This window comes from Rhamphochromis sp. 'chilingali' (assembly GCF_963969265.1).
Source record: "Rhamphochromis sp. 'chilingali' genome assembly, chromosome: 18".
Taxonomy (NCBI): domain Eukaryota; kingdom Metazoa; phylum Chordata; class Actinopteri; order Cichliformes; family Cichlidae; genus Rhamphochromis; species Rhamphochromis sp. 'chilingali'.
The window spans coordinates 28,060,009-28,173,876 of record NC_137945.1 but is presented as its reverse complement, the minus strand read 5'-3'; the positions used below and the strand labels follow the sequence as shown (position 1 = coordinate 28,173,876).

At 41.2% G+C, this 113,868-nt stretch overlaps 3 protein-coding genes across 4 annotated transcripts; 1 reads left to right on the top strand and 2 right to left on the bottom strand.

Moving 5' to 3' along the window:
- Positions 1–22,635: 22,635 nt before the first annotated feature.
- mkxa (mohawk homeobox a) lies at positions 22,636–50,560 on the top strand (the record flags this gene model as incomplete). Its single annotated transcript, XM_080864533.1, is given in 10 exon segments — positions 22,636–22,719; positions 22,721–22,859; positions 24,022–24,062; positions 24,065–24,106; positions 24,112–24,293; positions 26,274–26,433; positions 29,106–29,259; positions 32,854–33,237; positions 47,768–47,801; positions 47,905–50,560. Coding segments are annotated over 10 exon segments (1,440 nt in total). The 3' UTR covers positions 48,125–50,560.
- An 18,866-nt stretch (positions 50,561–69,426) lies between these two features.
- rab18a (RAB18A, member RAS oncogene family) lies at positions 69,427–83,037 on the bottom strand. Its single transcript, XM_080864522.1, has 7 exons — positions 82,820–83,037; positions 80,764–80,819; positions 73,847–73,908; positions 73,495–73,567; positions 72,511–72,629; positions 72,034–72,100; positions 69,427–71,356 (listed from the first exon to the last, which is right to left on the bottom strand). Exons 1-7 carry the CDS (start codon positions 82,885–82,887, stop codon positions 71,187–71,189), a joined length of 615 nt encoding a protein of 204 aa, XP_080720648.1. The 5' UTR covers positions 82,888–83,037; the 3' UTR covers positions 69,427–71,186.
- Positions 83,038–85,536: 2,499 nt separating this feature from the next.
- Positions 85,537–109,927, bottom strand: itgb1a (integrin, beta 1a). Of its 2 annotated transcripts, XM_080864185.1 has the most exons (17): positions 109,587–109,927; positions 94,182–94,248; positions 93,736–93,821; positions 93,073–93,304; positions 92,810–92,980; positions 92,221–92,459; positions 91,821–91,976; positions 91,633–91,728; positions 91,165–91,254; positions 90,771–90,911; positions 90,455–90,657; positions 90,101–90,339; positions 89,775–89,997; positions 88,843–89,075; positions 88,473–88,639; positions 87,048–87,125; positions 85,537–86,657 (listed from the first exon to the last, which is right to left on the bottom strand). In XM_080864185.1, the coding sequence occupies exons 2-16, from the start codon at positions 94,246–94,248 to the stop codon at positions 87,048–87,050; spliced, it is 2,421 nt and encodes an 806-aa protein (XP_080720311.1). In that variant the 5' UTR covers positions 109,587–109,927; the 3' UTR covers positions 85,537–86,657. The 2 variants fall into 2 exon arrangements, with proteins under 2 accessions (XP_080720311.1, XP_080720312.1); XM_080864186.1 differs by lacking the exon at positions 87,048–87,125 and having other exon boundaries at positions 109,587–109,926.
- Positions 109,928–113,868: the final 3,941 nt, after the last annotated feature.

Here is a 113,868-nt window from a genome sequence, read left to right as displayed (position 1 = left end):
CTCGGGCACCTTGATGTATTCTTCCGTGGCTTACGATATGGTGAGTTGTGATTTTAAACAGCGGTCTGATGTGCCAAACCAAACTGAAGCCGGTGTCTCTGCCAGCTCTTCCGCTGTGGTTCGCTCAGCGCTCCCCACCAGCTTTTGGTTGTTTGGTAGGCATCACCCCACAAGTCGAAGAGAGTACCGTGAACTCAAACCATGAAGCCATGAAATGTACATTGTTTCACACTGAGGGAAAGGTTTTAAATGTCACCTCTAAGCTTTAAATTCTATGTTTCTTTTTCATTATGACAAATTATGGCCGGAGTAAGGAAAAGGTTGTGAGCATCTGGCTTGCTCAACAAAAGCCAATACACAGGACAGGAAACTGGAATACGAATACACTGCATAGCATCCACCAGTGAGATTAATGACACTGAATATAGCTCTACTTCCAAAAAGGCTGGAATATGGTTCAAAATGTAAATAATAACAATGCACAAAATTAGTCTTTTACAGTGGATCCATGCTGTTGTAATACGTGTACTTGATTTAGTTTTATGTTGAGAAATGTTATTCTGTTGTTGAACCGTTTTTCCAAAGTGGTCTGAAACAGAAAGGACAGTCCTTCTGCATGCTAACTCAAGACTCGGCCTCTTTTGGGATACTTGTTTTACACTGAATCATCATCATCATCATGCAATGGCCTCATTGTTTATTAACTAATCATTTCTGAGATGTGATATTTTTTAACATTACACAACCGTTCCAGTTTTCTCTTGTTACCCATTTCTCAACTCATGAATTAAGTTTCAGCATTTGATCATTTCTCTTTGTGTAAATGATTTGTAAATGCTTGCATTCTGTTTTTATTTAAATTTTAAAAAGGATCCTGCCTTTTTCATCTCTTCTTTCCTCATTCATTGGACTGCTCCCCTCTTCATCATCTTCTGTGTTTGTTTGCAGCTAATAACAGACTTTTTGACTCTAGGATGCAGGAGAAACGGCACGCTCAGTAATCGGTGAATTCCAACTGATTGTTAAATTGCTGATTTCAACAAACAATGAGGTGCTGGCAAGTATTTGTGCAAGTATTAGTATTTATTTCTGCAAAATAGCCAAAGACGAGGGGAATCTGGCAATCCTCAATGATTTCAAGGTCGTCCCATTGCTGGCCAAGCTGACTAACACAGTAAGAACACTGCTGGGGAAATTCAGTTCAATTTCATTTCATTTATACAGCACCAAAATTGTAAAAATTGCTCTCTGGGATTCAATAGAATCTTATTTCTCTCGATACTGATAACAGGTTCTGTCACCATCTTGCTGAAACATGCTCACAGCGATGACCTGCTGTGAGCATGTTTAAGTCTTTACTCAAATCACGGCAAACTTTTGGAGAGAGAAACCACAAGAGGTGCCAGAAACAGTCGATTGATGGAAGTTTCTGCCTGAATTTGAGTCACTTAGCATCATTTGGTGAGGTGGAGCTGTGGCATAGCAAAGCCATTTCACATTACTTGTTACTTTTCATAAAAGTAATGAACCGCTGGTTCCTCCATAAAATGACCTGAAATGCGTTGTCTCATAATTACCAGTTAACAATATAAACTTGAGGCTCCAGCCCCACATATCAAGATAAATCCCTTGGCCTGTGACTGAAGAAGCCACTTGGATGAGTCCCTTGGATGAGTGAAAACCCTAATTTTAGATGAACAGAATTAACTTGTGTGGAGGCTCAAACAGACTTTAAAGCCACAGTGAAACACAAACATACTCATCACTGCCTTCAATGCCTGTTTAAGATGAGGCTCTGGCTGCTGTTCTTGGCTAGCTTAGTGTTAGAATGCTGTCTGTGCAGATGCTTGAGAAGTTGTATTAGCAGCATAATGCTGAGTGTGCACTTTACCATTGCACATTTGTCCTTTTCTTCAATAAAAATAAAAGTCCACATGTGTGCTATAGACTGTTCCACCACTTTGCTCCTATGGCACACTTAGTAATCTGTATTTATTTAGTCTACTTTTTTTTTTTTTTTATAAAGTTTATTTAAATTTTTAATTATGTGCAATTTTGTTTTCTTTTAGATGCAATATTGAGAGGACTCTGAGCTTAAGAATTTCATTGCCAGTAGCGGTATGCCATTGTTACCTGTATATGACAAATAAAATTTGAACTTGAAATCAGCTAATTGTAATGCAAGTATGCAGGAATAAAAAACAACTTTGTTTCATGATTTTCTTTCTTTCTATTCACCCACCATGCAGGTAACTGAAGAACCTTTGTGATGGAAGTAATAACTGTAATGTAAGTACTGAGTTCAGTACAGTAACTTGCTACATTACTGCATTACTAAAAATGTAATTTAAATACAGTAACACGTTGCTTTGTAACACATACATTTAATGTATGTCACGTCCCTGTGTCAACTGTCCAAGTACCCCAATAACTGCATTACCATCAATGAGAAAGGAGTAGTTACAGTTACATTGCGGTTGTACCTGGATTTCTGCCTCCATATTAATGCTTTTTTGGTAGAGTCAAAAACAGTGATTACTTGTAGTTTATATGGTGTCTTTTAGTATAAATCTAGCAGAATTGCACCAAGGAAAATGTGCTTTGCTCTCCCACCGCCCATGTTTTACTGATGTGTGAAAAACACTTGAGTAATAAACTTTGAAAAGCTGTGACTATTTTCAGAGCCTTTGACCGATGGAGCAGAAACAAAGTGGGTTTTTATTCGACGGCGGAAACATGACTCCACTTTCTAGCCGTCATGGGAATTCAGAAAAGCAAACAGCTCAGTGTGTGCCAAGTGCCATTTCTACGGTAGACCCTAGATGCCATTACAGTGCAAGTCAAAGGGCTGTAGCTGGGGGTAACTGTTGCTAAGGACTGTTCCTGGACATGAGGGTAAAATGCAGCAGCAATACGGTTCAGGCCAAAGAGTGGGGTCAGAGCTGTTCAAGACCAACAGAGAACAATGTTTTTTTTATGGTCAAGTTTTTCTCCTCTGTCAGCCTACATCCGCCAGCTTTCCTCATCGTGGCAGTTGTGTAGCACTCTTCCAAAAAGGAACAAGCATTGTTTTGTTTAACATTCGAGCCTGTCGGGCTGTTTCCATGCTCAGCTCCAAAGACTGTTTATGTTTGTCTCTGCAAGTGATGCAGAGATTCTGTATTAAGATTACACTGTAACTGATGTCTTGTCACAGATGATAATACACACATAGTTCAGTATATTGGGGAAACATTGTTAGCTTCCTCTCTAATTCAATAATGTTTCACAGAACAACTTTATATACAACTTTCACATGAGAAGTCTCCCTGTGAGTATGAGTGAGCATCCCTAAATAATAACAACTATATATATATATATATATATATATATATATATATATATATATATAGATATATATTTAGTGGTAATGCTATTGCAGCCAAATATTTTTTCCCATGTTCATTAAAAGGTCTGCTTTTGCTTGATTTGCTGTTACAGTGTATGTGGTTCCACACTAGCCATAAGTGGTTTGCTGGACTCAGCAGTGGGTGTTCTGAACACGTTATGTCCAATTTGCAAAAGTCATTAAGCTGGATGCCTTTTGTAGTTAAAGCAGCGACAAAAACTGGACAAGCCCTCTTTTTTTCTGCTCTCAGTGTGTCTATATTTGACATTCTAGTGTGAGAAAATGGGTGTATGTATGTGCAAATTCAAGAAATGCCACCCTTTTTAATCTGTCTCTATGTTTGCCCTTATTAATGTACCAGTTAAGAGTTGCAACACTTCTCCATAATGTATTTTTGGACTTTTAAAGAGCTTAATTACCAAAGGCCACATAACTGCACCAGCATTACATTTGTTCTTAATCTCAGACATGGAAACACAACACAGGCAGCCTCATTGTTCAGTGTGACCACGGTCTTAACCAGTCTGGACGGGGAAGGCTGATACTTACCTGAGTGACCCTGAGGAAACATTACAGTGAGGGAGCTTGTCAATCTCCAGCACTAAGTGTGCACGGCAATGCTGTGGTTCATGATATACAGACAGCTGCTAGCAAGAATGTGTTAAAATAATATTTCTAATAGTTCTGACTGAGCTGGAGAGGGTTTATCGATTTATTGGTGCAGGGCTCTGTTTTTAATTTACAGCCCTGTGTAAAATTCTGGTCTGCCTCTTGTATTATTGCAACTGTATTTCAAAGAGTTTTTCTGTGCATTTGAGAAGCTCTAAAAACATGTGCAGTGTATAGTTTCAAATAAGCAAAAGTTTCTTCTGCTATGGCCCAGTTCCTAAGATTCATGAGGGAAATTAGGCACTGAAAAGAATGTATTTCACACTGGAAAACACATTAGTGACCCGTCCTTGTCTGTTGGTGAGTCTGTCTTAACCACACAAAAAATGTTCTCTAATTTATTTACTTTGCTCTCCAAATATTAAAGATTGTAAGTAAATGAGTTTAAATGTTAGCTTTTTTATTTTTGGTGAATGTGCTGGATCAGATCAGATCTTGTTTAAGAAAAGTATTTCAGGTGCTCTCACAATTAACATAAGACGCAAGTTAGACTGAGATGAGTTTATTTGACGACCCCTCTTGGTGTCTTGCAGTTTCATATGGACGTGCTTTATTTTGTGTTGTACGCAGAATCAGTGTGCTTTCACCCTGTGCTTTACATCGCTTCCATGGGACTGGGGATTGTTTGCTGAAACCATAAATCCTTGTAGACAGCTTCAGCCAGCTATTTGTACTAAAGAGGCTCTTTCATAAGAAAAGCTTTGTGAAGTAAATTGATGAAAATTACAAAATGCGACTGGTAATTATTGGTAATTTTCAACTGAAAGCATTCCAAAGCGCAGCCTTTGCCAGGTCCTGGTATGTAGTATTTTAAGGCTTTTACTAATCTAAATGAGAAAAACATTTGCACTTTTGTTGCCATGAGTACACTTCTTACCCGGCAGAGTGAAATCATGTTGCTCAGTGGTTGTGGAAGTGTGCAGCTTGGGTGTTTGGGGGGGGGGGGTTTCAAATAAATCCAAGTCGCACATCACAGGTTTACTTCTGCAGTTTCTTCTGGGTTTGTGTCAAACATGCTTCTCGTGGGTGCAGTGAGCAGATGAGACGGGCACTCTGTTGCTCAACATGTTTTCGGCATCCACGGAACCTAATGTCGCCTTAAGCCGTCACGCTTCTTGTTGTGTTCTTCAGATTAAGAATTCGAAATATCTGCCCTGAAAGTTAAAAATTTGAATGGTTCCCTGCTTTTCCTCTTCCTCTTTAGAGACACAGAAAAAGCAGTTCAACAGTCTCTGGCTCACTGGAGACTACAGGGAATGTTATTTACCTTGACTTCCCTTACCCGCTTCCCCTCGGCAAAACATTGCTGCCTGTTTGTGCTTTTTGCTTCTTCAGTGGAGTCTGCAACACTGAAATGGAGGAATGGCCTGTTGGGGGATGCTGGTGAAGCTGTAAGGTCTGCTAGACCTGGCACGGGAGAATTTGAACCTCAGATCCCACAGCCAGGCACCATCCAGCAGAGCACGCTTAACACCATGACACCTCCATTGGTGACAGAATGTGCATACACGTGCAACAATATGTGCAGCCCTCCCAGACTGCATGCCTGCTCCTCCCACACCTCACCTCAGGAAGGGGAGCATGGTCCACATGTCCCTTCTTGGAAGTCAGGACTCACTGGAGCTCTCTGAAGTGCAAAAAGCTCGCGGTTCAGTTTTTAAATGTGGAACGAGTGTTCATGTTGCCACAGTCAGGGAGTAGCTAACAAGTGGAGTATTATATTCCTCGAGATCCCAGCTGGGAGAGAGAGCGAGCAAGAACAAAGGGCAGTAAAGAGAGATATGATGTCTTATCCTAGCTGTGCACTTCAGGAGACTTTATTTGGTGAAATCTGAGTAACGTGAGGTTGGCAAAAACGCTGCCTCTGGCACCTCTCAGGCATCCTCTCTTCTCACAGGACAGACTTGTTTAGTGAGCGTCATGTGGATGTATGTTTGCTTTTAGAGGTCTTTTGGATGCTATTTAAAAATCACATAAAACTGGAGGGCAAATGTTTTGCACACACTCCTCGACACTGATGAGACTGCTCTTTGACTTTTTCCACAAAATAATGTGGTTATAAGTAGAAGAAGAACAGCAGTTTCTCAGATTTTAACTGGACATGTGCTGTAAGTTCACAGCCTTTTCGTGCTCATACCCATAGGCTGGCTCACTTTATCTTTCGTGTTTTCCTTTCACGGTTTGTCTTTGCCCTGAAAATCCTGGAAATGCCTTGTCTCTGCTTCTTTGCAAACCACACTGATGTGTAGAGCGGTCTTAAATTTGCATGTAAAACATAGAAAGGTCGGAAGGTGTTTCTAATGCATGCTTTGACCTGGGAGAAAAACTGGTTTTAAGTTGAACTTCCATCTGGAATTAAACGTGCTGTAAAAATGAAGCTTTGCTCGCTCAATTGAATTTTGAATAAGAGGCAGACAATGAGCAGGTGGAGATTAGCCAGAAGTAGAGTAAGACTGACTGCTTCTTGGATCATGTCCTTTGGACAGTGACAGTCTAGATATTGTCCCCTGTGCTGCTCCCGGTCAACATGGATGTGACATTGCAGCAGCGAAATGAGGGGAACAAACACACCACTTAAGCCTGCTGCTACACAGTTTGTTAAAGTCATTTTTTTTCAAAGTCCACCAGAGAGCACAGCTTTTATATGTGGACCTTAAAAGTGCATCAGACTTCTAAGCAATGTATTCATTGGGGCTTCATTATGTTCAGGAGCTGGCAGTGTTTAAGTGCTTAGCCGAGGGATGTAATGTTGCCATTGGTTCGTTATCTATATAAACAAGCCTATGTGGAAGAACTGGAAGTGTGTCACTGGAAACCTCAGTGGTACACCATTGTAATTTTACCACACAGCACACATTGTACAAATTTAGATTCATCCATTGAATCCATCCATTTACTTTTATTTTGATTCAGCCCCACAGCTGCCCACAAACATAATGTAGTGATTTGACTGCAGATACAAGAAAAAAAACATGCCACTCTGTGGTACTCCATATATCCAGTTTGTTCCTTTTTGCTTAGCTCCACATAATAATACCTCTTTGAACATACGAAAACATTTTAAATGTTCAATTTTATATTAGCAAAAAATAAACTTCCAAACTTAGAGATTTCTGGAGAGCTCAAAACTTTGTTCTGCAATAAGACCTAACGAGATCCATTATACAAGCCACTAATAGTCGGATATAATCTGACCTTTGGAGCGGCGGAAAGGCTGTCGAGTGTTGTGGTTCATGCTCAGGTTTTTAATGTCGAGCCTACCCTGCACGACTTTCATGTGAACAAACTTGCAGAAGCATGTGCGCATGCAGCTGTAACCCCTTTGCTGAGCCACGGTTTGGAAGTGGGATATACACGCATGCACACTGAATGCACACAGGGGGACACGTGCCAGTGCAGTTGGAGACAGTCGTTGCACAGCCACCGCTCTGCAGGCCCCTCTGGTCAGTGGGGGTGTGCAGTGATTCCTGCTGACACGGAAACATTAGGAGGAAGTTATTTATATAGGCACTGGATGTTTTAGTGCAGGGGTGTCAAACTCAAATACACAGTGGGCCAAAATTCAAAACTGGAACAATGTTGCGGGCTAACATTAATATTTATTGAAAAAAAATCTTTCTCCAGATATAAGAATCAATCTTTTCTTATTGACTCAAACAAGTTTTGCTGAAAAACTGAATATGGAACAAGCAAGGCTTAATACTAAACGATATATATATAGATATTAGCTGTATAATACCAGTAGGCCAGCTCTAGTAGTAATTTGGTATGGCTTCGCGGGCCAAATGTAATTACACTGCGGGCCAAATGTGGCCCACGGGCCAGAGTTTGACACCTATGTTTTAGTGGGGTTTTTTTCAAAGATGCAAAGATGTTTTTCCAAAGGTGTATAAGTTCACTAAATAGGTGTAGTAGTCCAGTGGAATTTTTTCCAAAGATGTAATAGTCACCTGGATATGGTTGACTTAATGCTTTTCTACTGTTTCGATTCACTTTGGAGAAACTCTGCTTAGGAAATGGGATTTTATGGGTATCACACATTAAGATGTGGTGGGGAAAATGGGAGACATCACTTTGACTTGATTTAACAGCAGATGCTGTCAGTTTATTGCCTTCTAATCATTACACAAGCAGCAACTTCCAAAATGTCAACCCATCCATCCCCATCTCTCACTCATCCAAAAGTCCGCCTTCTCAATTCAAACTGGCCTTTCACAAATGTTAGGAATCACTGTGTTCATCCCTAACACAGTTCATCCCTAAGGATAGACTTTAAAGTTCTGATGCTGGCCTATAAAGCTCTGAATGGTTTAGGACCAAAATACATCAATGACCTCCTGACCCAGTATGAACCATCCAGATCCCTCAGGTCATCTGGATCCGGTCTTTTATCAGTTCCCAGAGTCAGAACCAGACACGGAGAAGCTGCATTCAGCTTTTATGCTCCTTATATCTGGAACAAACTCCCAGAAAGCCTCAGATCAGCTGAAACACTCAGTTTATTTAAATCCAGGTTGAAGACTCACCTGTTCTCAGCTGCATTTGAATAAAGCACCAAATCCACACTTTAAGCTTAAATTTCAAAACTTACATTTAACTACAGATTTTATCTACTGTTCTGATTTTATCTGTTTTGATTTTATATACTGTTGTTTGTTGTTTGTTTGTTAATTAGTTAGTTAGTTTATTTGCTTGTTTTAATCAATTTTAAATCATGCTTTTTATTTGTTCTTGTTTCTAATGTCTCTGTAAAGCACTTTGAATCACCTTGTTGTTGAATTGTGCTATACAAATAAACTTGCCTTGCCTTGCCTTGCCTAACTCCCCTATAGTGGTTCTCAAACATTGTAAAATGAGTGCTAAACACACCTCTGTGGAGCACCGCATAAACAAAATGTTTAGTTTAGGCCACTCAGGTCAAACCTCTGTGGCAAACATCTTGTCTTGCAGGTAAAGTGGACGCCCGCCTCAAATGGAGATCTTTTATAGGACGTGAGTTGGTAAGAGTAGGAGTTTGAATTTCTAGAAATTGTCAACCAATCAAACTAATTAAGTGATGTGTGGAGTTACTTGTAAATTCTGTATGTGTGAATATGATAGGTTTCCTTTATATTTCATTACTGACAAATAATTGATAATGGTGGGATTATGTGTGAAAGTTAATCTTCGTTGTTTTTCCTTCCCTCTGGAAGGATTATGTGATAGGCCAGCAATTAAAGCAGGCAAACACTTCCACAACCATCATGAGCAACATGATTGGTTCTGATGACGAGGACTGTGTGCACAACGTCTGACTACTGTGCATGGCCAGCAGGAATTATTCACTTATAGACACTGATCACAGCAGCAGGGTTATTAAATTCAGCTTGAATTGTTTAATTGCCATAAAAGAAAATATCTGCAAAAGCCCAAAATACAGTTTGACAGTAGTCAAATTAGCATTTGCGAAATATTGGTAAACATGACAAATAGCGTGATCTTTTTAGCTATTTTAGCTTTGTTTTTGATCATTAGAGGAAGAAATCCTTTGGGCTGCTACTGTTTCATAATATTTTCACTTCACACACATTAAAGCTGCTTTGTTGGCACGTTGTGTTATGGTTTAACACTAAGTAAATGTTCTGTTGTTCTGTTATAATACAGAACTGACGTGCTCATTGTGTTCAGTCTCTACTAATGATACTTTAATGATCCACATCTACTGCTTCTGAAAGCTGCTTAAGGCAGTATGCAGTTTCATCCACAGCACATTCAAATGGCACATCCCCTATTTTTGCAAGTGTTCAGATTATTTTACAGCCAGTATTGTAACAAGAGAATATATTTTAAAAAAGCAAGTTTGCCTTTCATTAAGTACGAATGTCTACTGTTACTTCACATCTTCCCTGCTATAACGTTTGTACTAATACTGTTTATGTTCATGGAAATCTTTTGTCTTGTGGTTCACTGAAACTGTTGACTAAAGTGCTTAAGATACATTGTTACAAATATCAATACCGTAAGTCTTTTTAAATATGTTCTTCTGAGAAGGGTTTCAAATAAAATGCTTTACCTCGATCGATCAGGGTGTATTTGTTTGCTTTCTTGTTTCCATTGTCGCAGGGAGCTTTGATCCTGAACTTCTACCTTACATCATTCACCTCATCTGGAGCTCGAGCAACCATTTTTGGAAGCCCTCCTCGCTCTCTGACCATCTCCACAAAAATAAATCTGACTTTCTCACATTAGTTCTTTCTCCAAATTCATACGTATGTAAGAGTAAAACTCTTTGGAGTTACCTTCTCTCCACTAAGTTACTAAAAGAGACCTCGAGGTCAAAACAACATTTGCTTGCTTCTGAACACATCGTCTGTGAAGGTTCTCAGTCATCCAGGTCATCGTAGTCAAAGGAGCTTGAACTGAAGAAGCTTCTCGGATGAGAGGTGAAACATCTTCAAGCAACTTAAAGAAGTCCAGACGCTTTTCTTTGCAAGCTCCTTTGACTTCTGAACACATCCAACCACCAAAACCTGCAACAAAGCACTGAAACAGAATAACTCACTGTTGGTCGTATGGCGTCAATGTGGAATACAGGACATCTTGAGAAATGTTCTGGATAAGTACCCTAAAACAGTCTGAACACATAAATTCAAGTGCTGTTAGCACAAGTGGATAAGAAATGTTTATAACAGTTAGGAACACAATAGAGTGTTTTTTCTCCACGTCAGCAACCAGCAGAGTACCAGAATTTAAATCATAATTTTCCACTGTTTACTTACAGTATTTTCAGATTTTGTAGGGCTTTTATTATAAATAGTAAAATACATTTTATAAACAAGCTCATTATTTTTCTCAGTAAAAACTAGAATGTTGTAGATTTTTGGCTAGTTAGGATCATCTCTTTACCAAAGCAGTTGCATTGGCCTGAAATCAGCAGCAGCTATAAAACAATCTAATGAAGGATTTTTGTGAAAAACACTGAGCTTTTTCCCAAAAGTAGTTTTTTGTTTGTTTTGTCTGCCTTCGTTGCTGAGTTTATTTTAAAGGTTATTTCCATAATAATAATCCAGTACTCGCCCCCCTACACAATGCAGTAGTAGTAGATCCTTCCTTCGTCTGATCCTCCTGTTTTCTGTTCCTGTTTCTTATAAACAGCCCATGTCAGGCTCAACAGTCTTGCAGTAAAAGACTGCTGGCTTCTACTGCCTCTCGCTGCCTCTCACTTGTTTCTCAGTTTCTTCTGCTCCCGCTGTCCTGGTCCCAGTTAGCTTAAATGCAAAGCACTCAACCACAAAGGGCTGCCAAAAGTTCTCACGGGGCTTCCATCATTAATATCAGCCACGTGCAAAAATTAAAAATTAGCAAAAGGCTGAAAATGTGTGGTTGAAAACTGTCATTGCCATTTAAAGATTAAGCACTCCCAGCTGTTTGTGGGGGTCACTGGAAGAGCACAGATGAAGGAGGAGTGGATGAGTGAGTTTATTACGCTGAAGAAGCGACTTCCTCCCAAAAACACAAAAAGTAGGAGCTGGAGGCAGCCACTGTCTCTAAAACAGTCAGAGCAAATAAATTCTAAGTGATTAATGGATCTTTAATTCCATGTAGTGAGATTTGTGGCTTCAGCAACATGAGCAAATGTCAAAACTCATTCTTAAGAAATGTTTAAGCGAATAAAGCAAACAAAGAGGAAAATCTGTTTTCTTCTTTTGCAGCAACTTAGTGGCAACTCTGCTCACATGGATGTTTTATTTCATTAAGTTTCCATCAGCTCTCTTTCTTTTAGAAAAACAAGTTGTATAAATCTACTATTAACCAGTGATTCCACAGGATACCTCACAGACATATGTCAGACATCAGGGATTGTCTGAATTCAATCTCTCTACTGTAGCAATACGGTCAACCTCACAACCCAACTACAGAAGTTACAGACACTTTCTTTTTTGTGAAAGTTTTCCTGAATTCTCTGAAGATTTGCAAATAGCTCGGCAGAATGGTGGTGTGGTGGTTGGACCAGTTTCCTCCTGGCAATAAGGTCCTGAGTTCGACTCAACCATCTTCCCTGTTTTTGTGTGGAGTTTTCATGTTCTCCGTGGCATGTCTTTGGGGACTCCCACAGTCCAGAAACATACAGTTAATTAGCAATCCTAAGTTGCCTGTCTCTCTGTGTTAGCCCTGCAACATACTGGCAACCTGTCCAGGGTGTACCCTGCCACTCATCCTGTAGCAGCTAGAATAGGCTTCCCCTGATGTCCTTGAACTGGATAGGCCAAAGAAGATGGATGGTTGGCTGGTTTGTGAATGAAGGCCTTGATGTTAAACCTTGTGGAGCACAGTAGTTTCAGGAGCCTGGCCCTCAGCCTCATCGGTCATAAAGCCACAGCAGAATGTATTAGTTGAGCCACAAAGCCTGTGGGAAAGAAACTGCCACTTTCTTTGGCTTGCTGTCCAAAACAGCGAAATTATTCAAGGGAAATGAGAGGTTACGCCTCCACACCTCAGCAGGGACAGCAATTATGTCCGACTCTGGCCTTTCTGGTCACCATTCAAGATCTCATGATTCTCATCGCTTCACCGAATGTATGGAAATAGAGGAGGGATATCTGTTATGTTGTTGCTCCTGTTTTGAGGGTGCATGTGGGCCCTGTTGTCTGCCACACCCATATATCCCAACTGTTGTGTCTCACCATTGACCTAACCTTCACCCTGTCTCCACACACTCCAACAGATGTTTCCCATAGGTGGGAGTGATGGATGGATGTCTACTTTATTCAACATTACATGAGTCTTATGGGTGGAAATATCCTCTCTGTAGCTGTGAATTTTCTCTGTCCTTATTTTGGGTGGACAGGGCAGTAAATATATAACGCTTAATTTTTAGGTCTTTGCAGTCCTTTGAGTGTTTGCCTTGTATTGTGATACGAGCTTAATTGTTTTAAAACGCAACCGCTCTTTTGAAGTTTTTTTTAGATCCCACATCTCCCCAGGCGTTCTGCTGCAATATTTCATAAAAGAAACTAATGACCAGTAAAAATTCCTTCCAAATATTAGAAGTGGCTTTCTGTCCCCTCCAGTGTCTAAAGTGTATTTTTAATATAAAAATCACAAACTGTTGCACAGCAGCGGCAGAAGTAGTGTGGTTTGCTTGCTGATGCTGCCATCAAAAACATGCATGTGCACAACAACCTCTTAGAGCTCCATCCAACAGACGGCTGTGCTCTCTGGTAGCCAAGGACTGGGGGGGTGAACACGGCTTCTGTTCTCAATCACTAAATTAGCTTTTATATTACTGCTGCTCGCTCACACCATCAGGCCCGTTGAAGCGAGTCTTGCGTGTGGTGTTAGCTCGCTGTTTGCTCACTGCCTGCTCCCTGCACCCATTTCCTTCTCACAGTTCGTTGCATGCTGTCCTCTCATGCACTTGCATTTCTCAGCGTTTTTTGAAGATGCTTTTAAAAGAGCTCTCATGCGCTCATAACGTATCAAGCTGGCACGACAACAAATAAACAGAGTAGTGAGTAGGTAAATACTATAATATCTGTGTTGTAAGTACAATGTTTTCATAAAGGTCTCAAAAAAATGCTTTTTAGGTTAATAACTGTAACTGCAGTTCATTGTAAGCATCAAGCATTTTTTACAGGAAGCTTAAAGTCTCAGCCACATGTAACTGCAAAACCTGGAAAAAAGTGAGTCACTAGTGAGTAATTGATTTTTTTTTTTTTTTACTTTCAAAAATTTAATTTTATGCAAATATCCTATAAATTTGAAAAAGCAAATATTTTCTTTCTCTACTCCATAAATGAGCACACTAATCACCCCTCTCAAAGAGCATCTGAAAACCACACTTTGAGCAATTGCCTGAGGGTTTGCGGGTGCTCAAACTCAGGTTTGCTCAAATGAGTAAACCTGAGTTGCTTGCAAAGTAGGCTTGAACTAAAAATGTCTTATTTTACTTTTACCCCAGCTTTTGTGGATAGTAGGTGAAATATAACAGGCAAAAGCTCTATAATAACAAATGGAAAATGCATTGCTAATGTGTTCAAACATGGTTTAAAATCGAATTTGTATTTTTGGTATGTGATTTGAATGTGAACACAAATAAATAAAGACTCATTAAACACATTCACCTCTGTCTGATGATCTTCGAGCAGGTGATTTGGTCCCTGGTTGGTTCCTTTCATGATGAGAATGACAGTTTCATTCTCCTCAGATAAGACGGGCTACACTGCAAACAAGACAAGCTAAAGCTACAAATTTAGCGTGTACATATTCACTCAGGAAAGTCGCAAAAACCTGAAGCAAGAAATTTGGAGGCATGACTGACAATATATTATTATTTTGACCATCTTACTGATATTCTAGCTCCTCACTGAAAGTGTCTGTCTAGAGCACATTTGACTCTGTGTCCTTTGACAAAGCAGTTCCCCTTCAGTGTTCCTCGTGGACAGCAAAGGCTTTTTCCTGGCACACCCTCCACATATCACATGCATGCTTTTTGTGACTGACGAAGTATGCATTTTGACACCCACAGTTTGAAGAGTTACCTTCAGATCTTCTTATAAAATTTGTAGGTTCTTGGAGACTTTTTTTGTGTCAAACAGCCTGCTGTAGTGTGGATTTTCCTGGCATGGCCAGTCCTAAACCAGCTGACAGTTGTTTAAAATCTACACCACTTGTAGATAATTTTCCTTATAGTAGAATGATTTATTTTTTCAAATAATTTGGAGATCTTTTTAAATCCCCTAGCAGACTCATAGGCATCCAAAACCCCTTTTCTGAAGGCCTTAGAGGGCTCTTTAGATCTTGGCATGATGACACCAAACACTTTAGTAGCAAAGAGAACAGCAGGCCCTGGATGTCAGAGGTTTAAATAGGACAAGTTTGGGAGTCTGGAACGACTGATGATCATATTATGGATTTGAAAGTGTGATAATTATAGAGGTGTGCTTAGTTTTTCCATGTGACTGATCTGTTTGTTTGCGGCCAAGCCTTTAGAGATCAGGATCCTTATGTTATACTGTAGTAAACGGAACATTTTTTTTTCTTGCTAAAACCCCTGACTTTTTTCTCCCGTAAATATGAGAGGAAGAACAGACTGGATGACGCTTCGTGCAGCAATCACCCTGAACTGTTACGGCACTTAACATCTAAGCATTTCTAATGAAACGCTCTTTACTCACCGGATCTGTCTGTTGTAGTCAGTGTAAAGGTAGATGAAGGGGAGGGGGGACCTGGACCAGGATATGCCTGTCAGCCACATTAACAGATCATAGCTCTTTTCCTTACCTGTCCTTGAAATCGAGGAAATTGTGAAATCTTAGAGACCAGTGCTCTGATTTGATGAAAGTTTAAATGTAGGATTCTAGTACACTGATTGGCCTCATAGGGTAACTGCAACATGCAACCCCCTTCTTTTTTTGAAATATGACGTGATAACGCTCAGCGCACTTTTCAGCTTTGTATTTGCCTCACCTAAAGCCTCTCTTCTTGTGTTAACACTAAACTGGAAAGGAGAGGATCCTGATAGCCAACAGGCAGTTATATTTATTTGCAGACAAAGGATAGTAAAGATACTCAAAAATGCCAAGTTCCCCACACGGCAGACAGTGATGAATTGGCGTGTGCTCCCAGCTGCACAGCTGTGAACCATAAGCCCAGCCAGGTTTCCCCTCACTGGATCGCGAACCAACCTGAGAGCTCCGTATGGCACCCCACCAAAAATTATATTATCCCAGAGTTTTCATCAGGCTCTTTTCATCAAACTATCACAACTCTGGACCTGAGGGGAAGACATGTAACTGAGGGGAATAGCACCAAATCAACAAATCATCAGCAAGGCATTATAGAACATCCTATTTAAATCTGTAACAGATTGCGCACCTTAAGACATGAAGACAAAGTACAAAACCATAGTAGACACCGGTGGCTTAAATTTCTTCACTGAATTAACAGTAATATTTGTAAAAGTGGTCAATTAGGCCTATACTCAAAAGTGCATTCTTCTTATTTGGCGTGTTGGCCACAACATCTCATTGATGTGGCCTCCTCTTCTATTTGACCTCTAAACTCAAACGTGTTTGTTCAACTTTAATTCTGACACTAATAAATGCCCTTTCTTTTTGCCTTATGCATAAATAACCCCTGTCCCAGTCTACCTCTTGCTGTCAGTTTGCCCAAGCACTCCCAAATACTTCAGAGCTTTGCAACTGTCTGCTCACGGAGAAAAATATCTGGAGACTCGAGAACCAAAGATAGCAGCAGCAGAATTATAGAGGTGATGACACACGAATAAGTGAAAAGTTTCACTGAAGTTTTAACAGCACTGGCATTATAAATGAACAAGTCAAACACGTATGCTTCTTTGTTATTCCAGCATGACTGAGGACTTTTGGCAAGGCTTAAGTGTGCAAAAAAGCATGATTTGTTAATTCAGCTTGTATCGACAGTGCATGAAAATCAGAGGGTTCGGTTTGCAACAAAAGCTTGACAGATGAATCCATCACCACCATTCATGCTGGATAGTGAAGTGGTATCTCCTCACTGTAGAGTACTATGTGCCAATTTAGTAGCCAGTCGTGTATTCTTGGAACGCCATATTTAGAGATGCAACACAGGACAGGAGGGTTAAACAGTACTGGGTGTTCCAAGTTGCAATTATTCCCCACTGTAATTTTAGGGATCAATCCCAGTGACTGCTAATGGAACTTGATTGCTTTCACTGGACATGTACAGACAGCACACGCTTCAGCTCACTGATTAGTGTCCCAAATGTCTGAAACCCCTCTTTGAAAACAGCAATTGGGTCATTTTATACAACCTGCAAATTTTCTTCTCAGTCACACTTTCCACCATAGCTGGAAAACTTTTGAGCAAATATGTTTCTGGCTTTACAAGTAGTTATACTATGTAATTGCAACATGGTTTACATGGGGCAATTAGGCCCAAGCATGGAGTGAAAACATCATCTTAAATGAGGGGCAGATGATGGGTGCAGAGGCTGCAGCTTTAAAAAATAATTTGGATTGAAATGGCGTAAGGTAATTTGGATTGAAATGGCGTAAGGTGTTGACACTGATTTTAAGTAATGGCCACTTTTCATAGCCAGATCCTTTAATGTGCACTGAATGATGAAGTAGCTCAAGGCAAAACCGGGTGTTCCCTGTTGGATCCATGACATGTAATGAATGTCTGCTTTTTAATTTTACAATCCCTGCCTCAGAGAGGGACACTAAAAAGGAAGTCTTTAGGCCATGGCATATAGAGCTACATATCAATTTTTCTGCAGCTTCTTTACTACAGCATTTTGTTAATTAAACATAAAACACATTTGAGTCCCTCTGGAACTTTAGGGATTAGAGCTGAAGTGGAAGTTTAAGGAGAAAACAAATGTTATGAGCGAAAGTGTATAAAACTTTAACTACAAACGCCCCTCTGGCAAGCCAGACCAAACCCACATACAAATGAACTCAGAGAGACTGTCATTGGTATATAAAACATACAGACACTGGATGCAAGAACAGAGTTTCCCACAATTACACTGACGTACAACATTTAAATAAATGAGTCTTGGATGGAGTGTAGGGTAAACTAATGGTTACTTTCTGGTATTGTATGAAAATGCTCCAGATGTTGTTTTACTAAGCATAAGGGATCTGATATATACTGACATGAATCTATGAACCAGTATGGATATACTGGAGTTGGTATTTTATGAGAGAACATCAGGGGTTTAGTTTTATACAAACACAAACATCAGTATGGAAAGTTGTCAGACATTTCTTGTAGTTGGTCATCAAGACCATGCACAGGAATTTTGACCCAGTCCTCTTTACAGAAACTCTCTAAATCTCTAAGTCCACTCCATGGCCTAAATGCACTTCCTCTTTAGCCTTTGTTGTCTTGGTGGTACTTTTTGGATGATTTAGATGGGTTGTGGATGGGTCTTCCAGGAAAACAATGTTCTGGCTGAGGAAAGGAGGTTCTCATCCCAGATTTTATGGTATATGGGTCCATCTGTTAGCCCCTCAATGCAGTTAAGTCATTCTCTACCCTTAGCAAAAAGCATAATGTTTCCACCTCTGTGCCTTGCTGTGGCAATGGTGTTCTTTGGGTCATACTTAGCATTACAAATGGCAAATGGCCTGCATTTGTATAGCGCTTTTCTAGTCCATAGGACCCCAAAGCGCTTTACACTACATTCAGTCATTCACCCATTCACACACACATTCACACACTGGCGATAGCAAGCTACATTGTAGCCACAGCTGCCCTGGGGCGCACTGACAGAGGCGAGGCTGCCGGACACAGGCGCCACCGGGCCCTCTGACCACCACCAGTAGGCAAACATGGGGTTAGTATCTTGCCCAAGGATATTTGGCATGCAGCCAGGATGCAGCCTGGGATCGAACCACCGACCTTCTGATTAGTGGCTGACCTGCTCTGCCACCTGAGCTACAGCCACCCCTACCCTTTCTCCAAACAAGTAGATGCTGCTCAACTTTGGTTTCATCTGCTTTCTCTTCTTGGGATGATTCACCACCTTACTCATGATCATCCTCACCACATATGGCAAGATCTTGTATGGAGCTCCAGAAGAAGTATGATTGATGATCATTTCTTGTTTCTTCTATTTCCAAATAATCAAACCAAAACTTGTCACCCTCTCATCAAGCTTCTTCCTGATAGTCTTGTTGCTCTAGTCTACAATCTTGTCCCTGATGTCCTTGGACAACTCTTTGGTCTTACCCATGGCAGTGGAGAGGTTAGAATTGAAGAAATTGATTCTGCAGACACACATGCTTTATACATGTAATGATTTGAGATCAGTCAATTAAATAACATTCGAGTACAATCTCTGGAAGCCAGAATTCTGGCTGGGTTGTAGGAGATCTAATACTTATTTCACTCAATGACTTGACTTTTTGGTTGATATTCTGTCACTCTCTCCATTACCACGAGAATACCATAAATATTAGTGACTGTTAATTTTTTTTGTGATAACGCAAACTTACAAATTCAGCAAAGCATACTTACTTAACCACTAACCACTCAAGCAGATCAATGCAAAAAATAAAGCAAAACATAAGGAACACGTGAAAGAGCCCAAGGTGTTGACCACTTCCAGCACCCTGTCCTGTGTCCTTGTCCTCCATCAAACAGTGAGAGCCTATTCACAATATAGAGCTGATGGGTTGTAGTATATGTGTTTATTTCCTTTTTCAGCAGCCCTTTAATCCTTAATATGCATGGGTCGAAGTCCAGAAAGACTGCAATACAAGCTGTTGTGACACTATGACATCATCTCTGGGGCTTGTCTGAGCTCCATGGGAGACAAAATATTATTCAACTGTTTTTACAGGCTGAGTTGTAATTACCCCTTGTGGGTCGACTAGACCAAACTGATGGACAAAATTGAGGGGGGACCCTCTAAAATCAGACAGTGAAAGTATGGTGAATTCTTTTCTTTCTTAATTTTTCATCCAAAGCAGTAATGTGTTCCAGAAATGTCTAAACTGTGAGTGGAGTAAGACTGAGTCAGGTGTCACATTCAGCATTACAAGACTTCATGAAAAATAGATTATACTGCAAAGCTTTTCAGCTGTAACCCATATCTATAGACTAGAAATATATAATCACTGGTGCCAGGTTTCAAAAAAATCGTTTATAGTTTAACTGCAACACCCAAACACATGACGAAGAATAGACAACAAAGAAAACAGATGCCGGTGTAGTTTAGGAACTCCAGCCAGAGATGAAACAGAACTGTGTACGGGGATCGCCTGCAGAGTCCCTGCCACCAATCCTTATAGAGTGGGACATGATGATTAATGTTGTGCTCCTACCTGTTGAATCGTTTTGCACGCCCACACTTGGATGACAAGCAGACAAGCTCATAAAGAGAGGTTCAGGGAGAAAAAGCAGAGGCTTTGGAGAGGGTAGATTAAGAACAAAGAGATGCCATTTACAAGCCTCAAAACTTCCCCAGTCAAGTCTGTGCTGAGCCACAAGTTTAGATAGCACTGGCAAGGTCATGGGAGGTAACATGAGTTCACATCAGGTGAGAAGTCAAACATACATATTGTGTATAATCCAAGCAAATAAACTATTCTTAATTAAAACCATTACATGACTGGGCCATTCATGGTATGTTTGCACAAGCTGTTAGTAAAAGTTAACTTCCCCCATTAAATGAAAATAAGCACAAATAAACAATAATTACACAGGGCTCGAACCCTTCATATGGCTCTTGCTGCTTAGTCACGTCCTTCGAATAACTACCTTGGATAAACCCCAAAGGAACACACAGCTGAGAACCTCAGAATCTGTGACTCATGAGCCCATAATGTGACAGGTTTATAATGAAAGTCAATGAGAGGGTGCATCAGGAGTAATCAGCAGTGGCATGGCTATATACAGTTAGATTTTTTTTCTCTTTCTTCTTTTCAGTGTTACCAAAAATAGTTTAGGATTGTGTTTTTGTGCTGAATCTGATGGAATAACTCTCATTACAAGGAAAACATACGACCTTGAAGATGGTCTGATACACTGATAGGCAGCTGTATAAAAAAGTGCACTAAGTGGTTGCTAGAAGGGGACAAAATCTCTTGACACAGGACCATTTAGGACCCAAGTGTGATCGTGCAGGGATAAAGCATGATACACTCTTTACAAGCATCCACAACAGGTTTATTGCACTGTAAAGTGTCTGTAGCAGACAGTGGGTTTGACTCAGTCTACATCTTGCAGGAGCTAAAGAAAAGAAACCATAATGACTGACCTTGTTGCAGTATTTGGAGTTTTCTGCTGTTAGCAAAATCCCACATTTTGCAAATCCTTTGCACAGCTAGGACACTACATGTATGTGACACAGGTGCTACATTGTTTTTTACAAAGCAGCACATGACTGAAATTTGCTCATTTGGATTTAGTAGGGGAGACCGGGGATAGTTGTAACATTTTTGACATTTCTGTCTGTAAATTGGAGCTCTTTTAAGGTAGTGGATTCAAAATGTAATGCAAAGTATTTACATGTCTCTGCTATTAAATAGTGCAGCTATTTTCTCTGCAGCACAATTACCCATTGCATGGTATGGTCTCAAACACAAAGAGTGAAATGTTACAATTAACCCCATAGTCTGGGTTAGTTGTAACATATCCCGGGGTGAAATGTAACACAATGAAATAAGGGTACTAACAAAATATTAACATGTAATCTTTGTTTATTCAACACATGAATGCACTTAGAGCCATTTATGTAGCTGTGTGTGTGTGTGTGTGTGTGTGTGTGTGTGTGTGTGTGTGTGTGTGTGTGTGTGTGTGTGTGTGTGTGTGTGTGTGTGTGTGACAGAATGCAGAAATCTAGCTTTTGAACATATTCCAACCCCCCAAAAAAGACAAATTATGGAATTTTCTGCAACTGAATATTTCATTAATTTTGGTTGGTCTTCCTTGAGTTTGGCCTCATTGGCTCAGTGGGCATTATAACCTACAACTCTTGCACCAATTTTGAACATAACAATGAAGCTGGAAAAATGTAGTTGTTCACCAGCATCGCAATTCCATTACTTTTTATCATGGCTTACCTTGGTGTGGTTTGCAAAGTGCTTCAGAAAGATGAGGAAATCTGTTTCTTGCACCCATCCTGATTTATTTCCACTACCAGTACTTCCTACTGGTCCATCTCTGACACAGTGGTCTGCATAATGTATGTGTGGGAACACAAACAGTGGAGGAATTGTGTTGCCAATGGCATTAACCACATATACAAATGCGACCAGTGAACCTCTCTCTGCTGATGTCGTTGCCCCAACTTGTTTAATATAAGTTAAAGTAATAGTGTGGTAAGTTTTAACATCTGCATTATTGTTACAACTAACCCAGACTGTTGCTGTTACAACTGACCCAGACTCCTATAGCCATGAACTAGCTAACATTACAGCCAACGGCTAAAACATTAGCACTAAAGACCTACACAGAATATATCCCCATAGACATACAAATAACACAATTTAAGTTTGATGAGTTTAACTGCAAAGCAGATAATGCTATTAGAAATTGAAATAAAGTAGAAAAACTTACTTTTTGGCATACAAATTACTTTTTTTCGTGTTAAATTGTCTGTGTTTGACAAAATGTGCTGATTTTTCACATGTGATAGCAGAGCTGAATTGGGCATGCACAAGATGAGTCACATCATTTGAAACTTAGCCCTGATTGGAGAAATTGGAAGTGTTACAACTGACCCACGTTACAACTATCCCCGGTCTCCCCTAGTGCTTTTTCGCGCTGCTTTCACAGTTTTTGCGCTTATTTTCTGGAAAAGACTGAAGAGAATCTGTACTCAGGTCTACTAATTTATCATTCTAATTACTCCGGCTTCATTAATGACTATTTATAATATTGCTTTGCAGTATTATGTTCCAAACAGAAGGACTAAATACCAGCCAAAGGGGGTTTTCACAAGCTGACAACTCAGAGTAACATTTCAGACTCCACCGTGGATTCGTGATTTAGACAGCCTACTTTTTGCAGCGTGATGCCTCCCCTCCCTCTCCTCCCCTCTGCTGGCCCCGGCCCCAGAACAGGCGTAAGCCATCAACAGTATGTTCGCAGTCTCAGGCTGTGTACTAGGAAACATGAGCAGGGTGAAATATTCAGAGTCCCGGGCAGCGCGGCGCAGGCCACTCGATAAAGCGGAGGAGGAGACGGCGGTCCGTGCGGTTTGAGCTCAGGATCTCAGGAGGGGAACATGTGAGCAGGGAATGGGTGACTGGAAACAGGATTATTGCTCTACACAGCAGAGAGACGCAGGAGGGACCCGGGACAGGTAACTGCACTCACAGTGATTTACTGCAGCAGGAATGGAGCCGCGTTACTGAGACTCAGGACAGGGATGATGTAGAGGACAAACACGTATACAACTTTGAATGAACTGGACCGAGTTTGCATGGCTCTTTATTCTCACTTGTAACCCCATATAGAAAGCTAAATACAATAAACGTGACACAGGTTGTAACTTAAATATTACTAGTAATACTACTAGTAGTAGTAATATCGCTTTGTGTTTTATTTCAGTGCTGTTGCTGCGCGGAATTTGCGCCAGGTTAATGATGAAAGCTCAAAGGTGCTTCTCTTGTCAGGACACATTCAGTATTCGACTAGAAGTTACAAATTGAGGGTGAAAGGAGGAAAAAATAAAAATGTCACATTTTTGTGAAGGCTGTAGGTTTGTTTGTATTAGATTTAAAAAGGGAGGAGGAGTGGAAGCACCAAACAAAATAAACCATTCACGAGTTCTTGACGCGCGACCACAGAGCAGAGGACGATACTTGGAGGTGAATTCCACTTGAACACATTTTACAAACTCAAATTTAGTGTTTACCGTTCAAATCTTGCAGTACCACTCCCCTGCTGTCTCCTGCAAATAAAGTGGAAGTGCATTAAATTGAAGAGAGTGGAATTTTGTCACGTAGAAAAATCAGATAAAGAGTTAGTAAGTTTATTGCAGCGCTGCATTAACGAGTCACATAACATTTATTTACTTGTCTCATAACTGATCTGCTGTCTGCACGCATTATTCACAGTTTTATTTATGTCAATTTCCTCACGCATACCTTTGCACATCAATGGATATTTGTGCATAATGAGTCTGCACAAGTGCTTCTGTTGTTTTGTTTGTAAAGCAGCTGATGCATCAAAGCTTCGCTGTTAGGTACGATCTGCTTTAATCAGATTGATCAGCTTTTTAAATGAAGTGTAAATAAATGAGCGAGCACATTTAATAAGGTTTGGAATTTCAATTTGTCAGAGAAATTTTTAAAGTGTGTTTTAAAGTACTGGCATTATTAAGTGGTTTTTTGTTTTTTTGTTTTTTTGTGATCCTTGTGGCCAAAGGTCAAGTTGTAATAGTTTCCCTGGCGAATTTACTTGTCATCCTCCGAGGTATTTCTGAGCACGCTTTGTGTAAAATATGTACACTTGTTCCACAGAAGAGACACTGGGACACTGTGACAACTCCGTGGATTTCCTTCCCTCCTTCTGATATTTTACGCGTCAGAGAAAAACGGTGGATTGTCTGACCAAAGATGAACACCATCGTCTTTAACAAGTTGAGCAGCCAGGTTCTGTTTGAGGAGAAAGCGAAGGAGGTGGAAATGAGCAGCAGAAATTATCTAGAAGTGATCGACGGACAGCATCCAGACCTCCTCTCCAGCAACCAGACCATCAGAGACAACCAGGCGATCAGACACCGGCGGAGCGGGTATGTGGAGCGTTCTGTTATGGTTAACGCTGCTGGTCAGCATGTGCGGAGTTGGATTAACTGGAGTTCCCCTCCGGGGTGTTACTAATGAGGAGTGCCTCTATTTCACGGTTATTTCTCCCAGCACGAGCTAACAGAACGAGAGAGAGGGAACAACAATGCTGGTTTTGTTATCAGAGCGTTGTGGTTATCGCTCCAGTTTGTGCGCAGAATTAAAGACAGCAGACCAAACACCCAAGCCAGACTTTTGGGTTCAGATCCTGTTAGGTCCCAACATTATGCTCTAGATCTCCGCACTGAAAGAAAAAATAATAATAATTAGTAATAATAATAATAAAAAAGTCTAGCTTTTTTTCATGTGGATTTAATGCACCAGGATTCTAGGGCTCAGGGAATTTATATTTCCCAATCTGGCCTTTATTTTGGTGCTGATGTTCACAGCTAATCTTAGAGTTAATAAGTAGGTCAGCCTTGTTCAGTAGCGGAGGTCTCCATCTGTTTTCAATAAATAAATTCACCCTTGAGCTCTCTGTGTGGTCTAGTCAATCATGTAAGCGGCCATTGATTTTTTTAAACTATATATTTTCTACAATAGGAAGCAGGTGTAGGTGAAGATATGTCCTGATATGTCCATGTTTTTTAGTTTATATCACAGCAACCTGGGGCAAAGCAGGTATGTTAAGGAGCCTTGTGAAGAAGAAACCCTCAGTAATATTAAAAGAATTCTGTGTGAACTTATGTGAGTTGTAGGTGTTTTTTCAGGGGATGGATAAGGCTAACAAAGTACATTAAATTTTTAAACAGAGTGCGTGTGTGAGAGAGTGTGCTTAAAGCCAAAGTTCAGAACATGGAATGAAATATCCTTTAAGATGTTCATAGCGATCTGCATTACAAGGAAAATATTTGTAGAACATGAACCTCGGGTAGACTTTGAGGTTAGACTAAAGTATGTTACATCTACAGTGAGAGCAGCTTTTTGGTGAGATAAAAGGAGAAATGCAGCACAGCACCATACTGACATCTACAGGTTCATAAGACCTGGAGCTACAGGTGAGACTGAGTCCTTTACAGCTCAGGAAAAGCAGACTCAAAGAAAGACTTTCTAATATATATTTAAGAGCTCATAGAAAATTCATATATTGTCATTTTTCATCTTGTGTAATTTCACTGTAGTGATCTTTTATGAGTTGCTGTTGTAGCTGTACTCACCACTGAGTTGCTGAATTGGGATTTGAGAAAATATATTTGCGATCTTCCAGGCCACCGAGTATATTCCCTACTTTGATTTTCTGTAAGTGAAAACCAGAAGTATAATTTCAGCTTTTTGTCCGTCCCTTGTGTGATGGTTTGGCTCAAGCCGTGGCCTCTGTTACATTGTTCTTGATCCACTTTTGCTGGGTGTGAAAAGTTAATCTGGCAAATCTTTGTGCCTGAGTAGAATGTTTTTGTTTGTTTCATGTGTTGGCGGCTTGTGGGACACGCAATGAAAAATAAACTGCAAGTGGCTATTCTCTTTCTCCCCCTCACTGACTCAGTCTCTCGTTCTTTTTCTCCATCTCTACATCCCTTTAACATCTCTCGGCTTAATTGCAGTGCTTTTGGTGAGAAAATTGCACACTCTGTAGAGTTTTCACTTTATGTGTCATGACTAACAAAGTCAGGCAACTTGCCGCTCCACTTAGGACTCAACTTGCTGCTCGCATAACACCGTTTGTTCATTTCAGTATACAGCACGATCCTGATTCTGTTTCATTGCTTTAAATTCAGATTTTATCACATTTTTAAAAGCAAAACAATTTGTTTACTTTTTAGTCTTTATTCAAATAAGACAAGCATTGTGTTAACTCATAAACGCACTGTGGGCACATCTCCTATCTTACTCATAGAAGGAAGATGTGTTAAAAATTAGGCATTTAAAGAAAAGATAAAAGATTCTACAAACTCAAATACCAGATACATACTCTACCCGTTTCTTCACAGGGGTCGTCCCAGTGGTGGTAAAGTCCGACACAAACGTCAGGCCCTGCAGGACATGGCGCGGCCGCTCAAGCAGTGGCTCTACAAGCACAGGGACAATCCCTACCCCACCAAGACAGAGAAAATCCTCCTGGCACTCGGCTCCCAAATGACGCTGGTTCAGGTGAGACCACTTTCTGGTAATCCTTCAAACTTCCAGGTCAGGTGACAAAGAAATTGACGGTGAATACAGAGCATTAGAGTTATGTTTAACAGTTAAGGTTGATGTCTGTTGTTGAGAGCATTGAAAAGCTGTATTTTCATTTGCACTTGAAGTAAGTGGAACATGCGTTTCATCTTGAGTACTGTGCACCTATGCAGCAGCACTGAATATTGTTGTTTCTTCACACTATTGTAAAAACACTTTGCCGATGACTGCTTTAGAGTTACATTATTTTATAGGTCAGTTGTGAAAAACATAGACGCATTTATATATTTTCATTCCTTTATTTCTCAAGAAAGCCTCACATTTTTCTTTAGCTTCAAACCAACAAAGATTATACAGTAGTTACATTGTAATTATCAGTTCAGTTTTTCACAAACTTCACTTAGTTGCAAATAGAATTTTATGTCATGTAACTTTTTTGACTTTACAAGAAAGGCAATTAATTGAAATTAATTTGAAGCATTACTCTGGGTTTTTTTTTAATAAGAATTCTGGAAAAATGGTGAAATCAGTCTTTTTTATTATTATTATTTCTGCGTAACACGGATGTATTTTTATGCTGCATTTTCTTTTGACAACACTTCATTGGGACTTCACGCGGGACCTCGAAGTGATCCCAACCCAGAGTTTGGGATCCTCTGATCTGCAGTAATGCAGTTAGAAATGCAGATTTCATATACGCTTTAAGCTTTATTGCACCCTCTGCTGATGATGCCAGAGTACAGTGGACGGCTTGACTTTAGCGACTGACCGCTGAGAGGAAAACCCAGTGGAGAATATGAGTGTGTTTGGTGTCTGGCACGTGCAGCTGTGTATGTACAGTATCATCTGGCTGACAAGGTCACTGATACAGCCTCAGAAAGTCTGCGGCGGCTTTTTTGGGCTGCCGGCCACGGTGCTTAATCTGGTTCTCATTTTGGGGGCCTGATGGAGCTGTTTGTTTTGGTGAGGGCGAGTAGAGTGCAGAGGAATGCTTTGTGTTGGACACAGGGGTGCTGTGCCGCTCACACACACTACCACACAACCTCACACACACGCATGCATGCGTTTAAGCTGACACTCAAATACCAGCAGCAGCGTCAAAGGTCAGTGGAATATTTCATGATGGTGAGTGTAGGTATGCAAGTTATAATTGCATTTTCCAGCATGAAGGAGGTATAAAAGTTTTATTAATTCATTTTTAATTGATTTTCTGTTAAGTGTGCGTTGCTGAGTCAATGTATCAGCAAATCAAATAGCTGACTGACATCAAACTGCCACAAATGCACTGCTTCTAAAATCTCAAATCAACCTGGAGACAATTTTTCTCTTATTTGTTGAACTTTTGAAAGGATATAATCTTTAATAAATGGGCATTTGGGACATAAGCCACAATTTTAAAAAGTGCTGAGACCATCTGATGATTGTATTTTCTCATTTTGTAGACTAAACTAATTTATATAGAGCCATTAAAAAGTGTTATATGATAGCACCAGCTAACTGTTGACTCACATTTCTTTGCCTGTCCATTGATTGAGGATGAGAGCTACCCCTTTCTTCCACTGTTTAGTCCAGAAATGTAGAATGCATCACTTCCTGTGCATTTTCCCTGGAAACACCCACCTGGCACCAGGTGTTTAAAACAACTAAATCTGTCATGTTTTAGCAAAACAGCCTGTTCTTTCCATGTAAATATTGTGAATCAAGTGTGCTGAAAATCCAGTCCCATCTCTCCATCACCACTGAAATCCCTCGCCGTCCCTGCATGCCGTCTCCTCTACGGTACACACGCGGCTGACAAGCCACGGCTGAGAGAGCTTGGTTTGGCGATTGGGTCCAGCCTTTTTAGGCGTCACCATCTCTGTCTCTTTTCCCTGAGCCATTCTTTCCCCGGCTCTCATAAGCAAGCTGTCTCGTGTCTCACCTCGCAAATTCACAAGATGCCGCCGTCCTCCTGGTGTGCCACGGTGCTGGGCTCGCGACAGAGGGATGTGGGATGGTCTTAGTTAACAAGAAACATGATACTGAAAGAGAGGATCGGAAAAATAAGTACTCTAGCATAAGGCCTCTGTCTCAGCCCCTTCATAAACTGCTTGAAATCTATTGAGCATGAAAAGTTTTTCTTGTATAATATCTAATAGTCTCCATTCCCAGTGAAAGGAAGAGCGCTGGATCAAGTGTCTCTTTTGAAGACACTCATCTTGAAGACAGTGTTGGAAAAAATGTCTTATTGGTGGGAGGCCGTGCGAGTCCAAAATAAGCATGGGCAATGTACGCCTCAGCTAGAACATTAGTTAATGAAATGTTGCGTTCGCTGGCCATCCGGCGTTTGAATGGTGTTAAATGTTTCTGCATGTTACTGATACAGAAAGGATGCATGCTGCGGTGTCTCTCTGGAGCGTCTGGGTTGTTTCTTAAGTCTCGGCCTCAAAGAGCTCCTCTGCAACCCGACTCTATATCTGTCTTTTGCTTCGGTCTTGCTTGGTTTATCTGAATGAGACTGATGGCAGGCAGAGAGCAGACGTTTTCTTAGGGGATAGACTTTGTTTTGCTGGATATGGAAGAATTTGGAATCCAAACAATAACATATGTTTCTATTTGCTGTCCGTTCCCACTTCCCTCTTATTTGTCTTACTCACTCTCTCTCTTAGGTGTCCAACTGGTTCGCCAATGCCAGGAGGCGACTGAAGAACACAGTGAGGCAGCCAGACCTGAGCTGGGCGCTCAGGATCAAGCTGTACAACAAATATGTTCAGGGGAATGCAGAGAGGCTGAGCGTTAGCAGCGATGACAGCTGCTCAGAAGGTACGGTTTCTGAATCGTCAGCCATCCCATTTGAGCAACGCTGAACCAGGTTTACTGGGATGGGGGAGTGGTCGTCCTTTGACTAATTTCACCTCAAAGGAAGGATTATTAGCCAGCAATGTCAACACTCAATTTCCCCAATCCAATCCAACTTTATTTATAAAGCACTTTAAATAGCCAGCACAGGACCAAAGTGCTGTATAGTAAGTAAGTTAAGAACAATAGAATAAAACAAAAATAAAACACATAATACATAAAAATTAAATTAAAACAGACCTATATATATATATATTAAAAAAAAACAGCATAAAACAACATAGAATCAACTAATAAAAATAAACTAAAAACCAACATGAAGAGACGGGTTTTCAGAGGTGATTTAAAAACAAGCAGAGAAGAGTCTAATCTCTAAAGGCAGAGCGTTCCACACTTTTGGAGCTACTACAGCAAAAACACGATCTCCTCTAAGTTTACACTCAGTCCTAGGTGCATTCAGAAACAGCTGATCAGCTGACCTGAGAGAGCGGGTGGGTGTATAAAGGCTGTAACAGCTCAGAGAGATAAGATGGGGCTAGACCATGGAGGGCTTTGAAAGCAAATAAAAGAATTTTAAAATGAATCCTCAAAGGAATGGGCAGCCAGTGAAGTGAAGCTAAAATAGTGCTCACACTTTTGAGTGCGACGAGCTGCAGCATTTTGCACCCTCTGTAGATGAGTCATTGATGAAGCACTGACCCCTATATAAAGAGCATTACAGTAATCCAGCCGGGTGTAAACAAAGGCATGGATAACTAACAACCCTTTACCCACTAGCATGTTTAATTTTGATCTACAATATGATTAATTAGTTTTATTCACACAGTTATAATTAAAAGGGTGCCCTGTTTAACTTCGTTCACATGAACTGTAAAAACATATTTATATTGTCTTCTCTCCCAGGAAGCTGGCATAGATACAGTGCACGTGCTGTATATTAGTCACTTGTGACTCATTCGTATTTATGGAAGTTTTCCATCACATATAACTTTACATAGAACACATATAAGATCATTGTGTCCCATCAAATTTGTGTTGTTCCGACTGAGAGATGACATATCTATCAATCTATCTATAGATAGATAGATATTTTTTAATGTTTTTTTCTTTCTTTCAGTGAAACAGAAACAAGATTTTTCGGTGTCCATAGTATCAAAAATTTGTTTTTACTTTATATCTTTAAAAAAAGAACTGCCCGAAATGATCATTAGAAGCATGCACTAATCAGACTTGTACCATGTGCACCCATGCACAGCACACAGAGCAGATTAATTCTTTTTCCATTCACCAAAGCATATTATCCATTTTCATTGGCACCAGTTAATCTAACAGAATTTTAATAATGATGATATTTGAAAGGCCACTCCTTCTCTGTGTGTATGAGCAGCGTTGTTCTGATTTGGTGTTTGACCCTTTGCCTGCTCTTTCGCTCTTATTCTGCAGCTCTCTGTCTCTCGCTGAGAGCATATCCTTGAATGCTGAATGTTAGAATAATTCAATAATGTGCATTAAAGAACAGTGGAAAACGTGTGCTGCTCAGTCAGTTTGATGGAAGATCACTTCTGAGATATCACATAATAATGGCTCTCTTATATAAACTGGTCACATGCTGCGAACCTGATGCACTCTGTACCGACTGACCTGCGAACTTACATCATAGTTGTTGTACCCCCAAAATTTTAAATGTAGTGTCACGGAGTGAACCGGCGCCAAAGGCCAGTCCACCTCCTTCTGAGTTCCTCCTAAAGTGGCCCGACGCTCTGCAGAAACAGTGTTCTGGGCTGGATATAAATGGGGATCCAGCTGAGAGACGCCGAGGCCGATGGGCTGCGACACGCTGTCATTAGGACACCCTGCTGAGCCAACCTCTGCCTCCTAGTCTGCAATTGCAAATGAGCGGCTCCCTGTCAGCGTAGTGTATTTACTGCAAACACATGTTGATCCTCAGAGGGGAGAGACTGCCTTTTTGTACTCCATGACAGCACAGAAAACATGGGTAGGAAACATAAAAAAAAATACAACTTATATCCCCGAGCAGTGAAAGAATAGAGAGAAAGGACGAGCGCTGTGGTGTCAGTGATCTCTAATTAGATTTTTGAGGAGCAGAAGCCGTGTGCGGCTCACAGAAGAATGTGTGCATGGTGTTTGCATTGTGTCTGCCACAGGCCACTGTACCACCGGAGGCTCTGTATATCTCCCTGACTCTTCTCCCTGTCATATTATGGTTATGAAGCTATCCGCAGCCTGCTTCCACTTCTGACCCACGCGCTAAAAGGCCCTCTATTATGTTTTTAAGCCTATGCTTTTGTTCCAGAGTCTATTTATGGGGCCAGATCTAACCCCACTGACCCGGAGTGCATTCCTCTTACTGTCTGAAATGGTCCAGCTTGTTTTGGAGTTGAAGTGCAGAGAAAATGTTGTTTTCTGTTTTGTGAACTGGAGTGTCATGGAGGTGCGAAAAGGGGCCTGTTTTCTTTAAAATACTGCAAGGATTTGATGTGAAAAGATTTATTTTATTGTCTGAGTGACAACAGGAAAAATGCTGATTCTCTGATGGCTCATAGGAAGGAGAGCAAATACTCTCCATCCATGTGTTTCTGATATGTGGGAGCTATAATTTTAATTTGGCTCCGGCTGAATCAAATGTCCAACCTGTCCAAATTACAAAATTATGGTCTTGGCAGAGACGGTATCTAGAGCGAACTTCTCCCTAATTTCCCTTCTGCCAGAGGATATCTGGTTCTTCTGTGCAGTGTTTTATCTTCCTACCCCCCCACCTTTTCATCAGGTTTGGACCTGTGCTTTAATTCAGTGTCTCCAGTTGCAAAGCAGCACCCTGGAAATTATTTATTTCTGCAGGGGAACTTAGGGGCAGCTTGCTTTTGATGGAGAGGAAATTGACTACCATCCGTTATGATTCAGTAATGCTTCTTAAGTCTCGGCTGTGCTTCCCACTCTTGAAGGAGAGCCAACGGGAGGGCAGGAGTGCCAGGTTCAAATCTCCCTGCCTCGTATTTGGATTCAAGTTCAGCTCAAAATAACCAGCACCCGAGTCAGATGGGACACGCAGAACTTGGAAAATTATTTTAACTCTAGAAATACAATATTTGCTGAAGAAAATGTGCGTGATTGTTATATACACTTGTGCTAACTGGAGCTCCAGCCGCAATTCCTGTTTAAACTCCCCTTAATGCATTGACTGAGTTCCATGTGCAGTAGTAGAGATCGGAATCTTTAAAACATTTTATGCATTTTGGGCATTTAGCACTGATTAAGTACAGTGTTTAGCTTGTGAACTACATATGTGGTAACTGTGGGTTTATGTGCAGTCAGTGACTGCGACAGTATTGTTTGCACACAATGACAGAAACCTGAAAGCAAATGAAACACAACAAATACAAATCCATATCATCCTCCTTAATTCAAGTCTTTTGATCGGCTGATCCTCTCAAACGCAAATTCTGAACAGCAGTTGAGTGCGGCGTCTGCTGACAGCTGTGAAAGTGTAAGAATATATTTCTGCAGTCCATCTAAATGAGTATTCTTATCCTGGCACAGATGGGGACAACCCTCAGAGGACACAGAGTAGCCCCGAGGAGCTCAACAAGCCCATGTACCAGAGTGTGATCAAGAAGGAGGGCTCCTCCATGGTGGGGATGGCCATGGGCATGGGCATGGGCATGAGCATGGGTATGGGCGCGGGGCTGCGTTCGGCCGCCGAAGCCGCCTCACTGGCAGAGGACTACGTGTCTCCACCCAAGTACAAGAGCAGCCTGCTGCACCGTTACCTGAATGACTCGCTGCGCCACGTCATGGTGGCCAACGCCGTCATGGACGCTCGAAAGAGAAACCACTCCGGCTCTTTCAGCTCCAACGAGTATGACGATGAGCTGCTCTCGCCGTCCTCCTCTGAGGCTGAGGCGAACTTTGTTTATCGGGCTGGTAAGAAGCCACATTTCTTGCATTCTTTCCCTTTAAGAGTCTCCTTCACACACACACGCCATCCTTCACTTTTGTTCTTTTTCTGTCCCCTCCATCTGCACATTTTGTTTTAATTCCTGCAGCTGGTCCATCTTTTTTTCCCAGCTGTCTGTCTCTCTGCTTGCCTCCCTGCTTGTGTCGATAGTATATGACGCTTTATCTGGGTTGCCAGAGCACACCCTTTAACTGTCTTTTCACATGACGTTTGACTTGCTCAATGAGATTCTTGTGACCACTGAGACCTAGTTAGCAGAGCTTGAGTGTTAAGAAGAGTTTGATTAAATTATAGCAATATCCAGCGTGTGTCCAGCACCCTAACACAAACTCGTATACACATTTGTGAACCCATGTGCATAAATGTGTCTTTCACCCACCCACAAGCAGCTCTTCTGACCTAAATGCCAGACACAACAGGGCCATGTGCATCATGCTTACATTCACACTACTGTTTGGGATGCCTTTGATTGTGACACAAAGTCCTGCTGACAGAGCAGGGCAAACAGCCTCTGTGTGTGTCTTTAAGCATAAACTTGTTTTTTTTAACTAAAAAAGGATTTTTTTTTCATCTCTGACGTACAAAAATCTGCAGTTTCCACCAAAACCAACATCATCCTAAAAGGTCAGCTCTATTTTACATCACTTCCACTGCTGCTAATGTCTTTACAGTCAGTAGAGTTGGAGGGATCATTTTCCTCCCTCTAGAAGAAGACACTTGCTTCCGTTCATTTTCTACAGAATGAAAACACTTTCATATCAAAACAGAGGATAGATTTTGTTTTTCTATGCCTATTTTAGTATTTTGATATTTTCCACTCTGCTGCTGTGTTTTAGTAGAAATGTCATGGAATGGAATTCCCCACAAGGAAATGATCCTTAAAAAATGTTTCCTAACTTTTACATGTTTTTATCTAGGGCATTGCTTTTTTTCATTTCAAGCTAGAGTTAACTTTATCAGTTTTATCTTTTTAACAAATTAATAGAAATAAAAGCAGCATGGTAAAATATTACATAGGGACTTAGTGGAGTCACTAATCTTTTATGAGGACCTTAAAAGAAGTGTGTGTATTATTGTTTTGAATTAAAATAAAAATTCCAAGTTTTCATTGTCGGTTCTTAGAAATGAGTTCCTTTAAGTCTCGGTCTTCTGACTTGAAGAGAGTCGAATCAATTAACTGTTCTCTGAAGTTATTAAATTCTGTTTCTAAAAAAGCCCTATTAGCATGTTTTGTTGTTTTAGGAAAGCATACCCGTAGTTGTTTTTGCACATTACATTACAGTAATGAGTCACCCTGAAATAATTACCCCAGTTGACTGCAGTTAGCTTGTTTTTAAGTCTGCCGGGGGAAAGCTGTGCTTTTTAACCCGAATAAGATAAAATGTCTCATAGCGATATCATTGACGCCGATGTTCTTCTAACCGTGAAGTCACTGTCAGCCCGAAGCAAATCACAAAAGCTTTGTAGCCTACAGAGGCTTTCACGGCGCTTCAGCTCACAGCTCGTCTGTGGCGAGAACAATCAGAGGTCTTCCTCAGCTGAGAACACTGGGCCATTTGTTCAAGCAGACTTCATAACCAATAGTAACGTTTTCACTTTCTGCAGAGCATGGACAGGACCTGGAGGGCCTGGATCTGAAGGTGTAGGTGGTGGAGTAATGGAGAGCATGTGTGTGTGTGTGTGTGTGTGTGTGTGTGTGTGTGTGTGTGTGTGTGTGTGTGTGTGTGTGTGTGAGTGAGAGGGGGGGGACAAACGTGGACAAATGTGTTTCCTATTATCTGAGCATGAAGGAGCGTGTGGGGGTTGGTTTGTATGAAACGCAACAACGACTGCAACGGGTACAATTGCCTTTATCAAAAAAAAGAAGAACTTCAAACCCCTTGACCTGAACGAACATCAGGCTTTTTTCACAGTGAAGCACCTGTTGAGACTTACAGATGGAGAAAGAAAGAAAGAGACGGATAGACCAAGTGAGACTTATAACTCCTTTCTACCAGATTTTAATAAGAGAACTCCCCTCCCCCCAAAAAAGGATTAATTCATCTGGCTGACCTGCTGTTTTTAATAGAGGCTAACTATTTTATCTCTATAGCTGATATAACTTCTTGGCTTTGAGGTGTCCCTCTTGGATTTCTCGGGCTTTGGCACCATTACAAAAGTGTTACTCTCTTACATGCAAGAGAAGCTTTCAAATCCGCACATGGAAAGTTCTCAGAGGCGGCGTTGACTCATGGGATCGAACACCTGCCGGGGGCTCTCCGATCTGATCGACCTGCTCAAAGAAACGAAACAAAAGAAAAAAGTCGAGAAGATGAAATTTTAATACCGCATCTGATTCCCCCGACAGAGCAGAGAGAGAAATCACTTTAAGCTCGGGCTTGCGTCACTTCCTCTGCAACTTTTGAATATTTTTTTTCCTCCTGTGGGCTCCGCTTCCCAGATACTTGTGCAGTGAACACATTCCTCTTTTGCAAATAGTTTTATTGTGTTTTTATAATAAGAGAAAAATGTTTCCCCGAGTACCTGATTTCACATAAATCTGTGCTTACATCAGAAACGCAGAGAAAAAAGAAGACAGAATAAATCAACTTTAAGCTCTCTGAATGTTCCCCTGCTTTCTTTCTGACAGTGACAAAACGTCTGACATTTTCACTCAGCAGGGAGAAACAGAATTTAAACGTAGAAAAACAACAGCTTAAACACAAAACGATGTCTCTCGGTGCATTCTTTTGCCGAATTCCAGCTTGTGAACAACCACTTGCGATTGGTCAAAGCAAAAGTGGCGTGCCTGGCAACCATTGTGCCATTGGCTAAAAGTCCGTTAATAGGCCAGTTGGTTGTTGTGGCCTGAGCCCCTGTGACTACAGAGGGCAGTCAGACGTGGTAGGAGATGGTGAGTGTAGATTTACCCCAGTGGAAAACTAAACTTCTGCCAGCTTGAAAGGACTCACATACAATTCACAGGCCTCATACAAGCATAGGCACACACACATCCAGTACAAACACACACATGCACACTGCAGTCCAAAGCCTGTGGGGAATTTCATTGAACACAAGGAGCAATAGAATTCCATCACACACGCCAGGGGTTTCATGCCAAATTACCCTTTAATGGGATATTAAATGGCAGGAATCTGGCCGAGTGTTTTTCTTGTTGCTCGGTACCAGATTTCGCCCCATCTGATAGATCATTATACGCCAAATAACTCCCAACGTTTCTGCGGGTGAAGACTGAGAGATCTTGGTCAGACGTTTTACATGAGATTGACAGTAGTGCATTTTCTCAGGTTCTACCCTTTATGGACGTTGGTTACAGCTGAGTACAGTAGCCTGATGGTGAATGTAGAGTTCTTGCCAGTGCATCTATTGATGTGGGAAAGCCCCAATAACTGCAACCTAGTCAGCGGCCAACAGCAAGTTCCCAGTAATGAGATTTTTATTTGCCTCTTTAAAGTCATGCCTCTATTAGGTTGAGATACTGTTAATAGCTGTTATCACCATCCTAAAACAGAATAAAAATGGCAGCATGTAGGTGTTAGCATGCTAACATTTGCTCATACACAGATTTTGTGAAGACACTGCATTTCGATGATTTTAGAAACGTTTTGATGTCATTTCTGCGCTAAATGCAAAGTGAGAGGACCACAAAATCATTCATTTTGTAGTTGCCATAATTGTACCCATGAAGTATCGTGAAACTCCCCCAAAAGTTGTTGAGATATTGCAGCCTGGACCAAAGTACTTGTGCAACCGCACAAAATTAGAGAAAAAAGCCTTTTAGAAATCATCAGTTTTTTCTTTCTTTTCAGCTGAGGCCGATTGGTCAAAAGCACTGAACTAAGTTAAAAAGTCAACCGTAGAACACTTTCCCCTTTTGCTGCCAGTGAATTCCTGGAACCTGTCCCATACGTTTTCACCAAAAAAAAGAAAGTGGCACAGTAAAGTTGTTGGGCTTAAAGTTGCAACCAGTGATAACATGTATGGGAGAGGTTACTACAATAAACTCAACAATGATTCTCAGAGAATTCTGTTGGCCATAAAAAATACCCAGACCAAGGCTACGTCATGTTTGGTACTCAAACCTGTCCACATGTGGTCTGCTTATCAACAGGTGCCAAGGTAGAAATGATTCTTCACTCTTGCTCAAGATGACGTGATAATTTTGAGTAAAATACAACTGAAATCTATAAAATCAAAGGTTTATTTACTCAAAGAATTAATATTTAAGAAAAATGCACTCAGTACAAACTGAATGTATACAAGTCATTTGAACAGGTTCCTTTAGATTTAACATCTTGTGTTGTAATTATGTAACAAAATTACACTGAAAATTTACATGCAATCAACTTTTTTGGACGAATAAAGTTTTTTTAAGGGTACTGCCATTTGAACTGGCTTGGCATGAGCCCCGGCAATATGCTTGCGAGAAAGAGGTAAAAGTTATTCTTCCTGAGGGGAACGTGAATATCTAGCAGCTAAAAGTGAAATATTTGTGTCGAAACCTGCCAAAATCGTGTAATTATTTATTTTTGTCACTTCCACTTGATACTTCCACTATTTATTGCATTTCCCATCAATAAGTCTATGAATTAGAGGATTTCTGCCACCGAGAGAAACAAACTGGCCCATTATTTATCACATTCAACTGACTTAAATCTAAAACTGGTGGTTTTTAACACGTAGGATTCTTAGAAACCTGTTCAATGAAAACAGCAGTGCTTGACAGGAGCCGCTGAGGTCCTAAGGGCCTTTCAAATTAGGCTGGAGCAAGTGCCAGACAGTTATTGAATCCTGGAGAGTTTCGTAGCACTTAAGGAGCTGTCGACTTGTCCAGGTGAATGGAAGAAGTCGTCTCATTGTGGAAAAAAACACCCAGAGTGTTTGGATTCCTTGTCGTGAGGTGGAAGGGTAGAGAGATGTGATGGTCACTGCCGATAAAAAGAGATTTCTATCATGATTGTTTTCATATTTTCGACTAACAAGATATACTTAACTGGATTTCCCTTACTCTCTCTTGTTTCCTCTCCAAAGAAAAAAACCCGACTGGGATGATTTTTGTAGCAGTGTTGTTCAGGGATGCCGGCTGTTATGACTGATTTAAGGCTCTAATGTCTTTCTTGCTTGGGCGGCAGGGTAATTTACTGTAAGCCACAGAGTAACAGGAAAGACAGCACTCGATACAGGGACACTTGATGACAATGAGCCACTCCTGGCGAGTGATGGATGAAGACTCGTTGTCTCAGGAATTCAAAGATGTGGATAGACTGGCTACAATTTGCTCTTTCCACAATTTCATAGGAAAGAAGAAAGGGAAGACAGAAAGAGGAGGAGGTTGGAGATGTTGTTCCAAGGCGGCAGCTTTTGCCAAGACTGACTGGGTTCAGGTTGGGCTTTAGAAATCAATTTGGACAGCATGAGAGGGAGGAGAGGGAGGCGCTTGGTCCATCCAGATCAAGAGTTGAGTTTCCCCAGAAGTGGCCCGTTGGGAGAGAAAAGACAGCGTGGTGGCAGTGACTAAGACACACAGAGAGTGTGGTTGGAAGAAGTGAGTGTGTGCATGTGTGTGCATTCTTGTTTTTTTTCTCAAAAAGATAGGAAGATGAGGGGAAAAACTGGGGACATCTGGTTGGCCCTTACTTTGTGATGGGGTTGTTTCGCACAGGACTGGGACTTGGGGATTGGGTGAGACTACTAACAATTAAACTGAGGTGTAGGAAAAGTTCATCCAAATTACAAAAGTGATCTATATATTTTTGTACTTACCCCTTGCGGTGTCTGGTCATGCAGATTGTTAATAACCATAACAAACGCCTCTGAAAAGTCTTCCAACTCATTTGGGAGATGGTTGGAATTTTATTTGTCCTCCTCAGAGCATTGAAAAATTTCTTCAAAAAAAAAAAAAAGCAGCAGTGATTATTTCCAAAGAAGCTGTGTCCCCTGGTGCAAAGAACTCACCGCCAACTGAATTTTCTGGTAGAAAGGAGCTCCAGTAACAACTGTTGAAACCGTTTAAACCCTTTTTTAATTTAAAGACATAACAATGATGTAAAGTATGCATATTCAGACTAACTTTGGATTGAGTGAAATTATGTAAGCTTGATCTCACTTACAAGAAAAAGCAGGTTTCTTGATAGTGAAGATGATTTAAATTTTTGATGTGATAATATAGTTTGTTTCAGTGTTGCCACACAGCAGAGCCTTTGGGAATCACTGCAGTAGACAGTGGATTGAAGCCTGTATGAATAAGCATTATGAAATCAGTGTTGTTTTATGCAAAGCTATAGCTATACATCAGTGATATCTGTGTGCTCGTGAATGTTCAGGAAATTTACTATAAGCTATTAAAGTTTTATTGCCCTAATAAGAGTAATATTTGCTGCCTCCACCAAGGAGCTTGTGTGATTGGTTTTGGCTTGTCTGTTTGTTTGCAAATACTTATGTTAACATAAAAGTTACGGACAGGTTTGCAGAAATGGGATGAGGCCCAACATCGAGCTGGATCTGAATAGAGGAATTTTTGGAAGGATTACTTTTTTCATTGTGAAGATGTCATCTTCACAGACGTGTATCGAATTCAAACAAGAAAAAAAACATTCAAAACATTGCTTGAATTTACCAAGAAAATATCACAAATTAATATGGATGTCCTTCTAGATCCAGGGCCTCAGTTTATGCGTGGTACAAAATGAATTTTGAGCTTTGTTGGAAGTATGCAGGCTTGGACTGCTCTTGTTTGTATTACGTAATGATTTTCCAGCATTTTTTCCGATGAATTCGAAAGGTTTCAAGATAAAAATGCATTCGTAATGTTCAGTATAATTTGTTCTTTGAAAGCAGCTATTATCTTTCTTTATATGTTCTGTTTTTACAGTGGTGGACGGTCATATTAAACTTGGCAAACTCCAAGTAAACCCCATAAACCAATAGCTGACTTTGATAGGTCTTTGATTTGTATGACTTTCAGCCTCAATACAGTTATTTTAGGCATACAGCTCTAACTGTGAGCTAAGAGGCTCCACCCACCTTTCCACCACCCACCCTCTGTTTAAAACTTCTGTTTGGAACTCATGCCCAATCAGAGGAAAGCTGGCTTAAAGGGAGAAGAAGCTAAAATGGCTCATTTCAGACAATGGAACAAAATAAAAGCAGCACCAAGCCTTCCAATAAGGATTATTTTTGAACTGTGACTCATGTAGAGCTACTCTAGCAGAGTTCATTAATAATAAAAAAAATACTGAGCTAGAAATGGGTGTAATAGGTCCACTTTAACATAGTATATTAAGGTATATAAGTGTCCTACCGCTGCAGCTGTGTTTTTTTTTCCGTCTTGTCACGCACAGCAGAAAATAGAACTAAGAAAGGACGAGATTAGACACACATAATACGACACATAAGTGTCCTTCAGGGTGTGGCTGGTCCAACGGTGGGAACAACTAGGAGTTGGCAAAAGTTAGGCATAATCCTGGCATTAAGCTGTGGGACAGCTTCAGGCAAATGGAAAGGTGGATAAAAAAGACAGAGAGGAAGAAAAAAAACCCTCATGGTGAACCTCTCTGACTGGAAGATGGGATATTGGCTTCTGACCACTAAACAGAGGCTGGATGAGAGGCAACCAGAGAGGACAGCAGCAGACTGAGACAGTGCTCATCCTGTGGAGAAGTGTTAACAGACAAACACCAGCACAGACACTGTTTATACGCAACTGCCTAACATAGAACTTGAAGAGGGCAGAATAATAAGCCCTCACAAGCTGATAGTTTTTAAATCATCAGTACACCAAGGCTTCTAGGGACGGACACACACACACAAACACACACACACACACATAATCATTTCATCGGATTCAGAAAGCACAGCTGCCTGCCTAGTCAGAGAAACCGAGCCACGCTGCCCTGTTCCGTATAAAACACAAATTGTTTCCATTTTAAAAACCCAGCCGTGTCGAGAACAATCGTTTGCCATCGCGTTCCCACGGGATGGAGGAGAGAGGAGAGAGTTTAACGAGCGAGCCGAGGTGTGACCCAGCAAGGACGCGGAACACACATACGCAGAAATCCCCCAAGAGTGTGAGAGAGCCCTGCAACTACCACTGCAGACAATTGCAACATAATAATGCAGTGTGTGCAGCACAAACATATCATTTGGCCAGATCCCCCTGAAAAAAAGGTTATTTTTGCACACATGTAAACACTTAAAAATCTGAATAATGTTTACTTGTGGTTTTCGCTTTTCCTTCCCCCCCCCCCCGTCCTAATTTGTGTGTTTTCTGCACCACAAGCAGTTGCCGTTCATCCCCGAGGATGTCGCTGAGAAAGCTGTGATGAAAGGGTCTGCCTGAGGAGACTGGGCCCCGCTTTTTTAAATCTCTTTTGTACCTGCCGCGTCAAAGCGGTGATAAGAGGCTCATCTGTTCATCATCAGCGATGTGTCCCAGTCGAACGTGATCCTGTTTTTAATCTTTCTGCGGCCACCCATGCTCACATCTCATTCCACTTCCTAATTCCCCTTGGTTCCTCTTTTGGATGCTGTGGCAGTCCACCCACAGCCACACAGACAAGACACTTGCACACATTGCCATAACATCGTATTTACTTCTTCTTCGTCGAGACGCGCTCCTTATTTTGGCTGATTTACGGGGGCCCTGATTACTCTCTGTTTACTGGCACTCGTAAACACAATGACAACCTGGCAGCGTTTAAACATTTCAAGCACTGTTATTATTTCTCCATCTAGCGAGAAGACACAAGGCAATCCTCAATGCTAGGATCTTGGTTATCTGCCCCCAACCGCAGCCACAGCACCAGTGTGTCATCTGCCGGGCAGACATGGAAAAGGAAAAAAAAAGAAGAAAAAAGAAAGCACAGAAAAAGCAGGAGATGAACGTCGTTTTTGGGCAGCAGCTCAGTATCTGTCTGGCCATGTCAGCGCATGTATGTTGGATTTAATAGTTTAAGAGCTAATTATTCAATATTTTTGTAAGCGATGAAAGTGTTGTCAGGGCGAATGGAGAAGGCATTAAATTCACGCCATGTATGATGTCTTTGGCTAGCTGAGTGGAATTGACAGTTTGCTTCGTTGGAGCCTCAGACTTTGTTCAAACGCGGCAGAGACGGGGAAAGGAATGGCTGGGAGGGGTGATATAAAAGTAGGGTTGGCAGCGCACGAGGCAAGCTGAGTGCCAAGGCATCCCTAACTTCATTTACAGACTCTTCTTGACATTATAAAAAAGCACAGAGCATCAGAGAAATATAATAAAAAGAGAAATCTTAGGCTCGCACGTCGGGCTTAAAGTGGCAGAAAGAAAGAAGCTCAAAAAGGCGTCGCAGCACCTGAGGGTTTTTGGCATTTCCTTTAGCCAAGTCTTCTTGACTTGGCTAAAAGTAATTAATGCATCTTCTGATATTGATTTGACTTCACATCAGGTGAGCTCATCACAGTTCTATCCTGTAGGTCGAGCGCAGCGTTGTGATTCACCTGTGGTGATGGTAACTTCTGACTCATCCTCGAGTTTGGGCGGGCTTCAAAGAGGCTGCTTAATGACATGATGGTCCATTCCTATCCTGTGGTTGCACAGGTCAGCGGTGACCAGATTGTCCAGTCTGCAGCACCACTCTGGTTCTCATCAGGTCCTGTTAGGGGAAATCAGCTTAGCTCATTTCCTACTTTAACAGTCGAGTTTGGATTCTGTCTCTGCGTCCAGATTCACCGGCCTTCGTCCAGTGGTGGAATATTTTCTCATTCAGAGCAAAGTAAACATATTTTCCCTTCTACCCAGTGACTTTCTACACTGCCTTTATTAGTATAGCCTAATACATTTAATAATAAATAATTAACAGATCTCTCAGTTTAGCCAATTTTGAGAAGAACTTTTTAAGATTCACAGAATTTATTCATGATTTATTTCAAAACTGGCAGCCCAGACAATTGTTAGTTTAGCTTTCCATCCATACTGGTAGTCTTACATATCCAGACAAAGCACATCATTTCTGCATCATCTTTAAATGTATCTAAAGTGAACACATGTTCAGGTTTCAAATGGATTAGGCTTCTCTAAGGACTCCCTACACACAGTTGATACAATGCTCCTATGATGTACAGATTAAGCAAAAGAAGATCCAGTGTGTTACACTGGACAGGGTGATCCGAAGGGCCAGCTCTGTTCTAGGATGCCCTCTGGACCCAGTGGAGGTGGTGAGTGACAGGAGAACGGCGGCTAAGCTGTCATCCCTGTTGGACAACGTCTCCCACCCCATGCAGCAGACTGTGACAGCACTGAGCAGCTCCTTCAGTGGGAGACTGCGGCACCCACGGTGTGGGACGGAGAGATTTCGCAGGTCTTTCCTCCCCACTGCTGTCAGACTCCACAACAAAGACTTTAACTGAACAAACACACACATCCACACGTGCAATAACACTAAGTGCAATAATCTTTTCTGGCATCGTTGTATTTTTACTCAGTTGTATATAGCATTCGTATTCTATTTTTATCTTATTGTATATTTTTATTCTATTTTATTCTACTGTATATAGTATATTATTTTATTCTATTCTGTACAGCTGTGTACTGTATTTATTCTTATTGTATTCTAATTTTTGCGTCATAACTTTTGCACTGTCCACTTCCTGCTGTGACAAAACAAATTTCCCACGTGTGGGACTAATAAAGGTTATCTTATCTTATCTTAATACTTAAGCTGTAGACATGCTGGTAGAGCCAAGCTAGCTGTTTCTCCTCGCTTCTAACATTCCAAGCAAAAAGTGCTGATAGCTCTAATGCAGTCACCTCAAACTGAAGACCAAAGCCCCACCAACCTGCATGCACCTCAGCCCTTCTCTTTGCAGGGAGAAGCCTGTTAGAAGAAAGATTTAAAGGGAGTGTTGCCTTAAAGGGAGAGCACTTGTTTCAGTCAACAGGGCTGCACCAATGCATGATATAAGATGAATAAGGATTATACACCTCTGTGAATCATGCAGACCTACTCTAGCAGAGCCAGAGAATAAAAATATGGAGATTGAAATTAGCATAAAAGACCTATAAGTGTTAGAATTGTTAAACCCTCTTGCTTTAAAATTGAGCCATCTTTTCTGTTTCTAGGTAATCATTTGTTTTCAATTTCTATTCCATTCTTATTTTTAGACTCTTTATACTATCCATGGTGACGAGAAATTATTCTGGATAATACTAAGGCTAAAAGCCTGCAATATCATAAAATGCCCTTGCGTGTGTGTATGTGTGTGTGTGTGTGCTTATTTGTCTGTCGGATTCAGCCCAGCCCACGGTTTGTGCAACTCAGCTTTCCTTGTTTATTGTTGCGAGTTGCTAACAACAGCTCCAGATGGTAATGATGATAGTCAGCCACTCTCCTCTGCAGCCATCTTAACAGGTGGAACCTCATAACCTCAATAATTTGTCAGCCCCTGCTTGTTTCCCTCGTTTTCACCAAGTTTTGTTAAAGCTACTTTTTCTTTTTTTTTCTCCTATGTTCTTTTCCCCCTTCCCCTCCATCGTCCCGCTGTGATGTTAAGTGAGCTAGTATTTTTGGACTTCCAGCACAATGCCAGAAACCATCAGACTTCTTAGCTTTCCCCTTTGGCGGTCCGTGCAACCCCACTGTCAGTGAAGCCCAAAGGCAACAGCAAAGTTGACTGAGTATTCAGTAGCAAAGTAGTTGAGTTTAAAAAAGAAAAAAAAAGTGAAAATAATAAAAAAAAATCTTCAGTGATTTATTGGCCATTTATTGAGTCTTTGGCGCTGCTCTTGTTTTTAAAAATCCCAGTTTTAGATGTTTTAGGCAAAGGGCTTTGGAAACAGAGTTTTTCTGCGAGCAGTGGTGCATTTTCAAAATCTGGGGTCCAAGGGGTTGAGAGCTGGTGTCTAGTCCCCAATGAGGGCCTTGGAGTGCAGGGTGGCAAAGGTCATCCTTGCATCCACCTGCTAGAAAGCTCAGAAAACACAGTTTTATGTGTGTGTTCTGAAAGGAATCATCTGGACAGTGGCTGCCTCACACACCCTGGAAACACTTAAAGCTGTGGATGGAAAGTCTCAAACGCTGCACTTCAGATCCCACAAACACACACACACTTTTCTTCTGCCTGTTGTTTGTCTTTGATGTTGCTGCTATCAGTTGCTGTCACCAACCGATCTTTACACCAGGCACCACAGCCGTAAACACTGAGCTAATGTATCTCGAAGGCAGGGGGGCAGGGGGGCAGGGGGGCAGGGGGCATAAACAGCGCATGAAAACTGTGTAATTTGGCCTCTAATTACAGCACTGTGATTACGGAGTGTTGTGCACATTTTTAATCAGGACCAATCTGTTTTGGAGCCCTGGCAACAATCAGGAAAGAAAGATGGAGATAGGGTGCAGGGAGGATGGCTTCACAGTTTTCAAGTATTCAGTTGACACTGGCAATTTAGGCAATTAATTTGAAGAATGGCTGAAGAAATATAGAGGGATTAAAAACTGGAGACTAAGAAGAGATGGATAATATCAGGGGCTTTAAAAAAACTTGCTCTTGACATAGCACAGAGTCACTCTTTATTAAAACAGACGGGAAACATTGCATTTGTTTTGGCTGGTTCCTGACGAGTACCTCAATCAGGGGGTATTACAGCAAATCAAAAGGTGAACAGTCGACCTGGGGGACATCAGTAAAGGAAAAGGGGACTCGCTGATGAAGTGAGATAAAGGCAGAGCAAAAGACGGGACAGCAGGGAGTTGTGGTCGGATGGGAATGAGAGAATTTTTTTTGGAACACTTACACGCTGAAGCCCCAAATCTCATCCTGTGGTTTGTAGTACTGGGTTATCACGTCCTCATCGCTCTCACACACGTGCACACACACATTCCTGCTCTTCTTCTGTCTAAGAATGATTGGCTTCTTCTGTCTGTCTCTTTCTCTCTCCCTCTCTCTGTGGATTACACCTATTACGGAATGAGCGGGAAAAGCGCAGGAAATGTTATAATCAGGCTCGCATTAGCTCTGGGGCCTCTTGAACCCCGACGCTGTCATGAAAGAGGAACAGAGCGCGGCGTTGGGAGTAATTAGGCGCTTCAAGCCTGAACGCTGTATCCAGATATTTGGAAAATCTACGGAGGGTTTGGCGAGGTTAGAGGTGACACAACAGAACGGTTAAATGTTGCATGTGCTTTCCCCGTCGCTGAACGAGCTTTGGCTCCTTTGCTCTCAGTGGGTCTCTGTTGGCTATGTCGAAGCCTGAACACAGTGTCCTCGCTCAACCTCTTCCAGTCCCTTCTTACCACGATAGCAAATGAAATTCCAGCGAGAATGAAGGGTGCAGATTTTTATTAGCAAAGGAGAATGTTAATGCACGCCTGCCAACTGCTGCCTTGTGGTGACGGTGGCTGGTGGAAGGGTCTCGTTAAAACACTAGCTCAGGTTTAGACACTTGCTTTATGGGGAAATGCGACATTGGCGGGGTATAAAAGACTGGGTGACCCTGTGCTGTTGGTGAGAACATTCAGGAAATCAGATTGACAGCCGAGCAGGAGACAACCCAGGTATGACGAACTCTGTTATCTTTGGACGAAATGAAAATTTGGGGAGAGTTTGCCCTCCTTTGAACATTCTTGAGTCATCCAGTCATCTATATCTGGTCAAGACCGAACTTCTTAAAAGCTCATGGGGCCTCAGACGCATGTTTAGTTAACTTAAAGAGAGCGCCCGGGGGCGACGCGACTAGAAAAATCCAGATGCTCTGCTTTTTTCTTTTTGGTTAATGCCTCATGAAACGCCAAGCCTGTGTCCTCATACTCACTGTTGGGCAGATCTCACCTAAGGCTGGAACCAAGACAGCAGGACAGGTTCAGCTCAAACACCCAAATGAACTCCTCTTTCACTCACACACACGCATTCAGGCAACAAGAGCACGCTGAAATAAACACACTGGTTGCCCCGAAGAGAAGTTGGGTTTCATTGTTTAATGACTCTGCTATTCCCTCTGCTAATGTTTCACATATGAGATAAAGATTGCTCCCATTTGAAGAGAGGAAAAAAGAAAGGGAGAGCAGGCATCCATCTTTCTCTCACTGACTCACTTGCTGCCTTTTCATTCCCCCTTTAAATCTGCGCTCAGTCATTTTTGATCTGATTTCCTCAGACAACTCAATTACGTTGGCCCGGGCCCATTTGTTTTCCAACAAAATATTAGAGAATGGAGCTTGTGAGTCATAAGAAACATCTTTCAACTCGATCCTATTAGTCACCTTGTTTCTTGACGGCTTATTGCAAAAAAACCCCAAAAACAACAAAAAAAACGTCCTTTTTGTCCAGCATCTGAGCGAAGAGAGAAAACAGAGCAACACATGTTTTCACAAAGCAGGGTGTACGCATAAGAGCGCACAGCATAGACCTCACACACTACTGCACACACACTGCGAGAGTGTATGTTCAGCGACATTCCAATAAATCCTCATTGACCCCGATGAACTCAGCAAAATTAACCTTTTTTTCTCTCTCTCTCCTTGCTTTCAGAAACCACAGAGCATGGATCAAGTAAATGTGACAGGTGAGCAGCCTTTCTCTTAACGCTGCAGACCAGATCGAGTCATTTGCATTTGCGAGCTGATCGTAACGCTCTCTGTTTTTGTCCTTTCGTGTTGCATGGTCAGCTCGCTCATCAGCAGCAGCGGTGGCCCCAGAGCCACACAGAAAGAAAAGGCGAAAGGCAAAGACGAGACATACTGGAAGGAGATCAACGCCGCCATGGCCTTGACCAACCTGGCACAGGGGAAGGACAGTGCCTCCGGGACCACCAGCTGCATTATCCAGAAGTCCTCTCATATAGCAGAGATCAAGACTGTCAAAGTGCCGCTGGTGCAGAAATATTAGCCTGGACGTCGTCCTCCCGTCCCCTCTATGCAAACCAGCAAACATTCCTGTTTCAGCAAACTCACCAGAGTCCAAATAAACTCCCCCCTCCCCACCCCAAAATGAAAAGAACTGTTGTTTAGGGAGGGTGGTCGTGGGGTGGGGGTATTTGAAGTCAGGAAGTGTGAGGCAGAAAAAGAACTTTCATTCTTTTTGGTTGTTATTGATGTCTGAAAAAAAAGGTTCATAAGAGGCCTTGGCTATCTTCTCTTTTGCGAGTACTAGTTTTAGCAGCAGTATTTCCTTAAAAAAAAAAAAGAAAAAAACTTTTGTAATGTTAACTTATTTTTTTTCATGTTTTATTTTTTATTTCTTCTTTTTTTAACGCTACAAATTGAGTCTTTTTGCCAAAGTGCCTTTGTTGTTTAGACAAATAACTCACTGACTGTGGTCGATGTGGAGCACAGATACTGACGTGCCTCTGGAACACTTTTTTAGGGTCCCAGTCAAGATTCAGGATTCAGGATTCAATTTGTGAATGAAAATTCCCAGCAACAGCATGTGCCTTAAGGGCTGAGTGAGCTCAGCAATCCGAGGCGCCGACGAACTCGAGTGGCACACACTTGTACGGGTGCGCACCGGGCTTGGGAAAATGCCCGGTGTGAATCCTCTGAAGGCATTGTTCTTGTTTTGACTGGAGTCTTCATTTTGACTGTAAACTGAACTCTGTCCCAGTCCCAGCCACGTCGATGGCGGGCCAACAGCAACTGCTGGCTACGCAGATAAGCAGCCAGCTCTCTCCTCCTTGTCCACATCTCGGCCTTGGATTTCATTAACCAGCGAAGGATTCCTTTCTTATCGTGGCTTTTTACTTGCTCAAATGTGCACATGACACTCAGCTGGACCCAAATGAAGACGCGGTGACAAAGATATACGCATTAGAGGCGTGCTTTAAGGCTCAGTGGAGGAATGCCATGACCTAAAAGGGATGTTTTTGCTTTGCATTATCAGTGTTTTATGCGGACACTGTTGCCTTTTCACGTCTGCGCTCAGAACAAGATGGTCCAGTATGAGAAAAAAAAGCCACCGCCACGAGCACCCCCAGCCTTTTGATCCTCAGCCCTCTCAGCTGTTTAGCATTACATTCTAATTGCTGTTTACAAGGAGCCAGAGGACAGGCTTAAAAGTTTGACTTTCTTCCCCTTTGCTCCGTTTTTTTTACCCCTGACTTCAAAAATACATTTCAGTATTATCTTTTCGTCGGCCAAGCAAGTATTTGTTATTGTCCGTCTGTGTGTGTGTGTCTGTTTTGTTCTTGATCAAAACTCAGTTTCTCTTAAGCATCAAGCGCTTCTTCTGTCATCCAATGGAAAGAATCTAGAATGTACTAATGTACGGTGCATATGTTAGAAACGTTTGGGGGGACCGATGCCAACTTCACAAACAGGGGGAATGAAATTGAAGTCAATGGGAGAAGTTGAAGTTGGCTCTCTGTGCTGACTTTTTAATTTTATGTATATCTTCAAGGTACTGTTTATATGTGTCAAAATGTACACTCCTTCAGAAATTGTGCAGTTTTCCTTCTTTTTTTTGACAAACCCAGACTGTGCATCTGGTCAAGGACTTTGAGAGGGAGTGAAGCTGCACAAAGTAACTTTTTGACCTTTTTATGTGTCTTGAATGTGCAAACTGTTTTAAAAAAAAAGCTGCACTTACAGTTTTCAGTGGAGGTGTTTTTACATAAAAATGAATGGAAGTAAAGAGAAATGAAGGACAACTCTATGTTATTCCTGTTAGTGTGACTATGGAAGTATTATGGAATGAATCGCACTAGCCACTCCCCAGGCACTATTTGCTTATGCAGGTGGGGGGGCTCCCACATGTGTTTTTTATACACCTGATCCAGGCAGGGTGGCTGCGGGGTACCATCGGACCCGCTCCTTGTGTTTCTAATCGCACTTCTGAACCTCTGGGCCGCTCGTGACCCTCACACCTCACACAATACCCGCTTTCTGGGAAGAGGCAGAGCAAAAGGACGGAGGCTTCAGAGACAACAAAGATGCCTTTGTTGTTCCTACCTGCCCCCCCCCCCCCCCCCCCCTCCCCCAAAGAAAACCCTACAAGTATAAACAAAGCCACGAGTTTTGGTACTGTATATGTCTTTCTCCAGCACAAACCATGCTTTCACAACCATGCTGACGAATGGAAAGCAAACGTATATTAAAGCTTATAAATTATTATTTCAGACTTTGTCGAAACAAAGAAAGTGGTGACCATAGTTTGGTTCTTTTATTGTTAAGTTATATAAATTGAAATGTTATGTTTATTTGTTTGTTTGTTTTGATAGAGACTGGATTTTCAATCCAATGACCAAACACATATCTCATCTTGTCCGATTTGCTCTCATGTAAAATATCTTTTATAAAAACAGTTGTTACTTGATGAAAGCAATGAATAAACCTCTAAATGAAATCGATGGGGTTTGGGGTTTGTTTTTGTTTGTTTTTTTCCATGTTACTGGTTCACTAACGAACTTAATACCAAGCAACAACTTCCACGGGTGAAAATTAAGCCAATGTGGAAGTTCCTGTAACCTTCCTCATTTGGCCAATTGAGGCCCTCTGTTTCGCAGACAGGTATCTGTTTGTGCTGATAGGGCGATTAACTGTGATAAATAGAAGAGGAATCACAAATCTGCTGTTGTCTGCATACACAACAAAAGTTGCACCAAATGGAATTTCACATTAGCTTGCAGGTCAAGCCAGAAGCTCATAGGTTTGAAAAGAAAACAAGAGTACAACCTTTTAAGTTGAGCCTCCTATTGCAAAGAGATGCATGTTGTGCAAGCTGACTCTGACTGATTGCAACCCGTTGGCAATCTGTCCACATTTTGAAATTAGTTGGCAATGATTTGCAAACCTTCAACAATCTGTCTGACAGTGATTGCAGTCAGACTGTTGTTGTTTGGAGACAGGTCACTGTAACTACTTGCAATCAGCTGCTGAAAGTAAAAACAAGTAAGAAGAAAAAAAACAAGAAACCAACAATTTTTCCTAGTGGTAAGTAGGCTGCCATTCTATTTTCACTCTAGTGTGACTGAGCTGTGATATTACTTACAACTACGTGCATCTGGCCTTGTTAACCAAGCTTCCTAGTGTTAACTGATAACTTAGCACTCCACCCTCTGATCCTTTAACACACCCCAAAAAACAAAAAGGCAATTCTCAAATCAAGGCTTTAAAACAGGCTATTACAAGCTACAGGTGGTTAAGGTGGGTACATGCATATACAATTAAAGCTTAAATGTTAAAAAATTGCTAACATGTTAAACTGTTAGCAATATCAGCAATCACCGGAAGTGACGCTTTCATCGTAGATGTAAAGAACATTGGTGAGAAATGTGCGATCAAATGTAGGGTTTCTACATGTAAAAAAAAGAAGAAACACAAAAATGTATATAGCCTGTGTGGAACTGAGGAGATTTGTAATAAATCTATTTGGGTTTACAACAATAAGCGAAACCTCTAATAGTACGTTCAGTTACTTTATTCAGTTATAGTCCAGATTTAAACACAAACTGAAGAAATTTTACATGGTAAGAGTATTTAGAGAGAATGAAAGTGCCGCAAATTACACACAGGAGTGTTATTTTTTATCATTTCAAACGTTTTGATGAGTGAAGAACATGCAAACACAAATTCTGTAAACAGTCACTTTGGGCAACTTTAGCCTTCTTTTGTATATGTAAGGAGGCCAAAGTTTTAATTCCATCTACGGGCCACGGCTCGACACTAAATGTAATATAGGAGATGTTTGTTTATGACACAAAAGGCGTGGCGGTTTTTAAGAGCTAAACAAACTAATCATGACAAACCATTGGGAGAGCTGAATGTACACAGCAGTTAGCTGCGTCAACCGCATACCACACATTAGTGGTTTGGGCCCCAGCGTTTGCTATCTCATGTGTATTTTTGCTACCTTAACGAGAATGTTTGACTTTATTTGTTCAACTTGGGATCACATCAAAATCTGTCTCTTTGCAGTTGAAGAGAGCAGAAGGAGATAAATGGCTTTGAATATAGGTTTCATAAAGTTTTGGTTTTCTATATCCTCTGTCATGATGTGGATACCTACTATAGTCTGCGACTATAATTTGAACATTTGCGGTACGGTGGATTCTGCATGATAAAGCCAACAGACAAAGCAACAAGCTTTTATACAGTGATGTGGCACCTCAGGAAGTCCAGGGGAAAGACTGAATTTATGCCTCACACTTCCGAGGTGTGTCCTTTTCCTTGGGGCTCAGTCCTTCCTGTATATTAATGGCTCTACCATGCCACTGCGTTTCCCAAACCTGAGCTCTGCCACGGAGCTGAGGCCAAGACCTCTCTCTTGGCAGGAGAGGTAACAAGCTAGAGGAAACAAGGCTGCAAGGGTTTTGTAAGATGGTGACAGAGCTTTTACCAAACTGAAGGGAGTGAACACCACAATCTGGCTAGTGTTGCAAGAGGCATCCTGTGGTTTCATTACGAATCAGAACCAATCAGGATGTCCCTTCGGTTTTCCTGTTACACAGCTGTCTCTGGACCTGCGAGATGGCTCTCGCTGACACTTCCTGAAAGAATCCTTTCAGCTTTTTTGACCTCTCATCCCTCACTGCACTTAGCTGGCCAAACCCCAGATTCCCTGAGCAACATTTTCCATTGAAAACCTAAGTGATATTCCACTCTGCCTATAGCTTTTCCAGTCACCTTTTTATCTGTGGCTTCTCTGCATTTGCTGGTGAAGGACTTGACAAGAGGCATGGAAGTGCACGGTTATCTCAGCGCATGAGACAGACTTCTCTGGACTTCACCTTCGCCATTTTGCTGCAAACTAAACTCTCGCTGACACCAGGTAAAACCACACAGAGGGAAATCTAAGAAAGCAGACGTTCTGAAAACCATTTCCCCATTCGATGAAGAAACACGACTCCAGTGGCATGCTGAAGTAATTAGTTACCTTGCTGCGAAGGATGCTTCGAGGAGCCTCTGTTCATTCAAACCAGGACTTTGTCTTTTGGATGCAAATACAAGGGAACCGCTGGGCCTAATTGTTAGATTCCTGAAAGAATTGACTGATTAAAAAATTCATCCGGCCTTGCAATCATTTCAGGTTTGGGACTGTTTTGGATCAACTGGAACTTCATGGGTGTTTGAGAAGGCGAGACATTAAGGCCACCGCTTAGATCACGGACACTGTGTGAACAGAACTAATCACATGGGAGGGAAAAAGGGTCAGCGAAGCCTTATTATTACAAATTAGACCCTATAAATTATTATGTTTTCCCAATGGGCACATCTGTACTGTAGATCAGTTTCACTTTAAGTTTGCATTAGTCTGGGAGCTTTGAGTAGACATGCAAGAATGAGCTGAACTGCACTGCACAGTGAGCGCATAGATAACAAACTAAAAGAATTACTTTCATTATTTCAGATTTTTGTTTTACCTGTAGATATTTCATTTTCACAGTGAAGACAACATTTTTTTCACCCAAGAAGGAATCCGACTCCTGCCTTTCACGCTTCATTTGTCTTGTCTTACGTTCTCTTTCATTATGTATCATTTCCTCAAATCACTCACATTCCGCCTTTCTCTTCTTGATTCCACTATTATATTAAAGCCACATTTCTCTGCACTTCTTCTGCGTTGCGCTTTATTGTGGTGTGGTTTCTGACTCCCTCTCCTTGTTGAGCTAACCTAAGGCAGTTGAAAAATATTTCCTGTCTTCGTTTCTCATAATAAACGTCTTCGCAAACCACCGAGAACAAGACGGAGAGAGCCGTGCTTACACGGAACCGCAAGTAAACACTGGTTTTGGCCAAACGAGGACACGCTGGGTGTTATTACAGGTGGACATCATCTCCGTTTTGTTTTGAGAGAGGGTCGGAGGGAAAATTGTGACACATGCCAGTTTGAAACAAAAAAGGTCAGTTGCACTTGTAAGAACAGCATGTGGAGGCATGCACATTGTTCTGACCTGAGAGCACTAGGAAATGGATAAGTGTAGGTGGTTGAGTTGCCAGAGTAAACTCCTCTCACAGAAAAGAGAGACATGCTCTTCGTGAAACGGAACACGAACGGGTCTTCGGGGGCAGGAAATCTATGCTTTGATACCTGGTGTCAAGTTTTTCAGCTTTCATTCACATGATTTCATTGACCGCAGGCGCTCCTACATGTGCCGCGCCGTGTTGTCGGCAAGAAAATGCTTACACAAAGTCCAACCACGCAAATCGTGTGTTCCTCTCCTCCGTAAACTGACATAATCCCAGTCGCAGTCTCACCGCAAAGCCCTGCAACACAACAGCTCTCATGTTCAGCGCTGTTGTCCAGAGGTTAGTCAGATCTTTTACTGTTTCCCTCTACCATCCAAACAAGCCCACCATGAACCGCCACATGAAGTAGAGCTCCCTGTTTGTTTATTGGAGGACAATGCTTGTGAATTTCCTCCCTGGATCCCTCTTTTCAGTCCATCCAAGTGTCACACACGCACACAGTGATAGTAACAATGCTGCACAAGCAGTTAAGCTGCCTGCACCTCAGCTGTTTCCCAACAGCCTAAATCCTGGTAATTGGCCTTCCCCTGAGCTCCTGAGACAGGCCGACTAAACAGCTGCTACAAACAATGACACCCCTTCCAGAGGTGTTGTGTTCCCAAGCCAACATACAGCTGCCAACAAGGGATCAGGGACAGGCAGGATGACATGCAAGCCAAGGGGTGAGAACTGGTACTTTTACTTGTGTTGGTGCAAACAAAAGTCAAGAAGACATATCTATTTTCATATACACATGAAATCCCCCAATGGGAGTCGGTATGTCCATATTTCAGCACTTAAAATTACCCTGAGAATGTTTTGAACTCAGTTTCTCTTTTGAGTTGGACTTGAGATTATTCACAGTCATTGTTTTGGAATTGACGAACTCCAAACTTGCTGCTGGCCTTCCAGCATCCAGCCTCATCAAAGTACAATGCATCTCGTTTCAGATCCAAAGGGGAACCGTGGAAGGATTTGAAATGCCTCAGGACTCAATGTTCGCCCCAAGTTTGTACTTACTTTCACAATGCGTTACTAACAAACACGATTTTCTAGATCTGCTGCTCCATAGATTAGCACCATTATGATCAGCAGTCTAAATGCTAGGACACTGGTTCCCAGCCTGGGAGTCAAAATTGGCAAAGGGGAGAGATTAGAATAAAAAAAAAGTTCTCTCTCCCGTCTAACCCCTCCAACCAGACCAGCATGTGCATAGAAACACCCTATAAATAGTAACGCCAAACACTACATAGACATTTGGCTTTACAAATGACAGGAACTCCACTTTCTTTAGTAAAACTGCTCTGTTTAACCCATTCATCCACCACATCCCACTGCCAATGTGGACACTTTTTCTGAAGCCTGAAACCAGATCCCACAGGAGGTGCACAAGTCAAATTTCCTCTCAGACAACTTTAATCACAGTTTGCTGAAAGGTTATTACTGCATGTTTCCCCAGTGATGCCTACCCCAGCTTTAAGTGTCATTTGTTCAGCTGTGTACTTTTTAATGCAAAGCTGCCATTATTTTGTGTGTGTGTTATGACAACCTGACATCAATCAAGGTTTAAGGTTAAGGTTAGACTAGTCTAAATTCAGCTACTGTAGTTAAGGACACAATAGCACAATTATCGCTGTCTTATCAAAGGCACTGTCAATGTCATGTCACCTAAAACAGTGTCAGCTACTGTCGAAAACAACTTTTTTCTAGGCCTTAATATAGCAGTCGTATTGGAACATGGAAGAGTTAGAAAATTTGGTGTACAGGCAAAGGACATGGTCATGAGGTTTCATAACTTTCATTACAAACAGGCCTTATTGTTCCGCAGGAAGAAACCTTTCATTTAAGTCTTATTTCGGTTCCTGTGAATGAACTTTGGGTGTTGCCAGTTAGCGAGGCAGCATAATTCAAAAATAACACTCATGGCGGCACGATAAGCCATGATTGCATGATTGTTGTTTTCGCATTCTGTGGTGTCACCAGCAGCCACTTTGCCCTCCAATGCTGATATGGCTCCCCATTCCATGTGGGGTAAAACCTCAGCCAGGCACTGAAATGTGGGTTTTAGCCTGATGTATTGAGCAGTTGAGGAAAGTGGAATCTTGCAAGGTTTGCAATTTGCACACAGAGTGCCTCATTGAGGTGGGTGCATCATGGTCCCACTTTCCACATGTAAAAAAAAAAGGAGTTCTTGGATTTTTTACTCAGATGGGCACACAACTTTAACTTTTCTCTCTCTCTCTCTCTCTCTCTTTATTTTTGCTTAGATATAGTTAATAAATACATTCTGTTGTAAGGTAATGTCGAAAAGTCTTGAGCCACACTAATGTCTTTATATTTTGGTAGAAAAACAGGAAACAGGTGCTATTAAGCATACAAACATACATGAAAATACAGTATATAGAGTTTGCACAGAGGGTTTGTGCAATTCTAACAAGCCTGAAATTCTCAGTACAGCCTTTAACAATGTTGAGGCTCTGGTGAGGCCAATCTACGACTGATACTGTTTCATTGTGTCTTCTTCTATCCAGGTATTCTTTTACCGATATGACCGTGTCTTTGGGATGATTGTCATGCTGAATAATTGGGCCCGTGTGTATCTGTGGTATTTTTCACAGAGTCTGCTGAAGAAATAGGAATAAATTATATGTTTAATGGCAGCTGCTAGTAACAAAGTGTCTAAAGATACACTTTAAGACACAAGTTGTCTGTTATGTGTGGACACAACACCAGCTCATCATTTAAGTTAGATGGGGATTTTTATACTTATGCATTGACGTTCATTATAAATCTGGGATAAAATGATCTCATCTTGAGGTGCTAGTGTTTTATACTGGCCAAAACATTACAGTCATTTTTTGCCACTGATCCACTGGATGTACCATTAACTGATATTTTTAGGTTGTTGATGGCATTTTTTGTTTTTTTGTTTACTCTTTATGTATGATTATTGTGAGCATAATTAGAATTCAAAAGCATTTTTACAAGTTTTTTAACCACAAGTTGCTGTATAAAAAATAACAAAAAGACTCGTTTAGTGATAATAAATGTACAAAATACTCATAAAGGCTTACGTTGACTTATGTTGTTTCACTCCAGAGTAAAACAGAAGCCACAACCACCCGTAACATAATGACAACTGGGGGATCACAAATAAGACATAGAGGAGAGCACGGCCTGGTGTCTCTGTGTAATATTTCATCATAGAAAATCTAAATAAATTCCTTACTACAGTCAAGTGTAACCACGTCAATGCAGCAGATGTAAGAAATGGCAGCTGCTGGAGGAATGTGGTTTGGCAGCAAGTGAGGCCTGGAGAGAGACTGGAAGGTCCTGTCACGTTAACACTTTCTGTGTTTGGGAACACAAAAATACATTGTTGATAGACTGAGCAGGATTCAGTCAGGTCTGCCAGGGGGGGGGGGGGGGGGGGGGGGGGGGGGGGGGGGGGGGGTGTTGGTTGTGGGTCTCATCTTTGTGGTCACATTGAAAGAAATCCCACACAGTCCTGATCTAGTGAAACATACAAACCCAATTCCAAAAAAGTTGGGATATTGTGCCCATAAGTGTAAATAATCAAATCCAATGATTTGCAAATCTCATAATCTTATATTTTAATCACAATGGATCATAGAACATATATCAAATGTTTAAACTGAGAAGATGGACGATTTAAGAAAAAAAATATTGTCTCATTTTAAATTTGATAACAGCTTTTCTCTAAAAAGTTGGGACAGGGAAACATCTGCTCTGTTTTTTACCAACAGTCATTTCTCTCCCAAAAGAGCAGTTTCTGTTCTTTTGGGAGAGGAGTGTTGTCCCACTGTTCTCTGATAGAGGATAGTTAAATTTTTCATTTCATGATATGCCAAATTTTGCACGCAGGCTAGTTCAGCACTGGAGTCTTCTACCACAAAACCATGCTATTGCAATAGCTGCAGTAGGTGGTTTAGCATTGTCTTGCTCAAATATGCAAGGCTTTCCCTGAAGAAAAATATATATAAGCTCTTCTGTCTGGAGGATGCAGTGTCCAAAAATAACTTCAAATTTCAATTCGTCTGACCACCTTGGGCAAGATACTAACCCCAAATTGCTCTCCGATGCATCCATCGAAGTATGAATGTGTGTGTGAATGTTACTTAGAAAGCACTTAGAAAAATGTGCTTGTGCAAATGGGTGTGAATGGGTGAATATACAAGTTGTGTACAGCGCTTTGAGTGCTCAGAAAGAGTAAAAGGTCTATATAAGAACCAGTCCATTTACCATTTACCAAAGATCACAGTCATCAATTATCGTTTTTCAGTCTTATCCTTTGTGCAGATTCTCAGAGTCTTTGGCTGATATTATGTACTGTAGATGACAACAGTTTCAAAGTCTTCAGAATTTCATTTTTAACAGCATCGTTCTGAAATTGTTCCACAATTTGTTGATGCAGTTTTTTACATCTGAGAAACTCTGGCTCACTAAGATGCTCTTTTTATACCCAATCATGTTACTGACCTGTCGCCAGTTAACCTAGTAGCTGCAAAATGTTCTTCCAGCTTTTTCTTTTTAGTACTTTAGTTACTTTTCCAGCCTTTTGATCGCCTCATCACAACTTTTTTGTTACTGTCATCAAATTCAAAATGAGCTAATACTTTTCAAAAAATAGTAAAAAGCTTAGTTTAAGCATCTGACATGTTTACTATGTTCTGTTGAGAACAAAATATGGGTTTATGAGATTTGCAAAATCATTGCATTCTGTTTTTTGTTTCGGTTTTACACAGCATCCCATTGGAATTGGGTTTGTATTTTAAAACGATGGCATTACAGAACAATCAGAGTGGTATTTAAAAGGTCTTAAACACAGATGCTAAAACATATTTTACCATTTTATAAGAACATATTGTGATTTTTAAACATTCTGGGAGGTTGGAGGAGAGACATAGCGACAGTGTGTGAGGCAGCAGACCTGGCAAACTGCATGAGTGTGGCAGGCAGTTTCGAAGGCCAGCAAATAAATAGGCTTCACATTGCTCAAGCACATACCCGGAGCCAAAGCTGTAATGTTACCATAAATCTGGAATTGAGTGGGCACACTCGGCCAATGCAGGAGCTCATTCTTCCAGATGTTAGTTATGGATCCCCTTTGTTTTCTCCCCCTACTCAGATAAATGTGTACACATGTTAGGCATGAAATTGCACAGAGAAGCTGTCTGGATTCAGAATTTCATCAGTTTGATGAAGTCAGGTTACAAACAACCGTTCTGCTTAAGCAGACTGCTGACATTTATCAGATATCTAGCCTAGTCCAAAAAATGTGAGCATGTGACTTCTGGCTATAGATAAGCCCATTAGCATTGTTTTTCTATGTTTATGCAGGGATAACATATAGAAATGCATCTGTGTTCCTTGGCTGTTGTTGTTTGATACGCCATGGACTTACTTATCATTACTTTTTTGATTACTTCTTATTATTAATAATGTTTAAGCTATCTAGTACATTTAAAAAGCAGAGCTAAGACTTCCAGTTCAGTGTTGATATTTCTTAAAAGAATCTTTTATTTGTGTTTAAAACTGAATGATTCTTTTAATCTTCTGGTGATGTGTGACTTGCTATCTTTAATTGGAGACTGTAGAGACGGTTGCTGGTGTTTAGCAACTAAAACATTAACCGTAACACCGTAATTTATAAACCCTGTTTATGTGTTTAAACATACTTAACACTGCTTGTATATTTGTGCTATTCTTATTTTTTAGGAATCATCCAAAAGACTATTATTTATATCACAAACCATATGTAGAGATCACAATTAGCTATTTAAGTAACAAAGTGGGTTCATTCATGACTCCAGTCTTACATTTATAGTTGCTGTTGTGATATTTTTAATCATAAAAGATGTTTTCAACTTTCCACCTTCTTTGATTTTCTTACATGAACTGAAAGTTGTGCAGGGTAAAGGAATAGATGCATTTTAATATTATAGGCTTTGAATTGAATTGAATTGAATTGATTGTATTGCAATTTGTTTTGTCTATTTACAGTAAAAGAAAACAGATGTCATAAATGACCCCAATGAATGAGGGCCACGTACAATCACCTGAGGGTTAAAAGCCTGATTTTTTTTTCTTTTCTCACAAATACTGTTGTTTGGTTAAACAAAAAAAGAAGACCTACATGGACTAATCACTATTTAGACTGCATAAACCCAATGTACACAGTATTCCAGGACAGAAGTCTGAATTCATGGGGGGAAAGCAATCAAAGTTATTCTAAAATCTTGGACCAACCTGACTCATTGGAAATCCAGCAGTAGCCAAGGTAGACGTTTCAAAACCAAGACCAGTTTCTTAAGTGGACATCTGCATGGTTTCTATCTTCAGCTGTGGTTCATCTGCCTCTAAGGAGACCTCAGTTACTGTGTACAGTAGCGCTTTATAGCCTGCTGCGTGACTTTAGCACCATTTGGCAAGGACTGTACAAGACCTCCTGAGGCCTTTGGAAAATATGATCCTTTCACTGCTACAGAGGACACTCTGTAACAATTCTTCTTTCCGAGTTCAAGCAACATGCTTATAATGCTTATTATAATTTTTGGGTGCAGATGGCCACGGGACCACTGCTACGGGACATATATGGTCACAGACAGTATCGCTTTTATTCGGAGCAGTCTGGCTGTGATTTTTATGGGCTTCTTGTTAGTGATTGTGAAAAGACAGATAGGAGATACTTCCCTGAGTCGGCATTACAAAGAAGGGACATTCAGAAATGAGGTTGTATTTACACTGCAGCAGAATGTGCACAAAGTCTTACCTCACAGCTTTTTTTTTTCACCCAGTGCATTCGTGGTACCAGGCCACAACCAGCATTAGCTTAAACGCTTCTTGTCAGCGTTGCCATGACAGAAGGTAAATATGATAACTGTCAGGTTCCTTGCAGCTGAAATAGCTTGGCTGAGCAATGTTAGAATGAAGACCAGTAAAATATTGAATTAAAGCCTAATGGCCTGTTTGGTTTGTATTTAGGGAGACAGATCTGTCAGTTAATAGGCTACTGAAGCAAAAATGTGTCTGAATGGCACATTGTCTGATTTGAAGGGGTATATGGATACTTTGGTAAATGTGCTCATCTGCTTTGTTGCCAAGAGTTAGATAAGGAGTGCTTCTGCACATTTTTACCTTAGTATTTTGAGTGGAAACAGCTAGTCTGGCAAGTGTTTATTAGTGAACTCTAAATATGCTGGTAGGATTGTGTTACCTTTGGAGCCGGGCAAGCTGTTTGCCCCCTGCTTCCAGTTCTAGGCTGACGTTTATGATATACCTATGTTTACATTTTAAGCTAACTAGCTGTTGGCAGTAGCTTCATACATGCCTGAGAGGTGTATCCCTATTCTCATACCATTCAGCGAGAAAGTGAAATAAAGGAGTCAGACTTTGATCTCCACACAGTGGAGGTGGTAATGGCTGGCAGCTCATGAGCTCAATGAAATATATATACGTGCTACTGTCTGACACTTGATTGGATGAATGTAAATATCTGAGTGCAGGACTGCTGCCTCCTGGGAAAACGAGCCCAGAAATCCATCTCCATAAGTGAATTTGGGAGTTGCTCTGAGCCCTGTGAAGAAGTCAAGGTTATAGCTGTGGGGAAGCAAGAGGCTACCCCTCCACCAATCCCATACACACTATTGTTACAATATCAGTTCACAGCCCGAGGGGAGGCACAAGGTATTAGTAGGGTGTGGTGCTGGTGGGGGGTCTGTTTTTTTATTACAACCTGCTCTGGGCACAGTGTTTGTGAAAGCTGATGTAAAGCAAGACATGCAGACGGTACTGCTCTGCGTTAACACAAGCTGGAGCTCAGCGGGTAATAACATGAGCCATATTGCAACTGGGGGATCCCGAAGTAGCCAATCTAGCACTACAGCTTCCTTTATACCTCACTACGCTCACACACCAACACAGCCACAAAGATATTGCAGGCAGGCATACAGGAATGTCCACATGTATGCACATCTGGTTACCAAGTCTATGGCATCTGAAGGTGTCGGTTTCATCTGACATCTGAAACAAACAATCAAAAACAGTTCCTTTCCAAATTCCAAGAAATTCACAGCCACCTAAAGCTGAAACACAAGATGAAATTCATCAAACGTGAGTGAAAACCAAATATGGCTTCTTGGCAGTAGAATAGGCAACAGAAATGTGTGCTCAAAAGAAAATAAAAATTGCATCTATAAGTTATAGAACTCACTAGAAGTCAAAATCCAGAAGCAGAACCTTTAGTATATGCTCACCTCACACAATCAATCCAAAGAAAGTTGGCTCAAAGTAACATAGAATTGAGCTTAAAAGGGTTTTTAGTTCCTATAAGGATTAATTTGAACTGTGAATCATGCAAAACAACTCTAGAAGTGTCCAGAAAAACTGTAGTGTTGGAAATAACATATCAGGCCCACTAGCTGGTGTAAATCTACCATAGGGTAAGAGGGGAGTACACACTGGACGGGTCATCAATCTGATGCAGGGCTAACACAGAGAAAGATAACCATTTACACTTACAGGCCATTTAGAATCACCCACTAACCACATGTCTGTGGAAGGAAGCACAGTACCAAGAGAGAACCCACACAGACACGGGGAGAGCATGCAGACTCTACACAGAAAGGCCCCGGCCAAATAGTGGAGTCAAATCCAAGACTTTTTGCTGTGAGGCAACAGTGCTAAACCCCACACCCCTAGTTGTCAGGTTCAAAAAATTAAGCCAATGCAGAAGTTTCTTAAACCTGCATTCTGTCTGATATGCAACTGTGACTGTGAGAAATCTGCCAGGGAGAGGCAGCCATCTGCCGCCCTGGTTCTGCTGGAGTTGTCTTCCTGTTAAAGGGGAGGGTTTTTTTTCCCACTGTCTCCAAAGCGCTTGCTCATAGGGGTTTATATGATTGTTTTCTCTGTATGTATTATTGTAATATCTACCTTACAATATAAAGTGCTTTGAGGTGACTGTTGTTATGATTTGGCACTATATAAAAATGGTAAATGGCCTGCATTTGTATAGCGCTTTTCTAGTCCATAGGACCCCAAAGTGCTTTACACTACATTCAGTCATTCACCCATTCGCGATGGCAAGCTACATTGTAGCCACAGCTGCCCTGGGGCGCACTGACAGAGGCGAGGCTGCCGGACATAGGCGCCACCAGGCCCTCTGACCACCACCAGTAGGCAAACATGGGGTTAGTATCTTGCCCAAGGATATTTGACATGCAGCCAGGAGGCAGCCTGGGATCAAACCACCGACCTTCTGATTAGTGGCTGACCTGCTCTGCCACCTGAGCTACAGCCACCCCACCCATAAATAAAATAAAATTGAATTAAAAAGAATTAAATGTGCTAGTCAAAAAACATTTATTGTGAATCAAATTTGTGGAGATTGCTAACGCTTATCAAATGTAACTTCAAAATATTTCAATTAAAATGTAAATTTTTTCATAACTGGTAGTTTCTTAATGTTTTGTTTTTTGCAGGTTTTTTTCTCCTCAGTATAACAAAGCTGCTAAAATGTGGTGTACTCCCCAGGAGGAGTGAACTGGCAGATCTCCACCCAAAGACCTGCTTAATTATGATCGCTATAGCCTTAGGTAACATAAGATCAAACCACGAATTCTGTCAGGCCATTGAACGGACAGACATACCTGTACTTGAACCCGCTAAATGACTCTTGTAAGCTATGTGGTTACAAAACAACTGTCATGTCTCTGTTATTCCATATAATCTGATTGAAAGGAACTCCTGCAACAAAGTGGATCGCGGAAGACACACAACCAGAATGAAATGAAAGTATTTTGTGTTTGCATGACCTGGCTGCGATTTCCCTGGAGAGAGCTTTATTTGACTAAAGGGTGCTGGTAGGAGGGTGGGAGATGTAGGTTGGCTTTGTGTCTTCAAATTCAATTGTCCACTATACAGTTAAGGAGCCCAGGTTTCCTGTGGCGTGTAGTAATAAACTTAGGCTCAGGTTTCATCCAAGGCGTAAAGGACAGCAAATGGTCAGAAAAAAAACAAAGTGATCTGGACTTCTATATAAGGTTAGGGACGTAAGCTACAAGACGCTGGGAAATCTCGACAGTGTCTGGAAGTTTCAACCTCAGAAATCTCTCCCTTCTTTCAAGCTAAGCTCTGGCCTGGCGGAAAAACGGCTTCTGTCGAATAACTGTGGATCTTCCAGGACCTTACAGACCTCCTTGCCTCTTCAAAGAGAATGAAATTGGGGTCTTTTAGTCTTGGTGGTTTACAACAAAATTCTCTGGTCTGGCCCCAAAATTAAGATCAGCTTGGAAAAGAAAAATAAGCAGTGAAATTACTACACAGGGGCCCAGATTATTTATACAAAATAATGAATTTGTTTCTATACATGCCAATCATCTCACCCAGAAGGGAGTTTATTAATTTTTTTTCTGCAGTGCTGCAGTCAAACATGCGTCCTGTCCATGAAAATGTTTGAGGCATGTGGAAAGCTTACACCCAGTCCATGTTGATACAATGTGATTAGTTTATTATAGAAGCCAATGGCCTGAGTACATGGCTGTTTGCTTCCATGTTGCAGCGGTAGCATCTGGTGGGGCGATCTGACACGGCGGATGATGATGACACGGCTGCGGAATGCGAGACGCAGAGGCAGTGAGTGGCAGGAGATATGCCACACGGGATGGAAGTGACGTGAACATGGGGAATTATGGGTGGGGAGACGATGAATGAAGTTACTCATCCTGCCAGCCTGTCCTCAGCCCTCCCGCTTATTGCCACAGTAACCTGAGGCCGGGATGAAAGCAACCCCAACAGCAAGAGGACTTTTCTTTTCAAGGTTGAAGAGCACCCATCTCCTGCTTTCTTTAGGACTAGTACACACGGTGCTGTGTTTTTGAAAATAACAGGAGTGAGTTACAATACAATCATTTAGGTTCAAATTAGATTGACAGGGTATCAAATATGAGGAAACTCAGTTACAGATCTATTATGCGCTGAACTGACTTACATGCATCTGTAACGGGTGTATTAAAAAATAATTTATATTTCACCAAAGATCCATCCTGCAGTGTTATCTCGCTTTGTCAGTATTGGTTATGTATATGTGTTTATTTATATATGTTTATTTTCTGTATTTATATTTTGGGAGCTTTTATTTTGTTTGTGTGACCTTTGACTTCCCATGAAGTCACTTCCTGTAGCTGCGCGCTATTTTCCTCAGTCGCCTAGAGGCCCCGCTGAGGAGAGGTGAACGTACGCTAGTGTTGTCAGTTACAGAGCAAATAAACACAGTTAAAGTAACTAAAAGTAATTCAAACACTGCTCGTTCCCTTTGTGCATTTTGTCTCATAGTTCTGTTAGATGTTTTAGTGTGAATTATTGTTTCTCTGTCGAGTACAGCACTTTATTGTAACATGCTAGTTAGCATGTCTCAGATGAGAGCATAGGAGCATGCACGTGGCTTCTCATGTGGTCCGCTATCCTTCTCTCTCCCTTGAAGGTGTTCATGCAGAAGTCCAGTAAAGTGAAGTTGCTGTACTGTTTTGTTTTTATTTTAAACAGGTATGTGAGCTCCCTCTTTTATTTTTGTGTCATGTGAACTGGTTATATCTTCTGTTTGTTTGTGATTCATGTTCACTGTTTCAACTTACTGTAAATATGTAAAATTGCCACTGGTAAATGAAGTCTCCCTAAAGTATAATTTTGTTGATGAGGTAATTGTCACTATATGTTCACGATGCAGTGCATTTTTGTTTGTTATATATGAATATAAATACATTTTAGCAGTATTATTTGGTAATTGGATTTGTTGTAATGTTGCACCTCAGTCGCCTAGAGGCCCCGCTGAGGAGAGGTGTTCATGCAGAAGTCCAGTAAAGTGAAGTTGCTGTACTGTTTTGTTTTTATTTTAAACAGTTCTGGGAGAATAAATCCACCCAGCTGGCAAAGTGAGAGCTGACTCCTCTGGTCATTCGCACAACACAACGCAGAGAACTAACGGCAATAAGAGTTTAAGGCCAGACCGGCTACACATCCGAGGCCAGAGGTTCACGCCGAACAAAGACCGAGGTCACCTGTTCACCCTGGGCCTGTTCTTATTAGGTTATGTGGAGCCTGATGTTATTATACACATATGCAACAAACATGCTGCTCCTGAGGATGTGGAGGAGCATATGTGTCGACAAAATCTATAGAAATTCTGGTAACACTATAATACACCCAGGGACTAATGTCGCAATCTCCCTATAATTAAATAGAATTTACTTTATTTGTTTTGTGATAATATTTTACTTGAAATTATGATATAGTTATATTTACAAACAAATACTTAAAAGCAGGTAAGTAGTGTTCACTATGCTGTACATTTTGGAGAGGAGGTCATATTGGGGAGGGGCTTAACCTTAACTATTTCCACATCTTTTACAGAAAAGGTGACACAAATTATCCTGTGAATAATTTGAAGTTTATAATAACCTGGTCATTTCATGGCAAAACCATATTTCATCTTACATTGTAAGTATGCCTTCCATTTCAGGGCATGGGCTGTATTATGGAGTAACTTATGCTTGCCTTTTTACACCTTTATTTAAGGTTTTGTTGTAATGGCGGAATTTTATTTAATTACATGGAAACTGTGGCCTTAGTTGTGAACCGTATTGGAGTTTACCATTCAAGTACTTTGCTTAATTCCAACAAGCCCATACGAGGTTCAAAATTTTGTAGAATGTAGGTGGTTGAGGTGGTGGGTGTTCTTTGTGAGGCAAAGGACACAGGAGGTTGCACAGTTCAAGTTCAAGAGATCAGGCCTGAAACTGGATTCTACGGCTGCCTGACAAAAATGTCAAAGGGTCTAAATGTGAACGAGTGCAACAATGTAAACACTAGGTTCCTTTTAATCAAAGTGTTTCCACCTGCAGTGCCAGAGCCATCAGTTCTGGTCATGCAGGTCATTACCTCCCAGTTTTCTGGGACTCAGTGGCTTACCTAAGGGAGGCCTGAGCTCGACTTTGCCCGACTTTAGAGGAAGGAAAAGGAGCAAAGGGGCATTTTCCTCTAACTTACCTCAGAAAGAAAATAGTGAAACAATCTGCAGACCTACGGGCTCCTTTTACAATCAACAAGTGAGGTTAAACCCCTAAGTGCAGAGGACATTGAGCTCTTGTCCAGAAGTTCTGTTAAACTCAGCAAAGGCCTGCTGCACCTTTCAGCCCTATCCCCTACCATATCACAGCTCCTCACTACAATAGTCAGTGCAGGTGGTTGTACTAGAGGATGATCTTTTTCCAATCACCTTCTCACTCTCTTCCTCACTTATATAAGTTAACATGGCAAAACAATCACCTGATAGCAAAATGGCAATAAGCATGACGACGTGAGTGCCGTCTGGGAACCCGACACCTTATGAAACGATGCCCAATGTTTCATAAGGTTTTTACACACGACAGCATGACTGCTCTCCTGAGGAGCTCATCTGAACGCTAACCCATAAGGCCTGCTGCTCTGGCAGGCAGAGGAGGAGCAGGAAGACCAGGTTGTGCTAATGAGAGCCAGATCTGCTCTGTTAGCTTTGTGCCTGGCTGCATGCTCAAACACAGGCAGCAGGACAGAGAGCAGTCTATCAAGCAGTGCCCCCCAGAGCAGCTTTCAGGCTTTCTCAGACAGCGAGGTGTGTCAGGACATGAGGTGTTCTGGGTGTTTTCATGTGACACGTTGGGTGCCAAAGAGTGTTTAATCCTCCTTTCAGTGCTTTTCTGTTTGACCAAGGTTTACCAAAAACTCTTTTCCCCAGGGAAATCACCGTCTTTCATCCACCCCTTCAAGCCATACTGTTGAATCTTCTGCTGCATGAATTGCATTGAAACCACAGACACTGAGGGTGATCAAGTTATTGATGTGGTAATCCAGTCATGTTCCTGTAATGCCAGCACAAAGTTTGACTTTTTTGGCTTTAGGTGGATAAATTTGGAACATCTACCCCAGAGGTGGAACTGTTACAACTAAAGGCTTCTCAGAGGTTAGCATCCTGGGTATCGCTAGACCCATTTTACTCAGTCGCAGGTTTGATTGTGATGAATCTCTGAATTTAGCCTGACACTTAAAGTCATAAAAATACTTGATTTGACTTGATAGAGTTCCACCCCAAATCCAAGCTGCTACACTGCCCTGATATCCCTGTATTCTGAATGTAAGTTGAGCCATTGTCAACACATGAACCTTTTTGCCAAAAAGACAATTTAATTTTTAATCATCACTTTTTTAACATTCAAACACTTTCCAACTCACTTTGGAAAAAGGTGACCTTTTTTCTTTTTTTTTAACCTTAATTGACATGAGTCGTGTCTTTTTAGTCAAACACTACGGTGAAATTCAGATATACCATAGTTTTATAGTTAGTCTACTTTTTTGCATGGGCATGCAACTATTCAGTAACTGTTGGAGTGCAGTGTCCATTTATGTAAAGGCCATTGGTGCTTCAGTAGAACCTCGTCTTCTAGTGCCTCTGGTTATGTGTGGAGTTTGCGCGTTCTAACCTTGTCTTCACAGTAGATCTAATATCTAAGTTGTCCATCTGTCTTTGCCAAGGACAGTTTCACAAAAAACAGATTCTAAATCGCAAAAAGTTCCATTTCCTTCTTTAAATAAAAGGTTCAGGTTCTGATGCATACAGCATTTGAGGTTGGGGTGGGGGTTCGAAAATTACCATCCACTGCACAACTTTGCACAATATGTCACTAAAAGGTAAACCAAACAAACGTATTCTCCAAAATATATAATCTCTCAGCTCCTCGAAGACTGTTTTTTCAGTGTAGGCATGAGGAAACAGTGGTGCTGCAGCTCAGCACATGGTTGGACCACAGGAAGACTTTGGGCTCCGCGTCTCTTTTGTTTGACTGGGACATACAGCTGCCCAGAGTGTGGCAAGAAATGAGGGATATGCTACAAGGGAAGAGTTCTTGGTTTAGCTGCCAACCCTGACCCTTTTATAATGGCTCAGGAATTATTCACATCCCAGTTAAAGCACTGATAGAGTGAATTATGGCTGCGGCGGTGCTTCCTGAGGAGTTCGCCAAAAAGATGATTTAGACAGATCTCACGTCTGGGGTCTGAGGGCTCCTCGGACACTGTTTAAACACCAAGTCTTTATTCTGAAGACACAGGAATGTGACGGGTGCCGGGTGAAAACCCATCACCTAGCAGCCACATTTCTAACATGGCAATGATGACAGGGGCGCGTCAAGTAACACATCAGCAGCAACACATCCATTTATATTCACTTAAAAAAAGAACTTTATTTAGTTTAATACATAGGGCAATTTGTAGTGAAATATGGATACATTCAGCTTTACACAAAGGTTCCCCGACAAAGTCTTAAAATACAACGTTTATAAATGTTTTGACATATTTCAACACAAAAGAGACAGCTATACCAGTTTAATAAGTAAAAGCCTACTTCCTTTTTATTGTAACCATTAAATTTAAATGGTAAATTAGCATTTATTTTCAGCTAAATATAAGTAAGCCTCTAAACGTCATTCACCAGCAGACAAACTGGGGAAAAAAATGGCACACAGATTTCCCATGCAATTAAAAAAAATAATAAAAATCAATGTGTGATGAGACATGCTCAAATTCATGTCACTTTCACTATCCCTGTTAGGAGATCAAACCCCCAGAAGTACATTTCCTGGAACATATGCCAGCGCTTGAATACTGCAAACATGGTCAGAGGTCAGGGGTACAGTACATTTATGAGTGTTTCTCAGATGCTAACACAGAGATGGGAGAACTGCGAAATCCATTAGCAATGTGGAGCGCACAGCTTTTTCTTTGATTTTTCCAAATTCAGTGGAGACACCCGTATGACTCACTGCCCTCTTTAATATTGAACACTTTTCCTTTGTCTCTGTCCAGTCAAAGGGATCTATATGAAAGACTAGCAGTGGTGGTGATATTACTGATATTATCTGTCTGAGTGAATGAGTGCCAGTAGGTCGCACTCCATTAAAGCAACTTGTTACACACATTAAAAAAAATTTTTTTTTTAAAAAGGCGTGCAATTTTAAGAGGTCCCCTCTTCTTCAGCACCCAGTGGAAAGCATGTTGGTGCCAGTCTCTTCGATTTATGCTCTTTTCAAAAAACACAGCACTAGTTTGAAGTCCAAGTCAATAAAAGTCATAAAACACCATTCCAAACACTTGGAAAGAAATGAGGCAGTCATGTGCACAACAGAGTCATTTGATCCAAGCCTTTGACCGAGAGTGCCGAGATAAAATACAAGACGGCTCGGCTTGATAAGCTCCTCCATAAGCAGCATTATAATCTTAGAGCCTGTGCACGGGGAACAGGACAAAGTGCAGGGCAGAAGAAAAGTGACACTAACACTGGAGAAAAGTCGGCCCTGCTTTGATGCAGCTGTGCTTGCTAAGGCGAGGTACGCCAAGGACAAAAAGCATGCTTGATACGAAAAGAAACCTAGGTCAAATACAAGAGTTTCAACTCTCATTATCATACTTCAGAGATTTAGCCATATGTCTGACAAGCTTTGGCTCACGATTCTGGACTCGCTTTACTGCATCCCTATAACTAAATCACACGAGTATCAAGCGAGAACGGTTAATGTGTTGACCGTGGCACTGCGACTGCACAAAACTGCGACTCAAAACAAAACAGAAAGAGAGAAACACTCAAATTCCATTAACAGGAAAGCTGAGCTGTATTTGCATTTTAGCGCCGCGTTGTCACTAGAAAGTGTGCAAAAGGTCTGTGTGTGTGTGTGTGTGTGTGTTTGTGTCTGTCTGCGAGAGAGAAATAAACACTTTCACCTAAGAAGAGAGGAGAAAGTTGGATCTCTAATGCCTTGATGTGTGAGGACGGAGCTCAGGACAGCACACAGCAGGAAAGGAAGCTGTTCTTTTAAAGTGTGTATGCTTGTGTGTGTGTGGATATGCTTGTATTCGAGGGTATTTGTCCCGTGTAAATCTTTAAATGTGTGTGTATAGGTAGTCTAGACAAGGGAGCAGTAGCCGCCGCAGGTTCCACCTCCTGCGTCTTCGTCGGTGAGCTGGACTGCTCGGCCGTGGTTCTCGCTCTGCCATAAGCCAGGAGTCTGGATTATCTTCTCCACCAGCTCCTCAAACGCACACTGAACGCCGTCCCTCGTCTTTGCACTCGCCTCTGGGAGGACAGAGAGTGCAGAGGGAAGGAGAGAGGAGGGGAGAAGTGACAGGGACGGGAATGGGGAGGAGGCAGAGATTGGAAAAGGTGGAGAAAAAGAAGACAAAACGCAGAAACAACAACTGTTAATGTCTGCGTCTTGATGTCATCATCTGCTGGCCCCCCCCAGCAGGAGTGCAGAGTGGTGGAAAACATCTCAACAGTAACTGTCAGCTCCACGATGCTAATACTGGACCATAGCAGGTTATTATTGGCTCTAGTCAGCACCTGCTGCGTAGCATGATAACATCCAGGAACATTTCAATTGTAATAACCATAGCATAAAGAAATAAATCCTACTATGACAAATCACGAGAAATATCTTTGAGAATTGCTTGGAAAACATGTCAAGAAATCTTTACATATTACCAAATAACACTTTAAGTGCTCAAGATAAAAACTAGGTGTTAACTTTTAAGTTCCCCCTTTTTACTGACAAACCTGAAAAATAACAGCAGAGGGGGAAAAAAGAGAGTGCACTAAAGATGATATATGAAGCCTGCTTTATAAATAGAAGTATGCAAGCATTCCTCGGTGAGTATGATAGTTATTTCAAACTCTGCCTCCCCTGTGAAACAGTCTGGTGTAACTCATGTGCCCGGCAGCTCTTTGTAGAGCGGGGAATCCTCCTGACTTACCTATAAAAAGCATGGAATGTTTTCTTGCAAACTTCAGCCCTTCGGCCCTGTCTAACTCGTGGTTTTCCTAAAACAAAGGAAAGGTAATGGATTATTTGAGGTCTGTCGGGTTGGGCTGTCAGCTACTGTGGTCGTCACGGGCCAGAGAGAGAAAGTGGTTTTCACAGACAAAGATCAGAACGCAATGAATTCATAACAGTACACGTTTTTAACTCCACTTACTGATTCTGGTATCCTGGCAAAGGACCAGCTGCCAGAAAATATGAAAGTGCTACTATCGTTTAGCTTAGCAATCCATCAGCTGGTCGAGGGCTCACTTTGTAAAACACACTTATTTTTGGGGCAATCCATCTCCCTGTTCTGTGTGTGTATCACATATCTAAAGAGCATAAACCAAGGGAAGACTGCACTGAAGCTAAATATTAAAAATGTCACGCGCACCCTTAACATCACAATTTTATAGACAAACACACTGACCTTATCAATTTTGTTCCCTACAAGCATTTTAACAAGGTCATTCCTTGTACAGTATGTCTCCAGCTCACTCAGCCAGTTGTCGAGCTTTGTAAAGGTTTCCCGCCTCGTGACGTCGTACACTGTGACACAGAATGAACAGGGCATGCTCAGAATGCAGGAAAATATTCATTCACAGGATGAGAAAAAAATATTTTAAGTGCAGAATGAGTGAGTGGATTTTCTGGATGCACGATTGAGAGAACTGCAATAATTATGCAAAAGTAGTTATGATGTGTAAGGCAATAGGACCATCTGACACACTAAAATTAATCTGACAGGTGTAAGAAGTCCTTGACTGCTGAACCTTTTTGACTGGTTTATCATTGAAAATCACAGAGCAAATGAAACTTTACTGACAATAACACTGTAATTTCCACTTCGGTAATAATAATATTAATACTAATAATAATCCTCATTATCATCTAACAAAAAAGTTAAAATAAATACCGCAATAAAATAAAGGAACATCAACTTAAACACATGGCTGGTTTATTTGAAAAAACAAAAACAAAAGAAAAACGCGGGGGGGGGGGGGGGGTGTCAAAATCCCACTGATACAACGAGGCGCCTTCTGTTACTTTACATCATTAGTGTGGTCAAAAACCATGAACTGTAGAGGAAGTCTGCTTTAGAGGTTTAACTTTCCGTAGTGTGTGTGTGTGTGTGTGTATACATGCTGCACATGCATGACCTTATGAAGACTCTGATTTAAGAGTATAAACTAACTTCCAGAAAGAGGCAGGCGTATGTGTGTGAGTCACAGGATGAAAAGCCATCACTCACTTTACAACAGGGGCATGACTGTAAAGTCAAAGGCCGCACACATGTGCGCTTGCGCACACACACACACACACACACACACACACACACACACACACACACACACACACACACGCACGCACGTACAGGTGTTTGAGCAATGACGGTGCTAATAGCTTTGCTTACCCAGGATGACTCCCTGGGCACCGCGGTAGTAACTGGGCGTCAGGGTTCGGAAGCGCTCCTGTCCCGCGGTGTCCTGCAAAACGCACACTACTGCTCACACTTGCAAGGAAAAAACCAGTGGCTACAAACCAGGGCAGACAAACACGAACAACACAGACACACTCCTTGGTATCAAGGGGTGGAAATAGTGTTACATAAGCGCCATCTTCTGGTTACTTGAGAGAAGAGCCGGTCTAGACCTGAGCTGGAGCTGTTTCATAGTTAATTTTTCTGCTCTGACAAACAAGAGCTGCATGTTTGTTTAACCGAGTGATACTAAAGCACTGGAATAATGATAGAGTCTGTAACATACCCATATTGCCAGCTTTGCCTTGTTGCCATCCACAGAAATGGTCTTCACTTTGAAGTCAACGCCTAGACAATGAAAAAAAAAGAAAACAGAAAAAAAAGAAAGGGGCAGTTAATCACCGAAACCCACATGATTACCTCATCCTGCTTCAGGCCCAATATGATGACTCCTACAGGTTTGTTCAATTACTGCCAACAATATCATATCATGGTGACAGACCATAATTATTGAAGATGAATTGTCAAAACACAATGTCTATGAACTTGTGTTAACCTCTGGTTATTCAGACTGGCATTACGCCCGTCCCGTGTCCTGCACTTAAATTACAGTGTGACCGTGCATTCACATACACGACGAAAGGACAGTGCGGTTTAACGTCCTGAACGAAAACCGACGAAAAAAAATGAAAGGCCGGCACCTGTAAAATGGCTCAGTGAGCAATGACTCAGTCTTAAAAATCCCTGCCAGGTCCCAGAGGAGCAGACGTGAAAATAACAATGTTGCCCCCCCCCAACAAGTAAATCTCCTCTATTGCCTCTTTGCAGTGTCTCGGCGAGCGGAGCGTGCAGCGTCTGGATGACATATAGGCCGTGTTTTAGCATCCACTGACAGATTTACCAGGGCAATGTACACTTGTGATGGGCTTGTTTTTACATCTGGGACTGAGGAGGGGAGTTCAGCTGAGAGCCAAAACAGAAGAGAGATCGAGCAGGAGAAAGGGGACATGAAGACAGGCTGATATATGGCACCGCACTCACACACAAATACACAGTCTGTTCACAAAGCCCATCACAACAACTAGCTCTTCCTCTCGTCCAGCAGGGTTGCTCAGATACTGCTGCCAGGCGCATGTGGAGACGAGTTTACACTAAACATTTCCCTGAACCTGGACCAGTCTCTTCTGCTCTAATTCACTACATATACAGACGGGCCTTGCCCAGGGAACGCACAGTAATGCATCTGTTTGCAATATCACAACACAACAAGATGCTACTAGTGCTACAGGTCAAGGCTGGGCTGCTCTCTGCAGGCCCTTCTCTGTACGATATAAAAACACCAAAGGCAGAGCAGCACAACCCACTAGTTCGACACAAATCAAATCAAATCACTTTTTATTGTCACATCACATGTGCAGGCACACTGGCACAGCACATGCGAGTGAAATTCTTGTGTGCGAGCCCCACAAGCAACAGAGATGTGCAAACACAACAACACAAACGAGCAAAATACAAGAATGGCCAACCTGAAACTAATAAATATATGTACAATATATAATAGTGTATGCATTTCTGGATGTGTATACTAAATATTTTCCTATGTGTGTGTGTGTGTGTGTGTGTGTGTGTGTGTGTGTGTGTGTGTGTGTGTGTGTGTATACACATTTTTACAAATTAAATAGTAAAAAAATAAAATAAAATAATAATAATAATAAAATATATAAAATATACAGAGTTGAATATGTGCAAAACAAGTGGCATTTATATACAGTGTGGAGTGCATAATGTTGAAGTTCCAGTAGTGAAGCTGAGGTGTCTATGACGTGTTCAGCAGTCTGATGGCCTGATGGAAAAAGCTGTCTCTCAGTCTGCTGGTACGGGACCGGATGCTGCAGAACCTCCTTCCTGATGGAAGCAGTCTGAACAGTTTATGGCTGGGGTGACTGGAGTCCTTGATGATCCTCCCCGCTTTCCTCAGGCAGCGCTTCCTGTAGATGTCTTGGAGGGAGGGAAGCTCACCTCCAATTATCCGTTCAGAGCACCGCACTACTCGCTGGAGAGCTTTGCAGTTGTAGGCGGTGCTGTTGCCATACCAGGTGGTGATGCATCCAGTGAGGATGCTCTCAATGGCACAGCGATAGAAGGTCCTGAGGATGCGGGGGCTCATGCCGAATCTTTTCAGTCTCCTGAGAAAGAAGAGGCGCTGCTGCGCCTTCTTCACTGTTTTGTTTGTGTGTACTGACCAGGGCTACAGGTCGCCAGTCGTTCAATGAGGAGATGGTGGAGGATTTGGGTACAGGGACGATGGTGGCCATTTTGAAGCAGGCTGGGACTACAGACAGAGAGAGGGAAAGGTTGAAGATGTGCGTGAACACTCCAGCCAGCTGAGCCGCGCATGACCTGAGGACGCGGCCGGGAATCCCGTCCGGACCAGTAGCTTTGCGTGCGTTCACCTTCCTGAAGCACCTCCGCACATCCTCCTCAGACACAGTGTGCGCACTGACGTCATCCGCGGTGCGCACACTGTCCGGTCTCATGGTGTTCGCTGTGTCGAATCTAGCGTAGAATACGTTTAGATCCTCACACAGAGAGGCCGTGGTCTGCGGTGTGCTGGTTTTCCCTCTAAAGTCTGTGATCGTGTTTAGTCCCTGCCACATACTCCGAGGGTTGTCAAACTGTTGTTCCACCCTGTCCCTGTACTCACGTTTGGCTGCTTTGATCGTCTTCCGGAGTTGGTAATGTGCGTGTTTGTAGTCCGATGTGTTCGCGGAGGCAAAGGCGGTGTTCCGTGCCGCCAGTGCCGCGCGAACATCTCCGTTAATCCAGGGTTTTTGATTTGGGAAGGATTTGACTGTTCTGGATGGGACGACATCTTCCACGCATTTCCTGATAAATCCACAGACTGAGTCTGTGTATTCATCAATGTCTCTGGCGGCCACGTGAAACATTTCCCAGTCCGCGTGATCAAAACAGTCCCGCAGCGCAGACTCCGATTGGTCCGTCCAACAGTGCACCGCCCTCCGGGTTGGAGCTTCCTGTTTCAGCTTCTGCCTGTAGGCGGGCAGGAGCAGGATGGAGCAGTGATCTGATTGGCCGAATGGGGCGCGGGGGAGGGCTTTGTACGCATCCCGGAAAGAGGTGTAACAGTGGTCGAGTTGCCGGTTTCCACGTGTGTTGAAAAGGATGTGTTGATGGAGTTTTGGTGAGACTTTCTTCAGGTTTCCCTTATTAAAGTCTCCGGCTGTGATAAACGCTGCCTCTGGGTGTGCGGTTTCCTCGCTGCTGATCGCGCTGTACAGTTCCCTGAGTGCACGGTCAGTGTCGGCTTGTGGGGGAATGTAAACAGCCGTAATAATCACACAGAGAGAGTGGTGGTGGGGAATGACACATCATTGTTAGCCTGTATTCTCTTTTGTCTGTAACCTTTGGCAACGATGGCACCGAGAAGAAACAAGGTGCTTTAAGCCACCAGTAAGGGTATCATAAATGCAAAGCTGCTAATGTGCCTGCTGATCATCGTTGCAAAAGATCATTTAACACTCTGTGTGCTAGTGTGATGATGTGTCGAGACAGCCTTTGGCAATGGGAGAAATCCAGCCTCGGGGTGGTGAGATGAAGAAAATACTTTAACTGAGACTGAATGATACCAGATTAAAAAAAACTGAATCTCAAGTCAAAGCACAGAACTGACTCCAATAAAGACATCTGTTTGGCAGAGAATCCCAGCTGGCCAAGTAAAACAGTAGCGGCCCGTGCCTTGACCTTGACAAAACAAAGTATTTTCTCCGTTCCAACCCCTCTTGGGATCTGTGCTTTTCGGCCGTTTTAACAAAGACAGCATTGTGAGCTACAAGCGATTCACAAAACCACATTAGTTTGGTTTGAAAAACTAAAAAGAAAAAAAAGAAAAGAAAGTAGAATTCTTCATCCAAATTCTCTCCAAAATATTTTAAATCTGGAGCTCAGGGATGCTTTTGTCAAAATAAAATAATTAAGGTAGCTGCAGCTTTAATAGCTTATGAAAGTATAGTCGGTGTGTCCTCGATCCGTCAACTGATTTATTCAATTAACAAAAAAAGGCTGATATTATTTGCAGATACACAGTTTGGGGTTGCCACTACTTCTAAAAACCTTTACCAGATAAGATGGATAGTTTGGTCTGCCACAGATTGTTTTTTTTCTCCACACAGCATTAACTTTAAAATTAATCTGAAAGCTTTGTGGCTGTCTCAGTGTGTGGGATTGTGGTGACTTTAGTTTTAGCTCACCAAGTGCTGCAGAATCTCCTAAACGTCCACATTTCTGCCTAGCGACCCTAGCTTGACTTAAAAAGGAAAAAGAAGAAAAAAGCTAAACTTTAACGTCTCTTTTACAGTTATCTGCAGTAGGTACTGGGGGTTTAGCAAACACATGCAGCCAGTATGCTGACTGAGCCTGGAACAGATAACATAAAAAGTCCGTCAACTTGTGGCTGCGTTGCTCCAGACCATGTACAGTATCTGTCAGCAGCCTCAGCCAGGCCTGCACACTACAGGCTGGGAAACAGAGTGAAGGACAGTACATTTAGCTGAGCATGGTTGTCACTTTAGTCTACTGCAGTTGTTTAAAGTTGTTAAAAACTCCAACTTTGCGTGGGTGTGTCACAGCACAAATATTCTGGCAGGCATCACTAACATCCTTACATTACTGAGGTCCTGATAAGTGGTGGTGTTTGCAAATAGTGCTGAGCAACAGGATTGAAAAAAAAAACCCCGTAACCTCATTGTTACTACAGCTAATTTAAGACCTTTCTGATATTCCTAATCAAAATTGAATACCACGATCTATGAAAAGATCAAATGCATGTGTCAACTGAGGGTGTACTTCAACTTATGTGTTGTGGTGAGCTAGAGTTTAATGCTGTACACACAACGGCAGAAGTTCACGTCATGTATGACCACGACTGGCTTTCGCATTGGGACAGCGGGCATCTGGTCTGGTGGTCCTCCCTCAGCATATTTGGTCTTTTGGACACCAACTGTATCCATTTATGGAGAAAATATCCTCATGTGAAGCCTAAAACCAGGCACCAGTTGAATGATTCAGTATGTACTAGAAAATAGTGCAGCAAGTCATTCTGTAGAGTTTCCAAATCATCCATTTCAACGTTTCTAATTAAAAATCATTACTACAGATATACAGCATAACTGTCTCTTCTGCCCTCTCATGTTTCGCTGGTCTAAGAGTCTGAGTGCACAAACATCAAATATCAGACAGTTCTATCTGGTATCACGCTGCTTTTGTGTGTTTAATCAGCTTAAATGGCCATATTGCAACTGTTTATGACAAATTCATTTATTTTAATGTAGAAAACGTTGTTCTAGAGCCCGACTGACATCCATCACTTCTCTTCCGTTTATCCAATTTTAGGGTTGCGAGAGGGTTGAAGCCTATCCAAGCTGTCATAGGGCGAGAGACAGGATACACCCTGGCAATCTGTCCAGGGTGTATCCTGTCTCTCGCCCTATATTATTCTGTGTAAATAATCATTCTGTACATACGATAATTTTTAATCCTACAACTGCTTATAACTTGCATAGTTCACATTTCTGTATAGCTGTATATCTCCGATTTCTGTATAGTTTTTCATATTTATATCCTGTTCATAGCCTGTACTCACTACAGCCTGTACATACTTATAGTTATAGAATATTCATAACATACTTCATACCGTGTACATTATAACATACCATAATAGACCCATTTCTGTAATATACTTACATATCTATATTATTGCTAATATATATTGTAATATATCTATATCACGGCTAAAGCACTTCTGGATGGATGCAAACTGCATTTCGTTGCCCTGTACCTGTGCATGTGCAATGACAATAAAGTTGAATTCTATTCTAATTCTATTCTATATTGCCAGTCTATTACAGGTCTAACACAGAGAGACCGTTCCCGCTCACCTTCACACCTATGGGCAATTTAGTTACCAACTAACCTAATCCCACCAACTGCATGTCTGTGGAATTTGGGAGGAAGCCAGAGTACCTGAAGAGAACCCACACAGACACAAGGAGAACATGCAAACTCCAAGTCTCAAACAACAAGTCTTTAGAAACTACAAACAACTACCAGCCTGAATTACAGACACGGACAGCTGGAGTACGACTGGCTGAGTAGTCATTCCTGTTACACTTCTTGACGTCTGCTCCCTGGTTGCATGTGTAGTTGATGCGCTGTAATGTAAATTCTCTGAGGACAAGTCCACGTGGTCAAAAAAATCAAACAAAAAAAAACTGGCAGACATGTGGATGTCTGCACAGACCCTCACACTAACTGACTGACGACAGAGGTATTAGGTATAGACAACACTTTAAGCACAGCATAAATGAATAATCCACAACCTGCTGTGACATTAAAACAAGTTCTTTTTTAACCTGCACTATCATACTGTTCGAATAAGGACACATAAATAATTAACAGACAAACAAAACAAAACTCTTTTGTATGCCTGAAGAAATTCAAGAAATGTCTCAAGTCACAACAATATTCATATTGATCTTAAAGTCCTATACTGGTCGGGCTCTATGCTGGCAGCAACCTGCTGCTTCATCAAACTTTTTGAAAATCTACTCCTCCTTTTCCTTCCTGGCTCCACCGTGGTTATACAGCTGCCTGCAGGAGCTGTGCTGCTGCTGACTGAGATCACAACAAGTGTTGCATGTGAACATTAACCACTAAAGATTCAGTGCTGATATAAACTCATAGTCATATTTGATAGTATTTTGATAGATAAAAGCAATTTTTTTAATTCCTCCTATTCTTTCATGTTCATCTTGTGGAGGACAAATGCATGTGTTGTTCTATGCAGCATAGACCAAAAGCACCCCTATTTTAGTCTCTACTCCTGACACTGGTTGAATGCTAAAGTGTTAGCATACTCATATGTAATGTGGACATCATTACTAACCCATGAGACAACAGGTTTAAATGAGCTCATGCTGTTTGTGCCTCAGATGAATCGATGTATTGCTTATTATTACTCAAATTCAAGATCCTTGTCTTTGTGACTGTTTACTACTCTACGTCTGTGTCTTATTTAATCTCTGCTGCTGCTGCTGCTGATGATCCTGTACTTGCCAGCACATTCTGATCTACAAAGCCACATTTTTTCCATTTTACCCTTTAACAGACCTCACATGTTCAACTCACCTATTGTTGCTGATTGTTCCGGGTCGAATGTGTCTTCTGTAAATCTTAGTAGGAGGCTGTTGACAAGAAGATGGAAATAAGAAGATTAGACCTCATCATGACTCACACGTGTGTTTTTTAGTAATTGTATTCTCCTCTCTTGAGGATGCTTTTGAGCTGAAGTCAGGTTTCCAGTTGCCCTGACTCCTGCGGCAGGAGACAGTCTCTTTCTCTATCTCCTTCTATTGATCACTCTGTCCTTCACTTGCAAGCAAGAGGTGATGTCAAGCTCCAGATGACATCACCACTAGATTGCAGTCAGGAGGACAGGGTTCATTTCTTAACCATGACTAATCGAGTGCAAAGGCCTTAACAGCCCCGCTGACGATGGCAATATGCTCGCTCCTCTCCCTTGACCCAGACATAATTCTCGTACTTTTTCCTCACGGGCCATCAGAAGAGATGCTGAAGCAGTAAGTGTTTATTGTTTGAGGGCCATATGGCTGATGAACTCATGCAGGGAAACAGCCAAGTTAGAAATGTATTCTGTACAGGTCAAGAAACATGAAACACATACATTCCCTGCCAAGCATTCAAATCTGTCATGATTTAAGGCCTTCAGATTGCAGGGAAACAAAATAAATATCTGTAAACTATTCAAAAATAAGTGTACCTATTTGATATTACCAAAGCTGGCTATGGATGATTCAAATTAGGACATTTGAAACTAATCATGGTCTGATTTTGTTTATTGTATTAAGCGAAATCCTATTTAATAATAATACTAAATTGCTTTCTGGAAACAATGCATCACGGCCTGGACGATGCCACGGCAGACAGCATGCAGTACAGCCGTCTAGATATTCTTCTGTTTTCTGGAAATATAAGCAAACACAGATCTGTGTTATGGTGTCGGCATAAAGCCAGTCCTTCCTCTGGGCAGAGCTTATACAGACCAGCCATTAAAAGATGCCAACTAGCAGTACAAGCCCTGTTCAAAAAAAAAAAAGGGAACTCTTTAGTATAAGTAGACACATGTTGCACATCAATGAACTGACCCAGGAAATTGGAAAAATTTCAGCTAACAGCGGACACAGTACTGGGCGTTAAAATATCAGCTGCAAAGAACATAAATTACTGCAAACTTTTTATTAATTATCATCTCTGCTTTCTGGTTTAAAACATAGCTGATTTTAACTTTAACACTCTGTCCTTGTTGATGCTGAAGTTCCAAGTCTTATTATTGCCTCTCTTTGGTCTATTTTCAATAGATGGGTGTACTTTTGGTCAAGAACTTGTTTAAAGGCTTACAATGGCATAATTTTCTCGGAATGTTCTATGGCTATGGAAGGCACGCTTGTAGTCAACACCATAGTCTACAATGTGATGGTTGATGGCTCCGGAAGGCTATCAGAATTCCTCCAGCAGCCGGGACCACTGTTATGGAGACCTGCAAACCTGGATCATGATCTCTTTTGGCAGGGACACACGCTATAAACTTCCATGCTGATGTGGGTAAAAAGCATTTTACCCTGCGTGGAATATTATCAGGTTGATTTGTGGTTGTTAATAAGGACTCTGATTACCACATGACGACAAGAGCAAGTGTATCGTTTACATGTTTTGAAGTCCCATCTGGAGAAGGGGTACGCTTACTTGAGCGTGACCGGTTCGGATCGATCCTTCTGCTGGGTTCTTAATGACGGAGATGCTAGCAGTACAAGTAAATGGACTTAAAAGAGTGTCAGCTTCTCGTTTAGCCATCAAATTAGTGTGAACAAAAACAGCCTGTTTCTAGCAATTATGTCAGACGTGCACATAGTTGATGTCACGTACAGAGCTTCTGGCATCTGACTAATGCGTTAGCTAAACAGTGTGCACACTGTAAGCATTTCTTGTACATGTTGTACCAAGACAGTCTGACCTCTGTTAGAATAAAGAACAGGACAAACCAGCACTGAACCGTCTACATCGTTTTAAAAACTAAATTCTCTTTATCCACCTGCTACATCCCTGCTAGCGCTGGCTAACGTTAGCAGGGAGCCACGACATCACTTTGTTGATCACTTGGTCTTACCTGGACTTCCCAACGCCGCTTTCTCCTATTATCAGTATCTTCAGCGTGGTAAGCACGTCGTCTTCCATTCTTTCTTCACTGTATGCTGTGTTACTCTCAGTAAATCTCTAAAAGAGACTTGTTAAAGTGAAGCTGACTAACTTGCGTCCCTGTTTACAGCTCACAGCACAGATAATAATATGACAGCCCTTTGGTGAGACGTCTCACTCCAACCATTTCCGGTATGACTTGTCACTACTTCCGCTGGAGATCTTACAGGATATCTTGGGAGAAGATTATGTAAGACAAAGGACGCAGTGTTGCAACATGTCGACGTCATGTGTTCGTGTCATTTTAATAGTACTGTATATTTGCTACTGGACTCTTTAAACGGGGATTTTTCACACTCCGATACATTTGTTACTAATGTAATTTCAAAGTCAACCATTTGAAATTCTTATGTCAATGACAGTCACAGTGAATTGATTGTGACTGGCAATTTTGACATTTTGAAAATGGCTCATTTGTTTACATGAGGTATTTATGCATGTCACCGAATTTTACTTCTTGCCCTCTGTGTACCAAAAAAGTATTGGTTTATATATGAAAAATATAGGCTCCTATGAATTTTCCACTCATGTTCACCAGTATCACTGAACATGATCTTATTAATGTTTTAATCCTATTCTAAAGACAGGGAAGGTTTTTGGTCAGTATTTACACATGTAACTGTACAAAACAATATATGTTGTTTTCAAAGGCTACATTTTTGGTCCTCTTATGGTCAGGTCCATAACTAGCTCGACAATGGCAAAAGGTAATTACACCTATGTAGAATACCAAATACAATTTTATTTTGTCTTTAGTCAAAACAGTCAACTATACTCCATCAGCCTTTTTTTAACCTCCTAGGACCTGGCGTCCACATATGTGGAAATCACATTTTGGGTTGTATAGACCAAAATGCTAAATTTTGCTCTACAAGGATCTGATATCCACTTATGAGGGCGTTATACTGCCACTGTTCTATCGAAATTTAAAGTGAATCCTCATATGTGGATCTCATTTTTCTCAGAAACAAAAATAAGGTAATAAAAAAAAATAAAAATCACGCAATTCTTTGTTTTTACATTCATCAGTTCCTAATCAGCCCAAATAGCAACTTTGCTATTTACATACATACTTACAAATCATCATCATATCTGAGGATACACCATTTACCAATCAGCTCTGGACTTTCCCACTGGATTTCTTTTTCTGGATTCCCCCCACTGCCTGCCTGTGATACAGCTGTTTCTATCTTCTGGCCAAAAGTGAAACACTTGGTGTTGCAGCACTTGCAGTTAAACTGCACATGCAGCTTACATCACAAACCATCAGTTCTCCTGGAGCTCCAGTAATGACCTGGTGAATTCTCATGGTTCCAGGAACAGCTGGTATCTGCTTTGGCATTTTCTTCATAGCTTCCTCAACATCTTCACTTTTCACAAAGAACAGTTTCACACTTGTGTTTGTTTCAGAAAAGGCCCTGAATAACTCTTCTGCATCTGGGATGTCATGCCCCATCATGTCAGCTGCTCTTTTTAAGGCTCCCCCGACACCATCTGGTGCTCCTTTTCCATTACGAGCCTCGAAAAAATTCCAAGAGCCAGCCTTGAATCCTCTTCTGTCCAGTTCTGTAGTGAAAAGGTAGAAGTTTCTTGGTTGTTTGTATTGCGTACAGGCTCCGTCGCTTAAAAGGTGCAGCACAGACACTTGTGGATGTTGGCCTTGAAGGTAATCTAGTACAGGATTTAGGTGCTGCCATATTGCTGGAGGGCCTTTATGTCTACTGGGGGAGATGGTGCTAAAGCACACAGGCACTGAGAGTCCACCAACATACAACACACAAGTATGAAGGATGGCCTGCTGATGTGAAGCCCCAAAGTGGACTGCCTGAACTTGAGAACTGTATTTACAGCTGTAGTTTTCTGAGAAGTCAACATGTATCAAAGTCTCCTCCCCTGACATGCTGTTCTTCAGCTCACGGCTCAAAGATAAATTAAAAATGCTTGCAATGAAAGTGTTCAGGTCTTAGGAGGATAAGAATACAAGATATTTTTTGGGGGGGTTTATTGAATATGGACAGTGAAGACAGAGAGGAAAGTGGGGAGAGAGAAATGGAAGACATGAAGCAAAGAGCCATGGGTCAAACCGGAACCCAGGCCTATTGCTCTCCGGCTATATTGCATATGGTCAAATGCTCACACCCGAGCTAAACTGGTGCCTATCCCAAGATGCTTGCAGCTGATGGGATAATTCGAATTTTGGAAAATAATTCAAACTAACTGAAACGATACTGTGAACTTGGAAAACTAAACTCAAATAAAAATATAGAAGAAATATCAAACCTTTGTGAAACTAAACTGAATTGAAATATAAAAAAAAAGAAATAAAATAAAATAAAAACTAATTAGAAAACACAGTTGATTGATACTTCTCAATCAACTCCCCAATTACTTTTGACTCTGAAATTTTGTGATTGTGCATAAAAATGTCCATAATTCCTAAACAGTTCATGCAAGCTGAAAAGCTGAAAGTCTGCGCTTCCATCACATATTGACTTGACTGTTTCATTTACACTCTGCTGTGATTGCTTACACATGCAAACTTAAAAAAAACTGAATTATCGTCCACAAACTTTATGAACCTAACAGTATTTACAGCCCTTCCACAAATGAAACACCTGAAAGAAAGAAAATACACTTTTTTTTGTCCATTATTTAATAAATAAGTCATAAACAGCACTGTGGGAGAACATGATACTGAGATAAAAGGCACTTTGAAAATAATACTGTAAAAGGCTTGAGTGTGGTATCAGAGGCATTTGGGTTTGGGAAACATTTCAGAGGTTCTTCATGTGACGTTTCAAAGACAGTTTCAGCCTCACAGTCTCAAAAACAAACCAGCACGATCGGATCAAATGGGCAACTTCACCAGTTCACTGACAGGACATGCGTTTGGTGTACTTGAAAAGAAGACAGCAAAGGACCTGAGAATGAGTGTCAAAGTTACTTCATTTACCATATACAATCATATCTCATTAGTTAAGCAGTAATTTATTTTATAGTAATAAAAATCCATTGATTGTTCATTACCACCACATTTTCAAAATCTGAACAAGTGGTATGCATTCCCTTTAATGATATTTGAATCACTAGATGTTCTTACGCCGCACTCAATATAATATATACTGTATAATAGACTGTGCAATAGCCTAATCTAAGTCGAATGCTCAACATTACTCAGTACTTCCTATTGCAGTTGTTTTCGATATATACACACCGGCATACTGTCCTGATATGGCCAAGAATTTACATATTAAACTCAGGCCCTGTCAGCAAACATACAGAAACTCACAGGAGGTCAGTGCAGACAGAGTCAGACGAGTAGAGACAGACAGAAGCTGAAGGAGTGTTGTGCACGTGTTATATTATCCATGGCGTCTACGCTGTGTTGCTAAAAAAAAAGCCAAGTCCTCTGCCCGTACCAGTCCAGCGGCAGGAGAACTAATACGCAACTTAAAAGTATATACACATACTGTACATCTAAAATACAACAAATGCATAAAAATCATATCATCAAGTGTTAGTAAAAATACTGAATCAGTGGGCAAATGTATACACTGTAATGATAAAGCAAATAGGAAAAAAAAATGCACATAAATTCCTCCGCACGCTCCTGTCAGAACTCAAAGCTACGGTAAAGGCTGCGGCTGTCGGATACTTGATAGCAGAGCTGAACTGTGGAGCTAACATTTGCCTTCATATTTGGGATTGACCACAGTCGTCACGGCGCTTTTGTAGATTGGATTTTCACCCTGGAAAAGAAAAGTTGAAATTTGGTCAAATTCTAAAACTCAATCAAACCATGCATGTTTGTGTGTGTGTGTGTTATTCTTCCAAAAACACCGGTTATGATTAAATATACAACAACTTGGGATATTCACAGAATTTAGTTTCAGTTTTTGTTGTATCACACTTTGCAAACAGACATGCTTTTGTGACCACATACTAAACACCAGAAGGTAAAAATCACCAAGCAACTTTGCTTGTCACAGCCTGTTCATGCAGTCTTCATTAATCTACTCTTAATGTAGCTGCAGAGTCTGTAGGTCTTTAAAAAGACAGGTGAGAGAGAGAGAGATCACAGCACACACATAAACAGCCCGTGCAGGGAAAACCAAGTGGAAAGTAAAAGAAATACAAACTTAAAGAACAGCAGCTTTACGTCCATAGTTTGGGTTCTGGAACTGATTGATGGGACTCTTGTATATGGGGTTCTCTTGCTATGGGTGCAGATGAGCACAGGGCAGAGATGAATGAGGAAACAAAGAGTGACAGTACAGGAGAGAAAAAAATACAAAAGGCGAGATAAAATGAAAAAGCAGGAATCAGGTGCGGTGACAGAAGAAAAGACAGCATGTGAAATAGAAGGAATTTAGCTGGAAGCTCTTATTAAGCAATGAGCCACCAAAGCATTTTTCCTAACATAGCTCATCTATGATTCACTTGTTCACTTGCAGTCTTTCTTGTCTTTTTGCTTTTGGTTAACCGGAAGGTGCTGAAGGTGCTGAAGCATTTAATCCTCCCCTCCCTGTCTGGCAGCTTCCCACCTCTCAAATAAAAGGATAAAAAGAACTTGCCATCAGATTAAAACATTTACAGAAAAACATGAAGGGCACCCGTGATGTTTATTTTCGTTGTCAATTGCACCTAAAGACCTAAAGACCTGTACTGAATGTAAGTGTTGTTGCAGCTTAAATACAACTGTATCATGTCAATATACACAATATATATATATATATATATATATATATATATATATATATATATATATATATATATATATATATATATATATACATATAAATAGATCATAACTGATGATAGATACCTAAAAATTATAGGATGAAGATAAAAACAAATCAAACAAAGCATCTGGGTATGATATTTGACACAGACGTCTTCCTTTTATCTTGTCAGGGAGCAGGATTACATGCACTCTTATTTTTCAATATTACAGGGATGTGGAGCTTTAGGCCACGCTGCCTGTGGGAATAAGAAAGACCCCAAAATGCAGAGCAGCTTTACTGCTGCTGATTAGAGACATCTGCACCATCAACCCCATTATTCACTGCAGGTTTGACAAACTCCTGCCACTAGATGGGGGAATATTACTGCACATGGAATTATGCTGAAATCCAGATTTTTGTTATATAGATATTGGCAGATGATGTGGAAGAAGCAGGGAGGGGAGGAGTTGTGGCTACTCCCCAGAAAAAGTCCAGCTATGCTCAGAGTGCATAGCATTCCCAAAAAAGTCCACACAGTCTTCAACATTTTTCCCTCTTTATTTTGAGCTCCGCTCAAAAGCAACAAATACAGTCTGTGTGTGCAGCTGTGGGACGGTGGAGAGTGAGAACAAGATACTTCATAATGATTTCAAAAAGTCTGCAAATCTCGTCCGTTGCTAAAAAACAACAATGATCTTCGCAACTTAATTCTCTGACAGCGGCTGCTGTTGCTGAGCAGGCAACCGACACCTGTTTTCCACATTTAACTTAAACTAAAACAATCAAAAACATTTATCCTGCTCGTCTTTCACAGAGCCACTTCCTGTTCCAGGCACTCACCGTGTCCCATTTGGCGTTCATCTTCTCCTTTTCAAACTTGGCGAACTCTCTTCTGTCGTGGATGATCATCAGCAGCTTCCAGATCAGCAGCAGGGCTAAGCCAATGAGGACAATGCCTGCGACCACGCCGGCCACAATGGGGATGATGTCAGGACCGGAGGGGCAGTCTGAAAAAGAGCAGGGTTCAGCAGGCAGCTTGAAATCGCAGTGCAGCAATAACACCATGGGAGTAACATACCATCACACAGCTATATGTGAGTAAACAAAAGCTCTATTTTTGTAAGCCAACCACCATGGCCCCTGTAATTAGCTTTTTCTGTAACAGAAACCTTCCACACCCTGTTCCCAGTGAGCCCAGCCCTCTCCTTACCCAGCTTGTCGACCACATGGACTTCCCTTTCCGTGTCGTTGACAGCGTAGGTATAGTAGAACCAGCAGTCATTGGCATCCCTCTCCTTGCAGTGCATCACGGGGTAAGGGTAGTCATTGGGCTGCGGCAGCTTGTTCCTGTCCTTCACTGTAATCAGGTTAAAGTAGCTGCACTCCTCTTTGCATGTTTTCATCTTCTCACCGGTGCCAAACGCCCGGCACTGGACACACAGTCTGGAAAGGACAAGGAGTGTTGTTAGTAAACACTCAGTTAGATTTGCCACGTGACAACAAAAAAGAAACAACTGCAGCAGCCCATCTACCTCCTTGTTGTCATGGAGTCAGTTAACGTAGCCTTATTTCTATATTTTATTTAGATTTTTGATAATTTTCTTTTTTTTGTTATTTTTTTTGTTATATGTTGACATGTTATTATTAGCAATGAATATATGACAGATCAGCTATTACTAAGTTCTTATTTGCAGTGGATATGCAGTCAGATTTTACTCAAAGCTGATTTACGTACATGTACTTGCATAGTACAGAGACATTATGAGAGCAAACACTTAAAGAGAAGTGTTCAGCAGCTGAACAGGAACACACATGCCAATCACCTATTATTTTAATGCATGCACACAGTAGAGGTTTGCAATAATTTCAGTGAGCATGCACTCACAGCCGTAGTAAAGCTGTAGATATCTGCACCAATCACTATAGTATCTTGTCAGCACTCCCAATTGAGCCTTTAATTACCTTGTGATGCCTTGTGATTTATAAGTATATTCTTTTAAACATCAGACATATTTTTCTTTTCTATAGTAAATAAAATATGGGTTTGTAAATCATTGCATGCTGGTTTTATTTACATTTTACACAACTTGTCATCTATGAAATATATGCAAAACCAGAACTATTTCTACACATCAGACTTACTTGTGTTCAGCGCAGACTCCTGGACAGGTAGGGCAGGTTTCACATGTGGGACCCTGGAACTTGGGGTCTGTGCACTTGCAAACGCCACACTCACATCTTCCTCTGCCGTTACAGATCTGCTTGTTGGTGGCCAAACATGTGCTGTTGTCCAGAGAACAGTCACAGGCTCTACCGCTCCACATGGGGTCGCAGATACACTCCCTGCACACACATCGTCCATTCCCTAAGGAAAAAAGTTAAAAAAGGAAAATTGTGATTAAATACTGTAAATGGCCTAAACACTTAAATGAAGCCACAGATATAATCTGTAACATTGACACACTCACCTCCACACAGTTTGTTTTCAGAGCGATCACAGTTGAAGTTGTCACACTCGCAGAACTGGCCGCTGTACCTTTCCTCTGGGTTGGGTCTCTTCTTGCACTCGCATGTGCCGCACACGCATTCTCCGTTGTTGCTGCAGATGTCCGTGCTGTTGTCTTTACGGCAGGTCTGATCCATGTCGTCTGTAGCCATGTCGTTGCTGCTGCATTCGCAATTTCTACCCACACGGCCTTCAAAACACCTGAGACAATAAAGGGGAGGTTGTGATGCATTTTAAAAGAAGTCCAAGTACATGCGAAGGCGAGAAGTGAACGATGGCATTTTTCAGCAAAATATCTTTTGAATTAAAGGCTTACCTGCACGCTCCACACTCAAAGGTCCCATTTAAGGAGCACTTTTCGCTTTTTTTAACAACATCGTTATTCTGGCATTGACAGTCACAGATGAAGTTGAGGATAATCTCCACCTCCTCTGTGAATCCCAGGGGCTTTATCTTGATGGTCTCACTCTTGCCTTCATTTGGACAGCCCTTAGATGTCACAGTGATGTTAAAGTTGACCTGAGTAATGGAATAAGAAAGAAAGCCTAAATGAGAGAAGAATGGTGTGAAAACTGAAATGGAAAATATGAACTGTGAACTGCAACAACAAGAAGTCATTCTGTATTTCCCACCTCATCTCCAATTGAGATATTGGAGCACTTTCGTCCATCGTCCTTGTCGTTAACCACTCCGTTCTTACACTGTGATTTGTATTCTATCTCCACTCCCTCTGGGAGCTTGCTGTTGTCTAGAATAACTTCAGATGAGAGAGACTGCCAAAAACCAAAAACATAACAACATGAAGGTTTTTTCCTGCTTTGGAATTTCATCTGGTAGCTTTGTTTTGACAGAGTACAACACACAAAGGCATGGCTGTAGGTTAAATGAGAATACAAGTACAAAAAAGGAATGTTCCAGCTCAGTAATCGCTACAAGATTTTAACAGAGTTCATATGAGGAAATGATAACTTGATCAAAGTTTTATGACATTATGCTAACAGCAAAAAATCTCAACAATGTACTTACATTGTAAGCGTCTATGATGAGGTTGATTACATTGCTGGAGTTGGCAGACAGTGTACCCACTGCAGACTTTGGTATCAGATTTTTCAGTTCCTGTGGAGGAAGAGGCATGTTCAGAGCAAAACTTCAGAACTCTATTAATCTCGTGGCCTCAGAAAGAGACACAAGTTGTTTCAACTTACACTACAGCCCACAAAATAATATTTTAACCATTTTATTGCAGATTCTGATCACACAAATTTCAACTATTGCTTTGATGGGTGTTCACACTTCGAAAGGTGGACCTAAAAAGCAACAGCTTGTTAGCAAGAAATAATGAGAACTTCAAGGGGATGGTAGTCTTAACTTAGCAGATGGCTAAGCTTTTTGCAGATGTTTTTGTTGCACTGGACAAACACATGCATGCTTAAAAAATGACAATGAAGAAAGACGTGAATGAGTATCACAGGGATAACAAGAAGAAGAACTAACTTGGTACACAGGCTGAAACTCCTCTGTGACTGCAAAGATAGTCTGAATGTTGTTGTCGCTTAGCTTCTGGACCAGGTGAGCAATTGAGGGATAATCCTTAAAAAGACCAAGGAAGAGAAAAAGCCATATTTACAAAATCAACACAGCTAACCTGTACAAAACAACCAAAGCACAAAGGAACTACTTACATAATAGTGGCTCATTGTGTACACATTGTCCTCCAAGTGACATTTTCCATCATTAGGCAGTACAATGCCTCCCAGTTTGCCATCTCCAGCAAAGTGGAAACCGGCATCAGTGGAGAACACCAGCAGACGCGTAACATTCCTCCAGCCAATTTCCTTCTGATAAATAAAAAAGAAAATATATTAAGTAATTACCAGAACAGCTTAATATGTGACACATGAACTTTTGACTACATCCACAAATCTCCTTGTAAACACCAAGCACTCATAAAATACCTTTTTGACACTACATCTAAACACTTTTACTGGCACTATATCCCTCCAAGCAGGCCCCATAATGACTGGAAAATTACTTGAGAGTGAAAATTTCCCACAGGATCACTTTCCTTTTCTTGATGCTTACCCCGCAAACAGCCACTTGCATGATGGCGTCAAAGCCCCCCTCTGGAGAGTCCAGGTTTCCTGAGATTTGCTGCTTGCCCACCAGAGAGTTGAACATATTGCCGTCACTGGTCAGACTCAAGACATTCTTATAGCTGAAGGGGCTGGTGCAGTTCTGGTCCCCTGTGCATGGGTTTAGCAGCTTGGATGGAGTGGTGCTGATGTAAGGCATGACCGTCTTCTCCACAAACGAACCAAAACCTGCAAAATAAATTTTAAACTAAACTAAACTAGATGTTTGCTTTGACAATGCGTATGTCTGTAACTGTGGGGTTAGGTGTGAGGCACAACGGCCTGATTATCTTTTAATCCTGCATATGATTAGTTGTTTGTTTTTTTTGCTTGTTTTTAAATGAGAATTGAATTGAAAAGAACTTCATCCAACCTCAAAATTGCTTTAAGAGTATACCTCTAAACTGTCTATCTATTTATTTTTATAATTTTGAGGGGGGCTACAAATGTATATTTGTGCAGTTATAAAAGTCTTTCTTTACTTGTGTAATTACATTTTATAGTGAGAAAATTAAACAGGTGTTATTGATAATCCCCACCTATATGAAAGTCACTGGTGATCTTTTTCATCTCCAACATGAGACTGGTTCCCAGGTTCTTGACATTCTCCAGATCATCCTTCATTGAGTAGGACAGGTCCATCAAGTAGTACAGGTCAATGGGATAATCTTCAGCTCGTTTGAACTTCAAGTCAAAAGACTGGGGCTGACCTACATAAAGAGATCACATTTAAAGTTTAAATAAAACTGAGGTTGCTCCAGCCTGGATGCACTTCCAGTAACAGTATAAAATGTGTTCTCACCAGATCGAAGGTTGAGTCTGAGTTTCTGGGGCTGGATCTGAGTGATTTCCTCTGGCTTTGGTTTATTGGTTTCGACCCCAGTAACCTTTTTGCGATTGGTCACACGCTTGTTTGTGATGATCCACTTCTTGCCGGTTGGATTCTGAATTTGCGAATCATTACAACCCCTGTCTTTTAAAGACTCTACCTCATCACAACGGGTTGACAAGGCTTCACCCTGTTTCAGGAAGTTCTAAGAGCAGCAGCACAGAGAGAATTAAAGGAGCAGTCTGTCAGTTTAACAAGTTAAAATCTGTTCATATGTAGGCATCTTTGTTATGTGTAAACAAGGATGTTCTACAATGTACAACAAGCCAAATGATCACTTTGGAGAGAGCGAGTGGAGACTAGAAAAGTATAACAGACTACAGCCTACCCTGCGCTCCTAGGTAGGAGCAGTCTTTGTAAATTGGATGAGTGTAAAATACTGGCTTCTTGCTCCTCTGTATATCATTGATATAAAAGATTGCTAAAAATGCCACCCTTCTCTTTGGGAATTGACGAATCTATCGATGTTTCAAAGATAACAAAGAGTATAAGCCTAACATAAAACATAATGTTAGGCTTAACAGCTGTTTTCACTTCCGCAGCAGTGAAAACAGCTGACCACTTCAGTTCACGTACTTCCTGTTCACACCAGCCACATTTGGCTCCAGCCTGGATGCATTCCCCACAGTGTTTGGCATTGGCACTGATGCACTCGTTCCCCTCTAGATGGAAAACAAAGAGAGAAGAGAGAGCAGAGTCAGAGGGAGGAGAGGTATAGCGCAGTCGCTGCAAAATAAGCAGTCCTGTTAAGCCCCCGCCTGCGCGCTTACAAATCGGTTCCTCTGCAACACTCCGCGTCTCAATGGTAATGGGAGACAGAGACGGATAATTCCATTTTTTCCATTATCCTCTATGCCCTGATGCTGAAGTGGAGCTCTGCTCAGCAACATCATTAACCCTCCCTCGCCACAGTGGGACTCATCAAAATAAACTGCATGTTTACTATACGAGCTGACATCAACAAAATGATATAATTGGGACACATGAAGGATGCTACGGAAATATCAAGAGGAAAATCTTACCTTTCTGAGGATTACAGTAGCAAAAGACTCCTAACAACAGAGATATCAAGATCACCTTCAGGTCCATCTGAAAAACACACAAGGGGAAAAAATATATACATCAAGGTGTTCTGGTCTTGACATAAACAGAGCGACTGCTGTTTTGAAAAGCACAATGCCATTTTGACTGTGCCTTTATTTCCAATAACAGGATCTGGTGTGCTTGGTGGCCTGAGTGTCTGAATTAATAATATCCCCGGATAAAAAGGTCCACAAGAGTGAGAACGAGTGTCCAAGAGATGAGAGATTAAACCTGCAAATAGCTTGGTTATAATTGGAGGTAATAAATTATCCTGTTATAGCGTGCTTGGCTATTCTCAGATGGTCATAGGGTAACAGGCCGCTCATTTAAATCAAACCACTTTCACTCACGCACACACACAAGATTACATCAACTCATCCTTAGCTTGGACTGTACCTATTATTTATTTCTCTCCCACAATTCCTTTTACTGTAAATAGCATCAGCTCCCTAGAGTCATCCCCTCTGTCGTCGTGTACATTGATCCCTGTCTGACTGCAGGCCATTTGGTTGGCTAGTTGCTGTGTGTGGACATATTTTATCACAGATAGTTCAAAGCTGCTAAAATGCTCAACAACTTATTTTAGCAACAAACATGCTAATGCCCAAATAAGTAGGCACGAGCTCATAGCCTAGCTAAAAACAGCTGAGTTCGAGTTTACAGGCTTTATTTTTATGTATTTTACGTTTTATGGTTTTTTTTTTACTGTTTTCACAGTGTTTCGTTTTTATGCCTCTGTGTCACTAAAAATTCTGCATAACCGATGATTATATTAAGATATAGTTTGTGCTGGCATTCTTTAAGATTCGCAGCACCTCTTACTGGCAGACCTACTCAGCCGCAGCTGAGAAAGCTCCTCGACAGAACTGTCAACCAACCACCAGCCAGCAAAGGATCAGATCATGTTGAATCTAAAACATGTGGAAGGTATACCCAACACTCCATCTGACCATAAAACACAAACTGATGGTGAGTCATTGCTAAAATATTCTCAGAATATAGAAGTCTACCACACTACAGGTCAAGGATCCAAATTAGAGACTGACAGACAGACAGCGGTAAAGTCACAAAACTTTGATTTTAACTTATTTAGACTACTGGCTGCTGCTGGCTATTCATGGAGGCTGCAATAAAAGACTGCATTCCCTCACACTGTGCTAAAGGAAGCTCTGATGTTCAGTGTTCACTGTGTTGACTGATGCATTCCTAAGCACTTGTGTGAATGTGTGTGTGCGTTTATCCAGACACAGAGGGACAGACGGCCTGTCTACAGCCCCCCAGATTAGATCAGCTGGCTTGGCACTGCTGGGCATGGGCAGCATGTTCTAGTTGGTGTTGTAGCTGGACATTTAATAGAATAAAAAGATCCCATAGCATCTTCTATGGTAGAATACAGATCTATGACCCAGCTTTAAATGTTGCGAATGATTGGTTTATGTGTAGTCAGTATACAGGATAAAGAAGTGACTCAGGTGAAAATCCTGATCTTAAAATCAAAGAGGTTCACAAACATGATATTTCTGTGTATGTTTCTTGTTTGCAGTCAAATAAAAACAATGGCAATAAGACTCTTTTCAGGTGTCAAGTTAGAAAAATAACCATGCTGTCTTCAATCCCATGAAGCTTTGCAGCTGTACAGAGGAATGCTTAGTAAATAACTACAGTAGGATATAGAGCTGAAGACTGAGAGCAGCCCAAGGAAGGTTCAGGAACAGGTCATCCAGAAACGTCAGACTTCCCAGACTTCTAAATCAACTAAATAACTTGTCAATATTTTCCTCACACACTGTTATATGTTTTAGTAAAATAAAAAGGTAGAAAAACGATTACTTCGAAAGCAAAAACCCACCACTGATAAGGTAGGACATACTTGGTGGAAAGTTGTTTATTATATAAGCATGAATGTTTAAACTCAACTGTAATCTGTCTGTTTGCATTTCAGAAATGCAGTTTATGCAATTCATAAATGATAAAATTCAGCGTAGAATGCAATCAGACCAATTTATCAGCTGATATTAGCCATCTGGTCTATTGGTGTCTGCATGCGTAACTGCTGATAAATGAAAATTTAACAGGTAAAGAAATGGGAGAGACACCCTTCAACTACTCTTTACTTTTCTTGCTGGCAGTCAGCTGATCCAAGCAGAGTTGAGCAGAGTAAATATAAGAAAACAAAAAACTACACAACATTTTTTTAGGGAAATGCTTATGTTTCATGGGTCTGAAAGCAGCCAAGATGCCCCCCGCACGCGCACACATCCTCCAACCACACACACCCATATTTTGCTCCATTGCGGTTTATTTCACACCTCAAGCATTTAGTAAGCAATTAAGCAAATACAAGTAATCTGCAATAAATTACAGGTAGTAATAAAATAAACTACTAACTCTTTTATGCTGCGTCCACACCTACACAGGTATTTTTGAAAATGCAGCTGTTTCGTCCACACGTAAACGGCGTTTCGAATCACCGAAAACTGAGATTTTTTAAAACTCCTTCTTTGCGTTTACGTGTGGACGAGGAATACAGAGTTCGTCACACAACGTCAAAGGTATGTGCCTTTTTTCACATCACACTGTGCGCCACGTTATTGTTTACATGAGATGAATTGCAGAATAGCAGATAGAGACAAAATGTTAATCTATCTTCAGTTTTTACAGGCTTACATACACACACGCAGTTACTGTCCCTCCATTTACAAAGGCAGAGGCGTCACGGTGTGATTATTTTACGTGTAGTTGTTTTTTTTTCCTGTGTAATAATATTCAACATTGCTATCAATACACTTTTCAAAAAATGCCTCTCTGTGCAAAATGGGTTTAAAAACATAAACAGCTGTGAGATACTGTTTGTCCGTGATTTAGGCTACGTTCACACTGCAGGTCTTAATGCTCAATTCCGATTTTTGATCAAATCCGATTTTTTTGTCTGCTCGTTCACACTACAAATAAAATGCGACAGCAAACGCGCTCTAGTGTGAGCGCTCAAAGCGGCCCGCATGCGCAAAAGAAGGCGTCACACACAACGCGCTCTGTTTAGACCCAGAGCAAACAATATTGTTTGACTGATGGCCCTTAATATAAAGACTTCGGACTTCACGTTTCCCAATTTTTGCTTTAAGTTATTTTGTTATTTACATAATAATGTAGATAACCTAATAATGATCCTTTTTTTTTTCTTTTGCCTGTCCCGTTTGGCTCTTTTGCCATCAGAATTGTTGTCTAAAGGCAAAGAAAGATGCCCAACGGATTTACTTTACCAAATTGACCATCCCAGCCTTGCCATAATGGTCCATTTGATTCACCTTTTATTGTTTATTTTATTTTCACTTGCTGAATACGGGACAGACTTGACTGGGGGAAAGAAGGGGAGAAAGAAAGAGGGAAAGAGAAACAGCTGAGAAGAGGGACGGGGGAGAAGGGCAAAAGACAAAAACCAACAGAATGAGCAGAAAAAAAATGCATATATCAATCACCTGGATCACCTGTTGAGAAAGAAAAAAGAAAACAAGCAGAAGAGAACAAGAGTAATAGAATAAACAGCATCACAATGATATATGGGAATATGACAGTAAATACTAAATATTAAACATTATTGTGCAGCACATAAGATCAACAGAACACAGTGTGCTTTGAGGTAGGAGCCAAAAAGGGTGTAGTTTGTGGGTGTGATCACCCGTTTGTACACCTGTGAGCATGGACGCGCTTGTTTTTTTAAAAGGTTCCTTCATGTAATGATCTGCTAGAGGGTGTGAGGGGGCCACAGCCCCGTCCTTCAGGGCATGAAGCAGGTATGGAGGAGATCAAAACTCCAGACATCCAGAGGCCCCCAGAACACAAGAGACTAAGGAAGACCAACAGAGGGGCAGCCGCGCCACTGTCCCAGAAAGAGCTGAGGAGAGTCCCAGATGAGGGCTCACTCAGCAGCCGCGGAGCAGAAGCCAGGGGGGGTTGCAGTGACGCGCCCGTGAGCTCCGCCGGCAGCCAGCCGTGCCTGAGTGACCGAGCCCCAGGCCAAGAGGCCGGGGGCACCCCACCTCCGAAGTGGCCCGAGCGAGCCCCAGGCTCCAGGCCCCGATAAGCGGCCGCCAAGGAGTGAGCCGGTGTGTACCTGGACGCCCATCCCCAGACACAAAGAACCACCAACGCACCGACACCTGAGGGAGTCCGCCACTGGCAGGGGAAGTGGTGGTGGGGGGAGATAGGCCTCCAAACCTTGGAGGGCCTGAGATGTCCCCAGAGAGGTGGCGTCTGATACCCAACCTGACATATAGACACAGACATACAGGCACACACATATACAAACATCCATTCCCACCCTCATGCTCTCATGTGCACTTACTCCACACTCAACCAACGTGGAGACAAACATAAAGAGACGCTGTACACACGATCACACTCCCCAAGCGTACTCTAAGAACCAGGTCTAGGTACCCTTGCCCCTGGAGGGGGTAACTGCACCCAGACCCAGGTGGTGTTACCCTTTTCCCTGCGGTGGGGAGAGGCAGACTGCCCCGACTCCGCAGCAGCAGGGAGGCCCCACACTCCAGACCGCAGTCGGACGGCCAACTCCTCCTCCTAGCCCCCCCGCTCCAGCAGGCCGCAGAGAACAGGGGTTAGAGAAGATTCCAAACCTCCCACCACCTAATAATGATCCTTATTGCTGTTTTAGAGAGGAGCGGTGCTTCAAAGGATAGTTGCAGATTTCTGTCAGAATCTGCAGATTATACAGTACAAATAAAATGTTCACGTTTCTCCAGCGTTGTCTTCCCAACAGTTTCACTTACATCTACACTGGATGGCCAGGAAGCATTCGTGATGTCTTCTCCAGCGCTGATAATTTCCATCGGTCTTGTGTCAGTGACGTAAAAGACGGATTTAATGCGACATGACCGTTCAAACAGCAGTCGCTTTCTAAAACATCGGATATGTATCGGATTCAGGACCACATATGAAAGTGACCCAGATCGGATTTGAAAATATCGGATTTGTGCTGTTCACACTGTCACACCATGATCGGATATGGGTCGCATAGGGTCAAAAAAATCGGATTTGATGCGCTTTTGCCTGCAGTGTGAACATAGCCTTAGACAGGGGGAACAAATCGTGGCAGGATCAGCCTGATATTATTTGTATCCCACCGTAACTTTACTGTATAAAGAGCTAACATCTCCAAAATGTCAGGAGTAGTTAGTCATTACAACAAGTGTTTGTGAACTAAAAATCAAGAATGTGGGATACTGTTTGTCCGTGATTTCAACAGCCCAGCGCATGCTCCGATAAAGGGAGACCCAATTATGCAGGGGAGACCTACCTTGGCACTTGTGTAGGTGAAACCAAAGGGAAGATATGCTTCACCAAGACATGCTTCTAGTCTTTGGCTTAGCAGTGTCCAAGCGTTTTTTTTCCCCTTTTCATACCGCGCCCCCCCTGCAATGGCTCTGCGATACTGAGGTGCATTCTTGAGGATATCATGAACTTTTCCTGTCAGTAAGCCAGTGTTACTGAAACTGTCTTTGAAGTAGAAATTATATTGTTGGTTTCAGACACTTTCGGACAAAACTCAAACAAACTGAAATTGTTTATGAAAGGGAAAATGTGATTTCTAGGTCACAGCTAACATTAGCTGGTATAATGTTAGCGCGGTGGTTCCCAAACTTTTTTTGTTAGGCCCCCCCTTTGTTTTACAATAAAATGCCCCCCCCCCCCCCCCCCCCACTCCCCCTGCAAAAACACATCCTCCAAGTGTAAAATAATGGTTGTTTTTTCTGTTTTTTGAAAGAGATTGTAGTTTTACACACACCCATATGGGTGTATGTGTAAAACCACTACCTCTTTTCAAAAAATGTCTCTCCGTGCAAAATGGGTTTAAAAACATAGACAACTATGGGATACTGTTTCAACCTCTGCTTTGCATTTGTCTTGGAGCCCCGTCAAAAAACCTGTCCATTATGCTAGTAGTGTCCAAGCATTCTTTTTTATTTTAAATTCATCCCCCCCTAGTAAGTAGAGTCTCCTCTACTTACTAGGATATCTGAATATCAGATTTTTAAATCACAACATATTGATATTGGTCTTAAAAATCTTATATCTGTCAGGTGCTGCTACAGGATGAGAAACACAGTTAGGCTGTAAGAAGAAACCAAATCATATTTTTGTAATTAATAAAATTGCTTGAGAATTACTATTACTATTCACTCAGACATGTTTTGATATGGTGAAATGTAAAAAGCATACCCACAAGGACAGAAGCTGTGCAAATAAACGGCAGCACATATTATTATTTATAAGTTCCTAGGAAACCAGGCTTTTAACACACTGTCGTTATCCTGCACTGGTGTGTGGGAGAACTGGTTCCAGGCACCAGGATGCTGGAACCAGGATTTTATGAACATGCAAACTAATGCTAAGAACACGTTATCATCTATAATTCTCTTTGCGCTAACTTTGCAAAATTCATGAGGTTCGAAAAGACCGTACACCTAGAAGTATGCTTTCACAAACAACCTGGTAATTTTTACTATGAAAAATATATGAATCAAACTTGGTAATGTGTTATTACGTAACAAATGTAATGACATGTGTGTGCTTTAATGTGTGAGTAGATGGAAAGGGTAATATAGATAAATTCCCTGACTACAGCAGAAAGAGCAGTTACTTTAACTCCCTGTCTCTCCCCCACTCAGACGTCTGCATACATACATGGAAATTTAACTCTTCACACACACCTGAACTGTGAGTAGTGGCAGCCCAGCGTTTCGTAGGCTTCTGAAGGCTCTATCAGTTGGCAAGAGAAAGTGATGTATGGCAGACGCTGTGGTGCGTGACTAAAACGGGCTGAGGCATTCCAGAGAGCCTGAACATTGCCTGACCAGGATAGTAACCCATAACACTGTTACTGCACTTTGGGGAAATGTGAGCTGTTGTGACACCCACGATGCATAAACAAACTCCCTCCATCCTTGTCTCTCTTCCTGCCTCAATTTTCCTGATTAAACCCGATTACAAACCCACTTTTTCCATTTTTCCACGACTTTTCTCATCTGCACATATTGTTTATGACTTTTTTACATCACGTTAACAGATATTAGCTTGAGGTGAGTGGGGGGTGAATCCCTGCGTGAAAATCTGTGGTGCAGAAATTAATTGAGCTACTTTAAAAGACTGGATTTACTTCCCTTCAAGCTGAGCTGCATTTGCAAGTACTTAGGACTACTTACTTCAGCAAGCACTGCCATGAATAATGACCACTGGAGTCAAGGGAGAGAAACAGGGAGACACGGTAAACCATACAGTGGAGCTGCAAAGAACTGGTTGCTGCTCAGAGTCACAGCTCTCTTTGTGGCTAAAGGCTGGGTGCTTGGTTCCCTCAGAAAGGCTGTTCTTCTAAGTTTGTGAAAAGAGGGAATGGAAAAGAAGGAAAAACAGGAAAGGGCGGTCCACAGCTCAAAGGAAAAAGGGTAGTCTCAAGTCCAAAGGAAAGGATCCCACAGACTTTACTTCTGCTCATGTATCTCCTAATCCTCTCTCCTCCATTTGCACTTTTACTGTACTTTTACTGTCATTAACTTTAATTGGTAATGACAATTACGTAACTTTTAACAGGTCTTCACAGCTTAAGACTGATACATTTCATAGACACTGATAGCTTGGAGTTTTTAGTTGATATTTAATTCCAGCATTCCAACATGTGTTCAGTTTCCAGAGTTGCCTGTGGCATATCTTTGGCATCCTATACTCCCATCCCTCCCATTTTCTCTCCCTCATTTCCCTAACGCACTCCCTTGCGCTGCCTCCCTCCTCCCTCATATCCCCGGCACAATCGCTCAGTTCACTCCCTCCGCTGTGAGTGGAGCCAAGCCGGTGGCCCCTTTGACTCCACATACCCTTCAAACACAGCGGAGTGGGGAACATGTCTGAGCTCTGAGACGTACAAGCCGCCGGACAGAACTGAAGGAGAATACCAAACAGTGTCTGCCTGTGTCTCTATCCACCCCCACCATCATCCGGAGGACCCTCTCAAAAGTAATGAATCAGGCTGCCCTCTGAGACCACGAGGATCTGATACTTAAAGTGCTCCCACTCACCATCCAATTTTTGGCTTAAAAGGGCCTCTGTGCGCTAAATAATACTAATGAGACAAAATACAATATCTTTTGGTGCTTCTTTGTTTCAAGGGGATTGATAAGTGCAGACAATCCAATTTAGTAGTCGATGTGAATTTTTGCACAGAAGAAAAGAGTAAAACACTCCAGGTGACAGCGGCTGAGAAATGTCATAGTTTCCACGTTACATCAGCATGTTAGTTCTGTGCGATTCCTCAAGCGAAACAGCTTCCAGAAATGGAAAAAACACTAAAAATAACTGGCCCGAAGAGTGAGGCTGAAAGGCATGAGACGGGATGAGCAGTGAGTTTTCTTTCCCATTTTTAGTCTGAAAAACATACAGTCAATATTCAGCTTCCATTTCTATTTTCCCATTGCGAGAAAACGATCCAGGGGTTCTAAGAGCGGCTAACAAGTTTTTCATTGATTATGGGTAAAATATGTAATATAAAATGCATACTGAATATTCAACTAGGAAACTGACAGAAGCAACAATTACCCAGTAACTGTAACATAAAAACTGTAGCGGCATAATAGTGATGCGCAGATTTGCTAAGATCCTGACCTATAACGGCCAGTATTAGCTATTTGACAATAATTTCTTATCTACATTTATAAATTAAGAGATTCAAATTCAGAGAAGAAAAACACCCTGCAACCATGTTATTGATGCTGCATAGTTTGTCTCTGCAGCTTCCCTGTTGGGAGCACATTTGAAACACAATGACAAGCAGCATCTGATCCAAGCAGAGCCAGGCAGAGCCTGAAGAGAGTACATGAGTAATCCACCTATTGTGCCTAAAAACAATATTAAACTTTATTATCATACTCACTAAGTGAGACAGTATCAGCTGATATATCTGATTTTTAAATCACCAGATATTAGTGCTGGTATCGGACTTATAAGTATAAGTCAGGTTCCTTTACTTATTAATTCAAAGCCGTTGAAAGAGTTATTTTCTGTAGCTAAAAGCAGTCCATATATCAGCAACAGTCACTGAATTCCATTCAAATTAGCTAGCTTTAAATGCTAGTGAAATGCACTAATGTGATTTGTATAAGATAGAGAGCACATAATTTCAAAAACCTTAACAGTTACAGGCAGTGGCATTTTAGGCATCTTCTTTAGTGAGTAAATAAGAAAAAATGTGTATTTATGCACTTTCTGCTTCACTGCAAACCCAACCTTGAATTTGTTTTTGCCATTATAACCCTAGCACCTTTAAAAAAAAGTGTGCTGTCACTCCTGACGCTTAAAGCAGTGATGTGCCATTATATAACAACAGCTGCTCACATTTTAGCTATTAAAGGTGATAGCTCATTTACATAATACCGGTAGAAGCCGTCTAGTTGTTTTCTTAATCAGGAATCCTGTTAAAAAGTGTTTCAGGCAATGTCAAAGTTTTCCAGAATATTTCCCTGAGAGACCTGTAATTATGCACAGTGTGATAGTTTAATAGAGTAATAAGGATAATAGCTACAGCCTAAAAAACAGTTTTATCAGCGATTCAACAGAGAGCCTGTTGCTGGCCTTAAAAATTCTGCTGCAGCTTTTCACACAAAACACTTAGCCACGCATGCTCTCTTGAGCCCTGCCAACATTCTCCTTGTGTGTGACAGAGGCTAAAGATATACTTCTGAGAAGGGATACTGCATTTGAAGGACTTTTCCACTCAGATAATCTATAACACTTTCATAGGACTGGTTTCTTTTTTTCTTAAAAAGAAAAGTGCACATCAAACTGGGTTTGTATCTCATCACATCACGTCCTCGCATGGTAGCTAAGTAGAAACAATCGAAACCCAGCCACAGCCTTTGGTGGAGGGCCAAGACCATATCGCTTTTCAGGGCTCTATCCCTGTGTTGAAAATAGCTGTGCAATGCTAACGTTATTTTGGACTCGTCCTCCCTGCCTGGCCTCTCCAATCTCTCTTTGGTTTGACACAAAGTTAATCATAAATCTCCCTCGAGCCTACAAACATATAACCAATTTAATACTTGTTTCTGTAGAAGTAACGACACACTTTATTCTGTAGCATTCTTGAAAAAAGAATTGCTGTTGAAGTAAGGCAGATTTGTTTGACAGAAGACAAGCTTTGTTTAGTTTTAAGGAGCCATCTGTTTTACCATTTACAGCAATGCTATAAAAGCAGAGTGAGACAAGGCAAGAGGGTCCAGTTTTTACCACTACCAACCACCAGTCTAAACTGTAGGATGGCTGTGGAAATCTTGTGGGGTTATCTTGCTGTGACAGTGTGAGCCTTGGGCTCAGTCTGTGGAGCTGGGAGCAGCTGTACAATAAGCCCTTCCAAACTCCCTGTCTTTGCTGACTCTGTCCTTCCTGCTCTAAAACACAGGAAGCTAAAGAACGTACAAGAAGCCTGCATCAATATGCCTGGAAACCAGCCAGGCATGACATATATGGATGTTCAGTGGGAAATAGGAGAACAAAGAAAGTTAATGACAAGCGAGAGCCAGGAAAAGGCTACTTTACTACAAAGAGGTGAAATGGTTGTGATCTGCCAGAACAGCAGCTTATTGACTTTCTGAATGAAGCGTGTCTGATCTAAACCTAAACCAGTCCATCACTGTAATCGGAACTGTGCAAGAAGCTAAACAAACTTGGAAACTGCTTTAAACAACAGCAGCACTGGAGCCAAAGGGAGCGACTGGAAATTAACTGACAGCTGAAGCATTTTTTAATTCTACAAAAATCAGAGCAGAACCTGGGCTGACAGCAGCCTGCAGTCTCCCATAAATATTTGCAGCTGTGAAATGATTAATGAATTGTCTGTTGGGATGGAGACAGGAATAAACATTATTTCTCCAGTAGAGTCAGTAATCTGGGCAACTGCTGACTAGAAATAGGTCAATTCTCCAGGTCTATGCACTAGATGTGACAATTGCAGCAATTCCAAGAGATTGACATTCTCTTTGTTACAGAAAAAGGACCAACATTGCCAGCTGCAGTCAAAGAAGGTGGTGCTTGAGTATGTCTGGCTATAACCATGAGATCCTCTCTGGGGAAGCAGCTGGGTGATATCAAGGACTCACACAACAGCATGTTAGTTCTGGAGGTGTGAAGCTAGTTGATTGTCAGTGACTTACTTGCAATACTAGAGTGAGGCAGTTGTCCAGTAGTAACTCAATCACAGATGATGTCATTCTCTCAGACAGATTGAAAAACAGTAAAGTTTTGTTGATCCTGTTCATCTGGACATTCAGCCGCTGTTTAGGTATTTTAATCAAGGCTATGAATGTAGACTACATGGTGGTAATCAAAGAGAACACACTCAAAGGGAAGAAACTACAGTACCAGCAATCTGACATTACATGTTTTTTTTACAGATATGTGGACGGACACATGTAATAAAGAAACTTTGACATTTGGTTTCACTGCATGAGGCCACCCATGGACACCTCAACTGTTTTTCTATGGAGAGCCTGCTCGAAACCACAGCTCATTAAAGACACTCAGATGTCTTTCATTAGAGCTTCATACTTTACACTATAAGTGAAGGACCTCCCCTTCTGCTTCCAGGAGAGACTGGAGCAGTAAACACTTCACAGCTCAAATTGTTCCTGTTTTATGTGTTCATGCATACATGTGATTTAGACAGACACATGGGGAGAGATTATTGCTCAAAAGAGGACTTGAGCACGAAGACAGATTGTGATGTCAGCAGTTTAACTATTTAATAACTGTAGCTAAGAGCCTGCAAAAACCTCTGTATACAATACATTTAACAGATGTTACCCGCTGTATTATATTGTAATAGAATGCACCCCCTAAATATCTCCTACTGTTGTGGTAGAAAAAAGTAGACTCTCTTTTAATTTTAAGGTTTTATGTTAAACATTTCTTTTGGCTGCTTCCTTATTCACAATGGATCATCACAGTGGGTGGCTCTGCATATCTGGCACAGCAATAACACTTCTGGTGCAACCCTTCCAGTGTGTCTTAAAATTAGGTAAATACAAAGACTTCACATATTATACTGTGCCATTATTTATTTAACACATTTTTAAGCCAAAATTTAGAGGGCTTGTATAAAAATGAAGTACAGCCCACAATTCAATAGCTTGTACCTTCAGCAGCAGTAAGTTGAAAGAATTGTTTTCTGCCAGTCTCTGGCATCGCTGTGGTGCTCTCTTCTTTCCTACGTTGCTACAGTTTATTGAGGTTTACGGGTATTTGTTCATGCACAGCTCTCTTTAGGTCCCATTGCAGCATTTCAGTTGGATTGACGTCTGGACTTCGACTGGGCCACTGCAACACTCAGTCACTTTATTGTAGACTCTTGGAAGCACTGTCGTGTTTCAGGACCCAGTTTTATTTCAATTTTGGCTTTTGGGCAGATGGCCCCAAAGTTATAAAATGCAATATGCTTATAAATGTTATAAATAGGCGTTCATGGTCAGCTCAATGACTCCAAGGTGCCCAAGTGCTGTAGCTGCAAAACAAGCCCAAATCATCATTCCTTTACGGCCATGCTTGATAGTTGGTATGAGGTGTTTGTGCTGATAAACTGGCTCCCCCCACATGGTGCTCTGCATTACAGCCATACACCTCTGCTTTGGTCTCATCTATTCAAAGGACACTGTCCCAGAAGCCTTATTGTTTCTTCAAATTTGCAAACCAAAGCTGTGGTGCCATGTTTTGTTTTTTTTTATAGAGAAGACACTTTCCTAGCGTGCAATGGTGTTCAGTTCAGTTCTAATTGTACTGTCATGAGCTTTAACATTTAAAATGACACCTTTAGAGTCTCATGTTAAATGCCTGCAGATCAGTCAATAACAATTATTAGTTAAAGTACCAACGTGCTGCTCTGTGAGATGTCAGCAATCTAAGACGTAGTATGTTCTTTAAAATTACAAGGAATAAACTTGGAATGCTGTAAAATTGCAAGTTTGAGTGCAGTTGGGGATGTTTACTGCACGCCATAGCTGTCTCATCTCTCATTTCCTGTCATTTCCTTACATTTGCTTATCTGACAAAGAAACCCAGCGCAAACAGCGCATGTAATTTTTCTGTCCTGCTAAACACAAACTGCCTCTATTTGTGAGTTACACAAACTCACGGAGCCTTCCAGTTAAAAACTCACGCTGTCACAATAATAAACAAAGAATGACAGAGTTTACAGCCCTGCAAATGTCTGCTGTCATTTACTCCCAGCAGAACAAATTCTTCATTTTCTCAGCAGACCTTGTAGAGCCGAGGTCAGCGTTAACCGCTTCATACCTCCCTGGTGTTTCCGGGGCTGATTTTAGAAAGAGGAGGCACCCCATCTAAAAAAAGAACAGGGAAGAAAAGGGGCTAGAGGTGCACTGGTGTTCAATGTGGTGAAAATATGAGTGAACAAATGTATTTGTGCCAAAAAACTGTGCGCTAAGAGAATGGCACCCAGTAAAGGCAACAAATCAAAGTGATTATATTGTTTAGAAATTGTTGCTCTTATAGGATTTTTAAATCTCATAAGGTTGGAGAGCATTTGTTATAGAAAAGACTGCTGAGGTTGGTGCTGGCTGATCGCATGTGAATGTCTCGCTGTTTCAGAGCTCATCAGGTTGTTGACCCGCTTTCAAACTCAAGGTAGGATGGGCACGTGTGCAGGCAATTGAGGTGAATGGCTTTAAAAGGCAATTATTTGTGCCACGTTACATCTTTCCGCTTGAAATGTTCCCCTACGGCACAAAGCATGTCTCGCAGGGGGCAATTGTACACATTCATCACTTATGTCTCACAGAGCAACACAAACACACACATTGATCGCATCTATCTCAGTGTAACAAGTTCGCACATAACGTGTGTGCCACTCCCCAACAAAGAAACAAACGCACTCACGTTCATGGGAAACATCACACATCCAGAAGAAACGCCTGGGTGTGGCTCTGAGTCTAAGTGGCATTATAAATCAGCTGGGAGCCCCCCACCCCCACCCCCCAGCAGCTGCTCCCCAGGGAACCTGAGGTCACATCTATTCAGCTGGTGGCTACTGGCTACAACTCCCCTCATTGTCCTACATTTACCCTCCTCCTCAGTTAGCATTCCTCCCCCATGTCCTTACTGTCCTTCCTCCAGCCCCATCACCCTCCTTCATATTGCCTTCTACCCCCTCCCCCCTCCAAACTCCCTCCATCCTTGTCTCTCTTCCTGCCTCCATTTTCCTGATTAAACTTCTAGGATCTTTACCTAGTGGTGGTTTCAGTGCAGTGGGCTATATTATTTACAAGGCCTTCACTCTCCAGCTCTCCTTTAAATGACTGGGGGGTTGGGGGGTTACTCAATAAATGGAAGTTGTTCAGCCTATCAATCACGCACTGCATGGGCAACAACAAGCAGCAGACAGTAAACACTTATAAAGTCTTATAGCTCTGTTTTTAGGTTTTTAGCAGTTTGTTTGTTTTTTTGCGTATATTGGTAAATAGACTGAGGTCAACAGTATTTACAAAGTGGTTCTATATAAAATAAATTAATTAATGTTTTGGAAGTTATGACTTTATGTGACATTGTACCTACATTATAACTAATTCAGACCTTTGTGGCCACTTAAAATATCTTTGTAGAACTATTATGTTTTATTTGTTGCAAATTCTCTTTAAAAAGCCATTTTTAATGCCAACGATACTTTTTAACTAGATAAATAAAGAATACATTTTAGTCACTTTGCCAAAAACTGATTGCATGTTCTACCTTGTGACAGGAATGTTGTTTGTGTCTGAAGATGATATCATTTATTATGATATCATCTATTATTATACATTTGGCACATGTTTTGCATATCATAGGCCAACAACTCATCTATCTAATTTTAATATTATTTAATCACTTTTTTGCAAATACCGGAAATCACTTTTTGACGATCAGATTTCTGGCACAACACCGAACACATTAGTACACTTCAGTTTGACTATTAATGACAATGTAACACACTGACACATGGCCAGTAACCACAACTATGCCCCATAAACAGCCAGAATCTTTACATTTTAAATCTGCATGTCTGTCATGTCAAATTAAACCACAACACAATGCCCGTGATTAGATTATTGCAAACGGGTTCAAGTATCAGTGAAAAAAAACGTGGGCGATGAGAAAAATAATAAAATGTTACAAACTTTATATACCTGCCATTAAAATGTAACAGTGACAGTATAAACTTAACCGGGCTGGTTACGTTTATAAAAATAAAGAAAAAAGAAGAAAAAAGAGGAAATAAATGAACGAATGAAGTTTACCTTGGCGCTGTTATTTCATACAGGAGACATAAGCAGAAGTAAGCTAGCGTTTGTAGTCCTCTGCCCGCAGCAGCGGCACAGGCAGACAGCAACTATCTGCCCTGCTGGCACCGGGGACCACTCTCTCCTCCGAAAAGTCACTGGAGATTTATCCTGCTGCTCATTCCTCTCTGCAGAGAAATATGTCGGCAGTATATATGTTTAAAACCAAATATTCGGTAGTTGGAGAGGGAGACAGTATCCGCACACTGCCTGGGCGGACCTCTTTACCGCGGACTAAATGAAGGGGACGAGCGAAGAGTGAAATCCTCAGTCCTCCGCCGCTGTTCCTAAAAAAAAATAAATAAAAAATGCAGCAGCATCGCGGACAATGGCACACCGAGCGTTTCCGGTTACAGCTCCTTCAACATAAAATCAAAATTCAAATCTTTTTATTTTTTTGTTTATTATCTTTATATTTTATAATTGTATATATAACAAAAATAGGAAAAAATTTCAATAACTTTTAAGTTAAAGATTTTTATAGCCCCTTTCGAGAAGGACGAAAGCTTTACAGAAGAGTAAGAATTCTCTGGTAAATGGAGATTAATGGGGAATTCCAAAAAACAAAGACGGTGGTAGAAGTCTTTAATTTTCTTTTCTTTCTTTTTTTGTTTATATGGGGTTAAAATTTTTGTAATATCTGGGGTAAAATCTAGACCTTCTTAGTACTGTATCTTAGTACTTTCTAAGATACAGATGTCCTGTTAACCATTCCAATTAAGGTTTCACTTCCTCTAATTAAAAAGTTTTCCCAATGCGTCATCAAAGTCTTTTTACGTATTCAAAAAACAAACAAACAAGCTTTGATATTTTTTGTTTTGAAGGCGCGCGCATTCGTTTAACCGTCTTAATTTTGCTCACTTGACCCTTATGTTGCCTACGTCAACGCTAGAAGACAGCCCCACTCACGCTCACACATACACAGTGTGTCGGTATAATACTAACTCAGTCCGTAACTCCAATTAAGTCCACATCTTTAATCACCATCAGCATCATCCTCATCACTATAAGGACAGTTGGCTCTGTACTTGTACCTCACTGTCCACTAACAGTTTCACACTGAAGCTAAAAAAAAGAGTAGGCTATAAAGTTTAAATACATCTGATTAATTATCTTTTACTGTTACTTTTACTTTTACTACAAAACATTTTTTAAAAATCCAGTCGTAATTTCTTCTACTCATATTTTAAATATGATAATTTTTTTAAAATGTTTTTGTTGTTAATCCAATTTAGTTATATAATAAAAAGTTATATAAAACCAATAGAAAACGAAAAATGAAAAAGAATAAAATCAAGGGTTTGCTGTAAAGTATCTATATTACTGAAAACCTGAAATTCGAGTGGACTCTTTAAAAATGTGTAATACTTTTTTTAACAACCACAAAGCTGAAATTTATTTATTTTTTTATGAAAATTCTTTTAGAGGTATTAGATGCCACAAATACAAAATGAGCCACTATCATTACTTTTTTGTATGAGTTCTAGTAAAAAAATAAATAAGTAAACTCACTCAGCTATTTATTTACTTTAAACTTTCTGATTTGTTATTTTGTGCCTGAGCACTAGTGGACACAGTGGGGGAAAGAAAGTGAGAAAAAATAAACAGTGGGCCGGAAGACCCTCAAATCCTGTTTAGCCTCCTGGGAGTGTTTACAAGAGAATGCAGCTCTCTATTTCTCACAGAAAGATCTGTTCTAGAAACTACAGCTATTTCTTTCTACTTTTTTCAGGTATTCAGCAGTAGTTTTAAAACTCAAAGTATGTTTTTTTGTATTATTACAAGGATAAACGTTGATATGACTTGTGATATGGCTCATATAAACGACATGGCTCATATCATTCCAGAGAAACAGAAATTGCTGCAGGTTCCGATTAAGTTGTGATTTTACTGATATACATCCCAAATCATACTTAAGTAAGAAAGAAGACATTGCTGAAAGGGAGCAAACATTCCCCAAAGAGGCATTTGTTTTGGATGGGCATTTGAATGCAAATCTAGACAATCCTACAGGCAGTTCCATGAGACATCCTGCAAAAAGAGACATGAGTGGATATTCCAGCAGTGATCCACTGTCTTTCCACTGAATAATAGACACCATGCTATGAAATAAACAATAAACAATAGAAGCAAAAAAACAAAACTTTAATATAGCAATTTTTGTAAATATATACATATAAAGATATAAGCTATACAGATTGTCAGTTGCTTTTCTTGCCTATGGTGCCAATAGAAATTATTGTGAGCTGTTATTATTTTCCCTGAGCTGGGAACTACAACAGATCTTAGTGTTCCCCCACTTGCCAAATCTCACTGACTGTTCTTGTTTTTCTGTTTAGGTGTGGAGGCAAAGTCAACCCCTATTTTTGTATTCTCTTGTGCTGCTGATTTTCTAAATACCAGATTCAGATTCAGGTCCTGCATGGGTGGCTGACATTTTTTTCAGATTAATATAGAAAAAACAGAAGTCCTTGTTTGTGCCCCTGACAGTTTTGTGCTTTAACTTTGGATGATCACGATCACATGAAATCTCACGCTGTGATTCTCACGCTGTGAATTAGAAATTATGGCAAATACTTTTATCTCATCCTTTCTGGAATATTGCAATTGCTTGTTCACTTGTCTCAACAAAACCTCCTCAGAATGTATGCAAGTTGTTCAGAATGCACCTGTGAGTACTGTCAGGTCACTTTCTAATTCAGATGCACTGGCTCCTCGTCAACTTCAGAGTCCACTTCAAGATTCTGGTTGTGACTTTCAGAGCTCTCTGTGGGTAAACACTGATGTACATCACTGAACCTTTACAGCCATTTGTCTCCAGCAGGTCTCTGATATCCTGCGATCAGGATATCAGAGATCTTGTGTTATACAAGAAAACTAAAGGAGACACAGATTTTCCCACAGTGACCCCTAGACTCTCCCCCACTGAGCCTTAGATCTACGGATTTGGTGGTTTCTTATAAAAAACAACTAAAGAGCCATCTTTTTAAGTAAAGTTGCTTTTGGGTAACTTTTTTAGACAATTTTTTGTGATATTTATCTTAAAAGGTGCTATATAAATAAAACTGTGCATACATTCCAGCAAAATTCACATGATAAGATCAGACTTTAGCTTTAAGAACATAAAAGCACGGCTCCATCCTGCCTTGTATGAACAATTCAAGTTGTTGCTTGTGGTGTAATGTTGTGGTTCCTTGGCACATCTTGGGCGCCTTAGTACTGAGCATCATTTAAAATGCCACATCCTACCTGAGTAGCTACTCTTGCTGATTATATCCATCCCTTTTTGGCAACAGTGTATAATCTACTAATGACAACGTGCCAGGTCACAAAGCTCAAATGATCTCAAATTGGTTTCTTGAATATAACAATGAGCTCGCTGTACTCAGGTGGCCTCCACCACCACCAGATCTCAGTCCAAGAGAGCATCTTTGGGATATGGAGGAATGAGAATTTCAGATCATGGATGTACAACGAACAGATCTGCAGCATCTCTGTGATGCTATCATATCAATATGGAACAAAAAACCTGTTCCTAATGAAGTGGATGGTGAGTTTTTGTAGCCTTTTTTTTTTTTTTTTTTTTTTTTTTTTTTACAGCCAATGGTATAAAAGTGATGGGCCGTAATAGCTGAGGTATCCTGGATAAATGCCATAGGACTTCTGTGGATTCTGGAGCCCCCCTGTGGTGGGATTTGGCTACTGCATGGACAGGGGCATAACAAATACGATTTCAAATCTAAGTTTTTTTCAGAGCTGCACTTTGAGGGCAGACGACTTCGTCATGGAAAAATAGCGAGATGACAGACACAATTTCCTCTTGTTATAGCAGGAAAGGCGCAGATAACTAACGGTTCTGTTTTATTTGGCAGTACCAGTAAAGACTGTGTAACACAGCAACTTATTGAAGTCAGCCAGTCACTCTGCGTCCGTGATAACATATCACAATGCCCACAATAAAAAACAAACAAACTGTGTATTATGTTTGCACGTATTATAACTGGCAAATCATTCCTAGTCCACTAAATCATTTGCAGACATTAAACAATATGGAAACAAAAAAGAAAAATAATGAAGCAAATACACATTTACTGTAGTGCTCTACATTAATACATTAGAGACCGTTTCATAATAATGTTCCTTTTATTTAACAAACGTGGAATATGATACAGAATAAAGAACTCAATATTACTCCACAGAGCCACCCAGTGGCAAAATATAAAACTACAAGTTTCAGATG

Excerpts from the sequence above, each read along its gene's own strand:
- rab18a (XM_080864522.1), bottom strand. The coding sequence starts at position 82,887 with ATGGAAGACGACGTGCTTACCACGCTGAAGATACTGATAATAGGAGAA. Across the intron at positions 72,630-73,494 it reads TGCCCAGGGAGTCATCCTGG|TGTACGACGTCACGAGGCGG; the intron begins GTAAGCAAAGCT and ends TCTGTGTCACAG. Across the intron at positions 72,101-72,510 it reads TAGGGAACAAAATTGATAAG|GAAAACCACGAGTTAGACAG; the intron begins GTCAGTGTGTTT and ends CCTTTGTTTTAG.
- itgb1a (XM_080864185.1), bottom strand. The coding sequence starts at position 94,248 with ATGGACCTGAAGGTGATCTTGATATCTCTGTTGTTAGGAGTCTTTTGC. Across the intron at positions 93,822-94,181 it reads CTACTGTAATCCTCAGAAAG|AGGGGAACGAGTGCATCAGT; the intron begins GTAAGATTTTCC and ends TTTTCCATCTAG. Across the intron at positions 92,460-92,809 it reads CACCAGTGACTTTCATATAG|GTTTTGGTTCGTTTGTGGAG; the intron begins GTGGGGATTATC and ends TTTATTTTGCAG.